The sequence below is a fragment of the Adiantum capillus-veneris genome, chromosome 27 (assembly GCF_014529385.1).
Source record: "Adiantum capillus-veneris isolate H3 chromosome 27, ASM1452938v2, whole genome shotgun sequence".
In the NCBI taxonomy this organism is placed as follows: domain Eukaryota; kingdom Viridiplantae; phylum Streptophyta; class Polypodiopsida; order Polypodiales; family Pteridaceae; genus Adiantum; species Adiantum capillus-veneris.
The window spans coordinates 131,580,976-131,725,154 of record NC_140957.1 but is presented as its reverse complement, the minus strand read 5'-3'; the positions used below and the strand labels follow the sequence as shown (position 1 = coordinate 131,725,154).

At 45.6% G+C, this 144,179-nt stretch overlaps 1 protein-coding gene across 1 annotated transcript; it reads left to right on the top strand.

Annotated features, from left to right (window-relative positions):
* The first annotated feature begins 27,420 nt into the window (after positions 1-27,420).
* LOC147422779 (purple acid phosphatase 2-like) lies at positions 27,421-138,683 on the top strand. Its single transcript, XM_086502372.1, has 9 exons — positions 27,421-27,735; positions 72,894-73,097; positions 73,209-73,320; positions 84,413-84,636; positions 85,535-85,673; positions 87,670-87,890; positions 87,984-88,105; positions 137,931-138,092; positions 138,245-138,683. Exons 1-9 carry the CDS (start codon positions 27,553-27,555, stop codon positions 138,342-138,344), a joined length of 1,467 nt encoding a protein of 488 aa, XP_086358498.1. The 5' UTR covers positions 27,421-27,552; the 3' UTR covers positions 138,345-138,683.
* The last annotated feature ends 5,496 nt before the right edge of the window (positions 138,684-144,179 follow it).

The following is a 144,179-nucleotide window of genomic DNA, read 5'->3' as shown; positions in this document are numbered from 1 at the left end:
ACACCAAGGCACCTAACCAACTGCATATCCAAACCGCCAGCAACATACTTCTACTACTCCAAGCACTCATTGGCAAACTGCCCACTCGCAACAAAGCACCTCCAAGAACACCAAATAGAGCAACATCGTGCTCACCAGCCAATAACATACCTACACCATCGCTCGCATCAAACACACCTAACATACCTGACATACTTAACCGACCCTCCCAACCATGTAAGGCTAGATCCTCATCCAGCAAATCCTGTACTTGATCAACAACCCATTGCAGAGCTACTTTTATCACCATTCCTTTCTGCCACCACTCACAGGCCTCCTTAGAAAGCTTGGACACCACCTTAAAATCTGTGTCACCTATCATAGAGTTCATTGACTGCGTATGAAGCACCTCTATCTTTGACTCCGCACTGCCCTTCTCATCGACCATGCACTCAATTCCAGCATCCTCGAGCTCTTCCTCTTCAACTGGCCCTTCAAGGTCGATGAGCACCACTTGCTTGTCCGTTGCAATCACCTGCTCTTCTACCACTGCATCAAGCTCCACCAAAGAAGAGAGAAACTCGTTCTCTATTGCATCATCCTTGTCTTCTTCCAAAGGCACGGCTGGTCTATTCCTCCTGGAAAAACTTTGCACCTGTTGCACCACCATGGCACATTCCACAACTACCTTCACCAACATGGTCATTAGCACGGCACCACACATCACCTTTACCTACTTTTCACCATATATAGGCCTAGACCACTCCACTTGGTCTTCACTAGGCACCTCATTGCTGCTCCTCGCACACATTCACTGCTTCTCTACTCACAAGTAAGAGGTCAAACTCATCATACCTGGATTGAGACGACTCGGTCTCCCACCTAACGTCCGCATCCATAGAGCTACTATCACTCGACCCAATCTCCTCATCTGTTTCTAGCTCAGGAATCTCCTCTAGCTTCACCACTTTGATCTCATCCGCAAACTGCACTCTTTGGCCTTTTCCACACTCCAATGGAGCTGCTACAGTCACACTCGAACTTGGCAGCACCTCCTTTGTCCATTCTGGAACCACCTGCACTTCCTCCACAATTAGAACTGCTCTAGCCAGCATCTTCGGCATAGAAACCATCTTGTCTCTCTGTAGCCAAAGAACCCTTAGTTCTTTTCGCACTTGCACTTCTCTTTGTACCACCTGCGACTCAGCTACGACCGCACGCTACGACCGCATCACATTGTCTTGGCATCATTGTGCCTGAGAAACCCTGCCTATCTTCGTGCTTCTTCAAGATCTTTTTGGTCCGCACTTTTGCTAAAGCGACCGCCTCTTCGTATGACACCGGGCCATCCAATTCGACCTTATCACGCACTTCTTCATGCACGCAATCCATGAACTTACTTATCTTCAAAAGACTAGCATTTTAGCATTTACCTTGATCAATTTCCCCCAAAGGGCTTCAAACTCCCACTCGAACGCCTGAAAATCACCCTCCAAGCTTTGCTTCAAACCGTCCAGCTTCCGCTTCACTTCATCCTGTTACCATATACATGTGGTAGTGATGTGTGTGAACACACTAGGACCGCTGGGGCATTTTTTCCCTCTTTAGGAGGTTTTTTCCCCCGTGCATTGTATATACGCCCATCACTCTAGGGCTATCTATCTTTCCATTGCACACTAAGAAACACACTCTCTATTGTGTGCCTTGAGCTTCCTTCGTCTTCTCCAAGCTGTGTGTGTTTCTCTGCAACCCTAATTCCAACAATTGGTATCAGAGCAGTTCACGTCCTCCCGGGCTTAGTCGCCAGCTACTCCAGCACACGCCTGCTCACTTTCTCCGATTTCAATGACCTTTGGTCAGCATTCGCAGGTCGACAAAAATTTTGGGAAAGCTCGAAGAGTTCGGTCTGCTCAGAATTTTGATTTGGGCTCATCTCGGCCTCTGTTTCCACTACAGGCAGTACTGCACAGCCTATTTCGTCATTTTGTGCAGAATTTCTGTCAGTGCCGTTTTCTTTATAATAGGTGCCTTATAGTCTTCTACGGTTTGTACTATATAGCACAAGTTGTTCCCGCTCCATTTCTCCTATTTTCGGGCAGTTTTCACATCAGGTGCAGCATTTACCATGGCTGACAACAACAACACAGATGTGTTCAAGATGTTTGCTACTGAGGACAGGTTGGATGGGGACAACTACCCTATGTGGGCTTATATGATGCAACATGTTCTTGTGTCAAAGGGTGTCTGGAACATTGTGCAGGGCATTGATGTACGTCCTGGTTCTGAGGATGTAGGCGATGTTGAGGATGTTGCAGGTCTTGCTGCAAGGATTGCAGGTGTTAGAGTTGTTTTGCCTACGGCAGAACAAGCTCGTTGGGATGTTAAGGATGCGCAGGCTCAGGCATTGATTGCGTTGTCTGTGAAACGCAACATTGTTCCTCACATCCGTTCAGCAAAACAGGCTTGGGATATTCTAGCAGGTCTTTATGCAAGCCGCAATGAGGCTAAAATTGCTTTGCTGCATAAAGAGCTGGAGTCGAAGATTATGCATGAGGAAGATGATATGGACACTTTCCTTGCTAGTGTCAAGGATATCAATGAGCAGCTTATTTTTGCAGGTGAAGTCATTTCAGATAGTTCCCTTGTGCAGACTGTTCTTGATGCCTTACCAGATTCCTACCAGACTTTTGCTAGTACTTGGAGACTGATGACCCAAAGAAATCCAGAAGTTGTCAAGTTTGATGCATTATGCACATTGCTGTTGCAAGAGTCACTGTCCAGAAAAAATAGGACTAGACAGTGTGCAGTTGAACAGGCTTTTATTGCTTCTCAAAGAAAGGGTGGTAACAGCAATGCAACCACTTCTTATGGTTCTGCTGCGAGTGGCAAAAATTATGTTCCTAATGCTTCTGCTGGCAGTACTTCGTCTGGCAATTATGGTGATAAGGGCAAAAAGAAGATGTGTTGCCATTATTGTAAAGCCAATGATCACTTGATCAAGTCGTGTCCTAAGTTGAAGGCCAAAGAGGCTAAGAAGAAAGAGGGTGGTTCCACTGCAAATGTTGGTTCCACTACAAATGCAGCCATTGTTGAGTCTTCTGTGAAAGGAGACTGTGTTGTTGATGTTGATGCAGAATGGGCTTTTAGCGCAGAGTGCACTTACAATCCTGTTGTCCATGATGCATGCTTGTCAATTGCTGCAGATTCACATGTGTGGTATTTTGACAGTGGTGCTACAAAGCACATTACCTCACATCGTGAATTGTTTACCTCTCTCGAGTCTGTCCCTCATGGGAATTCAGTCACTTGTGCCAACAACGCCTCTTATCCAGTTCAGGGAGTTGGAAAGATTGTGCTCACTGCTGCTAATGGCAGTTCCTTCACACTTCTTGATGCACTTTATGTACCTGGGATCAATAAGAATCTCTTGTCTGTATCCGCACTTGCTAGCCTTGGACTTGTAGTCAAATTTGTGGATGACAGATGTACAGTTCATGATCTCAGTTTTGGTGATGAAATTGTTGCATATGGGCTTTTTTGCCGTGGGTTGTATAAGCTCACTTTGTATGACAAGTGTGGACAAAATTTTGCAAATGCTGTTGCAAATTCAAGGGCTATTTCAGATGCAAAACTTTGGCATGCACGTTTTGGTCATCTGAATTTTGCCAGTTTGCTACGTTTGCAGAAATCTGATATGGTTGCTTCATTGCCGCCTCTTGAAGCACCTGTCAAACATGTTTGTGAAGGCTGTATTTTGGGTAAGATGCAGCGTTCTAAGTTTCCAAAGGATGGTTCAGTTCGGGCCACATGCAGGTTGTAGCTTGTGCATAGTGATGTTTGTGGGCCAATGCAAACTCCGTCCTTGGGAAATTACCTGTACTTTGTGACTTTCATTGATGATTACTCCAGGCATGCATGGGTATTTCCGCTTAAATCAAAGTCCGAAGTTTTTATGTGCTTCAAACAATTTCTGGCTATGGTTGAAAATGTCTCGAAATGTACTATGGGCACCCTCCGTTCCGATCGAGGGGGGGAGTACATGTCTCATGAATTTAATGCATTTCTGGCTAGTCGTGGGATAAAACACCAATGTACAGTGCCTTATACGCATCAGCAAAATGGTGTTGCTGAGAGGAAAAACAGGTCATTGACGGAAATGGCACGATGTATGGTCAAAAGTCAAGCTTTATCGCATTCTTTTTGGCTTGAGGCCATCATGTGTGCCACTTATGTACTTAACAGGTGTCCTACGAAAGCTTTGCAGTCTATTACTCCATATGAAGCATGGCATGATAGAAACCCTTCTATTGAGCACATGCGTGTTTTTGGCTGTTTCGCATATGCTTTGGTGCCACAAGTGCAGCGAAGAAAATTGGATGATAAGGCTGTCAAATGTATTTTTGTTGGTTATAGTGTTGAAAGTAAAGGTTACAGGTTGTATCATCCGCAAACAAAACGTATTCTGGTTTCACGGGATGTAGTGTTTGTGGAAGATTCTGTTCAGCCCTTGCTGTCATGTACTAGAGACAGTAATGTAAGCTCACAGGACATTTATGACACTTTGTTGCCTCTTTTCAATGGTGGAAATACGAATGTAAGTTCCAATGAGGCAAATGTACAGCCTATGGGGGTTTTTGAAAATGTTTTAGATCAGCCTATTACTGATGCAGATGTACATGATGTACTTGATGAGGAAAGGGCTGAAAATGAGCAGGCTAGAGGTATGCCAAAATGCCTGGTGCACACTTTGCGTGACAGTAAATTGGATGCACCTTTCTCTAGTCGTACTCGTTCAGGCGCTCGCCATGCATCTTATGCATCAGATTGTTATGCTTTGGCTGTGTCTAGCTTACATGATGTTGAGGACCCTCTGACTTTTGATGAAGCACAGAATTCAGAAAATTGGATGGCTGCCATGCAATCAGAATATGATGCACTTATAGAAAATGACACATGGACTTTATGTGATTTTACTCCTGGCAAAAAGGCCATTGGTACGAAGTGGGTTTACAAGTTAAAACGCAAGCCGGATGGTGAGATCGATCGCCATAAGGCTCGACTTGTTGCAAAGGGTTATGCACAGCAAAAAGGCATAGATTATGAAGAGACTTTTGCTCCCACTTGTCATATGACTACTGTGCGTTTTCTATGTGCATTGGCACCTCATCTTGGTTGGGATGTACATCAATCAGACATTGTTACTGCTTTCTTGAATGGTGACATATTTGAGGAAGTTTATGTAACGCAGCCTCGCGGTTTTGTCATAAAAGGACAAGAGGACAAAGTGTGCAAATGTAACAAGGCTTTGTATGGGTTGAAGCAATCTCCTCGTGCTTGGTATGAGAAAGCTGACACTCATTTGGTCAAACAAGGCTTTCGTAACAGTCCAACAGAAAGCACATTGTATGTAAAGCGTGAGGGTGATGTATTTCTCATCGTGGTTCTTTATGTTGATGATTTGTTGATCACTGGACCAAATGAGAGACATATTGCTGAATTTAAGGCTGATTTGAATGCTACTTTCAAGATGAAAGATTTGGGGCTGTTGCATCATTACTTGGGTATACAGTTTAAGCAGTGTGATGGTGGTATTGCCTTGTGTCAGAAAAGTTACATAGAGACATTGCTATGTAAGTTTGGACTTGAGGATTGCAAACCTATTGCCACTCCCATGGAAACAGGTTTGAAGTTGAGTCTACATGATGTTGGTGATCCTGCTGATGTCACTCTTTACCAAACTGTTGTTGGCTGCCTCATTTATGTATGCAACACGAGGCCAGATATTCAGTTTGCAGTCTCACAGGTCAGCAAATTTATGCATAGCCCAGGGTCTAAGCATTGGCAGGCTTTCAAGAGGATTTTCCGCTACCTTAGTGGCACTTTACATCTTGGCTTGTTTTATCCCAAGGGGGGATCAGTGCCGCCAGACTTACATGCTTTTTCAGACCCAGATTGGGCTAGTTGTTTTGACACGCGAGTGTCCACAAGTGGTTTTTGTTTCATGCTTGGCAGTTCATGTATATCATGGTTGAGCAAGAAGCAACCTACTGTGGCCACTTCAAGTTGTGAGGCTGAGTATAGGGCAGTCTTCATAGCTACGGTTGAGTGTGTATGGCTCAGACGCCTTATGGCTGATTTGGGTGTTGGACAGGACACTGCCAACACTATCTACACTGACAGTCAGAGCGCATTGGCAGTTGCGAGGAACCCAGTTTTTCATGCTCGCACAAAGCACATTGAGGTGCATTACCACTATGTCAGGGAGAGGCTCTCAGCAGGAGAGATCAGCTTGGCTTATGTGCCAACACAGGACAACCTTGCAGATCTTTTCACAAAGGCACTGTCTCGTGAGAAGCTTGAAGCTTTCCGCAAAGCTTTGGGCTTACTCCCCTTTGTGGACTGATCGTGTCCTCAGGGCATGGCACTTCCCTTTACTCATGTGCCAGCTCTCGTTCACCGCATCACTCCAGGGGGGATTTGTTACCATATACATGTGGTAGTGATGTGTGTGAGCACACTAGGATCGCCGGGGCATTTTTTCCCTCTTTAGGAGGTTTTTCCCCCCGTGCATTGTATATACGCCCATCACTCTAGGGCTATCTATCTTTCCATTGCACACTAAGAAACACACTCTCTATTGTGTGCCTTGAGCTTCCTTCGTCTTCTCCAAGCTGTGTGTGTTTCTCCGCAACCCTAATTCCAACAGATCCAGCTGCGCATCCGCAACAAATTTGCTTTGAAAAGCCGCCTCTAGGGCTTCACAATCAGCCTTTTCTTCTTTACACAGGCCATCAAACCATAGCCTTGCTTTGCCACGAACCAGGAGTAGGAACACCTATACCGCACCATCTTCTCTCGTTCGACCGCTTTCCAATACGAACAATCAGTAATCTTGAAGCCAGGTTTCCGCATCTTCGACCCCAATGAAAATGGGGAATCCCATCCAAGCCATCATTAGCAACACCTACTCTTCAAAGGCCGCACCTTTGGCATTACCAAAAACACCGTTTCGACATCAACTAGGAGCATCAGTACGCTCCTCCATGGGGGCACCAGAAGATGGAGAGGGTGAATGGGGGAACACACCCGGCACAAACACAAGGGCCTCTATATAGCTCAGGGTATCCACAACACCCCTATCCTCTCAGAAAACACCTTCAAAAACACTCTTTACACTAGCAGACCATTGCCTGCTCTTCTTCCACTGCTCACACACTCCACAAATCCATCACACAATGCACACCTCATGCCACAGTCTGTCTCCACCCTTACACACGCACACAGCCGCTCAATATCACTCTCTCACACAAAACACCGTCGATGCAAGGGGGCACACACTTCCACACAGCCGGCACCGAGGGGAAACACCAGAGCAGGAGAAAGAGAAGGGGGGAAGGGGAAACGACAGCAAGAGAAACACAATGGAGGCTTCACCACTACTCAACCACTCTTTACAACTCATTTACATCAAATGGCACACCCACATGGTTGTCGGGCAAGAAGACACGCAGTTGGGGCTTTGCATGCACACACCTCTGCACAAAAAAACCAACCCAAGAACTCGCACACACTCTCTACCTTGGCTCTTTGCAGGCTCACCGGCTCAAGGCTCTGACAAGAAGCCTACTCCGGCAAAAAGCATGAAAAATGGCTGACAAATGGTTTATATAGGGGTGCCCCTTTCAATTTTTGCATCTGGGCTCTGATTCGTCCATCCACATTTGGTAACTTTGGGAGGAGGTAGCCGACTCTGGCTTCATCTGCTCTCTTTCTTTTTCTTTTGTACTTGAGGGGGGGTGCATTAGCGACATCGCTACTGCCCCTTGGCATTTTTTTATTTTTACTTTTTCTTTATTTTTTACCCCTTTGGGGAGCTTAGCCTTGCACTCTTTTTTTTTTCCCCCTTTGACTACCTCTGTCCGACTCCCACCAGTCCTCTTTTCTCTCTCTTTTTCCCCTTACCCTCTCCTTGGTCCTACCATGGCCAATCATTTCTTCCTTACCCTTTGCCTTTTCTTGCCCTTGCTTGGCCGGTCTTGGAATGAGTTCCTTGCCTTTGCCTTGTACACATGGAGGCCTCCTCGGGCTCTCTCTTTCTCTCTCTCTTTCCTCGTGGGACTACTCCCTTATTATGCACCAGGGAGGGGGGCATTAGCGAGGTCGCTATTGCCTCCCCCCAGCTTTCAAAAATGGGGCCTCCAAGGGCCATCGACGGGACCGGGCACACTGCCATGTCATCAGTTACCATAAGGTGCCACCGTGACCTGCCGCACAACACAAAGGCGCCAACCCGCTGTGGTGAACATTGTCGTGCCGCCACTGGCTGGGTCAAAATGCCGCTGAGCAACACTCTGCGACACCGTGCACAACCAGCACAAAGCCCCAGTGAGGCCCGCCATCGCCACACGGAATGGGGAGCTCCCTCTTCCCTCACTGTGGTGAACATTGTCGTGCCGCCACTGGCTGGGTCAAAATGCCGCTGAGCAACACTCTGCGCCACCGCGCACAACCAGCACAACGCCCCAGTGAGGCCCGCCATCGCCACACGGAATGGGGAGCTCCCTCTTCCCTCGCTTCACACTATGAGATGGTCACGACCCTGTATATATACACCAACCGCCCGGCCTTCTCTTGCGCATATGGGTTAAACCTCTACCACATGTCAGCACGACAGGGCGCCCCTCCTTAGGATAGCCTCCAATGCATCAAAAAAAGTCCCTTTGAAAAAAACCCTCCTATTAAAATTTCCCCCCCACTTCATAAACTGGCAATCTTTCGGTCCAGGGTTGGATTTCCAAGCCGCAAAGCCCACCGGATTCCCACCGTGTCGATCCCGGGCCGGGAAAATCTTATCGCCTTCTGGCCCTTTTGAGCTCGCTATTCAAGGCCGCCAAAAAAAGGTAAAAAACATCTGCCAATCCGCTGCTTAACATTAGCTCCCGAATTCATCCTGCTATATCCTGCTGACCGAGCATCCGATTGACAAGCTGTTGATTTATGATAACTCCACATGATGCACACTATCACCGAGAACCTTGGCGAGGCCAAAAAGATGCCAGATGGTGCATCCTCCGATGCGGTGAGGTGGACTCAAACTTGGCCCACGTAAAAACTTTTGATGGCCATAACCTACTACCCAGAGCTCCAAGTTTCCATCCGAGAAGACATGCATGCTCCATAATTGAGCTCTACACATGTATTCGTTGATATCCACCCAGGCCACCTGTCCCCAGCTGCCCTGCCCCTCGGGGATCTGCTAAACCTTCTAACTTTGAACTTCAGTATCTTGAGCAACGGGGCTCCATTGGATGAGCCGTTTGGACCGGCTTCTAGAGCATATTGAACACTACCTTCTAGAGCACTGACTCGGCACTGTAGGAACCTTCATCTGCTATCCTATTTGGGCTCATCTTTAAGGCTTTTTGGCCTAAAAAACCGCATTGAGCATACACTTCCGCTACCCTTTGGCTACCCCGGACCTTGGTACTTGCCCTAGCCTTCTACACTGCACTTGCGTGCTACCTTTGCTTGGCATAGACCACCTTCTTGCTCAAACCAACTTTGGCTGCACCAACGTGTCCTATTTTCTTGTTGAATTGCAACCTTCCAACATGGTGAGCTATCAAGAGGGACATTTCTCTCTAATTGTGCTTGAGGAGCCTATAAGATAATATATATGAGTGTGTATTTGGCACCAACCATGGAGGCTACCTTCCCTCTTGGATGGAATTCATGTGACATGCCTATCATAGCCTTGAGGGAGAAGAGACTTTCAAGTACAAGTGTTGGGGTTAAAGGAGACGGATATGGCTTTACCCTGCCCCAAACGATCGATATCTAGCCGTTGCCCACTGACCTCTCCTTTATTCTTTATATACATAAAGGAAGAAGGTGCAAGTGCTTCTTCCCACTTTGCTCCACCCCACACACTGTTTCTCTCTCCGCTTCCCCCTCCTACACACCACACACATGCATTGTGCACTTACTAGAGTGGTGGCTTTGTATGCCAGTGACAATGATGCCATATTCACCTCTAGCATTCCTCTTGCTTACATGTCTTTAAGAGGTGGCACTTCTTCATGTTGGTTTCTAGATGAGGGTGCAATTTTCCACGTCACTCACATTGTGAGTGCTTTAACGAGGGTTTAGCACTTTCTCTAGTGGGAAATTTGGTTGTGTGCACTTGGCCGATGCTTCAAAGTTTGACATTGTATGTGCAGAAGATCCTTGCTTGTTGTTACCTAGTGGTGCATCCTACATGCTATGACATGTACAATATGTTCATCGGCTGAGACAATGTTTGATCTTAGTGAAATAGTTAGCAGATTGTGGGTGTCAGAAACTGCTTAGAGATCGTTCTGGATGCATTACGGATCACTACAGATTGCCAGGGGAGCTCGGAGTGGCTTGGTATATCCTATGCATGTATCTGAGATACGAGACAACATAGTCTCAATTTTGTTGCTGACATGCATTGAACGAGAGACAAGATGTGTCTCCTTTGTGAGTGAGCTCCACCATGCTCATAATATAGAGCTTTTATATGTGCAAGACATGTCAATAGACTTTGTAGAGACAAGGGTAGAGCAGTAGTTCTCTAGTGAGACACAGCAAGTGCCATTAGAGTCTGTGTAGATAGAGGTAGAGTGGGTCTCTTCCCCGGAGACATAAGCAAATGCAAAGATGATGGACATGGAGTTCTTTAAAATTCTTATGCTAGAGGCTGATGAGTTGATGCCAAGACAATAATTCTACCTATGGATGAGAGGGAGGGTGCAACCATCCCAGTGTCGACGATGCCACATCCATACATGATGAGTAGTCTTGATAATATAGTGCATACATGTAGTGTTGAGGAGCCTAGTATAGCCATGTTTGCACAAATTTCATCAATGTTGAGGTGTCTCATGTACGACCTACTAGTGGTGGCAGGCCCACCAACTTAACAGTTACAATGGGAGAATTTGCAACAAGGATTCTCAATCGTATGATGACTAACACTAGCATGATGCATTGTGGAGCTATGCATACCATACAAGATGTCTACAAGATTTGCATGCAAGATTTAGCATGGATTCACGTGCTCACCTATCACTAGAGCCGATACGGTTGCATGTAGATTGAGTGAGCAAGCTAGTGGGCATAGATTGAGAGAGTCTTTCACCTATTTTCTTGTATATACTAGTAGTTTAGCTAGTAGGAACCACTTGTCGGCACATTTGTCTTTAAGTGGGAGGTTGTTGGGGTTAAAGACAGATATGCCTTTGCCTTGGGCCGGATGTCCGGTGTCTGGCCGCCCAGTGACCTCACTAACCTACTCCCTTATTATTTATATACATAAAGGAATAAGGAGTGAATGCTTCTTGCCTCCTAGTCCACCGTGTCTCTCTCCTCTTCCCCTTCCTACAATTGCACACGTACGCATTGCACACTTACAACAAGGAAGTTTCATGTGGACCATGCCTGACTAGCTAGGCTATGAAAACGTAGGGAAAATGCTGATTGTAAACATTGTGATCCCATTCAGGAAGCTATTTATGCATAATTTTTGGTTTATGGTAGAAAATCCATGAACTTTTTCAACTTAATTACATCAGGTTTATCCATATCTAGCTACCACGCATGTGCATTGTATGGACAATCATTTATGCACATTACGCAAGTGTGCTTTGGAATACCATCTTCAAAGGGCATGTGAGGTAGGTAGCAGACAAGCATGAGCTTTGTGGTGGGTGATTAGACCAACATGCGCAACAATTATTATAGGCAAGCGACTACTAGAGGTGTGGATCAAAAATGTACGACACCACTAGGCATGATGAGGCTATTCATACTACATGAACTATCATACTAGGGTGATGTTATCATCTATTCTTTGCTTTTCACTATGCATGTTTTTTTAAAGAATGTGAATATTACGTGGAAGAACATGGTTGGCAAAAATGACAGCAAGGGCCAAAGGGACAACTTGCAAGAGTAGGGTCGCATGGCTCAATTATGACCAAAACAAACGTAAATGAAGTAGCTTTGCGAAATCACCAATGGTGTTGCACAAAGCGAAGGAGAGATAAGTTAAAAGGAATATTTTTTAGTTCAAGGCTCCCACAAATTGCATACATAGATTGAAGACAACATTCACAAGGGGGATGATGACCTTTTGACAGGCTAAAATTGCACGATTGGCACAAGTTCTTGCAATTTTTTTCTTGAGCGGCATAAGGATTGCCTCATGGATGATATAAGGGAAACCATCTCTAGAGTAAGCAAGTTGGCTAGGTGGATACCTTTAAAGGAGATCCACAAGCATTCCATTGAACAAGCCCACCTAGATTTGATCGAGGTTGTGTGCACGATAGAGGAGTACTTCCTTGCAAGTGTTTTGATGATTTAGTGTGTAAATGTCAGCAAGTGGAAGTGGTTGGAGTTTTTCACAATAGATAGACGTTCTTCTTGGAGTGATAGTGGTTGACATTGTTCACAATAAATGGATATTCTTCTTGAAGTGCTTGATGAAGAATTCCAAGCAATTTATTTTTCAGAGAACGCATCCTAAGGAAAACATGGTTGAGGGTTGGTAGCTTGTGTAACACTCAATGGTCTTCATACAGAGGCTTGTGTAATTTCAATCTTGAGATGCCTTGTTAATGGATTCAAGAAGATGATGCACTTGTTCCTAAGGAGCAATCCTAAGGGCAAGGAGTAGAGAGGAAGATGGGTGAGTTTCTTTGAGAGAAGATCATAAACTTTTGCATTTTGAACATACTTAGACCCAATGAAGTGTTAAACACGACTAGAGAGACTGAGTGATACACATGGTTGAGGAAATTGCCGAGGTGATGGCCCATTGACCAAAGTGAGCTTTGAAGTAGACTCAAAAACCTTGAAGATTTTCATTAAAGTCCAAAGATGAAAATGGTTGATATTTGTAAGATCTAGGGATATCATGGCTATAGATGCAACTGAGCAAGTTAAAGGAGAAGAGCAAGTGAGGAGTCAAAACATGAGGGAATCCATTTTGGGAATATCCCTAGCAAGTTTCCATACACAAAGTTGGGGGAAAATTAGGTGCTAATAATCCCACACCAATTTGAAGAAAGTCGAGTTGGACACTTATTTCAAGAAATCAAAGTCTAGAATGGATAGCCAAAGGGTTTCCAAGCTTATGACCTCCATCACAAATGAGTGCTTTGACACCCTCACAAGTTAATCTAGGAAAAAACTACAAATTTTCCATCAAGGAAGAAACATTGTAACTGGCCTCAACGATGGTAGTGTGGAGAAAACCTTTCCTTCCCCACTTAACTAAAGTTGATAGAAGAGAAGTTCTCCACAAGTATGTGCCCCATGAGAATTTCTCCCCTAACTTAGTTCATCTCAAGATTGACTTGCATTGATGGATATTCACTTAGTAGTCCAATTAGGAAAGCTACCATAGGATAGTAGTTCCTAATTTCACGATTGTAGCACCATTGACAAAGGGAGTGCAATTGGAAACTTTGCTATGTGCACTCTCTCAAGGAGCATGTCATCCATCATGCTAAGATAAACAATTTCAAGATCAAGCCCTATCTAATCGAATTATCAGATCAACAATACACATATTGTAGTGTTTTCCTAACCTTATCAATTGCATAGATGCAAATATGGAGATTGTGACTCTCATGAAATACCACTAGCATTATGCAACATTTGACTACTAGCATTAGCTTTGCTAATGCCCCTTTAATTTTATGATCATCTATAGTCAAGATAAGGTCATCAACAACTCTCTCTCTCTCTCTCTCTCTCTCTCCCCCCCCCCCCCCCCCCCCCCTCCTCTTCATGAGGGTCTAATTTGCAACAATACTTGTTGCATAGGTAGGAAACTCTCTCAAAATGTGACCACTTATAGGAAGGTCTGTGACCTTATGCAAGACTTGACATTGGTGAGATGACAAGGAGAATTCTAGTCAGGGGCTATTGGAGACAGGTGTTGTGCAGCTAGAGGGTGCTTTGGTTGATATGTATGCCGGGGGGGGGGGACAATGAGAGAAGAAGGAAGGGGCAGTAAGGCTACAAGGGCAGGTGGACATGACAAGGACAGAGGGCACATCAAAGCAATGAGAGAGAAGCGATGGGCGACGAGGTTACCTTAGAGAAGAATCTTTCAATTTATGTATTTTATTTTAGAGCTGGGTCCCACTATGGATTTGTAATATTAGTTGGATCAAGAAAAAGCTGCTAAATTGCCTTCACACTCTCCTTTTGTAATTTTAGTATGATTTGGGGAACAACTTCCTAGAAAATAGTGGTGCAACTAATATCAAATTTTTTCCAAGTATTTAGAGAATTCAGGAGACACTCACGAGTGACAATGCTGAATTTCTTTGGTGTCAGACAACTTTTCCACACTTTTATAGTAAGACTACTCTACAAGGAATTTACGGCCGAGTTCCCCTATTGGTTTATATGATTAGTGGTATTTATAAAATTAGTTAAAATAGGTGTCTTGCTTTCTCCATATTGATTTAGCAAGGTGAAAGGAACATCTCCCCAAATCCTAGTTATACAAGTAATATACGTGAATTTCTTTGTATTAGGAGAGATGGAACTTGACTAACCAATGAGAATTCTTCCTCCTCTTCCTCCTTACATTTAGATGAAGCACACATTCCCCTTTTCCTATTTTGAGCAACTACTTACCCAAAAAGCTTTGCTAGTGGGATTACTATTTTACAAATTAAGGCCTTAAACATGCTAAATCATTTTCCACATAGCGGGACTCAGCTCTTAAACTCTTATCTATACTCTTTATAATGGACCTTAAAATTTTCAAGGAAGGACAGACCCTCCACATGTCACACTCTGCTTCATTTCAAAAAGAACCTTATAAAAAGTTTAATTTGAAATCCAAAAGTGAAGGGTAAGTACTAAGATGGTAGAAAATGAAAAGGCTTTTAAGTCCTTGCCAATGTAAAGTCAAAAGAACTTAGTACTATATTTATCATATATATGGGAATATATGGGAAGGCTCACTCCAACCCTCCAATTTTTTAAAAGCCATTTGAAGTGTGGCTTCACTTTTCATTTTGAAGGATATAAAGAACTTCCCTCTATGTCACCCAATAAACCTCTCTTTGGACCATCTATCTATACTCTTTATAATGGAGCTTAAAATTTTCAAGGAGAGACCCTCTACATGTCACACTTCTTCATTTCAAAGAGAACCTTTAAAAGAATCTAATTTCAAATCCAAAAGTGAAGGGTAAGTACTAAGATAGTAGAAAATGAAAGGGCTTTTGAGTAGTGCCAATGTGAAGTCAAAAGAACCTAGTACTATATTTATCATGTATATAGGAAGGCCATGGAGTTTCACTCCATCCCTCAAATTTCAACACTGAACTACTTTTACTTTTAAAAGTCATTTAAAGGGTGGCTTCACTTTTCATTTTGAAGGCTATAAAGAACTTCCCTCTATGTCACCCAATAAACCTCTCTTTGGAGGCTTGCACGAATCTTCCATGTCGTAAGTGATCTTCGATCACAATGCTTGAAGGTCAATAGTTAGATACACATATTCGTGTGAGACCCTCTACATGTCACACTTCTTCATTTCAAAGAGAACCTTTAAAAGAATCTAATTTCAAATCCAAAAGTGAAGGGTAAGTACTAAGATAGTAGAAAATGAAAGGGCTTTTGAGTAGTGCCAATGTGAAGTCAAAAGAACCTAGTACTATATTTATCATGTATATGGGAAGGCCATGGAGTTTCACTCCATCCCTCAAATTTCAACACTGAACTACTTTTACTTTTAAAAGTCATTTAAAGGGTGGCTTCACTTTTCATTTTGAAGGCTATAAAGAACTTCCCTCTATGTCACCCAATAAACCTCTCTTTGGAGGCTTGCACGGATCTTCCATGTCGTAAGTGATCTTCGATCACAATGCTTGAAGGTCAATAGTTAGATACACATATTCGTGTTTTGTGTGTGTGTGTGTGTGTGTGAGAGAGAGAGAGAGAGAGAGATCCGCTACCTTTGTGTGTGTGTCTATGAGAGACAGAGTCGACGTGCCATTCGTTGAGGTGTTAGAGTGTTGCACGAAGGCCTTCCACTTTTACATTGCATTAATGACGCACAACGAGCTCGATGATTCAGCGAAAGAAGTTTAGCTATTTGTTGTGGATATCCTACACACATTACGTGTGCGTGCTCATGTGTGTGTGTGTGGGGGAGGGGGGGGGGGAGAGAGAGAGAGAGAGGGGATGCGATGTTGCTGATATTGCAAGCTTTTGTGTGTGAGTGAGACTGTTGAGAAATTGAGAATGGTCCATTCGATTCATCATGTGTGTGTGTATATGTGTGTGTGTGTGTGTATGTGTGTGTGTGTGTATGTGTGTGTGTGTGTGTGTGAAAGAGAGAGAGAGACAGAGAGAGTGTAATGGAAATTGCCTATGAACTTTGAGAGTAGTGGAATTAGGAAATTAGGTGAAGCACTTTTGAAAGATTCTTTGTGAGCATAGCGGTTGAACTTAATTGATGGTAGCAACATAAACATGGTACTTAGTTAACTTGGAATGAACAATACTTTTGCACGAGAGAGAGAGAGAGAGAGAGAGAGAGAGAGAGAGTTTAGAGAACATGAAAATAGTTGAGGACCGGATTCATATGGAGCCGGTCCCCCCTCCAATAGGCATTTGTATTGTAGTTTCTCCCATCAAGAGAGACTTGGTACAATACAATCTTTGTGTTCCTTGTAACCTAGGTGATGCAATGAAGATGGAAAGCTTCATGCATCACCAGAATAACATAAACTTGAAGAAAGCATTAACTATCCCAACGCCTCAAACACCTTCGAAGGTGGAGAGAGCTAGCGGGGAATGAGGATAGGGAAGAGGAAGAAGAAACATTCCATAGGAGAAAGAAATAGTTCCTCACTTATCATTACTCTTCTTGCTAGCATACATAATAGAATAGTAATGAAGATGGAGAAGATGGCAAGCTTAATCATTGAAGCCTCACTCTTGGTTGGACTTGCATTCCATAGCCAACTTTCACTCTCACAAGCTTGGAGAAGGAGGTGGTGTTCCTCAACTTTCACCAAGTGAGAATCGCCTTGCAAATGAGTATGTGTGTGGAGTATATCCCCCTAGCACCCCCCTTCCTTGCTTTGGGCGAGTGGTGACCTTTCTACATGTTGCAATCTCATTGGACCCCTCTCCCCCTAGCCAATCACATGCAGCATGCAGTCAAGTACATGGGTAGTCTTTTGACAAGTGTCCTCCTTACCCCTTAGAGAGAGAGAGCTTGAAAATATCTAGATATTTGTTAGATGGAAGTAGAAGCTCATTGGACCCCTCTTTAGCCCAACCAATAGCATTCAAGCACACCATGTGGTTAAGCTTAGTGAGAGTCTGACATGTGTCCCATGTGCTCTTTTAGAATTTCTCTAACTTTGAGATTTTTATGCATAGGAAGTTTCTCAAGCAACTTCCTCATTAAGGGTGTAGGTTCTCTTTTTGACTCAAACATCTTACCCCCCATGCATAGGAAGATTCTCAAGCAACTTCCACGTTAAATGTGACAAGTACCTCAAGTACCTTAGTCATCAAGCATGACAAACAGCTTAGGTGGAGTTCCCACCTCAAGCACATCCCTAGATTGCTTAAGTTTAGGTCGGGTTCCCACCTCAAGCACAGCCCTAGCTTGCTTAAGTTTAGGTCGGGTTCCCACCTCAAGCATAGCCCTAGCTTGCTTAAGGTTCCCACCTCAAGCACAGCCCTAGCTTGCTTAAGTTTAGGTCGGGTTCCCACCTAAAGCTCAGCCCTAGTTTGCTTAAGGTCAAAGAACTTTTAACACTAACCATTGGAGGTCTTTAATGAAGCTAACCCTAAGGTCTTTTAAGCTTCATTAGTTAACCTTACTCTTTAACAGACCATCTCTCATTTGGATCCTTTTACCATTGGCCCCGTGTTGAGATAGATCCATAAGCACATGTCTATATTCTAACCCTTGTTCCCGTTTATTATCCCATATTAAATAATCAATTTAATATAAGAAAATCATTTGGGTTGGTTAGATATTAGATATTTAATAATAGAGAGCACATTCTTGAAATCATAGTCGTCCTCGACTATGAGGTAAAAGAGATAAAGTCATAGTTATTAGTCAATTTGTCTTAGCGGGTAGAGGATCCCTTTTTACCCTACGACATCATTCCAAGATGGATGAATAATCCATTTGGTGCTTGGGAGACATATATAGCTGCCACAAGCATGTCTGCTCTTTATTCCATTTCATCCTCCCAAGTAGAGTGACAAATTCTACATGGTGTTTGAGAGACGTCAGCATCCCAAACATGATTCTTAGTATGCATACTACTTAAATTTGTGCACAATAAAGCGAGAATTAGTTTTACAAGACAAAAACATTGATCATTTAAAAGAAACATGTACATTTGGTTACTCTAATGTAGCATTGTCAGCGTTGACAAGGTTCATACTATCCTTAAACTGGATTCGTTGCATCCATCTAGCATCTTCAAAATGATAACTTTTGAACTTAATAAGATACCGTCAGTTAATCTTACCATGTGGTAGTACCTTGTCTTCATGCCGAAGGATAGCTTCGGGTTGTAGTACCTCTTCTTGATCTTCGATTTCGAGAGGGTCTTCAATAATTGGTTCATTTGGAGGCTCTCCTTTGTAGGGCTTGAGTAGGCTCACATGAAAAGCATTGTGTATGAGCCAATGGTTAGGTAACTTGAGTTGATAAGCCACCTCATTGATTGGCTTCAAAATTTGAAAAGGACCATAGTATCTTTTTGCTAATTTAGCATAATACTTTTGATGGCCCGTAGGATTTTTGATCGTCGTTTGCCTCAATCGAGCCTTAGGAAACTTAAGTAAGACCCAATCATTTTCTTTGAATGTTAAGACCCTTCTGTGCTTGTTAGCAGCAGCTTTTTGCCTTAGTTGGGAGATGGATATAGCCTCCTTAATCTTTTGAAAAGATGTTTGAAATTCACGGCTATACTCATCGGCAACGAAGATCTTCCCATGTACTTTAAGTCGCAAGGGACTTTTAGGTCTTCCCTCTACGATTTCAAAAGGTGCTTTTCTCGTAAAAATATGGATAATATTATTATACGCATACTCTACAAGGGGTAAGTACTTTTCCCATTGTGAGCGTTGATCTACTTCTGTAACATAGGTCTTTAGTAGATCAAGAATCGTAAGATTGGCTATCTCACTTTGGCCATCCGTTCGTGGCTGATAGGCCGAAGAGAAATTCAATCTTGTACCTAGATTTTCGAAGGGACCTTTTCAAAAATTACTGGTCATTCTAGGATCTCTATCTGACACGATGGATGTTGGCAATCCATGGTGTTTGAAAATCTGTGATATGAAGAGAGTTGCCATTTGGTGCGCCTTAATAGTCTTCTTGACAGGGATAAAGTGTGCTTGTTTGCTAAACCTATCGACTATTGTCCATATTCCCGTATTCCCATGGATAGATTTTGGTAATCCAAAGATAAAATACATGGATATACTCTCCCATGGTGAATTACGAATTGGCAATGGCTGGAGTAATCCATGTTGCTTCGCTCTATCATACTTGGTCTTTTGGCATACTACACATTTTGAAACATACTCTCGTATGTCCACTTTCATGGTAGGCCATTAAAAGTACATCTCTACTCCTCGAAGAGTAGGTTGAATGCCTTTATGCTCCGCATAGGGAGGAGCATGGGATTCATACATGACTTTCTCACGAAGGGAGTGGGTAACACATAGCCTATTGCCATGGACAAGATAACCATCCTACAAGGTGAATGGTTCCTCTTTCTTCCCGTGAAAGTGCATCAGCCACTTGAATGTGCTTACCAGCAATGTGAGCAATGTGGAAATTAGATTGTGAAAGAAAATTTGCCCACCTTATTTGTTTGTCTAAAAGCTTTATTTGGTCATGAAGTATTTGAGACTTTGATGGTCTGTTCGTAAGATGAATGGAGTCCCCAATAGATAGTGCTTCCATGTGTCTAGAGCATGTAGAACAGCTAACAGCTCTTTCTCCTAAAAGCATTTGGCTCTCATATGCTATGACATGCCCTTCTTGAAGCAAGACTGCTCCAAGGCAATCACCACAAGCATCACATTGGATCTCAAATGGCTTTGAGAGATCCGGAAGCATAAGGACTGGTTGGGAGATAAGCTTCTCTTTGATCTTGTCAAAGCACTTTGCTCCTTAGCAGTCCATGAATACTTAACGTTTTTCTTTGTTAAGTCATCTAATGGACCTGCTATTTGAGAGAATTTTGCTATGAAGCGTCTATAGTATGCACACATACCAATAAAGCTTCTTAGCTCATGTAGATTCCTTGGATTAGGCCATGCTTTTATTACCTCCAACTTTGATGGATCCATACGGATACCATCTCGAGAGATAATATGACCTAAGTATTGAATCTCTTGAAGGAAAAATTCACTTTTCTTTTGATTGAGAAAAAGCTTATTCTCCCTTAATGCTTGAAAAATCACTTGGAGATGTTGCTTGTGTTCCTCCAAGGAATTGGAGTAGATGATGATATCATCAAAGAACACTCCAGTGAAATTGCGATAGGGTCTAAAAATTTTCTCCATTAATCGATTGAATGTAGCTGGTGCATTAGTCAAACCAAAAGGCATGACTAGATATTCATAAAGGCCAAACGTTGTACGAGACGCGGTCTTTAGGATATCTTCATTCACTATCCTTATTTGATGGTAGCCACTTTTAAGGTCAGTCCTACTGAAGTAGATAGAGCCTTGTATCTTATCAAACAGATCTTCTACCCGAGGTACGGGGGATCGGTTTTTGATAGTGATATGGTTTAGTGCGCGATAGTCCACACACATGCGGTATGTACCATCTTTCTTTTGCACTAAAAGGACTGGAGAGCAAAAGGGAGAGGAGCTAGACCTCACCATTCCTTTGTCTACCAATTCTTGTACTTGCCTCATGATCTCCTCTTGTTGAGCTTGTGAAACTCGATAGGGAGGTTTGTTAGGCAGTGAGCTTCCTGATAGGAGCTCAATTCGATGGTCATCATCCCCTCGTTTGGGAGGTAAGTCCATAGGGATATCATCAATGAACACATCTTGGAATCCTTTTAGAAAGTTAGACAAGTCTAACGCTTCTTGATTCCTACCATTCACATTTGATGAAACATTAGGATCTTTTAGGGATTCTTTGACAAAAATCATGTACGCAGAAACTGATCTTTTCATTGATTTATCAAGGGCGAGAGGATTTACAAGTGGTATAGTACGATTAGACTCATTAGTATCTTTATACATATTCTTTCCCCTGTAGGTGAAGTAGATTCTCCTTTCAGGGAACTTCATGTTGGTAGCCATGCGGTTGAACCATGGTATCCCTAGGATAGCATCCTCATGTTGGAGAGGAGAGATGAAGAAGTCTTCTTTGTCAACATAGATTTGGACATGAAGCCTCAACTTCCCAATCAAGGGAGTAACGGAGGCTTGCTGTCCCTTGAAAGCAACATTAGCAGTTACAGCATCTCCCATCTCAAAAGCTTGAATGCCCAACTTGGTGGCCAACTCCATTGATATGAAGTTGAGAGTAGAACCAGGGTCAAACAAGATGAAAGCATCATGCTCCCTTACCTTTCCCCAAGTATAGGAGAGAGGTGATCCTTTGCAATGAGTATCCTCTTTTGGAGCTTCGATAGTGGAAGCTCTAGGAGTCTCATTGCGAGCATTTCTTTTGGTCCAAGAACGATAGCCATGTCTTTGCTCCCCACACTTAAAACATTTGTGATCCTTGTGAAAAGTTTCAAGCTCTTCAAGAGAGAGTTTATTTTTACCTTTGTAAATTCCTTTCTCCTTGGACGGATTGTTGTTGTCGTTGTTGGAATGGCCGTGGGAAAAATTTTGGGCATTAATTTTTTCCTTTACATCACTTTTGTCTTTATTTTCCATGGGTTTGACATTCCGTCTAACCCCTTGTTGGAAATTGATGCATGAAGCAACCATGGTATGGTGGATTACTTCGTTGATAGAGTCAGGTCGTTGAGAGTTGACATACTCGGCCATCTCTTCAAGTAATCCCGCACAGAATTGTTGTTTTTGCTCAGCAAAGTCTATCTTTTGAAAGACAATGGCCTTGAGATGTAAATCCCAAAACTTGTCCACATATTTGTGGATAGACTCATGAGAGAGAAGCCTTAAACTCCGTCATTCGGTGAGCACTTTGTCCTTTGCATCACTTGCAAGGAATTTCTTCATGATGGAAACTCGTAGAGTTTTCCATGTCTTTGGGGCTTCGCCATTGCCTCGAAGGCTAGCCCACCATTGACGAGCCGATTTTTGGAAGTTGATAGCTACATGGCGTAGCTTGGAGGACTCCATGAAGCCCTCGTATCCAAAGGCCGCATCAAATTATTGGATGAAGGCCAATAATTTTTTGGTAGCAGCAAAGGTGCCATCATAGGTGAGAAAAGAGATACTCTTTCCTCCCTCTTTGAACTTCTTGAGCTTTTGTGACCTTCGCCATGTAGGGTAAGATTTGCGATGTCCTCCCCTCTTATATTCTCTAGGAGAATAGCCATAGCTTTCATCGGTAGAGGAGGAAGGTGAAGAAGAAGGAGAAGAGGGTGACCTCTTTCTTGCCCTTTTCTTCCTTGGTTTCCTCTCCCATTTTGGAGTGATCAGGAGAAGGACTATGATTAACCGTTTCCTCTTGGGAGGAGTTGGCGATCATTTAGTCCTCCTTCTTCGTGGAGCCACATCTTCGGAGGAATTTAGGGATGCATTGCTTTCTTGATCTTTGGATTCCTCCTCTCGTATGGGAGAGAGTCTTCTTTTGGGGGTCTCTTTCAGAGGCCTCGTAAGCTCTCTTGCAAAGTGGGGTTGCCCATAGCTTGTTGCAACCAAGTGACAAGATAATTAACAAACACGGGGGCATCATAATCGGCACCTTCATGTGAAAAATCAAAGTTATCAATGTTCATTCTCCTCGCTTGGTTATTGTCACCCATGCTAATTAAACTTATGTGTTTACTTAGTGTATGCTTTGGCAATTCAAAACCTTAGTTGCCACTCCTCTTAGCCTTTGAAGATAGACACTTAAGTATCTACACCCACGGCTCGAATTGGTTAATCATAGAGAGTAGTGGAGTGAGTCTAACATAGCGAAGTTGTCGAGGGATAGCTCCTTTCGGACTTCTTATGACTCAATAATGGTAAAGTCGTAGGCAAGTCTAAAAAAACTCCATTATTAAGACCAAAGCTCCCGAGGTGTGCACCATATCCCACATAGTGGGCTTAACAAAATCGACAATAGATCCCAGACCCACTAGCCCGAATATAATTAACAAAAACAACCATTAATAGGCTACTTAAGGACCTCTCTTATTAAGCAAGAAAAGAGAAACCAAATGCTCCGATACCAATGTAATGGAAATTGCCTATCAACTTTGAGAGTAGCGGAATTAGGAAATTAGGTGAAGCACTTTCTGAGAGATTCTTTGTGACCATAGCGGTTGAACTTAATTGATGGTAGCAACATAAACATGGTACTTCGTTAACTTGGAATGAACAATACTTTTGCGAGAGAGAGAGAGAGAGAGAGAGAGAGAGAGAGAGAGAGAGAGAGAGAGAGAGAGAGAGAGAGAGAGTTTAGAGAACATGACAATAGTTGAGGACCAGATTCATATGGAGCCAATCCCCCCTCCAATAAGCATTTGTATTATAGTTTCTCCCATCAAGAGAGACTTGGTACAATACAATCTTTGTGTTCCTTGTAACCTAGGTGATGCAATGAAGATGGAAAGCTTCATGCATCACCAGAATAACATAAACTTGAAGAAAGCATTAACTATCCCAAGGCCTCAAACACCTTCGAAGGTGGAGAGAGCTAGCGGGGAATGAGGATAGGGAAGAGGAAGAAGAAACATTCCATAGGAGAAATAAATAGTTGCTCACTTATCATTACTCTTCTTGCTTGCATACATAATAGCATAGTAATGAAGATGGAGAAGATGGCAAGCTTAAGCATTGAAGCCTCACTCTTGGTTGGATTTGCATTCCATAGCCAAGAGTTTTGGTGTAGGCTTTCACTCTCACAAGCTTGGAGAAGGAGGTGGTGTTCCTCAACTTTCACCAAGTGAGAATCGCCTTGCAAATGAGTGTGTGTGTGTGTGTGGAGTATATCCCCCTAGCACCCCCCCTCCTTGCTTTGGGCGAGTGGTGACCTTTCTACATGTTGTAAGCTCATTGGACCCCTCTCCCCCTAGCCAATCACATGCAACATGCAGTCAAGTACATGGGTAGTCTTTTGACAAGTGTCCTCCTTACCCCTTAGAGAGAGAGAGCTTGAAAATATCTAGATATTTGTTAGATGGAAGTAGAAGCTCATTGGACCCCTCTTTAGCCCAACCAATAGCATTCAAGCACACCATGTGGTTAAGCTTAGTGAGAGTCTGACATGTGTCCCATGTGCTCTTATAGAATTTTCCTAACTTTGAGATTTTTATACATAGGAAGTTTTTCAAGCAACTTCCTCATTAAGTGTGTAGGTTCTCTTTTTGACTCAAGCATCTTACCCCCCATGCATAGCAAGCTTCTCAAGCAACTTCCTCATCAAATGTGACAAGTACCTCAAGTACCTTAGTCCTCAAGCATGACAAGCACCTTAGGTGGAGTTCCCACCTCAAGCACAATCCTAGCTTGCTTAAGTTTAGGTCGGGTTCCCACCTCAAGCACAACCCTAGCTTGCTTAAGTTTAAGTTGGGTTCCCAACTCAAGCTCAGCCCTAGTTTGCTTAAGGACTTTTAACACTAACCATTGGAGGTCTTTAATGAAGCTAACCCTAAGGTCTTTTAAGCTTCATTAGTTAACCTTGCTCTTTGACAAACCATCTCTCATTTGGGCCCCTTTACCATTGGCCCCGTGTTGAGATAGATCCGTAAGCACATGTCTATATTCTAACCCTTGTTCCTGTTTATTATCCTATATTAAATGATCAGTTTAATATGAGAAAATCATTTGGGTTGGTTAGATATTAGATATTTAATGACAGAGAGCACATGTGTGAGTGAGTAAGAGAGAGCACCATTCGCTACAACCTATGCGAGTGAGTGTGTCTGTGTGTGTATGTGTGAGAGAGAGAGAGGGGGGGGGGGGGGGGGGGGGGAGGTAAAGAGGGTTCTCACACCGACACTAGAGAGAGAGGGAAGGGAGAATAAGCATTCGTCTTACAATTAGCAATCCACAAAGCAACATCTATAGAATCGAGAATCGACAAAATTGGGAATTGACGTAATTGGAAAAGTTTGATCTCACTAACCCAAGGTAGCAGGCAGGCAGGCCCTAGGTAACTCTTGCCTGCCTCCTACCTTGGATTAGTTGGATTACCTTGAAATTCTAGATTTGAAGGTGAGGAAACCTACAAAGTATAGAGAAATTGAGTGTAAAAGCCATCAAATATAATAAAGTTGTCCCTAAAATTTCTCATATATAAGTTTTTTAAGTTTTTGAGAGAAGCATTCTGCCTCAATTCGATTTAGTATAACCCCCCTTACAAGTGTGTGTGTGTGTGTGTGTGTGTGTGTGTGAGAGAGAGAGAGAGAGAGAGAGAGAGAGAGAGAGAGAGAGAGAGAGAGATGCAAGAGCCCATTCGCCTGTCCAAATGTAGGGACACATTCTTCTCCATGCACTCTTCCATACTCACATCATCAAGGATGCAATTGAAGTGAAAAGTCAAAATGGGTTCTTTTCCTATAATGCTCAATACGAAAAGACCTTAATGGGAATGCAACGATGCAGCGCATCCTAGCATTAGATGCATTTGGGATTTTTCTGTGGCTAGCAGTGTTGTTTTATGTTCTGGGAGACATTGCCTCTGACTACTTGAGATGCACATATTTGAAGAACATATAGATGTTTTACATCTATCCCAAGGTATGTGTGTGCGTACACGTGTGTGTGTTGTGTGTGTGTGTGTGTAAGAGAGAGAGAGAGAGAGAGAGTGAGAGAGTGAGAGAACATAATTTTTAACAGCATAGGAAGAATCCAAATGGACATTGAAAATCTAGCAAGAAAGTCTTGAACTCAAGACTTGGTATGTGTGTGTCTGTGTGTGTGTGCGGAGAGAGAGAGAGAGAGAGAGAGAGAGAGAGAGAGAGAGAGAGAGAGAGAGAGAGAGAGACTTTCCTTGGCAACTTGGTAGCCCTTCAAAAGTGACCGTGGAGCGTGGCACAAACCAAAACATGTCTTGCTTCAAAGAGCTCAGGGTCGTGAGAAGCCCATCTTTGGGCAAGTCATGGTCTTGATAGCATGGTGCAACAATACGAAGCTGGTAGAAATCTGGTATGTTGTCATTGGTCTATGGGTAGGGAGATATGTGTAGTTTGAATTTATTAGAAGTCGTGTGAAGGATGAGTCAGTCGCAACCAGTCAGGAAAAGCACTCCATGTGCTCATTAAGAGAGAGAGAGAGAGAGAGAGAGAGAGAGAGAGAGAGAGAGAGAGAGAGAGAGAGAGAGAGAGCTACCTAGCAGGTCTTCAACTCAAAAAAATAGAGGAAGGGAGAAAAGAAGGTAGAGAAAGAGATAGCAAAGATCTGCTTGATGAGTCTTGATCTCAAGGTCTAATATGAGAGAGATAGAAAGAGAGAAGGCAAACCTATGGATTGTAATCTTTTTAGAGTGATTCCAAGGACTAGAGTTCCATTCTCCTCACATGTGTGTGTGTGTGTGTGTGAGTGTGAGAGAGAGAGAGAGAGAGAGAGAGAGAGAGAGAGAGAGAGAGAGAGAGATCCAACTGACATGCTTTTCTTGGTCGCAGTATTGCGCGGGTCACATACTAGTAACTACTAAACTCGTTAGCGCAATGGGCTCTTAAAGGTCCCGTTTCAAGTTGGACGGGCGGGGAAGCGTGAACATAGGGTGATAAAGCCATAACCATAAAGCCATTTGTGAGCCGACGCCCTTCCAAGCGGGTATGGCATTTCCTAGGGGAAAATCGTCGGGTTACAAAGGCAGTTTAGTGAGGTGAGCGATAAGTTACCTGGAGGAGGCAACTCCAAAGGGAAGGCCGAAGCAAGTCCCGCAGTACCTGGCTGTCACGCCTAAATCAAGTTGGCGAAATGGGTCTCTCAAGGGAATAGTCATGGCCCTAAGAGTGTAGATAATTCTGGCCTCTCGTAGTCCAGAGTAAACTAGTGACAAAAGCGTCTGCCTTAGGATTCTGGGTGCATAGTACCGGTCGTTCTTCTTGTGCACTTTTTTGGTGTATGAGGAGAGCGGTCGGGCGTGCGCTACCCGACTTCACAGCGCGGACTTTTTTAGAGCTTTACAGTGTGATGAGGTGAAGCCACGTGGGCTGCTGAGGGGGCCAAGAAGCGAAAATCTGCCACTTCGCTAACGAAGTAATAATTTGTCTCAATAACGTGAAGTCTCAAAATATTTTGGTGGCATGGTTATCGGGCGAGGACTTGCTTTCTAATGCAAGCGACATAGAATATACAGACACACAGAGAGAGAGAGAGAGAGAGAGAGCTTCATTCTGCTTCGATTGATTTTGGGCTACTACAATGGAGTCAACGAGGCGCCTCTCTCTTGCGGCATGTATCATCGTTCTCATGTTTGCTTGGGGAGGGGCACTGAGTCATGCAGGTGTGACAAGCTCTTATGTCAGGAAGCTCGCAGCTTCGCAGGACATGCCCATCGATAGTGAGGCTTTCCGAGGTCCCAAGGGCTTTAATGCTCCGCAACAGGTGGGTGCTACTCAATTGTGTCATTTCATTTGGTATTAATTGATCGTATTTAAAATCAATTTGGGTTATGACATAGAGGACAATGCTCGAGATCTTTACTGATTTTTCATATTTTGACATAGAAGAACAGGGTTTGCTGTTTGTACTCAAAGTTTTCTCACAGTCTTAACACATCTAGCAGGTTTTTCTGTTTATGTTCAAGCTTCTTACACAGCCTTGACATACCTTGACCTAGAAGAGCAGTTTTTCTTTTGTTTCAAGGTTCATCCCTTTGGCACCGTTATGGCCTAGTGATACTAAGAACACCCCAGAAAACCAAATCTACTTGCTAAATAAGAAATTAAAGTAAGATACTTGAAATTTGACAATTAGGAAATTCCTGACCGCATACATTTCTGAATAGTTAATGGCCAGTTTTGTGTCATTTAAGGACTGCCGGGAAAGCTCACAATCTCTCTGCACTCATCCATCAGACCATCCTCTAATGAACTTCTTTTATTTACCGTGGCTGAGAGCAAGCGATGACACCTTTATTTAATACTGAAAGAGAGCATTTTCATATCTAGCTCAAACCCTATGTAGAGAAAGAAAGGCAATGCCTATCAGAGCATCGAACTTGACCTTAGGGAGACATTGAATACATCTGTGTCAGCATATTCCAGTTTGGGGTGCCAATGGCACCTAAATAGATGTAGAAAACTAGATGTCTTCAAGTGATATGTCCAAATTTACATGAGAAATCATCCTTGTGTGTCCACATGGGTCGTCTGGATGTCCTCTGTAACAGGCTTGGACACTCCAAGCGAGAATGAATAGCAACACACGAACAGAAACTTCAAAATCACCGAACTTTAATAGAGAGAGAGAAGAAGAAGAAAATTTTAACATCGTAGGAAACTATCCCAAGAGACCTTAACTGATGAGGAGAGTTGAACTCAAGACCTGTTATTCAAGAGGGAAATGGCATAACCAATCTACCACACTTGGGTGATAGAAAGGTTATGCCATTTTCCTCTTCTTATTAGCGTGCGGGCGCGCGCGCGCACACACACACCCGAGAAGAAGAGAATTTTAATGTCGTAGGAAACTATCCCAAGAGACCTTAAATATCTATCCGACGAGGAGAGTTGAACTCAACACCTGTTATTCAAGAGGGAAATGGCATAACCAATCTACCACCACACTTGGGTGATAGAAAGGTTATACCATTTTCCTCTTCTTATTAGCGCGCGCACACACACACACACTTGCGAAGAAGAGAATTTTAACGTCGTAGGAAACTATCCTAGGAGACCTTAAAGATCTATTCGACGAGGAGAGTTGACTCACCTGTTATTCAAGAGGGAAATGGCATAACCAATCTACCACACTTGTGAGAGAGAGAGAGAGAGAGAGAGAGAGAGAGAGAGAGAGAGAGAGAGAGAGCGCCCGGCGTAGTTCCATGGCCAGAGGCATTGGCCCCAAAGTCGGGCACCCCTTTTGGTATTTCTTTATCATAAATCATTGCAAGGTACAACTCCCGAGGGACCTCTGCTCTTAGACTCTGCGTCCAGATGCTGTGCAGAGTGAGGCCCCAAGGGCTCTTATAAACATTACAAAGGGATGCCAAAAGGAGAGCCCCAAAAGCAATCAATTCAAAAGATTCAAGCCTCAAAAGCATCTTGTTCAAAAGTGGCACCCAAAATCCCGTATAGCACCACGTCAGTAGCCAACAGAAATTGCGGAAACATCCGTAAAGCCCAGCCATGTCAACACGTTTTGCGGAAATTCGTCCTCCTTGCCACGTCACTAGTCCACGCGATCTTCTTTTTTAATTGTTCCTTTGTGTCCCCAAGGGCCCTCTATGTCCGTTTTCAAATGGGTCTCGTCCGGGTGTACATGCCATGTCATCATTTTGTGACATACCCCCATCTTGAAAGAATTTTAATCGCCCTCAAATACGCCTGCAAAATTAGACACAAGCCACAAACTAGTTCAATAGACATTGACTCTAAATACCAACGCACTAGACGACACAAATGCAGCACTTGCACAAAGACGACAGTCATTGAACATCCACATCACATTCGAATCAAATCACATAAAATCCATCGAGATCTAGGACCATGATCTTTGGGCAACGTGTTTAGCAATCGCATCTAGATCCACACTAGACCTCGTCGGATTGACTAATTTTTATTTCTATCATGTCCATAGAATCTCAAGATCGAAATGCTGGAGTCATTTTGTCTTTCAAATCTACACTCAAACACTGTTACATGAGAGAGCACAGATAAATCAGATTCATATTGGGAATACGCATGTCGAAGTACTTCTTTCATAAAGTCATACAGCAGAATACTGTCAACGCATCAATATCCCTGAATCCAAAGGAAAGTCAGTGACTTTATTCCATGAAGGTAACTTGTGACAAAGGAGCGGAGTGACTCCCCTCTTGTGTAGTCCCATGTGTACCAGATTCAACTCTCGGAATAGTCAAAGCTAGACCGAAAATCTCAAGGTAAAGTTCCAATATCTGAGAAGTATCTGCTAGGTCCTCCTCCGCCATCAATTCGCATCCAATGCTGGGTAGTTCTTGACTAAGAACTCTCGTTGACTTTACCTTTTATTTTTCTTTCCCTGTGAGCGAGAATCTCCTCGCTCTCTTCCATTTCAAGTTGCTTCTCAGGCTCCTTGTTGACCTGCACCTCACTCTTGAAAGGTTTCAATACTTTCACATGAAAAGCATTGTGATTTTCCGAGTATCTGGCAACTTTAGTCTGAAGGGTACATCATTGATCTTCTCTTGAATCTAGAAAGGGCCATAGTACCGCATTCGTAGCTTTGGAAAAAGCCGCTCCTTTTCCTTTTGTTTCCTTAGGCGTGCCTTCTCAAATTGTAAAGAGCACCAAATGATCTTCCTTCAGCTGCAAGTCGCATCGATTCTTGTTGGTTGTCTTCTTATGCCGTGCTTGAAACTTTTCAAGAGCCTCGTGCACCTTGGCAAAAGCAGTATCCAAATCTAAATCATATGAATCTGCTTCAAAAATCTTATCCTTGGTCTGGGGAATTCTTTGATCTAGCAACTGATTCCTTTTTTTCCTTTCTTTCCTTGTGCCTTGGGACTTGTGGGTAGCTTCCGTAGCTTCCTCTGTCCGTTGGTACGCCAGTCTTAATTATTGGAACCGTGAGACGCACTATCATGTGATCCCCTTTCGGTGGAATCCTTTGATGAACATGCATCTGGCTCCTTTAGTTCGTCCGAACCTTCAGATGTGCTGTCATTTGGTTCCCGTGATTCCTTCTTTTTCATTGGCAGACTCTTGCCCTGTTGAGGTGGATGCTATCATGTCCGTAGGATAAGTCAATGAGCCGGCATGCATTCCAAGTGGTTGCTTAGCATGTTCCATAAGTCTCCGAATAGATTCAGACTTCTAGTTTAGACAATAGTCGCGAATCTCTTTAGCAAACCACAACAAAACTGCTCAATCTGGTCTCTCTAAGTAATCTTCTGAAACAAAGACATTGGAAATAAGTATCGCAAAACCTCTGGCAGTAATCATCCAATGTATGTTTCTTAGTCTTTGTCAAGTGATGCCAAGCCATGATGACATTTCTTTCCGATTCATCTCATATCCAAGTTGACGTGAAAATTTTAGCCACATCGCAGGTGCTTCTCTGCGTAACAACAGAGTAGATAGCCATGTGTGCAGTTCCTTTCAAGTAAGATGCTGCTTTTCACACCTTGGAGTGTTCTGTGGACCAATCTCCAAAGAAGGCACGTCAAATTATTGTACAATTTCAAGGGCTCAATGGGTGTCGTGGTAGCCTGAAAACGTCTCGAACTTGACGGCATGACCCCCTTTCTTGAACTCCTTGGTCTTCTTTCTTATCTAGTCATTGTCAGAAAAGGACAAGCTCTCCTCCTCTGAACTGCTAGATGGCCTTCCATGCCTTGTAGACTTTCTCAAAAATTTGCTTTTCTTGCTTTTTCTTCGATTGAGAAATTGCCTTTGGTGCTTAGAAAATGATGGGACCTTCTTAGCACCCTCGACTACCTCAAATGGCGCCTTCCTATTGAAGAATGAACTGTGTTGTTGTAGGCAAACTCCACCCAGGGCAAATACTTTTCCCATTGAGTCTTTTGATCCGAAATATAAGACTTCAACAAATCCAAAACCATTGAATTGGCTATCTCAAATTGCCCGTCTGTCTATGGGTGGAACGAGGACGAGAAGTGCAACCGTGTGCCAATGTTCTCCCAGATTGTCCTCCTAAACAAACTAGTCAATTGGGGAATCTCTGTCCAAAAGAATGGACTTAGACATGCCATGCAGCGTCACCATGAAACGCGTTTCGATAGGTCGGGACAGGTGAAACGTTTCGGGCCTTGAAACGTTTCGCTCACCAAGTGAAACACAAGCCGTTTCACTAACAAGAAGTTACCATAGTTTTAGCTTCAAAGTCTCTAAACGCACGTTTTGGTCTCACGTTGTAAGGTGCAGCGGAATGAATGTTGTATTTTCTCAAGATTAGTGATCTATATTTGCTCAAGGTTCCTTTTAGTTCTTAGGGAAGGAGAGAGCCTTCCGTCTTTATGGAGAGTGCTATGATCATGAACAAAGTGAGTGGATATTGTGCGTGCAAGTGTATGAGACTGAGAGAAGGAGAGAGAAGAGATACGACACCCGAGAGGTTGTAAAACCCTCCTCCGAAGGCCCCACTCTCGTCGGCGAGAGTGGTCTACTTTTGATTGCACAAAGTGGTACAATGCGTATGCAATGGACTGATGCAACTTGGACTATGCCGATGACGACGATGACGACTTTAGGGCTGAAATCTGAGATCTTCTAACTGCTGAATTTCGTGGCTGTTTCAGGGCTGAAAATGTCTGTTTCACTGCTGTCTTTATGGCTGAATATGATGGGGTTGTCGAGGGTCATGCTGAAGACAAAAACGCTGATGTGCTTACACCATCAAGCTGCGTTTTAGGGTTCCTGTCGCATGCTGAAAACGCTGATATTTGCAGGTTTATCAATGCTGAAAAACGCTGAAATGGGCAGCAGTACTAGCGTTAGTAATTTGCTGAGCTTGGCTGAAATTGCTGATGTCAAAACGCTGAGCAGAGAGGCTTGAGGGCGATAGGCTGAGGTGGGGAAACGCCAAGGTGATGGCTCTGCTGGCGATACCAGAAAACGCCAATGGCTGAAGGGAGGTGGATCTCACCAAGGGAGGCTTGGAGAGGTTCTTGTTGAGAGAGGGAGGGGGCACCTGCTGGTTGGGGAAACCTGTTGTGCTCTTTGCTCATCTGCCAAATTGTGCTAACTTGGGTTTGCTTATATATTAACTTACCCAATTTGCCCTACTGAGTACCCAACAACAGTCACTTAATAAATAAGTGAAAAATGTTGAAAATAGGGAAAAATGGGATAAAGTCACTTGAAAAATCCCCAAACTGACTTTGATGGAATCTGATGGAAATGCTTATGCTTATGCGGTGTGCAACCAGAGGATATGCATCTACACTCAGTGATTGGGCATGCACGGTCTACGAGTAGACTCACAAAAGTGCTAGATCATTGCTAATCTATACTTGACTGGACTGACTGAACCCTGCTGTGGTGTAGCTTGTCCACGGACACATAGGGTTGGGATGTGTCACGTGACACACGTTTGACTGTGCTCTAATTTTGGAGTGAAACGTTTCGTGGTGAAACGCCGCGTTTCAGGGTGCAACGTTTCGGCCTTGAAACGTTCGCGGTTATGCTAATGCCATGTAATTGGAAAATTTGTGAGACCAAATGTTTTGCCAAATGATCGAGCTTAATTGTCTTCTTTTTCGGAATGAACTGGGCCTCAAAGGCTGTGTAACACACATCGTTTTCCGCATCAAATTGTAACAGACTTGGACACTACAAGTCAAGAATCTACCACGACAGCACCAAATAACTACTTCAAAACAGTCCACAGTTCACAATTGATTCAACACTGGCCCGGCGGAGTTCCGTGCCTAGAGATATTGGGCCCAAAGACTGGCGCTCCTTTCGGTATTTCTTTTTGTATTAATCTGTGTTCAAAGTACAAGGGTGCTGGCAGGCGCTCACACTCAGACTCTGCGTCCAGATGCTCTGAGTTGTGAGTGGCCTACCCACGTGCTTATGCTTATGCGGTGTGCAACCAGAGGATATGCATCTACACTCAGTGATTGGGCATGCACGGTCTACGAGTAGACTCACAAAAGTGCTAGATCATTGCTAATCTATACTTGACTGGACTGACTGAACCTTGCTGTGGTGTAGCTTGTCCACGGACACATAGGGTTGGGATGTGTCACGTGACACACGTTTGACTGTGCTCTAATTTTGGAGTGAAACGTTTCGTGGTGAAACGCCGTGTTTCAGGGTGCAACGTTTCGGCCTTGAAACGTTCGCGGTTATGCTAATGCCATGTAATTGGAAAATTTGTGAGACCAAATGTTTTGCCAAATGATCGGGCTTAATTGTCTTCTTTTTCGGAATGAACTGGGCCTCAAAGGCTGTGTAACACACATCGTTTTCCGCATCAAATTGTAACAGACTTGGACACTACAAGTCAAGAATCTACCACGACAGCACCAAATAACTACTTCAAAACAGTCCACAGTTCACAATTGATTCAACACTAGCCCGGCGGAGTTCCGTGCCTAGAGATATTGGGCCCAAAGACTGGCGCTCCTTTCGGTATTTCTGTTTGTATTAATCTGTGTTCAAAGTACAAGGGTGCTGGCAGGCGCTCACACTCAGACTCTGCGTCCAGATGCTCTGAGTTGTGAGTGGCCTACCCACGTATTTAAAGATACAAGGGATGCCAAAGCAGAGGCCCAAAAGCTGAAAAATCAAAAGCCTAAAAATAAAGTAAAGGCTCTTTCTCTCTCTTGCTTGTAAAGTAAAGCAAAAAGGGTTTTCTCTCTCTCTCTCTCAAGCTCTCTTGAGTCTTAGTAAAGCAAAAGCAAAAAGAGCTTCCCTCTCTTTTTCTCTCTCAACTTGCGTAGCCAGTAAAAAGCAAACTCCACGCAAATCTGCCTTGCTTTTTGCTGCCGGAACTTGCGCCGCTTTTTACCGGATGACACGTCAGCAATTAGGGTTAGGGTTTTTTCTGGCAGAATTAGGGTTTCAGATTTTTAGGATTAGGGTTAGGAGAGAATTAGGGTTTCTGACAGAAATTAGGGTTTTTGTTTCCCTGCATTTAGGTTTAGGGTTTTAGGGCAGCCACGTCATCACTTTGTGACATACCCCCCTCTTGAAAGCATTGTAATCGCCCTTGATTACGCCTGCAAAACAAACAGAGGCCATAAACCGTCTTAGCAGACACTGACTGTTAGTACCTACGTACTAGGAACACACATCTAGCACATGTACCAATCGACAGTCACATCACAGGACATCACATGACATTCAACATTCATTCGGATCATAGAGCATGATTTATCGGCAATGTAGCTAGCAATCGCATCTAGATCCAGTCGGGACTTCATCGATGCCCGATTGACTAACCCCTATTGCAACCATGTCTATTCGAGATCAATTAGACCAAAATGCCATTTCGTCTATCAGTTCCTGCACTTACAAACAAGTCAAGAACAAATCAGTTTCATATTTTGGAATTCCATTTCATAAAGTCATACAACAGAATACTGTCAGCTCTCAGTATCCCTGAAGCTCAAAGAGATATCAGTGAATTTAATGTACAAAAATTAAGGCATCTGTTGACAAAGGAGCGGAGTAACTCCCCTCTTGTGCATCCCACTGCACCAGATCTCCGACCAAGCTGAATTCTGGGTTCCATTTGGAGTAGACTATGCTAAACCAAAAGCTTCGAGGTAAAGTTTCACAATCTGAGGAGTATCTGCTAGGTCCTCCTCCTCCATCCACTTCGCATCCAATGCAGGATAGTTCTTGAACTTAACCAAGAACCGCCTTCGGACTTTACCTTTATTCTTTGTGTCCTTATGTGCCAAAATCTGTTCAGGAACAAGGATCTCCTCGTTTTCTTCCACTTCGGGTTGCTCATCAGGCTCCCCATCATCAGGCACATCACCTTTAAAAGGTTTCAAGAGACACATGAAATGCATTGTGAATCCTCCAAGTGTCAGGCAGTTTCAGTCGGAAGGAGACATCACTGATCTTTTCAGAGATCTGTAAAGGTTCGTAGTATCGCATACTAAGCTTTGGAAAAAGCCCCTCCTTTCCCTTCTTCTTTCTCAGGCGTGCCTTCTCAAAACGTAAGAGCACCCAATCATCCTCCTTCAATTTCAAATCGCGACAATGGCGATCCGCTGCCTTTTTCTGTGGTTCTTGAGATTTCTGCAAAGCCTCGCGGACCTTGGCAAAAGCCGTGTCTAAGTCGCGCTTATATTCATCCGCTTCAAAAATCTTATCTTTCGTGCTTAGGAAGGGTGGAACCTTCGCAGCACCTTCAACAATCTCAAATGGTGCCTTCCCCGTCGAAGAGTGTATCGTGTTATTGTATGCAAATTCCACCAGAGGTAGATATTTTTCCCATCGAGTCTTTTGATCCGAGATATAAGACTTCAATAAAGCTAAAACCACTGAATTGGCAATCTTAGATTGCCCATTAGTCTGCGGATGGAACAATGACGAGAACTGCAACCGCGTGCCAATGTTCTCCCAAATTGCCTTCCAAAACAAACTCGTAAATCTGGGGTCCCTGTCGGAGACAATCGTCTCAGGCATGCCATGTAATCTGAAAATCTGGGCCACAAACAGTCGTGCTAAGTGATCCGGCTTGACTGTTTTCTTCACTGGAATGAAATGAGCCTGTTTGCTAAATCTGTCAATAACAGTCCAGATACCATCTTGACCACTCTGTGTTCTCGGGAGATCAAAAATGAAATCCATCGCAATACTTTCACAGAGGCGGGCGGGTATGGCCAAAGGTTGTAACAATTGCTCTGCTTTATGCCTGTCAAACTTGACCTTCTGGCATACCAAGCAACTATGCACAAACTCTTCCATATCCTTCTTGAGTCTCGACCAAAAGAAGTATCTCTCTACCCCTTTCATGGTGGTAGCGATGCCGCGATGACCCGTAAAAGGTGGACATTGGCATTCAGTCATAACCTTTTCCCTCAACGGCTGTGTAATGCACTACATGTTTTTCTCATCAAGAAGCCATCCCGAATGGAATATCCCGCTACTGTTTCCCCATCCCGTATCCGTGTGAAAACATGTCTGCAAAATCTGTATCTGTAGCATACTGGTCGACCATATCCTTGAAGCTTTTATGATGTATCGCGGAAATAGCCAGAACCAACGGCTTCGAGACAAAGCATCTGCCACCACATTCTTCTGTCCCTGCACATGGACAATCCGGAAGTGAAACTGTGACAAGATGTTTGCCCACCGCATCTGCTTTTCCGATAGCTCCTTCTGTGACAAGAAGTAGCGTAAACTCTGATGGTCTGTAAAGACAGTAAAATCCGCTCTGAGTAGGTAGTGCCGTCATTGAGTAAGAGCATGGATAACCGCCAAAAGCTCTTTCTCATAAATCTGTGCTGTCATCTCCGGCCTTGAGAACAATCCGCTCTCGTAAGCAATGACATGGCCTTCTTGCATTAAGACCGCACCCAGACTACAACCACAAGCATCACAATATTACTTCAAATGACTTCTGCAAGTCCGGCAAAGTTAAAACTGGTCCCGTAGTCAATTTCTCTTTCAATGTCTAAAAGGCAGTTACCTCTGTGGGTCCCCACGAGAAAGGGACTCCTTTCTGTGTCAAGATATGCAAAGGGGAAGCAACCTATCACGTGACACATCCCAACCCTATGTGTCCGTGGACAAGCTACACCATAGCAGGGTTCCCGTCAGTTTAGATTAGCAGTGATCTGGCACTTTTGTGAGTCTATTCGTAGACCGTGCATGCCCAGTCACTGAGTGTAGATGCATATCCTCCGGTTGCACACAGCATGATCATCAGTATTCCCTTCAAAATCCATCAGGTTCAGTCAGGGGAATTTTCCAGTGCATTTAGCCTATTTTCCTATTTTTGGTTATTTTCACTTATTATTTTTAAGTGACTTTCCAACAAAAGTAGGTAGGGCAATTTTGCTAAGTTAATATATAAGCAAACCCAAGTTAGCACTTTCTGGCAGAAGAGGCAGCAAGAGCTTCCCGCTCAACAGGCAACTTCTCAGCAGTCCCCCCAGCACCCCCAGTGTTTTTGGATCCCCATCCTTGCCGGGCAAGTTCCCAAATTCTTGGCGTTTCCTCATTTGCAGACCATCGCCATCACCCTCAGTATCCTAGCCATAGCAGATCCCCAGCATCGCCATCAAGTCCCATTTGCTAGCGTTTGCCAAATCAGCCTTGCATCAGCGTTTTGGATTTTCTGTCCTAGATCAGAAGTAGCGTTTTCTACAAGCATCAGCAAGAAGTAGCGTTTTCATTTGCAGCCAAGTGTAGCAGATGCATTAGCGTTTTGGTTTTTCATCAGCCATCTCAGCAAGCAGATTCAGTGTTTTTGATTCTCAGCCTTTACCGCATCAGACCACAGCGTTTTCAGCCCTATGGACAGCAGTAGAATCAGCCCCATTGGTTGCAGCAGCTCCCCCAATTTTCAGCCATAAAAACGCAGACAAAACAGTCATTTTCAGCCACCGAACAGTCCCGAATTTCAGCGATTAGAAGACCGCAGATTTCAGCCATCAAGTCGTCGTCGTCATCACGGTCGTCGTCATCGGCATAGTCCAATTGCATCGTCATTGTACACCTTTGTGCAATCAAAGTAGACCACTCTCGCCGACGAGAGTGGGGCCTTCGGAGGAGGGTTTTACAACCTCTCGGGTGTCGTATCTCTCGTCTCTCCTTCTCTCAGTCTCATTCACTTGCACGCACAATATCCACTCACTTTGTTCGTGATCATAGCACTCTCCATAAGACGGAAGGCTCTCTCCTTCTCTAAGAACTAAAAGGAACCTTGAGCAAATAAAGATCACTAATCTTGAGAAAATACAACATTCATTCCGTTGCACCTTACACAACCTTTGCAAACTTTCGAATAGTACGAACACAGTACCAAGAAGCTTCTAACTTCATGGGCATTCTTCAAATCGGGCCAATCACGGATAGTCTCTATCTTGGCCGGATCCATTTGCACTTCTGCTGCTGACACAATGTGTCCCAAAAAATGTATCTCTGGTAGGAAAAATTCACTTTTCTTTGCATTAATCACTAACTTGTAATCTCGTAATGCTTGAAAGACCTGAAGCAGATTATCTCTATGTTCTGTCTCATTCTTGGAGAAAACAATGATATCGTCAAAGAAAGTGCCAACAAATAGCCTGTACTCTCGAAAAATCCTGTCCATGATCCGATTAAATGTCGCAGGAGCATTGGTTAAGCCAAAAGGCATCACCAAAAACTCAAATAACCCAAAAGTCATCCGGAATGTTGTCTTGTAAACGTCTCCCGGCACGATTATGATCTGATGATATCCACTCTTCAAATCAATCGTGCTAAAGTACGTAATCTGTCGAGTATATCATCGATCCTAGGAATCGGAAATCTGTTCTTGATGGTGATTTTGTTGAGAGCTCTATAATCGATGCACATTCTCCAAGATCCGTCTTTCTTCAAAACCAACAACACTGGAGAGCAATATGGTGAAGTACTAGGCTGGACACGACCCTTTTTCAAGAGGTCTTTCACTTGGTTCATAATCTCTTCATTCTCTGCTCGGTTCACACGGTAAGGTGGCCGGTTCGGTGGTGTGCTTCCATGTGGCAGATCAATGGTATGATCTTCAGGACGAGCAGGTGGTAACTCGCCTGGTAGGCCCTCTAAGAACCAATCGGCGTGAGAGTGGAGAAAATCTTGGGGTTCTTTATCAAGTTTAGACATATTTGTCCTATCCTCATCACTCAACTCTTTCATAAAGATCGAGTAAACAAATAGACTGGATTTCATTAATTTAGAAATGGCCGAAGCCGATACAATAGGGACAGACTCGCCCTTCAGTTTAATGTCAAGTACAATGGTTCTGCCCTTCTCTGCAGTCAATGTCGCTTTCCTCGCCTGATAGTCGACCACGGCGTTGTTCTTGTGGTACCAGGGAATTACCAAGAGAACATCACAACCTTCCAAAGGCATTATGTAAAAGTCCTCATGCCCCAAATACCCCTGACAATGCAACCGAAGTTTGCCAATGACAGATGTAATGGCTACGTCCCTGTCGGGTGCCGCTAGAACAGCCTCCGCAAGTGGTCCCATCCGATCGGGAGTGATCTCGAGCCGCGTCGCCAATTCTGGTGAAATGAAGTTGGCCTTGGCTCCTCCATCACAGAAGATCAGGGCCTCTTGGTCTTTCACTTTGCCCCAAGCTCGGCAAAGTTCTGTACTCTCGTCCATTGTGTTGGGATTGGTACCCACACAATCTGGAACCAGTCTTGTTTTCATCTTGCCTTTTCTTCCACGTTCCTCAGCTGCTCTCGAACTCTCAGGCCTTTCGTCGTCCTTGTCATTCTGTCCTTTCTGTGCCTTTTTAGGGCACTTTGCGGAGATATGTCCATATTTCTCGCATCCGAAACACTTCCCCTCCCTGATGAAGCGAGCTCTCTCCTGAGGAGTAAGCTTGGGTCGTGCATCCTTCTTTTCTGGGTTTCTCTTTTTCTTTCTACTTTCATTTGCTAAAGTTTGTTCGGTTCGTTGTGTCATGACCTCATCGGTGGGGTAGGTCAGACTGCGAGAGTGAATGACAAAAACCTCGTTTCGCATGACTCATCAACTCCTGAATAGAAGATGACTTCTGTTCCAAGCAGTGATCTCGGATCTTTGTAGGTAGACCCAAGGTAAACCGCTCAATCTGTTCTCTGAACGAGATCTTCTTGAATGAAGAGGCGGGTAGAAAAGAGCTCTAGAATCTCTCGCAATAAGCGTCCACTGTATCTTTCTTGGTCATCGGAAGATGGTTCCAAGCAGCTCGTATATCGCGTTCATACTCTTGAGTCAGCCAAGAAGAAATAAAAAGCTTCTAAAATCTCAGCCATTTAACTGGCGCAGTCTTGTTTAAAAGAAGCGTGGACCACCAAGTTTGAGCATTCCGCTTACAGTAAGAGGCAGCTCTCCGAATCTTAGAGTGCTCTAAGTAGCATCCTCCCGCGAAAGCGATGTCAAACTGCTGTACAAAAGGCAAAGCCTTCGAAGCATCTCTATATCCCGAAAACGTGTCAATTTAATTGATTGTCCTCCTTCCTTAAACTCTCGGACCTTCTTGCTTTTATCTTCCAGAAAGTCATATTGGTTGGCTTTATAAAAATTCTTCTTCTTTTCATAAAAGTTGCTGTCGTGAGAGTCTGAACTGTCTGTAGACGAGTCCTCTGTAGAACTGTCACTCATTGGGCGAGATTTAGACTTCTTTGCCTTTTTCTTGCCCTTTTCGAAGCGTTGTTTCTTGCTTTGCTTTTTGCCTTTTTGGTCTTCTTCGCTCGAATCAGATGAGCTAGAAGAACTGTCAGAAGAAAAAGAAGAAGAAGAAGAAGAAGAAGAAGAACTAGGTACTTCTTCGAATCAAACACGCTTCTTTTGTTTCTTTGCCTTTTCAAATGTCGACTGATGACCCAAATAACCCGGGAAGTCAGTGCCTTGCTTCTGCTTTTTGCCGTGCTTTTTAGCTTTGTTTTGCGCGTCAAAAAGCTGAGCAATCCGTGCATCAACCACCTCTTCTAATTCCTTCTCTGAATATTTCTTGTGAGCAGAAGGTTTCTTGAGAGCGGGTTTTGGGGGTGGTGGTGTGGTTTTCTGCGACTGCGCATGCACTTCCTGAAAAGAAGTCTTGCTCATATATTTTGCAAATTTTGGGTCCTTCGCAAAATTAGCATCATCTTTGTTGCATCGCCGATCAATTGACGGTGCTCCATCTCTCGTGCTCTGCCTGAGTAGGCCGAGGCGTGCCATACTCCTTGTCGGAATCTTCGTTGTGATCCCTTGTCGCATCTCCGGATGCAGAGGGAGTCGATTGATCCTTGCGTGAAGCCATAGGTGCCGCGGAAAAAAAAAATTTGGGATCAGATTTCCCGTAGAAGAGAAATCGGCCGTGCTCTGATACCACTGTAACAGACTTGGACACTCCAAGTCAAGAATCTACCACGACAACACCAAATAACCACTTCAAAACAGTTCATAGTTCACAATTGATTCAACACTGGCAATTAGGGTTAGGGTTAGGGTAGAGTTAGGGTTAGGGTTAGGGCAGAATTAGGGTTTTTGACTGAAATTAGGGTTTTTGTTTCCTTGCATTTAGGTTTAGGGTTTAAGGGCAGCCACGTCATCACTTTGTGACAAAATAGGCGTCCTGTATGGAATGGCTTGAAACTGTCTCTCCACTTTGTATCCAGTGAAAGATATTTGCAAAATCAGGATCTCTGGCGTACTGATCTACCATAGCCTAGAAGCTTCGATGATGTATTGCGGAAATAGCCAGAACCAAGGGCTTTCTAGACAATGCATCTCCCACTAAATTCTTTTGTCCTTGAACGTGGACTATCTAGATATGAAACTGTGGATGTTAGCCCACCTCATTTGCTTTTTTGAAAGCTGCTCCTACGACAAGAAGTAGCGTAAACTTGATGGCATGTGAAGATGGTAAAGTTAGTTTCGAGTAGATAGTGTAACAAACTGACACTCCAAGTCAAGATTCTACCGCGACACAGCAGAGATTCACTTCAAAATAGTTCACAGTTCACAATTGATTCGACACGTCCGACGGAGTTCTGTGCCTAGAGATATTGGCCCCAAAGACTGGCGCCCCTCTCGGTATTTCTTTTTGTATTAATTTGCAACTCAAAGTACAAGGAGTGGGAGGGGTCTCACTCTCAGACTCTGCGTCCAGATGGTTTGCAGAGTGGGAGCCATGCCCATCTATTTATTGATTACAAGGGATGCCAAAAGCAGAGCCCCAAAAGCTTCCCTTTTAAAAGCATTAAAATAAAGCAATTTTGACTCAAAAGCTGCCAAAAATCAGCGTAGAATTCAGCCTTGCTTTTTTCCGTAATGCTGCTGTAGAGTCCAGCACAAAAGCGGGTTCTTCTTGCTTGGAGGAAATCCACCAAGGGGTCTTGTTGGAGAAGTTGCCTAAGTTGCCTGTTGCGCTTGGCTCCTGTTGCCTCTTCTACCATTTAGTGCTAGTCTAGGTTTGCTTATATACAAACTTACTCAATTTGCCCTACCTACTTTCCAACAAAAGTCACTTAAAAATAATACGTGAAAAATGTCAAAAATAGAGAAAATAGGCTAAATGCACTGGAAAATTCCCCTAATGGATTCTGATGGGAATGCTTATGATCATGCTGTGTGCAACCAGAGGATATGCATCTACACTAAGTGTCTGGGCATGCACGGTCTACGAATAGACTCACAAAAGTGCCAGATCACTTCCTATTCTAGACTGACTTGACTGTACTGAACCCTGGTCATGCTGTAGCTTGTCCACGGACACATAGGGTTGGATGTGTCACGTGACATCCCCTCCTTTTCAAAGTGAGGTATTGGTACCGAACTGTATGGCGTCGAGGGAGATCGCAATAGCATCCAGAATCCTGGAATGGACTCTTCGCCGGCCCACTCTGTAAAGTGAATGGAAAAAATCTTGTCGTCCTAATAGATTGTGCATGCAATGTAGATGAACAAATAGACAGGGTGCCAAACCGTTCACCACACACACGCAAACAATGAGATCGAATCTTTCTCTTATGATGTAGAGCAATCAACTGTGGCAATTAACAACGGAAATGCCTATGCTTGGTGCTCATACTTTCATGTGCTCTTTCTACCATTGTGTCGTGCCAAGGAAGAGACATGGAATGTGACTTCCTTGAATGCATACTTTTCAGCTTTTCATGAATAATCTGCATACATCCGTGCTCATCCATGAGTGAAACGTGCTCAACGTACAATATGTCATGCCTAGGAAATGGGATCACATAAAGACGCTGACCAAAATACAAGATACGATCACGAATGAAACACTCGAACAATGCGTGCGTATCAATCATGCGAACACATGATACTTCCTGCAAGGGTTCTTTGGACCTAAGCTCGAGAGCCAAGATCGGTTCTTCCTGAATGATCGAATCGTCTTGTGGGGGTTCTTTGGACCTCGACTCGAAAGCCAAGATCAGTTCTTCGTGATTGATCGAATCTACAACGAGGTTAGCTTCGCTAGAAAAAGCATCCACTAACACATCATCCTTGTGAACAATCACATCATCTTCATGCAACTCATCATGCTTGTGAGAAATCACATCTTGATCATGCAAATCATCATGCTTGTGATTGGCATCCAAATCATCATGCAAATCATTGTCAATCAAATCATCGTCATGCTTCTCATAATCATGCAAATCCTGTGTGTCATGCTTTGGAGAAGAAGAGACTGAGAGAGTCTCCATTGCCAAATCTCTTGCATCTGCGCATGAACTTGAGAAAAGAGTCGCCTGAACTCTTTGTTTTTGTCACGTGACACATCCCAACCCTATGTGTCCGTGCACAAGCTACACCACAACAGGGTTCAACTAGTTTAGATTAGCAGTGATCTGGCACTTTTGTGAGTCTATTCGTAGACCGTGCATGCCCAGTCACTTAGCATAGATGCATATCCTCCGGTTGCACACAGCATGATCATCCGAATTCCCATCAGAATCCATTAGCATCAGTTAGGGGAATTTTCTGGTGCATTTAGCCTATTTTCCTATTTATTGGTATTTTCACTTATTAATTTTAAGTGACTTTCCAACAAAAGTAGGTAGGGCAATTTTGCTAAGTTAATATATAAGCAAACCCAAGTTAGCACTTTCTGGGAGAAGAGGCAGCAGGAGCTTCCCACTCAACAGGCAACTTCTCAGCAGTACCCCCCCCACAGCATCAGATCCATCGCCATACCTCCCACTTCCTTGGCGTTTTCACAGAGCACCCATCGCTTTGAGGTCTCCCCCCTTCTGGCGATAATTCCCTTGCAGAAGACCCCAAATTGCTAGCGTTTTCAATTCAGCCATGCAGCGTTTTGGGATCAGCAGTATCAGCAAATTACTAACGCCAGCAGAACAGTAGAGCCAGCGTTTTGTACAGCAGGTACTTCAGCGTTTTAGCTTTGCAGATGCAGATCAGCCTAGCGTTTTTGGCTAGCAGCAGGGTGCAATCAGCGTTTTGTTTTCAGCCATAAACCACATCAGATCCACAGCGATTTCAGCCTTAGATACAGTAGCAGATTTCCCCCCAAGTTGGTTGTAGATGCTCCCCCATTTTCAGCCATCAATACGCAGCCAAAACAGTCATTTTCAGCCACCAAGAAGACCATGAAAAACAGTAGATAAAAGATCCCAGATTTCAGCCATCAAGTCGTCGTCGTCATCGCCGTCGTCGTCACCGGCATAGTCCCATTGCATCAGTCCATTGCATACGCAGTGTACACCTTTGTGCAATCAAAGTAGACCACTCTCGCTGACGAGAGTGGGGCCTTCGGAGGAGGGTTTTACAACCTCTCGGTGTCGTATCTCTTCTCTCTCCTTCTCTCCGTCTCATTCACTTGCACGCACAATATCCACTCACTTTGTTCGTGATCATAGCACTCTCCATAAGATGGAAAGCTCTCTCTTTCCCTAAGAACTAAAAGGAACCTTGAGCAATAAAGATCACTAATCTTGAGAAAATACAACATTCATTCCGCTGCACCTTACATTGGTATCAGAGCTTTGGAAGTGTTCTGCATTACTCAAGGAAAGAACCAAAAGAACCACAAGATTTTTTTTCGGTTGTTGCGGTCGCATGAACCTAAGTTTACTTGGGCGTGGCGATTCCTAATCGTGTTTTGTTGAAGAGTGACAGGAATCCCAAGAAAGAAGGGCTTGTCCAGTCTCCCCTTGTGTCTCTTTTCACTCATTGAGAGCGGACTGTGCACTTAGCGGCCGGCCAATCGACGTGAGGTGGGAAAAAGCAACCTTGGTGTAAGCGCAAGGCCGCCGAGGGGTGCGTCCGTAGAAAGGAGTAGATCTTGGGTGAAGAGAAGATCCTTCTCCAACGCGATTTGCAAGCGAAAGAAAACCTCAAGAACCCCAAGAACCCAACACTCTCAAGACTGAAGAACCTCAAGAACCTAAGATTCTCACGAATCAAGGACCTCAAGAACCTCAAGACCCTGAAGAACCCAAGTTCCTCGCGCGCTTAAGACCCCGAGATCATAGTGCATGGTCGTCACCCGAAGCGGAATGGATACTTCGCATTCAGGTGATGAGCATGAGAGAGGCGACGAAGGATTTTCCCCACCAGGAGATTTTTCCAACCCTCCCCCTTCGCCATCTACGCTAGACCCTATGGAAGCAATGATGAAGGAGATGATGGCCATGATGGATAAACAGGAAGACAAGCACCTTGCATAGAACGCGAGCGCGACGAAAGAAACGCAAGATTGGCGGCACAATAAGAAGAAAATCGACTTGCTCTCGAACGCGAGCGCGTGAACGAAAAGAATGCAAAGCAGAAAGGGACGCCGAGCGAGAAGCTCAAAGGGAGATTCGTAATCAAGAATTTATTTCTCGTGTCCTAGCCTCGAAGACCGAACCACCCAAAGATCGTGGGAGTGTGTCAAGTGGCGCAAGCCACGATGCGGATTCACACAATCCAGTCACAAAGAAGTTGATCTTCAGTAAGTATGACGGTAAGATGGATGCTACTGCTATTCATTCTTGGTTGCATCAATTTAATGCTTATTTTGCGACAACTAAGAAGACGAGCAATAGCAAAGTTTTGACAGCAGCTATGTACCTTGCCGATGATGCCATTAATTGGTACCACACATGGCAAGAGGCACAGCTAGCCGTGCACCTATAGGCAGCCGACGATTTCACGCCCCTCTCTTTTAGTTGGGCTGATTTCCAAGACAAGCTCAAGGCGCGGTTTATGCCACCTCAGTACCTTGCACGATTGGCGCGCTCTCAAGCAAAAATGGTATGGCGGTCATGTCTTTTTCTAATCGTGTTTTGCAGCTAGGTACCCAATTACGCATGTCGGATGAAGAGCGAAAAGAGGCTTTTCTCTTTGGATTGGACGAGTATATAAAGTACGATCTCGAGGTACTCGATCCAATCGATCTCAACAAGGCGGTAGCGATTGCTCTCGCACAAGAGATGAAGCACAACAAGGGAAAGCCTAAGGAGAACAAGACTTCCACAAGTACCTCGTAGACTCCTAAGAATGGTAAGAATGATAACTCTTCTAACCAATCTTCCAACAGTCTCTCATCAAAGAATTCTTCCAATGAATCTAAGGGTAAGGCTAACACAACTGCTAAACCTAAGCTTACTCCAGATGAAAAGGTAGCACAAGGAATTGTAGGAGGTTACATCACGTCGGAAGAACAAAGCACTTATTCTAAAGAAGGTCGTTGTTTTCATTGTCACATTAAGGGTCACATAAAAAGAACATGTCCTAAGCTTGAATCGAATGAATCTAAAGAACCCACAACACTCACTACATCTGTCAATGCAATGAATGATAACACGATTGTGCCCAAAGTTTCTCAGGACCCTTCCATTGATGATTCTCTCATTAAATGTTATGGTCGTACGTCGGGGCACCGTTTTGTCATATTGTTTGACCCAGGTAGTATGCATGATGTGATCAGTTCCTCTCTTGTTGAGAGAGTCCGCCTCGAAGTTAGTCCGAGATCTCCTATCAAGGTCTCTGGCTTTCGTCCTGGTATGGACGCTCTCATCACCGAGGAATGCCTTGATGTGTTATTTGCAATAAAACACACTTCCTTCACTAGAAGATTTGTTGTTTCTCCTCTCTCAGGATGTGATATGATTTTGGGCATTCGATGGTTTCGTGATAATGATGCTCTCATGGATTTTCTGACTAACACTATAACTCTCAATGCCAAGAGTGATTCTCCTATTGTCATTCATGGAGAGGATTGCTCATTCTCCATCTCTCATTGCTAATATGCAGGACAAGATTTACAGGATTCAGGAGAAGGAGACTCTCAGTCTCTTTTTCTCCACGGCATGACACACAGGATTTGAATGATAATGATTTGCATGATGATTTGGATGACAAAGACAAGCATGATGACTTGCACGAAGATGATGTGATTGATGATGTGTTAGTTGATGCTGTTCCTAGCGAAGCTAACCTCGTTGTAGATTCGATCAATCACCAAGAATCGATCTTGGCTTTCGAGTCGAGGTCAACAGATCCCCCACAAGAAGTTTCAATAGATCCGGAAGATGCGATCTTGGCTCTCGAGCCTTGGTCCAAAGAACCATCACAGGAAGTATTATGTGTTCGCATGATTGGTACGCACGCATTGTTCGAGTGTTTCATTCGTGAAGGTTTCCTGTATTTTAGTCGGCATTGTTATGTGATCCCTTTTACTAGGCATGACATATTGTATGTTGAGCACGTTTCTCTCATGGATAAGCACGAATGTATGGATTCTTCATGAAAAGTTGACAAGTCTGTATGTCAAGAAGTCACATTCTATGTCTCTTCCTTGGCATGACACAGTTGTAGAAAGAGCACATGATAGTATGAGCACCAAACATGGGCATTTCCATTGTGATTTGCCACAGTTGATTGATTTCGATCACACAGAAAAGATTCGATCGCATTGTTTGCATGTGTTGGATGAATGGTTTGTCATTCCGTCTCTATGTTCGTCTACATTGCATACACAGTCTTTAGAGAAGACCATATTTTTTTCCTTCACTTTACATGGAATGGGTATGTTCATGGTTTTGTGTTGGAGATGGTTTCAGGAATTTTCAACCATGGAGATTCTTGAAGATGGAAGAAGCACGACTCTAGACGAAGTTGAAGCAAGAAAGGAGATTCAGAAGACTTTGTGTCGCTTTCGGCGCGGCCAAAGAAGCAAGCGTTGCAGACCTTTATGAAGCTCAAGTACCGCACGACCCACACATCAGAGTGGGCCGGCGAAGAGTCCCTTCCATGATTCCGGATGCTGTTGGCGATCTCCCTCGACGCCATACAGTTCGGTACCAGTACCTCACTTTGAAAAGGAGGGGATGTCACGTGACACATCCCAACCCTATGTGTCTGTGGACAAGCTACACCACAGCAGGGTTCAGTCAGTTTAGATTAGCACTGATTTGGCACTTTTGTGAGTCTATTCGTAGACCGTGCATGCCCAGTCACGTAGCATAGATGCATATCCTCCGGTTGCACACATCATGATCATCTGAATTCCCATCAAAATCCATTAGCATCAGTTAGGGGAATTTTCCAGTGCATTTAGCCTATTTTCCTATTTATTGGTATTTTCACTTATTAATTTTAAGTGACTTTCCAACAAAAGTAGGTAGGGCAATTTTGCTAAGTTAATATATAAGCAAACCCAAGTTAGCACTTTTTGGGAGAAGAGGCAGCAGGAGCTTTCCGCTCAACAGGCAACTTCTCAGCAGTACCGCCCCAACAGCATCAGATCCATCGCCATACCTCCCACTTCCTTGGCGTTTTCACAGAGCACCCATCGCTTTGAGGTCTCCCTCCTTCTGGCGATAGTTCCCTTGCAGAAGACCCCAAATTGCTAGCGTTTTCAATTCAGCCATGCAGCGTTTTGGGATCAGCAGTATCAGTAAATTACTAACGCCAGCAAAACAGTAGAGCCAGCGTTTTGTACAGCAGGTACTTCAGCGTTTTAGCTTTGCAGATGCAGATCATCCTAGTGTTTTTGGCTAGCAGCAGGGTGCAATCAGCGTTTTGTTTTCAGCCATAAACCACATCAGATCCACAGAGATTTCAGACTTAGATACAGTAGCAGATTTCCCCCCAAGTTGGTTGCAGATGCTCCCCCATTTTCAACCATCAATACGCAGCCAAAACAGTCATTTTCAGCCACCAAGAAGACCATGAAAAACAGTAGATAAAAGATCCCAGATTTCAGCCATCAAGTCGTCGTCGTCATCGCCGTCGTCGTCATCGGCATAGTCCCATTGCATACGCATTGTAAACCTTTGTGCAATCAAAGTAGACCACTCGCCGACGAGAGTGGGGCCTTTAGAGGAGGGTTTTACAACCTCTCGGTGTCGTATCTCTTCTCTCTCCTTCTCTCCGTCTCATTCACTTGCACGCACAATATCCACTCACTTTGTTCGTGATCATAGCACTCTCCATAAGACGGAAAGCTCTCTCTTTCCCTAAGAGCTAAAAGGAACCTTGAGCAATAAAGATCACTAATCTTGAGAAAATACAACATTCATTCCACTGCACCTTACAATTTTGTTGGTCGCTCTGTTCTTGTCTTGCTTTAACTTCTTTTCTTTTTGCTTCTTGTTCTGCTTCTCTTTCTGCTCTTCTTTCTGCCTGTCTGCGTTCCATTTTTGCCATTCTTTCTCCATATCTTGCTTTGCGTTTTAGCTTCTTTTTCATAAACATCTGGTCCAACTCCTCCTTAGGAGTTAGTGCAATCCTTGGCGTAAATGGGGAAGGGGGAGGGTCGGAAAAACCTCCTGGTGGGGAAAATTCTTCTTCGCCTCTCTCATGCTCATCAACTGTAAGTGAAGTATCCATTCCGCTTCGGGTTATGACCATGCACTAGGGTCTTGGGTTCTTGAGGGTCTTGAGGTTCTTGAGGTTTTCTTTCGCTTGCAATCTGTGTTTGAGAAGGATCTTCTCTTCAGCCAAGTTCTACTCCTTTCCGCGGGCGCACCCCTTGGTGGCCTTGCGCTCACACCAAGGTTGCTTTTTCCCACCTCACGTCGATTGGCCGCCCGCTAAGTGCACGGTCCGCTCTCAATGAGTGAAAAGAGACACAAGGGGAGGCTGGACAAGCCCTTCTTTCTTGGGATTCGTGCCACTCTTCAAAAACACGATTAGGAATCGACACGCCCAAGCGAACTTGGGTGCGACCGCAACAAGCAAAAAAAATTCTTGTGATTCTTGTGGTTCTTTCCTTGAGTGATATAGAACACCGCCAAAGCTTTGATACCAAAGTTAGGTGCAGCGGAAAGAATGTTTGCGCTTTGCTCAAGATGAGTGCTCTGAATTGTGCTCAAGGTTCCTTTTGTTCTTATGGAACGTAGAGCCTTCCCTTCTTAATGAGAGAATGCTATGATCACAAACAAAGTGAATGGACACTGTGCGTGCAAGTGTATGAGACTGAGAGATAGAGAGAGAAGAGAGATACGACACCAGAGACGTTGTAAAACCCTCCTCCGAAGGCCCCACTCTCGTCGGCGAGAGTAGTCTACTATTGATTGCACAATCTGGTACAATGGTGATGCATGAGACTGATGCAAGTCTAGGCTATGTCGACGATGACGACACCGACCTAAGGGCTGAAATCTGCAATCTTTTATCTGCTGTCCAAAAACGCTATGGGTTGAAATCTGAGACTAGTCCAAAAACGCTGATTCTGGGGCTGTTTCTGTGGGTCTTTGACGCTGAAAATCTGCAGGTTTTAGGGCTGAAAACCGAGGCTCTTAAGGCTGAAAACTAATGCATTGTCTTTCCGGGCTGAATTTGCTACTTCGTTAGGGCTGAATTTGCTATGACCAAAAACGCTGTTGTGGGAAGTTCTGCTAGCGATGATCTTCTTCAAAAACATCAGGGGGTGGGAGTTTCTGTGGCGATGGTGCTGATGCAAAAACGCCATGCTGATGCAAGGAATGGCGAAGGTGCTTGATGAAGAAAACGCTAGGGGAAAGGTTCTTCTTGCTTGGAGGAAATCCACCAAGGGGTCTTGTTGGAGAAGTTGCCTGCTGAGCTTGGCTCCTGTTGCCTCTTTTGCCATTTAGTGCTAGTTTAGGTTTGCTTATATACAAACTTACTCAATTTGCCCTATCTACTTTCCAACAAAAGTCACTTAAAAATAATACGTGAAAAATGTCAAAAATAGGCTAAATGCACTGGAAAATTCCCTTGATGGATTCTGATGGGAATGCTTATGATCATGCTGTGTGCAACCAGAGGATATGCATCTACAGTAAGTGACTGGGCATGCACGGTCGACAAATAGACTCACAAAAGTGCCAGATCACTTCCTATTCTAGACTGACTTGACTGTACTGAACCTTGGTCATGCTGTAGCTTGTCCACGGACACGTAGGGTTGGATGTGTCACGTGACACTTCACAGCTCATAATAGATTTGCACTGGCCCGGCGGAGTTCCGTGCCTAGAGATATTGGCCCCAAAGACTGGCACCCCTCTCGGTATTTCTTTATGTATTAATCAGCTCAAAGTACAAGAGAGTGGTTAGGGTTTCACTCTCAGACTCTGCATCCAGATGCTCTGCAGAGTGTAAGCTCTCACCACTTATTTATTGATTACAAGGGATGCCAAAAGCAGAGCCCCAAAAGCTTGAAAATAAAGTAGAACTCTTTTCTTTCACAAGCTCTCTCTCTGTGGGGCTTTTAATAAAACAAAGCCTTTTTCTCTCTCTCTCTCACACACAAATTGCGTAGAGAAAAGCAGGAAAACTGCTGTCGCCCAAAAGCTTGGCAAATTTGTCGCAAAAGCAGCCGTACGGTGCCACGTCAGCATGCCAACGCTTTTCACGGGTTTTCAGCTTGCTGCTAGGGTTAGGGTTTATGACAATTTTTAGGGTTAGGATTAGTGTAAGGGTTTCTGGCAGATTTTAGGGTTTGCAAGTTTTAGGGTTAGGGTTTGTAGAATTAGGATTTTCAGCAGTAGTCATGGTTTCGGCTCCCGAGCAGACACGTCATCACTTTGTGACATCATCTTTGTCAGATTTTTCACCAGAACCCATGTGTAATCTGGGATTTTTAATGGCTTTATGCCCTATAAAACAGAGCGATGAAGACGGGAGCGCGTCCGATACGCGATGTATGAAGGGTGGAGTGGCTAATAAGCCCGGGCTCGGGACACGAAGATTCTTTCCCAAAAGCTGTGTGCACTGTAAAAAGGATCGGATCCTTCGTAGAAGAAGAATCTTTCTGCGCTCGAAGTCGGGACACGAAGATCTTTCCCAAAAGCTGTGCGCGCTGTAAAAAGGATCGAATCCTTCGTAGAAGAAGAATCTTTCTGCGATCTGATACCATTGTAACAAACTTGGACACTCCAAGTCAAGATTCTACCGCGACACAGGAGAGATTTACTTCAAAACAATTCACAGTTCACAATTGATTCGACACGGCCCGACGGAGTTCCGTGCCTAGAGATATTGGCCCTAAGGACTGGTGCCCCTTTCGATATTTCTTTTTGTATTAATCTACAACTCAAAAGTACAAGGAGTGGGAGGGGTCTCACTCTCAGACTTTGCGTCCAGATGCTCTGCACAGTGGGAGCCCTGCCCATCTATTTATGATCACAAGGGATACCAAAAGCAAAGCCCCAAAGCTTCCCTTTTAAAAGCATTAAAATAAAGCAGTATCTATTTATGATCACAAGGGATACCAAAAGCAGAGCCCCAAAGCTTCCCTTTTAAAAGCATTAAAATAAAGCAGTTTTGACTCAAAAGCTGCCAAAAATCAGCGTAGAATTCAGCCTTGCTTTTTTTTTGTACTGCTGCCGTACAGTCCAATGCAAAAAGCGGGTTGTCACCAGCGTGTGACTACTATCTATCCTTTTTGTTGATTTCTTTCTTATTATTTATTTACTTTCACTTTTTGGAAACACCCCTTGGGAAATCTAACTGCCCTGCATTGCATAGCTAGTGTGGAACTGTCCAGAGGGAGTCCAGGCCTGAGGGCAAGAGAGCACTAAGGTTGGACAAAGACTATGGTTAGCCAAAGTGGGGTCATTGACTAGCCAAAGTGGAATCCTTTGCTACAGAGGCTACATTTCAGTTTTGGGTGTGGCTGCAGTGTGCAAAGGGGGTCAGATGACCTAGAAAGATACAATGGTAGCATCTCCTAAAATTTAGGGAACTGCTATTTTGGGACCTGAAAATGTGTTCGCGTCATTACCTCCGGTATGACTATGGGAACATTTTCTTACTCTGCCGTGAAGTCAACTGGGCAACCGGTTGGGAGATTTTTAGGCGGCAACCCCGAAACGGGAAAATGCTTGTAAATGCGCCAAGTGGCACATTCTGGTGCACTTTCCTCATGCAACAAGAAGTGGCACTGAATTCAGGAGGAAGAAGGCTCATTTGCAGATTTCTGTCACAGGTTAAGAGCTATGGAGTGCTTGCTTTCCCTCCTATGTACAGTGCGGTGCCAGGGGTGATGCCCTGCACGCTACGCATTGCCCTCTCTCTCCTTTATGGCAGTATGTTATGCCCCTCTAGTGGGCTTTTCATTTGACCAACGTACAGTTGTGTGGGTTCATGCGCGATTGCTGAGGCAAGAGCCTCTTGCACAGGTACTGGATTAGCTAGCGGCTAATCCCCCGCAGGTACAAGTGAATTCGGAGAGGTTTCATGCCAGAAATCTCGTCGGATTCAAAGGGCAAGTAGCCCTACAAGTGCGGGAGCTCGAGGACTTGCTACGGATGCGACCGGCACGCGAAACAGAGCCCGAAACAGTAAATTACAGCCTGCTGTGTGTTTCTGCAGGTTTAGGGTTTTGGCCCTAAACGGTCCCTAATACCCCCAAGAGGTTCGGGGACGCGAGGGGACCGCTATACAGGTGATTTGGCGCATTTTCGGGGCTGAAAACAGAGAATTCAGCGCGCTGCAGATTCTCGCCAGGTTTTTCAAAGTGCCCGTCTGCGTTGGGAAGGTCATTCAATGCGTGGGAATACTGACTGTGAAGGGTCCTAGTACAGTTATGTTGCCGAAATCGAGCCGGAACAGTTGAAATTCAGCCAAGTTTGTGCAGGGCAGCTTGTAGGGAACCACATCGTTTATTCCCTCTTTTAAACAATAAAGAAATACCGAAAGGGGCGCCTAAGTTAGGGGCCAATCTGGTGTTGGTCTTCTCATACAGGTGCATTCTAGCAGCCTGTATCCCTTTCCCCCGTGTTGTGTCTTGAAAGTACAGGTAGAATAGACGACTAATAATGGGTGAAAGCTAAATCCAGGTTTGAAGTAAAGTCTACCGCCCTTTTTGGATTGAACAGGCCGGTTTCACGTTCCGTACGCTCTGCCACGTTAGCAGCTGTCAGTGGATTTTGCGGCGCGTTTTACGGGATCTGCCACGTCAACAGCGGTGCGGATTTTTTGCCAGCCGGGGAGTGTGGGTGTGTCCTCTGTTGCCCCCTCCCTTGTCCAGGGCCACGACACACCATCAATTTGTGACAGATAGTGTCACCACTACGTAAGAGCATGGATAATTGCCAACAACTTTCTCGTAAATCTGTGCAACCAATTCAGGATGTGAAAACATCCTGCTCTCATAAGCAATGGCATGGCCTTCTTGCATCAAAACTGCTCCCAAACTGCGACCACGAGCATCACAATAAACTCCGAATGGCTTTTGCAAGTCTGGCAAGGCCAACACTGATTCCGTAGTCAACTTTTCCTTGAGAGTCTGAAAGGTTGCAATCTTTATGGAGCCCCAAGTAAAAAGGTACTCCTTTCTGAGTCAATACATGCAAAGGAGAAGCTATCTCTGCAAATTTCCGAATGAACCGCTGATAATATGAGCACAAGCCTAGAAAGATTGGACTTCATGAGCATTCTTCAAATCAGGCCAATCACACATAGTCTCAACTTTGGCCGGATCCATCTTTACCCCTTCTGTTGAGACAATGTGTCCCAATGAATGTATCTCAGGCAAGAAAAATTTGCTCTTTTTCGCATTTATAACCAAGCCTCCGTAGTGCTTGAAAAATAGGTGGTGTCTGTGTTCTGCTTCATTCTTGGAGAAGACGATGATGTCGTCAAAGAAAGTGCCCACAAATGATTGGTACTCTCTGAAAATCCTATCCATCATGCGGTTGAATGTAGCCGAAGTATTTGTAAGGCCAAATGGTGTCACCAAATATTCATACAAATTTAGAGTCGTCTTGAGAGCTGTCTTGTAGACGTCTCTAGGAGCAATTTGGATATGATGATAACCACTCTTCAGATCAATTTGGCAAGTAGACACTGGAATTTGTCGAGTATATCATCGATCCTCGGAATGAGGTTTTATGCAATTTGATTACATCTATTGAGGACATCTATAAGTTAGCTAGAAACAATGATAATACTTTGGCGGCTTCTGGAGGTGGCCCAATGGATGGGGAGACTCCTCGCCGTGGTTCCTCCACGTTAAAATTCAAGCGCTCGAACACTTCAGCAGCCATGAGTGAATCATCGAACCTTCCATGGAAGAAATTGAAGAATGATGGCAAATCGAAAGCAGCTCGTGTGGGGGACTAAAACAAAAATCGCTGTTTTGACTGCCACTAGACCGGCCACTTATGCGGTGATAAGGCGTGTCATAAGCAAAAGTAGAAGACGTCTACCTCCGCTTCGACAATTACTTCGGTAAACGCCATCGACGATCCAGGTACTTTGTCTTCTTTTGATCAATCCGACCTTTGTGGTCGAAAAGCTAGGTGTGTAGGACTCATGCAAGAGTTGATTTCGAGATATGCTATTGTAAGGGGGCTATCAATATGGTAGCCGATGCCCTTAGTAGGATTTCGAGGTGAATACTCATTCATTTGCAGAAATTTCGATTGACTTCTATCCTTTCCTCGCCAAAACAATCGTCACTTTGTTGCAATCTGGCAACGAGTCCAAGTATCCCATTCGTAATGGAGTACTTTTCAATCAAGGCAAAGTGTGTGTGCCCTTTGATGAGGATATCCGCAAGTAAATTTTGTTCCAGTGTCATGATGCACCAAGTGTAGGACACCCTGGCATACACCGTACTTTGGCCTTGGTTGGCTGGTATTTCTATTGGTCGCACATGAAAGCTTTTACTGAAAAGTGTGTGTAGGAATGTGCGTAGTGTCAGCCCAACAAAGCTGAATGTCAAAAGCGCATTGGGTTGCTACATCCTTTGCAAATTCCTGATAGTAAGTGGACAAGCATTTCTATGGATTTTGTAGTTGGATTACCCCGAACCAACTGTTGGCATGATGCCGTTTGGGTCATCGTCAATCGACTCACGAAGGTAGCACGATTTATCGCTACGCGCTCCACCATAGAGTTAGCCCAGCTCCTTTTGGAACATTTATACAAACTATATGGTTTGCTCGACAAAATTGTTAGTGATCATGACTCTAAATTCACAAGCAATTTTTTGTAAACAGTCTTCCAAAAATTGGAGACCCCACAGTGTATGTCGTCCACCTGCGCGAGAGCAACCGCTACCGCCTTGTTGAGATCTATTGGGTCGAGGACTTCGACATCAAACTTGATATACTCGTCCAACCCGAAAAGGAAGGCCTCTTTGCGTTTTGCATCCGATTTGCGTAATTGGGTGCCGAGCTGCAAAACACGGTTAGAAAAAGACATAACTGGTGTACCATTTTGCTTAAGGTTACACCAATCTTCTCTTAGCCAAGCTAGCTACTGTGGCGGCATGAACCGTGCCTTGAGCTTGTTTTGGAAGTCGGCCCAATTGAGAGAAAGGGGCACGCCTTCCTCGGCTTCCTCTAGGTTCGCGGCCAATTGTGCCTCTTGCCATGCTTGATACCAATTAATGGCATCATCGGCAAGACACATGGCTGCCGTCAAAACTTTGCTATTGCCTGTCTTCTTATTTGTCGCAAAGTAAGCATTAAATTGATGCAGCCAAGACTAAATAACATTAGCGTCCATCTTATCGTCATACTTACTGAACGTCAACTTCCGACGGTGTTGTTGCAGGTGTCGCTGGTACTTGTGCTACTTGATGATTCACCCGTGTCCTTGCGAGGATCTCTCTTTGTGGAGAGAACTTGGGAGGATCAACTCTTGCATGCGTTGTCGTGTTGCGCCTCTCGGGCTAACTCCATAGCCACCCGCTTTTCTTCGGCTGTAATTCATTGTGCTTCTCATTCTCGTTCGAAGGCGATGCGTTGAGCTTTGCAGTCGTGATCCACGGCGGCACGTTGCGCCTATTGTTGTAGCATCATATCCATCATCGACTTGATTAAAGCTTCTAGAGGATTTGGTGCAACCCGTGGCGTAGATGAGGATGGGGGAGGATCGGGGCACAATCCTCTTGGTGTAGCAACTTCTTCTTCTCCAACTCCACTCTCATCACCTTCATGCTGAGTATCTATTCCGCTTCGAGTGACGACCATACACTGAGATCTTGGGTAGTTGGGTTCTTGAGGTACTTGGTGTCTTGAGGTACTTGGGCACTTAGCTTGCAATATGTTTGAGAAGGCTTTTCTCTTACCCGAGCACACCCCTTGGCGGCCTTGCGCTCACACCAAAGTTGCTTTTTCCCACCTCACGTCGATTGTCCAGCCGCTAAGTGCACAGTCCGCTCTCAATGAGTGAAAAGAGGAACAAGGGGAGGCTGGACAAGCCCTTCTTTCTTGGGTTACCTGCCACTCTTCAAAAACACGATTAAAAATCGCCACGTCCAAGTGGACTTGGGTTATGTGCGAACACAACAAACTAACTTTTTTGTTGTGGTTCTTTCCTTGAGTGATACTGAACATTGCCAAAGAGCTTTGATACCAATGTAAGGTGCAACGGAAATGAATGATGGTAATGTTCAGGATGAGTGCTCGTAACTTTATTCAAGGGGTTCTTTTTACTTACGAAAGGGAGAGCCTTCCGTTCTTCTTTTAGAGAGAGAGAGAGAGAGAGAGAGAGAGAGAGAGAGAGAGAGAGTGAAATCACCAACACAAAGTGAATGCTACTATGACTGAAAGTGATGAGAATGAGAGAGAGAGAAGAATACGTCACAAGATGGGGTCCCAAACTCCCCTCCAAGGGCCCCCCTCTCTTTTGCTAGTGAAGTATTTGCTTTAGATTGCACAAATCTTGTACAATGGTCTAAATGCTATGGACTTGCCGACAATGTCGATGACGAAGGCGGGCTGAAATGCAAAAACGCTAGGGCTGAATTCTGAAAACGCTGGCTGAATCTGAGTATGCTGGCTGATCTGATGGTACTGTGAGGATCTGCTACGGTAGGGGCGAGATCTGCGAAGGTAAAGGGCTGATCTGCAAGGGCTGAAGGCTGAAAACTGGAAACGTTGATCTGATTGGCTGGCGGAAAGTGCTGAGGACTGAAAACGAGAGAGAGAGAGAGAGAGAGAGAGAGAGAGAGAGAGAGAGAGAGAGAGAGAGAGAGAGTAAGTGAAATCACCAACGCAAAGTGAATGCTACTATGACTGAAAGTGATGAGAATGAGAGAGAGAAGAATACGACACAAGATGGGGTCCCAAACTCCCCTCCAAGGGCCCCCCTCTCTTTTTGCTAGTGAAGTATTTGCTTTAGATTGCACAAATCTTGTACAATGGTCTAAATGCTATGGACTTGCCGACAATGTCGATGACGAAGGCGGGCTGAAATGCAAAAACGCTAGGGCTGAATTCTGAAAACGCTGGCTGAATCTGAGTATGCTGGCTGATCTGATGGTACTGTGAGGATCTGCTACGGTAGGGGCGAGTTCTGCGAAGGTAAAGGGCTGATCTGCAAGGGCTGAAGGCTGAAAACTGGAAACGTTGATCTGACTGGCTGGCGGAAAGTGCTGAGGACTGAAAACGCGAGAGAGAGAGAGAGAGAGAGAGAGAGAGAGAGAGAGAGAGAGAGAGAGAGTAAGTGAAATCACCATTACAAAGTGAATGCTACTATGACTGAAAGTGATGAGAATGAGAGAGAGAGAAGAATACGACACAAGATGGGGTCCCAAACTCCCCTCCAAGGGCCCCCCTCTCTTTTGCTAGTGAAGTATTTGCTTTAGATTGCACAAATCTTGTACAATGGTCTAAATGCTATGGACTTGCCGACAATGTCGATGACGAAGGCGGGCTGAAATGCAAAAACGCTAGGGCTGAATTCTGAAAACGCTGGCTGAATCTGAGTATGCTGGCTGATCTAATGGTACTGTGAGGATCTGCTACGGTAGGGGCAAGATCTGCAAAGGTAAAGGGCTGATCTGCAAGGGCTGAAGTCTGAAAACTGGAAACGTTGATCTGACTGGCTGGCGGAAAGTGCTGAGGACTGAAAACGCAAGGGCTGATCTGGAGTTGCAAAAACACCAGGTACTGAGGCTGAAAACGCTGGGGTTTCCCTGCCGGTACTAATGAGGAGAAGCTTTGCAATTGGGTTAACTTCTTCTGCTGCCCTCTTCTGCTTGTGAATGGCGCCCCCTCTTCTCCTTATATAGTTGCAAAAGGCTGGGTCGAGCAGTTGCTCCCCAAGCCCCACAACATCATAAATGATAAAAAATAAAAAAATGATAAATAATGCCTGGCCCATCTGCAATGCACAGTTGGGTTCATGAAGCGGAAAATGCTAATGCTAGGTGCTACTGGGTTGTGCAATCAGAGGGTATGAAACTACTCTAAGTGCCTGGACATGCACGGTCTGCGCATAGGCTCACAAGGGTGCCAGAACACTTCCTAGGCTAACCTGAACCCTAGAACTGGGATAGCTTGTCCACATGTACATGGGGGTAGATGTGCACATGACAAGAAAAATGAAAGAGGTAGTGTTTTTAAAAAAAAAAAACGCTATAGAAGTGTAGCATTAAAAAAACATGCAAAAAAGTCCCGGGGTAGCAACATTGGAGAAAAAATGCTATGAGAGTCAGAATGATTGGAGAGCTTGCAATGGCTGTGCGGATATTGCGATTTGGAAGAACGTTGAGGGAACCTTCATCACGTGCGATAGGGCCAATAACAGGCCTTTGCCTCTCTCTCTCTCTCTCTCTCTCTCTCTCTCTCTATTGTTGGCGCCTTTGACAAGCCTTTATCAAGTGACCAATCATATGATCAGAGCCACTGGTTTGGTTTGTCGATGACCAAGATACTCTAAGAATGTAAACATACCCTAATGATCTCTCTCTCTCTCTCTCTCTCTCTCTCTCTCTCTCTCTCTCTCTCTCTCTATTGTTGGTGCCTTTGACAAGCCTTTATCAAGTGATCATATGATCAGAGACACTGGTTTGGTTTGTTGATGACCAAGATACTCTAAGAATGTAAACATACCCTAATGATCTCTCTCTCTCTCTCTCTCTCTCTCTCTCTCTCTCTCTCTCTCTCTCTCTCTCTGTGACGAGAATATGTGCAGCCTTGGCCGACTTGAGAGGATGTGTTCGCAGGTTTAGTTCAAGGAACCCCGAACCAAACTTTGGCTTTTTGATATTTTGATGACCTCAGCTATGATGTATGGGGTGCAGATTTCGGGCCCCTCGGTTGTCACAGCAGAGCTGGCAACACTAATGGATGGAAAGGCCCTTGGTATCTATAATTTCCCGGATGATTAGAGCCAAGGTCCCAGTACCTCATGAGATTCCTAGAGCAGGGCTAGCTGCCGCTCCGGTGGTGATTACTAGATCAGTCTCTTTCATACATAGCTTGTAGGACCTTTCCCGAAACAGAAATGCCCGACTTGCATCTTCCCGACAGTTGGCCTTACAAGCTTTATTAGAAGCACGTCTTGTTAATGAGAATTCACGAGTATGTGAGCAAATTAATTATTTTGATGCTCTGCTACCTTGTGAGTTAGGCATTGGGTATTATAGTCAGGGAGTTGAAATTGGAAAGGATAACGACCAGCAAGATGGAGCTACTCCATTAGTAAAGTTGCAACTTGAGGATTCACCTAATTGTGAATCTGAGGTGGAGCTTAATGTTTGTATGGTGGCTATTGAGGAGTGGAATGACAGTAATAAGGAGACTGCCATTGTTCCATACTCTTCGGCATTCAAGAGTAACTTGAGTACAAATGAAGAGGTGAATCAAAATCATGATTGTGTGGAGAATAGGCATGATTTATAAGAAAAAGTAATATATAAGGAAAAACCGCATCCTCCAATACATGCAATGCCACGGCAGCTTTCCCCTTTTGTGTCATCAAAATGTGAAGAGACTGGAGTTCCGGCTGAGGCTAGGGTATGTCGTGTATGCCATAGGGAGCCAGAGATAGAGCTGCATTACGTATGATATTGCTGCGCATACTATGAGATTCGCGGGTGATTCCATTGCTTATTCAGGGAGGGTTTTGGACCACTTTCGAGAGTTATGGGATACTAGGATCGAAGATGCTTTGGTCTGTTCTTTGCTTGAGTTGAGGAAACAATTGCTTGTTGAGGCGACGAGAGAGACAAACTCAGCGGTAGGTTACGGACTATTTCAGGCCAGCCATTACCACTAGATAGCTAGACAGACAGGTTCTGGAGTAGAGTTTGGATCCCACCTCCAGTAGAGGCACACTGATTGACCGTGCGATGGACCTAGGGAGTTACAGGCGTCCACGATTACAGAGGAGGGCATCCCAGCATAGACAGAGATTACAGAGGAGGATTTGGATTATTTTGGTGTGCCACGCACGATACCCAGTCAGGTTTTTGACCATGGAGGGCATCAAGGAGATCCGACACCGATCGATGCTGAATTTAGTCTCAGGAGTAGGATTATCAGCTTCTTAGTAGCTTAAGTTTCTTGCATCCCTCATTATTTTGTACCTTTGTATTGACTAGAGAGTCTCTAGTCTTTCCCCATTTTCACTTTCACTACAACATTTTGTTTAGGATGTTAGTCTTTCTTTTAGCACACAGACTTTGTATTTTTTTTTTTCCGAGAAAAAGATCCTTCTATTAGTTAATGAAAACTGCCCATAGGGCTACATCCACCTCTGCAGGAGAGGGCTACAACAAGCATGATGGGGAGACTCTCCTAATGAAAAAACAGCATATATAGAATGAGGCTAAATCAAGAGATGGGAGGAGGGAAGAGCCACACAGGTGGAAAGTAGTGCCATCTGGGCACCCCCTGGACAATGGTGTAGAAAGCCCCAGGGCGCCAGAGTCGAAGGAAAGCCTCACGGCGCTCCCGCATGCGGTCGGAGCTGCCCTATAGTCCCTCAAGCTGTCCTCTGAGAGTATGGATCATCTCTAGCCAAAAGTCACGAACAGTCTCTGCTGGTGGCACAGGGCGAGCCTCAAAGATGCGGAAACAGTGGGCCCGCCAGATGAACCAGAGAGCTAGGCCGCTGATGAGCTCCCAACACTCCTCTCTCACTGCACCACTCCTCAGGAGTAAGATCTGTAGCAGGCTGGAGTGTAGGTCGCCCCCCCTGCATCACTATCATCCTGCTCGTGGAAGATAGCTCAAACTGAAGTGCCGGGCCCGTGAGGGTGGACCAAGCCGCTGCCCCCCAAGTGTATTGTCGAGCCGTGGAGAGGGAAGGCATCAGCCGAAGAACTCGTAGCCACACCTGCTGGGCCGAAGGACAATCCCAAAGACAGTGACGCTGACTCTCCACAAATTGGTCACAGGCTGCACATGCGGCCGAGAGACCACTATGCACAAGCGAGCTCCCTACTGTTGTGGCTCTGTGTGCAACCAGCCACTAGAACAAAGCGAGGCGCCTCGGTTGTCCGGAGTCCCATAGCCTCTGCCAAAAAGCTGCCAAGAACTCTACTGTGAGGCCCTCCTCCTGCCAATGACGTGCTGCAGCGGGGCGGGCCTCTCTCTGTGCTCCAAGTATATGACATCCAAGCCGAACAATGTACTGAAAAAAGGGGACTCCTCGGCGGTCTGTAGAAGAGAAGGGGTCCCTCCATAGCCACTCACCAGCATCCCATTGTACTCGTGCCAGTGGACAACACTCCCAAGCCCATAGCCTCCAGTGTCCTGTCTCAAGAGCTGCTGGGTCAGGGTCGATGACGCAAGTCCTCCCACAGATGCCCACAACTGGGATCCTCTGGAAACAACACTCTGCTACCTGTGGGGCCTCTACTGCAACTCGCTGTAATCGTCCCCCACCTTGAAGCTCGAAGAACAGGGCTGGGACAGTCTCTGAGCAAGCCCTGACTGAAATGAGAACCTCCAGTCGTGTGAAGGCTCCCCTCCACCGGGTTGCTACTGGCTCGAGAGGCGTGAGCCACTCAGGTGGAACTGACTCTGAGATGTCTTGACATATGCTCTGCACCCGTCTCATGCCCTGTAGCTGGACAGCCTGCACCTCCTCTGACAAACCTGTGAACGCTAGCCAGTCACCTAGAGAGCGCGCTGGCCATGGGACCCCAAGAAACATGAGGCCGACTCCCAACCAAGTGGCCTCTCTGAGTGCTAACCATGGGGTTCCAGACGAGGGGCTGCCGTAGGCGCTCCTCCGTGCACGTCGGCTGTCTCTGCTCTAGGCCACGCCGTAAGAGCTCCCAAGATGGAAGCAAACTCACAGCGAATCGGTCCTCCAGTCTCCTGCTCAAACCAACTCGACACAACTGTGTAAAGATCCATGTGGTCGAAGGTTGCCAAGGGCCTCCTGACTGAGGCACCCTGGCACGAAGCCTCTACAGCAAGAACTCCTTCTAGGGCTCCTCGCCTGGAAGAAGTCCTCTGACGACGAACTTCCCAAGAAGGGCTCTGCTCTGCTCTGCTGTGTTGGATCAATGATCCCAAGCCCTCCCTGAGAACAAGGAAGTGTGATGACCGACCAAGCCACCTTGGCTCGGGCAATCTGAGTGTCGTGACCTGACCAAAGGAAGTTCCTGATCAGCCTCTCTACCTGGCTGATACAAGAACTCGAGAAGATCCAACAAGAAGTGATGTACCACATAGTCGCCAACAACACCTGGTTGGCAACTACTACTCTGCCAGCCAGCGAAAGTCGTGCTGAGCTCCAATGTAACAGCTTTCTCCTGATGGACAGGAGAAGAGGAGCAATCTGCTGGTCGGGGGACAAGTCCAAACCAACCTGACAACCCAAGTACCGAACTGCAGTCCCTGTAGGAATCCACCTGAAACCCTCTCCTGGCATCCAATCTGGCACAGGAGCACTACCAACCGAGAAAGCCACTGTCTTTCTCCAATTGATCAGTGCGCCCGATGCACAGCATAAGGTCTCCAAAGCCTGCTCACATCTGTGTAAATTGGCCTCCTGGCCCTCTAAGTACAAGGCTGAGTCGTCGGCACTTAGCGTCCAGAAGCTCATCTCCCCGTATAGGGAGTGCTAAGCCCCTCAGACCAACCTGCTGTGACACCAAAAATCTGCTCATCGCCTCTGCATAGAACAAAAAGAGAAAGGGGGCAAGAGGACAACCCTGTCTGACCGATCGTGTGAGCATGAAGCGCTCACCTCTACCTCCTGCCAAAAGCACCTGACTGTGAGCCTGTCTATACAAAGCTGACACCCCTCTGATCCAAGCATCTGAGAAGCCCATCCTGCGTAGTGTGCCCTCTAGAAAGTCCCAGTCAACTCTGTCATATGCCTTCTCAAAATCGAGAAGAAGAATCACAAGGTTTTCCCCACGGAGTCGTGCCAGGGCAGAAGCCTCCCAGAAAGTGAAGATGTTGTCAAGGATACTGCGTTCCTTGACAAAACCTGTCTGAGTCCCATGTATAAGGCTCTCCAAAAGTGGCTGAATCCTCAAACTCAGAGCCTTGGCAAGAATTTTGTAGGCTGAGTTGAGGATGGTGATGGGGTGCCACTGTCGAATCTCATCCAAGGAGCCACCCTCCTTTGGAATGAGGTAAATCAGGCCCTCACTCATGCTATCCGGCATCACTCCTGTGTGCAGAATGTACTGAAAGGCACTACAAAGATCTGGGCCAAGCAGGTCCCAATACTCCAAGAAAAAACTGGGAGTCAGCCCATCCTCACCTGGACAGCTACCACGAGGGAGGGCCCTAAGAGCCGTGTGCAGCTCCTCAAGCTGAAGAGGTATCTCTAGCCTCTGGCGCATCTCTTCAGTCACAAGACAAGGCATCTGTTCCCAAACCTGCTCCGTGCATGCATCATGTCTCTCTGACTGGGGCTCAACCGACAGTAACTCACGGTAAAAGTCAGTAGCAACTGCACACGTATCCTCGGGCTCACAAACAACTGACCCATCGGGTCTCCTCAGCTGATTGACCTTGGCATGCGAGTGCCGAGGTCCCACTATTTGAAAAAAAGCACCTGTCACTCTGTCACCCACCTGAGTCCACTGAGATGCCTGTCGGTGAAAGGCAAACTCATGGCGCCTCTCCTCTGTGCAAGCAAGCTCCTGTCGAGCCTGCTGTAACTGCTCCTCCAACCATGGATTGTCTGGATGCTGCTCCTGCATCCTCTGTAGTGAAGCAATGCCTCGTCTGAGACGCTACTCCTCCTCTCTCGTTGCAGCCCGTCGAGCTAGAGACTCCTGGAGAAAAAAGTGGCTAAGCTGAGCTAGGCCTAAGGCCACTCTGTCTGCAGGTGGAGCCTGGCTGTCCATGCCCTCTGTCCAGAGAGCCTCTACCCTCTCTCTGAGTGCTGAGTCCAACAAGACCCGCTCTGGGATGCGAAGCATCGTGCTCCCACTCCTCTGCCTGTCAGCACACAGACTTTGTATTAGATTCACCAATTTGTAACTTGTTGGTCTCGTAGGTCATTTTGGCTTTTTATAGACGTCAATATATCAGTTCATTTATCTTTCTCACGTGTCGTGTCTCTCCCTCCCTCTCCCCCCCCCCCCCCCTCCCTTCCTTTGCCTTACACACACACACACACACACACACACACACACACACACACACACACACACACACACACACACACACACACACACACACACACACACACACACACACACACACACACACACACACACACACACACACACACACACACACACACACACACACACACACACACACACACACACACACACACACACACACACACACACACACACACACACACACACACACACACACACACACACACACACACACACACACACACACACACACACACACACACACACACACACACACACACACACACACACACACACACACACACACACACACACACACACACACACACACACACACACACACACACACACACACACACACACACACACACACACACACACACACACACACACACACACACACACACACACACACACACACACACACACACACACACACACACACACACACACACACACACACACACACACACACACACACACACACACACACACACACACACACACACACACACACACACACACACACACACACACACACACACACACACACACACACACACACACACACACACACACACACACACACACACACACACACACACACACACACACACACACACACACACACACACACACACACACACACACACACACACACACACACACACACACACACACACACACACACACACACACACACACACACACACACACACACACACACACACACACACACACACACACACACACACACACACACACACACACACACACACACACACACACACACACACACACACACACACACACACACACACACACACACACACACACACACACACACACACACACACACACACACACACACACACACACACACACACACACACACACACACACACACACACACACACACACACACACACACACACACACACACACACACACACACACACACACACACACACACACACACACACACACACACACACACACACACACACACACACACACACACACACACACACACACACACACACACACACACACACACACACACACACACACACACACACACACACACACACACACACACACACACACACACACACACACACACACACACAGAGAGAGAGAGAGAGAGAGAGAGAGAGAGAGAGAGAGAGAGAGAGAGAGAGAGAGAGAGAGAGAGAGAGAGAGATTGAATTATCGTCCATGGAGGTCATATATGACCTATAGGACCAGAACAAAACAGTACAAAGGATTTCGTCTCATACATATCAGCTAAGGACTGAGAGTCCATCGAGAGAGAGAGAGAGAGAGAGAGAAGAGAAGAAGAGAGTTTTAACGTCGTAGGAAACTATCCCAAGAGACCTTAAAGATCTAGCCGGCGAAGAGTTGAACTCAAGGCCTGTTATTAGAGAGAGAGAGAGAGAGAGAGAGAGAGAGAGAGAGAGAGAGAGAGAGAGAGAGAGAGAGAGAGAGAGAGAGAGAGAGAGAGAGCTTTATTAATGTCTTCGAAAGGCTGAACTCGACCTATGAGACAATATCATATACATGTGTTGATGCTCTAGGCATCGGAAAATAAAAAAAGGGTACAAGCTGAAATGAGCCTATACTATGCAAAAGGGTGTGGTAGGGTGGTGCATGTGGTGTACAATGTATAGTGTGGGTCCTCGTGTCAAGGTGTGCTCACGCATCATCAGGCTCAACTAGGGGCTGCAAGGTGATATCACCATGAGATGATAGGGAGGGTATCTAAAAACAAGCAACATATGTAGGGTAGAGAATGTGGTACATCGGTGGTGGCATGCTCAGGTATCTCTGGAATGGTGGATCCCCTTGTGCTGGTATATGACTCTGCTCTAGATACTGATGGTGTAGAGCTAGTATCCTCGAGATCTCCCTCTGGTGACACCCATGTGTCCTGTATCCTGGGAGCCTCTGTCTCCGACGTGCCCTCTGAGACTCTGCTTGCAGAAGGGTAAGCCCTCTACTCTGTGTAGGTAGTGTGGGGGGGTCTGGCCCTGCTCGTCGGAAAAACTGTGTGATGGTAGTCTGTGTCCTGCTATCCTGACTCTGGCGTGGTTGTAACAATTGCTCTCGAACCTCTAGAGCCGCAACGAGGAACTGGCCAAACCTCCTCTGCTCTCGGCCTATCATATGCTGTTGTAATGAGTCTCCAATGCCATATCTCTCTCTCAGCTTTGTATATGCTGGGCATCTCATGACAAAATGCTCCTCACTCTCCACCTCCGCCTGGCAGATCCGGCATGTACGCTCCTCTCGTGGTATGCCTCTGGCTGTGCCACTCTCAATCTCTAGCTGATGTGATGACACTCGTAGCTGGCCAATGCTGACCCGAAGTCGGTGCGGCATGTACTCCTGCATGCATAATGGAATCTCAATGAATCCCTGCTCTGAGAACCTCAGAAAATGCTCACAGTAATATAGCATTTTAGGAGGTAGGGTGTCTGTGGGCCTGCGCCATGTCCTCTGAATATATGTATGCCATATCTCATGTCTGATGACCCTATTCCGCTCAGAGCGTGAGACGGTATAGGTCGGGGCTTGGGTGTCATACTGGAGTGGTGGTAGTCTATCGATATCAAAACCGTGCTGAGCTAGCCAATCTCTTGTCTGGGCATACCATGAGCTAGTGTCCCCTGCCTGTGCCATCTCTCTAGATGCAATGAAGGCTCTATGAGAGATCCTATCTTGATCCATATCTTTGAATCTGTGAAGAAGGCAAACAGTCTGAAAGAGTGCCTCTACCAACATCGGTGGTGCAGCTAGCTCAGCTCTAATAATGTCGTGTGGAACTGATGGCTCGCTGCGAATCATCCTGGAGATCATAATAATCTGTGGCCTCTCTATCTGTGTCCATACTGAGTCTGCCAGTCCCGGTCCCCAAATGGCCGAGGCATACATGAGTGCAGGTGTGACTAGTGTGTCAAAGAGCCACCCCTTCGTCCGGGGCTCCTGGAAGTGGGCCTGGTGGCGCTGTCTCTCCATCAGAGCTAGTGATGCGTATCCTCTGGTAAGTCTATCTCTGGCTGCCTGTGTCATGGAGAAGGTCCCTGATGCTGCGGTGAATGTAACCCCCAGATATACATATGAGCCTGTCACCTCTATATCCCCTCCAACTACTGTAAATCTACTCTGTCGGCGAATCTGAGCCGATGTATGAAATATGAGAACCTTGGTCTTGCCAAGGTTCACCGTGAGTTCTCTCTATGAGCAGAAATCATCCAGGGCCTGCAAATGTAGTTGTAGTCCCTCTGCCGTCTCTGACATCAGGACAATATCATCTGCATATAAGAGTATGTGTACAGTAGTCCCTGCAATATCCACACCCTCTCCACCCCTGTGCAAGATGAAGTCTACAATCTCGTCAATGTATAGACCAAAGAGTGTAGGTGATAGGGGGCAACCTTGTTTCACACCAATGGTGCTCACAAGGGTGTCAGATAATCCACCCGGGCCTCTCACTCTTCCAGATACATGCTCATACAATGCATGGATCCCCCATGCCATCTCCTCTCCAATCCCAAGCGCAGCCAGACGTCTGAAAAGTCTCTCTCTAGGTACTGTGTCAAATGCTTTGCGGAAGTCCACGAAGCAGCAATATAATCTCCTCTTCCTCACCTGTGTCTGGTCGATCAGACAACGAAGGGTGAAGATATGATCAATAGTAGAGAAAGCTCGACGGAAGCCTGCCTGTCCTGGTGTCCTCATGCCCTCTCCCTCTGCTAGAGAACTGAGCTCCTCCTCTAAAACCGCGCCATATAGTTTGGCCAGTATAGGACCAATCATGATAGTGCGATATGTGCTAGGATCCATGGCATCCCCAGATTTGTGGATAGGCACGATGGTGTGCTCTGTCCACGACTCTGGGAATCCCTCTGAAAGCGCACGGTTGAAGAGGTGTGCAATGAGTGGTGCCAATGCATCACAGCCATATATAAGATGCTCTGCCTGTAGGCCTGCCTGATCTCTAGCCCTCCCATGCTGTAGGTGGGATATAGCTTTCTTCACCATGTGGGTGGTGAAGAAAGTAGATGATGTGGGTCGGGTAGCCGATGGCGTAGGTATGGGTGGCTGTCCTGGGATCTCATATAAGCTCTCGGCATATCTGTGCCATGTCGCTGGGTCCTGAATAGGAGTGGATGGCCTGGGAGGTCTGATCCGACGCCATGCCTCAGCACTATCCTTGCTCATGAGTAAATGATAGATGTCCCAATACTGGTGCTCCTCCCACTCCCGTCTTTTACGACGGGTAAGTGTCTGCATCTTGCGCTGAGCCTGGCGATGTGTAATCTCCCCTCTGATCTCCAGTATACGTAGGTGTCTGTGTAGATCTCGACATTCGTCGTCATACCACCTGTTTTGTGGCATAGTGCCAGTGCGTGGAGGGTGTGTGTGTATGCGATGTGGGAAACTTTGAGTGGCTGACTCGTGTAAGATGGATGTAATGTGTGTGGTGAGTGTGTCCAGAGGTGCTGTGGGGTCTAAGTGTATAAGGTGCTCATGCAGGTGATGTATATTAACAGGAATGAGCTCATGAGTGAAAGAAATGGTAGTGTAAGTGTGAGGGGGGGAGGTGGGGGGGTCAGCAAGCTGTGTAGCAAAAAGGGAGAATGTGAGATAAGTATGATCCGCCCCTATCGGTGTGCGTGCAACGTTGAAGGAGTGTATAAGCTCTGCTGTCTGGGTAGAGCCCAACAAATAGTCCACTGTGCTCTCTCCGCCACTGTGTGGGAAGCAAGTGAATCCCCCAGAATCTGGCCACCTCACCATCCCGTTATAAATAACGAGATGGTGCCTGTTGCCAAGCTCAAGAAGGTGTCTGCCATATCCAGTGTTGTCCTGTTCCCCATCTGCAGACACTCTACTCACCCCCATGTCCTCTGCATCAAGTGCCCTCATGATCTCCAGCTGCTCCATATCATAGATCTCACATTGTCGGCTCTGTGTCCTCCCGTTGAAGTCCCCATGAGGAGGACTTCCCCGAGTGATGTGTAGTGAGAAATGTCCTCCGACAGTCGAGAGTAGGGGTCCTGGATAGCATATCGTGATCCATGTGGTGAAAAGTAGCATATGGCAATGTATAGCCCTCTCTCGTGGGTGAGCTCTAGCCGTACCCACATATAGCATGCCTCCTCGTCTCTACTCATCACCTGTATCCGGTTGTGTAAGCTCTGTCTGAATAGTATGGCCACCCCTCCTGACCCCCGAGCTGTACTCTGTCTGGTGATGGTCCTGTAAGTCGACTCCCACTGGAATCCTGTGACTACAGGTAGTCCTCTCTCTGGGCTCTCATGTGTCTCCGTAAAACATACAAAGTCATGCTCACTGATGATCTCCTCTAGGCGCTCCGGATGTGTCCATATAGAACCATTGCAGTTCCAGACTGCCCCTATGAGTGGTGTCTCCTGTGCTAGTGTATGTGTCTCATAGGTCCCGAATCCCTATGAGATTGGGCGGCCGTCGATGAAGATTCTACCATCTCGAAAGAAGGCCTTTTTACCTTCTTTCCGTGCCTGAAGGACCCTGGGCATGCATGATTTCCTGTGCTCGATCTACATCCTAGTGAGGTCCTCGTCCATAAAGATATGGCCGCCCTGGAGGCCTCGTAAGAGCACCCTTTTGCGAAAAAAGGTGGTGCGGTCCTCATCTCCTCGTAACTGCATGATCAACGGGCGAGCTCGAGTGGTGTCACGGCCAGCTCGCCATGCCTTTGTAAAAGGCATAGTCTCTTTGTAGCCTAGTTGGCTACAAAGCTCTCGTGCATCCTCCTCTGCTGAAGGTCCCTCTTTAAGGCCAGTGATCCTAACATTGTGTTTCCTCATATGGCGCAATCGCTCCTCCTCGAGAGTAAGCTTAACCCTCAAGTGCTCTCCCATGTGAACCTCCTCGCATACCTCCTCCTTGATATTCTTTTTAACTACTTCCACCCATCCCGATTGTTTGGCCTCCATTTCTGTCTGGATCTCTTCTTTGATGTCTGCTTTCCATTTATTTTTGATCTCTACTTCTATGTCTTCGAAGCTCGAGATTTCCCCCTCTTCCCTGGAGATCCGGAGGTGGTTGATGCTTTCTTGTATACGGTGTATCTCCGTGTTGGAGGTGTCATGGAGTTCTTCGAATGCTTTCTGAGAGAGAGAGAGAGAGAGAGAGAGAGAGAGAGAGAGAGAGAGAGAGAGAGAGAGAGAGAGAGAGAGAGAGAGAGAGAGAGAGAGAGAGAGAGAGAGAGAGAGAGAGAGAGAGAGAGAGAGAGAGAGACTGACACTGACACCCCAACCCTTCTCCTGGTGGTTGAGGAACTTCCTGGATCAGTCTCCTTCATGCTTAGTTTATGGGACCTCCCCAGAGAAAAATATGCCCGGCCAGCCCGATTCCTCCCGGTATCTAGCGCTGCAAGGGGATACAACATGCTGGTATATTAGATACATCTATGTAAAAAATTACACTTCAAATAATTCAAGACAACTAAAGCTAAAGTGGATAGTCGAGGAGATTTTTAGGTGGGGCATGTATAGCTCATCTTACGGGGGAGCAACCGTAAGATGAGCCATTTTTCCTCGAATCAACTTCATTTTTGTTGCCTATGCTAAAGATTCTTTTCTCTTAAATGTCTCTCTGTTGTTATGTTCTTTTTTTTTTGAGTTTCTTAGTTCACATGCTTGTTTTAGGTGCACATAACACAAGGAGACTATGATGGCCGTGCAGTGATCATTTCATGGGTCCAAACTTCCAATCAAGCTCCACATGTGGTGTCATATGGACTAGCAAATGATACTTCTCATTTAATTGATGTGGGCTCCAACATCACCAGCTATACGTTTGCAAATTACAAATCTGGATTCATTCACCATTGTGTCATAAGAGACCTTATGGTAATGTGCTTCTATGCATTCAAGTTATGATTAACCTTTAAGACATGCAGTGTGCTGCCAGTTCTTCTAGTCCCCTATGTGTCAATATTCAATGTTCGTTTTCGTACACAGTATGATACAAATTACACATACAAAATTGGACAAGGAAGTCAAGCTCGGGAATTTTGGTTTATTACACCTCCAGAACCAGGTCCAGATGTGGCATACACATTTGGCGTGATCGGTACATATTTATTTGACATGCGTTTATAACATAAATCTTCATCTGTTTTTGTGCTTGGTTTGTGTTTGCTTGATGTTAATCTGCTCGTGCAAGTTCTGTATTATGAAAAATGATGTGCGTGTTGCTGCATACCACTTTGTTTATAGAGTGTTTAAGCTTACAGCATGGACATATGATCAAATTATTATTGTGTGGTGGAATGTCAGTGTAACCTCAGATGTTTTCATGGCAGTCTTCTTGTTTAATAATCATGATAGAAAACTAGGTGATGCTCTCTATAGTGGATAATGCTGAGACTATGCATGTTGAGCCATTTTTCTCAGTTTGAAATTGTAATTCTTTAGGAAAACACGTTTTTAGTTTTGAAGCATTAAATGAAGTGGGCAAGGCTGAGGCTTTTCAGGTTGAGCTAGTTTGACTGAACATGAGGTGTATTTCGTCAGGAAAAGAGTTGACTATACGACCAGTAGGACTAGACTCAAGACTAGACATAATAGACAACGGGTGTGGAGCTAAAATTGTGTGGTGGAGTGATGTGGAGAGGGGAAAGCATCACATGTCATGAGTATTGCCCCCCAAAAGATAGTCAGCAAAGTGATCCTGTTTGCTAGTCATAACTCTAAGACAACAGTGTGGAGCTAAATATACCAATACAACATAAGAGAAGTATCGGGTGGTAGATTGATGTATGGAGATGTAGCAGGAAAAGTATGTCGTGCTCTCTACTATGGGTGCTCCTCGGTGCAGTATGCAAGAAATTTCACTAGTAGACTCCAAACCCAATGGAAACTCAACTACGGAGTCTGGCTGGCAGCACACTCAGCTCCAAGCTGAGGACTCACGGGTATAATGGGGGTGTCGAGGCTCCAACTGTGCAGGGAGAGTGCAGATGTGCAAGTGCTAGACTGAACACAAGACTCTAGACTCAATGACGCATACGGCGTAGAAAACCAATTGAGCATAGATACAGCCATAAAGGGCAGCCAACGGCTAACACAAATATCTCTAACAGTCCAGCTACACCTATCTCCGAAGTGTGGTGGCGGTGAACTGGCCACAATGTCCTCTAGACCACTACTTCCTAGGTCTGCCACGTGGCACTGCCCAGGCAAGAGTCCACCTAATGTGATCCCAAGGCCAACTGTAACTGCCTGTTCAGTGCAAGTGACACAGTAGCCATTCATTTCACTCCACTTAGCCATCACATCGAGATCTCGTTAATCTGTAACAGATGTCTAGATGCACCAAGTTTAAATCATTTATAAGAGAAAATGCTACGACATTTCATCTTTCCAACACATACTCTAATGATACACACATAAAAGAGCATGTTCAATCTAGGGAATTTCCAATTCAATGTACATACTTTCAAAAAGTCGTTCCACAAAATATTGTCAGCTTGTCAGTATCCCTCAAAACTCAAGGAGAAACTAGTGACTTTATTCAATCTAAGCAATCTGTGACAAAGGAGTGGAGAGGCTTCCCTCTTGGGCAGTCCGCACTGCTCCAGATTCTACTGGTTGATTCATTGGTTACTCTTGGAATAGACACTACTAATAATCCGAAAGCCTCAAGGCTCAAGGTACAGTTCAAAACCGAAGAGAATGTGCGAGATTCTCTTCACCCATCCACTTTGCATCGAGAACCAAAAAGTCCCCTTGACCAAATTATTGATGGACCTAGCTTACCTTTCTATTCTTTTCTTGTGCCCTGCATTATTCTAAATGAATTATTGAATGTATAAGTGAGGATTTTCCTCGCCTGCGACATCAGGGAAAATAATTCTAAAAGAATTATTGGATTTATAAGTGAGGGGTTTTCCCGCTTGCGACATCAAGAAAAATAATCTAAAAGAATTATTGGATTTTTAAGTGAGGGTTTTTCTCGCTTGAGGAATCCGAGTACAAATATTTCCAGTGCATCATTCAGAGTAATGATGGTAGCACTGTGAATGGGACCCCTTGCTCTTTGCGAGGGAGTAGGAGCAGAGGAAGGCATGAGCCTCAGCAGGAGAAAATCGCTCTGTCACGTGCACATCTAACCCTATGTGTCCGTGGACAAGCTACTTCATGACAAGGATTGGGTTGGGTTCAGTTCAGTTTAGTTAGCTTAGGAAGTGTTCTGGCTCTTTTGTGAGTCTGTTCGCAGACCGTGCATGTCCAGGCACTTAGAGTAGATGCATATCCTCTGGTTGCACACAGCATGACCATTAGATTTCAGTTAGAACCCATCAGGAGCATTTTTATAGTGCATAGACCTATTTTCCCTATTTTAGCCATTTTTCACTTATTATGATTAAGTGACTTTTGTTGGAAAACTAGGTAGGGCAATTTGACAAGCAGATATATAAGAAACCCTAGCGCTAGCACTTTCTTGCAGAAGAGGGAGCAGGGACTAGACATCCGACAGTGCACCTTCCCCAGCCAGACCCCCCCCCCCCCCCCCCCCCCCCCCCCCCCCAAGCCTAGCGTTTTTCATCAAGACAGCCCTGGCGTTTTGCAGTTGCAGATCAGCCCTGGCAGTAGCAGATTCCAGCATCCAGTCTAGCGTTTTTGTATCAAGCATCAGATCAGCCCTAGCGTTTTTGGAGCAGCAGGCAACCTAGCATTTTGCAATTCCTTCGCGACGGATTCAGCATATGCATTAGCGTTTTCAGTTTTCAGTAGTTAGCAACCACACCTCAAGTTCTAAACCTCGCAGATCTCACCCTGCCGTAGCAGATCCTCGCCGCACGGTCAGATCCACCAAAGTTTGCAGATTCAGCCTGGAAAACGCAGATTTCAGTGCGTCGTTGTCGCATCGTCGTCATCACCGTCGTCACCGACATAGAGTCAGAATTCAGCAGATAAAGATTTGCAGATTTCAGCCATTAGCGTTTTCAGATTTCAGCCCGTCTCGTCGTCGTCCTCATCGTCGTCGACATCGTCGGCAAGTCCAAAGCATTGTAGAGATTTGTGCAATCAATAGTAGACCGCTCTCGCCATAGAGAGTGGGGCCTTCGGAGGAGGGTTTGACAACATTCTGATGTCGTTTTCTTCTCTCTCTCTCTCTCAGTCTCTGCACCTTCATTCACAGTGTCTACCACTTTATTTGTGATCATTTGCACTCTCTCACTAAAAGAACGGAAGGCTCTCCCTTGCATAAGTAAAGGGAACCTTGAGCACAGTTCGGAGTACTCATCTTGAGCAAAGTTCAACATTCACTTCCGCTGCACCTTACATTGGTATCAGAGCTTTGACAGTGTTCTGTATCACGCAAGGAAAGAGCCACAAGAATTTTTTTTTGCTTGTTGCGGTCGCTCGTAACCCAAGTCTACTTGGGTGTGTCGATTCCTAATTGTGTTTTTGAAGAGTGACAGGAAACCCAAGAAAGAAGGGCTTGTCGAGCCTCCCCTTGTGTCTCTTTTCACTCATTGAGAGCGGACCGTGCAGTTAGCGGCCATCCAATCGACGTGAGGTGGGAAAAGCAACCTTGGTGTGAACGCAAGGCCGCCAAGGGGTGCGCCCTCGGGAAAGAGAAGAGCTTGGGTAAGAGACGATCCTTCTCTAACATAGATTGCAAGCTAAAGAAGAACCTCAAGAAGCTCAAGACTCCAAAACCTCAAGACTCAAGAACCCAAGAACCCAAGAGCCCAAGACCCACAAGAACCCAAGTTCCTCCTGAACTTAAGAACCCAAGACTTTAGTGTATGATTATCACCCGAAGCGGAATGGATACTTTGCATGAAGGTGATGAGCATGAGGGTGGTGAAGAAGAATTTTCCCCAACAGGAGGTTTTTCTGACCCTCCCGCTTTCCCATCTACGCTACGGTTTGAACCAAATCCTATGGAGGCTTTGGTCAAGACGATGATAGACATGATGAAACAACAAAAAGCGTGGCACGAAGAAAGATTGTTAGCCTTAGAGCGTGAGCGCGAGCAAGCACGTTTGGCGGACGAAGAAAGCATTGCAGCCTTAGAGCAAGTACGCTTGGCGGTCGCAGAAAGAAAAACAGAATTGGATCACGAGCAAGTTGTTCATTCTTCATCTCTCTTTTCTAATGTGTAGGCGCAGATTGAAAAGAATTGGGAGAAGGAGACTCTCTCAGTCTCTTCTTTTCCAAAGCACGACACACATGATTTGCATGATCAAGATGTGATTATTCGCGAGCATGATGACTTGCATGATCAAGATGTGATTATTCACGAGCATGGCGATTTGCAGGCTAATGATGTGATTGTTGTCAAGGATGATAATTTAGTTGATACTTTCTCTAGTGAAGCTAACCTCATTGCAGATTCGATCAATCACGAAGAACCGATCTTGGCTCTCGAGTCAAGGTTCAAAGAACCCCCACAAGAAGTATTATGTGTTTGAATGATTAGTCAACATGCATTGTTCGAGTGTTTCATTCGTGATGCTTTCTTGTATTTTAATCACCGTCCTTATGTGATCCCTTTTCATAGGCATGACATATTGTACAATGAACATTATTCACTCATGAATGAGCACGGATGTATGCGGATCATTATTGAAAAGATGAAATGTTTGCATTCAAGGAATTCACATTCCATGTCTCTTCCTTGGCATGACACTGTATCCGAAAGAGCACAAGAAAATTAAGCATCAAGTATCGGCATTTCCATTGTGATTTGCCACAGTTGATTGATTTCGATCAGAAAAGCAAGTTTCGATTCCATTGTTTGCGTGTGTTTGATGAACGGTTTGGCACTCCGTCTATATGTTCATCTACATTGCATGCACAATCTTTCAAGAAGGCTAGAATTTTTTCTGTCACTTTACATGGAATGGGTATGTTCATGTTTTTGTGTTGGAAGTGGTTTCAGGAGTTTTCATCCTTGGAGATTCCTGAAGAAGGTAGACGCATGACTATAGACGAAGTTGAAGCATTGAAGGAGCCACAGATGACTTTGTGTCGCTTTTGGCGGGGCCCAGAGAAGCAAGTGTTGCAGACCTTTATGAAGTTCAAGTATCGCATGACCCACACATCAGAGTGAGCCGACGAAGAGTCCTTTCCAGGATTTCAGACGCTGTTGGCGATCTCCCTCGACGCCATACAGTTCGGTACCAGTACGTCACTTTGAAAAGGAGGGGATGTCACGTGCACATCTCACCCTATGTGTACGTCGACAAGCTATTTCATGACGAGGGTTTAGTTCAATTCAATTCAGTTTAGTTAGCTTAGGAAGTGTTCTGGCACTTTTGTGAGTCTGTTCACAGACCGTGCATGTCCAACACTTCGAGTAGATGCGTATCCTCTGGTTGCACACAGCATGGCCATCAGATTTCAGTCAGAACCCATCAGGAGCATTTTTACAGTGCATAGACCTATTTTCCCTATTTTAGCCATTTTTCACTTATTATTATTAAGTGACTTTTGTACAAGTAGATATATAAGAAACCCTAGCACTAGCACTTTCTGGCAGAAGAGGCAGCAGGGACCAGACATCCGACAGTGCACCTTCCCAGCAAAAACCCCGCCCCCCCCCCCCTCAAAGCAGTTTACATAGTGTTTCTGTAGTAGACCCCAGATCAAGCCTAGCGTTTTTCATCAAGACAGCCCTGGCGTTTTGCAGATCAGCCCTGGCGGTAGCAGATTCCAGCATTTAGTCTAGCGTTTTTGCATCAAGCATCATATCAGTCCTAGCATTTTTGGAGCAGCAGGCAACCTAGCGTTTCGCAGTTCCTTCGTGACGGATTCAGCATATGCATTAGCGTTTTCAGTTTTCAGCAGTTAGCAACCGTACCTCAAGTTCTAAACCTCGCAGATCTCACCTTCCCGCAGCAGATCCTCGCTGCATGGTCAGATCCACCAAAGTTTACAAATTCAGCCCGGAAAACGCAGATTTTCAGCATCTGCGTTTTCAGCGCGTTGTCGTCGCATCCTCGTCATCGCCATTGTCCCCGACATAGAGTTAGAATTCAGTAGATAAAGATTTGTAGATTTCATCCATTAGCGTTTTCAGATTTCAGCCCGTCTCGTCGTCGTCGACATCGTCGGCAAGTCCAAAGCATTGTAGAAATTTGTGCAATCAATAGTAGATCGCTCTCGCCATAGAGAGAGGGGCCTTCAAAGGAGGGTTTGACAACATTATGGTGTCGTATTCTTCTCTCTCTATCTCTCAGTCTCAGCACCTTCATTCACAGTGTCTTACCACTTTGTTTGTGATCATTTGCACTCTCTCACTAAAGGAACGGAAGGCTCTCCCTTCCCTAAGTAAAAGGAACCTTGAGCACAGGTCGGAGCACTCATCTTGAGCAAAGTTCAACATTCACTTCTGTTGCACCTTACACGCTGTGAGGAACTAGAGCGAGATCAGCCCAGGGGTTTTGCACCTTGAGTTAGGGAGTAGATCCACCGTCCAGGAAAGCAGCGTTGATGCTAATATCTTTGTAGGAATGGAGTCGCAAAAGTGATATAGGGATACCGGGCCCTGAGCATGGAAGGTGAGATCCAGAGGCGAAAACTTTGATTCTCAAGGATCTTGAGTAAGGAACAGAAGAGGTTCCTACTACCTAGGAAGAGGGTTCTGCCCTAAGTATTAGGAAGCAGAGGCTTCTGACTGATCCAAAACGTACGTGGTAATATGTTCGTTTCAAGTGTTTGTATAGACTTCTTCCTAGTAATAAAGATACTCTTACGTGGCGCGGGGGGGGGGGGGGGGACCTAGCTCATCTTCTGGTCCCAAGTACCGTGTCGATCTTCTTTCTTTTTCGTTCTTTCTCTCTATAGCAATTGGCTTCATTATTAAGTGAAAAATTCTATTTATCTGAGTCTATTCGATATTGCTATGCACTCCCGTTTGTGTGAGCAGCAACATAGTATATCACCATGTCTGTGCATTTATTGTTAAGTAAGATGCTGCTTTTCGCATCTTGGAGCGTTCCGAGAAACGGCCTCTCGAGAAGGTGATGTCAAAGTGTTGTATGAATTCAAGGGCTCGATGGGTGTCTTGATAGTGTGAAAAACGTGTCAAACTTGACTACTTGACTCCCATCCTTGAACTCCTTGGTTTTCTTTCTCTTTTTCTCACCATTTGAACTATGAGAAGAGACGAGACTCCTTTTTTGAATTGCTAGATTGCTTCTTGTGCTTTCTAGACTTTTTCAAGGATCTGCCTTTCTTGCTTTTCGTGCTTTTTCTCCGCTTCTTCCGCTTTTTCTTGTCTTTACTGGAACTAGAGGACAAAGAACTATTGGAACTCTCTAAAGACCAAGAAAAATTTGGGTCATCTGTGAAACGAACATGCTTCTTGGATTTTCTAGCCACCTTGATTTCCGACCAGAGAACTCGGGAAATTTGCTGATTTGCTCTTCTTCTAAGAGTGCTTTAAGCTTTTCATTAGCTGGTTTGTCTTCTTTTCAAGAGCTTCTTTAAAATCTTTCTGCGGGAATAGTTTCTGCTTTTATGTACTCTGCTTTTTGTTTCATTACTGACTTGAGAGAAAAACAGATAGCTGTAATAGACTTGGACACTCCAAGCCAAAGATCTAGTGCAGCACACGTGAGAAAAACTGAAAGAATTGAACAAAAGTGAGAGAAAGAGACGACAGGGCACGTTGGAGTTTCGCACCTAGAGATACTGGCCCCAATGACCATTGACTGGCGCCCCTTCTCTGTATTTTTTTATTATTACGCTTGCACAAGTACAAGGTTCGAAAGTCCTCTCTCAAAAGCTCCCAAGCTAATCTTCCTTGAGGAGAGGCCCTATCACACTTTTAAGGGCCCTTGACATTGCCAAAAGCAATTACATGAAAAAGCATCAAGTCAAAAAGCGTATGGTTTCGAAAAGCTAGCATCCCTAGGGCTTGCGGTGAAATGCGAAAATCCGTACGGCCCTGCCATGTTAGTAGTGCAATTCGCGGGTATTTGTACAACCTTCCATGTCATGAGCTTGATACGCAAGTTTTAGTGCTAGGCTTTATTTTTAAGGTTTTGGGCCCCCTCGGTCGAAATCCATTACCTAACCCTTGTGGGTCACTAGGATGAGTTCAGTAAGTTGGTAAAACTTATTCTGCTTCTTTTGCCAGGGTTTAGGCCCATGCCACGTGTCACAAAATGTGACGTGGTAGAGCCACCCGGGACACACACACCCTAATAAAGTTGTCCCAACTTAAGACCAAGGGATGAGGGGGTCCCAGGGACATTAAAATAAAGTGAAAAATCTTTTGACGTGGGGCTGCTGTACGGATCTCCGTAAATCACGCTGACTATATGGACGGCCGGAAAACGCACTGGTTGTTGACGTGGCCTGACTGTACGGAATTCCGCGATTTTTGCTAGCTGTTTTTAGCGCTGGTAGCTTTTGGAGATTATTGCTTTTGAGTTGAAGCTTTTGGGGCTCTGCTTTTAGCATCCCTTGTCAATTGTTTATAAGTGGCCTTAGGGGCTCACTTCTCAGAGCATCTGGACACAGAGTCTGAGCCGCGGGCTCAGTTGTACTTTGCTCACAGATTAATATAAAAATAAATACCGAAAGGGGGCGCCAGTCTTTGGGGCCAGCAATTGAAAAAGCGCAAGAAGGGGACTGACTACCCTGGTTATTTGGGCTGTCAATCTTCTTTTGCATTCGCAAGAAAGCAGAAGAAGCGTGTATGCTTTGAGGGACTACCCAGTTCTTCTTCTTCCTCTTCTTCTGACAGTTCTTCTACCTCTTCTGACTCGAGCGAGGCGGACAGAAAGGGCAAAAAGCGAAGCAAAAAGCAAAGCTTCGAAAAGGGAAAGAAAAAGGCAAAGAAACTCAAATTCCGCCCAGTTTCTGATAGCTCTACAGAGGAGTCATCCTCTAACAGTTCGGACTTCGATGACCATATGTTTTATGCAAAGAAGAAGCCCTCGAAGACAAGAGCAAGAACGCAAAAGAATTTAAAGAACATGGACAATCGATAAAGTTTGAATCTTTTTCTGGATTTTGAGATGCGCCGAGGGCTTTGGCCTTCATCTAGCAGTTTGACATAGCCTTCTTTGGAGGTGTAACAAACTTGGACACCCCAAGTCAAGATTCTACGGCGACACAACAGAGATTCACTTCAAAACAATTCACAAAAGACGACACGGCCCGGCGTAGTTCCGAAATCCGTGCCAAGAGGTATTGGCTCCAAAGACTGGCGCTCCTTTCGGTATTTATTTTATATTAATCTGTGTGCAAAGTACAAAAAGCGTGTGGATGCTCACTCTCAATCTCTGCGTCCAGATGCCCTGAGAAGTGAGGCCCTTGGGCTTATTTGTTCTTACAAGGGATGCCCAAACGCAGAGCCCCAAAAGCTTTTTGAAAATAAAAGCAATTGATCTCCAAACGCTTCTCAAACTCAAAAGCATTAATCTCCAAAAGCTGGCAGCACATCCATACTGTTCGTACAGTTAGCGTAAAACGCGGAGGTCTGTACGGTGCCACGTCAGCCAGTCAGCGCATTATGCGGGTTTCCGTATATTGCTACGTCAGCCTGTTGGCGCATTTCTCTTTAACCTATGACAGAACTCTCAAAATTAGCCTTCCAGCTATAAATTCAGCGCTATCTTCTCTTGCATGAGGAAAGTGCATCAAAAATGGGCCACTTGGCACGATTACAAGCATTTTCCCGTTTCGGGGTTGCCGCCTAAAAATCTCATGACTGATTGCCCAGTTGACTTTGTGGCAGAGTCGTAAATTGTTCCCTTGTCATTCCGAAGGTAATGACGCAAACACATTTCATGGCCCAAAATAGCAGTTTCCTAATTTTTAGGAGATGTTTCTGTTGGGCTCCCTTTGGTCTTCTGACCATCTATCCCCATTGGGACCGCATCCAAAAATGCGGGTAATCTTTCTTTGGTGATCCCACCTTGACTTTGTGCCTTTATTGAGTTCACTTCCTAGTATCCACCAACTTGCTAAGTGCGACTGGGGGACCTACATGATCTTGAACTGAGCCTAGACACCCTCTTACTATACGAATTCTAGTGCCGACCCACTTCCCGTCTGCGGGTGAAATTACCGTTCACATTGGCCATACAATGTCCGACCATTGCAACTTCAAAAAGAGGGTCTCAAAAATAAAACAAAAATCACTTAAAAGAAACCAACAACTAAGTTTGGCAGTTGCAGTTGCCATGTCGTGACATAGTTAACAGTTGCCACATCCTCGTGACATAGTTAACAGTTGCCACATCCTCGTGATAATACTGTCTTGAACAAAAGTCAAATTCTATCCAAGAATTAGTGGGTCATGCGAAATGGGGTTTTTGTTAAATTTTAGGTATCTCAAGTGAACTGCCCAATGTGATCCCATTATTTAGTTTGGCTTTTAAAATTTAGGTATTTATATTACTTATTTGTCAAGTCGAATGGTGGGCTCAGTGGGGTCGGGCGAGGGGACTTCATCAGAGTCCCTCGGTGGCGGAGCTTGAGTCTCCATCTGTGTGTGTTGCTTTGGCGGAGACGGAGTGGATAGAGTAACTTCTCTGCAAAAAACCCGACTAGCACTGTCAAGAAACCAGCACTGCCAGAGACTATCGAAAGAAACATTTGGGGAGAGTATGGGCAGAGAACGAAAAGCGGGGGGGGGGGGGGGGGAGTAATGAGCGAAAAGAGGTGTGTGGGGGGAGGGGGACAGCGCGGGGCGGGTGGGAAGCGACAGAGGGTGGGGGCAGCGCGTGGCGGGCAGGAAACTGCAGCGGGCAGCGGGGGCTGAGGGCGGGCGCAGATGGCACGGCTTGCGACAGGGAGGGGCAACGTGCGCAGCAGGGGGGGCTGGCAGCGCTTGGGGGAGGGGGGGGGGGGGGGGGGGGGGGAACAGGTGTAGGTGCGGGGAGCGTGCGGCAGCAGCAGCGAGCAGCTGAAACTAACTATATTTCATGTTTGTTATATTTATTTCTTATGATCTTGAAACTGAGGAAACAGGAATATTTTGCCAAGTAGGGAAGAGCCATAACGTTTCATACATAAAAGCTTGTTCTTTTGGTGTCAATTTTGTTTTCACATTGTTTTTTGATTAATTGCCTATATCTTTCCACCAATGCTGCTCGTGGCAACTTTTTAATTATTTGTCCGACTCTCCTATATTTCCATTGTAAGAGGATTCTGAATGTAGAGGATTGACACACACCTGCTTGCAGGAGATTTGGGTCAAACCTATGATTCACAAAAGACACTTGAGCACTATAAAACGTCAAGTGGGAAAACTGTTCTTTATGTTGGCGATCTTTCTTACGCTGATAATTATGCTTTTGACAATGGAGAGCGTTGGGACACTTGGGGACGCTTTGTTGAGCCTAGTACAGCTTATCAGCCGTGGATCTGGACAGCTGGTAACCATGAGATTGAATTCAGACCAGAGTTTGTATGCTTTTGCACTCTCTTTTCATTTCAAAATTATTATTTTTCAAAAGTTCAAAAGAATAAAGGGGGTTCATGTTTATATATGGTTGCATGTATGTGTGAACTCCACATAAAGTTGTGTAACATTACACTCATATTCATGAAGCGTCGATGCGTCTTTCTTCACACATGGGTGAGATCGTCAGCTCTTTTCAGTCGGGATCATGCCCACATCGGCACCTCTCCAGTGGTTTATTTTACACTCATTGTACACACCACCTTGGTGTTTACATAGCCTACACATGGCTTTTGTACTTCCTCTGGATGATAGGCCATTGAGCATCTCCAAAGGTCTCTTTTGTACACAGAATACAGCCCTTTTTTGGCCCCGAGAGAGAAACGAAATGAAATGTTACATTAAACGTCTTCAAAAGGCCAAAATGACTTATGAGACCAAACTGATACAATCTTGGTGGATCTAATACAATGTCTGGGTACAAAAATAAATGAGTAAAGTAAAGTGAAAAACTAAAATCTTAATTGCTAGATGGGAACTAAGCAGCTAGCTGGAACTGTGTAGGATATGAGTACGGGGGTGAAAGTAGTGACTGGGGGGACTAATACAAACACAATGTGGGTGTGCATGTGGGAATATAATGGGCGAGAGCTGATACAAGATGACCAGGATGTACAATCCTCAAAAGAGCTAAATCATAGGAGATTCATCATTGGTTGCTAGCGGATCTCATCAATCTCCTCCATGGTCAATATTCTGACCAGTGTCGTGCATGTGGGGGGGGGGGGGGGGGGGGGGGGGGCAGAGGAGAGAGAGAGAGAGAGAGAGAGAGAGAGAGAGAGAGAGAGAGAGAGAGAGAGAGAGAGCATTAAATCATTTCCTTCTTTTGTATATCAAATTTCAGGGTGAAACAAAGCCATTTAAGCCATTTTTGCATCGGTATGCCACCCCTTATTTAGCTTCGAAGAGTACATCATCTCTGTGGTATGCTGTTCGGAGAGCATCAGCCCACATTATCATCCTTTCAAGCTATTCTGCATATGGTAAGTAGTGTTAACTCTTCATGTGCTTTCTCTTTAATCTGGTGGTCCTCAGATCAACATTCGCTGCAGGCTATGCCGTCAGGGGTTCAATTCTATTGTGGGCTTAGTGCTTAAATTGCCAGATGATTTGAAAGCACTCTCAGGGGAGAAACCTTTTATTGGCTGCTTAGTAGAGCATGAGTTGTTATGTATGCTTGAGGTATCGATGATGCTGCAACTATCTAGGATTGCAGTTAGACTATGTTAAAGATGTCAGGTAGTTGCCCAGTGACAAGCTTTTAAGCAATGCCAATTTCATTAGGAGGGAATTCACGCGAACATATCGGACATATCTCAATAAGGCACTTACTGCCTGAGAGGAGCTTGAGAGGGAAAATATTGACTAGGAGCTATGAAAGTTGGGAATCATATGCTTGAAAGCAAAAGAGCACCTGACCATAGCAACAAAAGGGCATGAACGTAGGTGAAGATTAAACAACTTGCAGAGGAAACTCACAAGATAAAAAGATCAGACCAGAAGCTGCCACAATCTCCGTTAGTAGCTTGCCAAACTATTAAATGAGTTCTTACTTTACTCGATTAATAAAGAACTTGCCAGGTGATTTGGCAACTTAGACACGCTCTTTTGATTTCACACTGGAACATTTGTATATTGGCCAAGGATAACTGTAAAGTGCAGCGGAAGTGATTGATGGTGAATGCTCAGGATGAGTGCTCAGTGCATACTTAAGGTTCCTTTTACTTCACGATAGATGTGCAAAGACTTGAGAGAGAAGAGAGAATGATACTTTGAGCTGAGGTGCTGTGAGTGATAGAGAGAGAGAAGACTAACACCGGATGGGGTCCCAAACCCTCCTCCAAAGGCCCCCCTCTCTATCGCTAGAGAGGTAATTGCACACATGCACAAATCCTAGATGCTGAGATGCTGATGGGATCTTGTGGTAGATGCTTGGATCTGCGAGGCTAAGGGCTGAAAACTGAGAACGCTGGGGGTGCTGGATCTGGTACTTGGGCGGAAAAAAAACTGAGAACGCTGGTGATGATCTGATGCTTAGGCTGAAATCTACGCTTTTCTGATGAAGCTAGGGCTGGAATCTGAAAATGAAGACGCTAGGCTGATAAGGCTAGCGATGCACTGATGGCTGATAAACGTTGAAGGTGTTTGTGATGCGGGTACTTGTACTGTGGGTACTCGATTGCTTGTAGTGCAGGTACTGCCTTATTGCTTTAGAAGTGACCCTAGGGTCACTTATAAATGGGATTAGAGCTGGGTTGGGCAATCTCATAGAAAATCCCACGATTTGGTAATTGCGGGCTAAAAGATCATTTGTTAATAAGTTGATGAACTATTAATAAGAGGTGCTTCGTATGTAGTTATTACCTAGGCTTGGTACTGATGCAACTATATGGGAACACTCCCCAGTGCCTACACCTAGTAGACACTGGTTGTGCTTATGTGCAATAAGAGGGTATGTAGCTACTCTAAAGTACTTGGACATGAACGTCCTGCGTACAGCTCACAAGGGTGGCAGAACGCTTCTTACATTATCCTAAACCCTAGAAATAGGAGTTAGCTTGCTCACATGCACATAGGGTTAGGTGTGCATGTGACATCCCCCCTTTTCATAGAAAAGACTTTACAAGTCTATGTTTAGGGAGATGAAGCAGGGGTTATCTTAACTGTGAAGATTCTTGGAAACATTTTTCATTGGTTTTCAGTGTGCCAGCACGTGCGCCATTCTGTTGGTGCACGATGACATTGGCGCTGAGCATTGAAAGAACTATAAATTATTTTGTTTTTGGAAAGACAGTCCACACATAGATAGCACAACAATTTATTGGTTTTGGTATGTACTGTTGCATCGAAGTTCTATTTTCTCGTGTTTTTCCAAACACGTCATGTTTTAGAGAAACCAGGTTATTTAACAAATTGAGGGCCACTTCTGTGCACATGCATTTACTTTTCGTCTCTGACTAATCTTCAGGATGTATGCAGGTAAATATACTCCTCAATGGACATGGCTACGTGATGAGTTTAAAAGGGTTGACCGAAAAGTAACATCTTGGTTGATAGTCTTGATGCATACGCCTTTATATAATAGCAATACCGCCCACTACATGGAGGGTGAAGGCATGCGTGCAGAGTTTGAGACTTGGTTTTTGAAGTACAAGGTTGACATTATATTTTCTGGTCATGTCCATGCATACGAAAGATCGGTAAGTTATGAATATGTCTGTATCTCCCAAGAATCAACTGCAATGCTATGTACCAGTCTTTTTGATGGCAAAAGTGTTACATATATTTTGCAGCATAGAGTATCCAATGTTGCAAGCGAAATACTAAATGGTCCATCTATACCTACACATGACAAGTCAGCACCTATCTATGTGACAATTGGAGATGGTGGCAACATTGAGGGACTCGCGAAAACGTGAGATATAAGCTTTTTTTGTGGTGTTGATGTTTTTACAAGTGATAGAGTGCTTTAAATAGAGCTTGTGATCTTTTGAGAGTGAAAATGGCTTTTTAGTTTGTCTTTTTCATTTGAGAGGGTGGGTTGCTTATTTTAATGTTCTAAGTATCCACGAAAAACATGAAAGTATCCTTGCTTAATATAGTCAGATAGATATCTTCATCTGCTACATAGGCTTTCTACCCTTGCATGTGGGAAATAGAAATGCCTATATCCTTTTGCGAGTATTAACATCCAATCCATGATTTTCTTATCAAATTAGTAAATCGAAATTAGCATATCAAGTCTTTCTTGATTAAAGATCTCTGTTATGCTGCAGTGAGGTTTGATGCCAAACCATGCGTACAAGGAGTTTTTGCTTATGCAATACAACAAAGTTGATCAAACAGTGTTAAGAAAGCAAGAGCAAGGGCATCTCTATAGCAATGTCTCCCTAGTGCTCAAGGCACAAAGTTAGTACCACAAACCGTATCAAAAGAACTCCCACAATACCATAACTCAAAGGGAAGCAATCCTTTGGGAATTCACAAGCATACGCCCACCCAAAAGACCACTAGGGAAACAAGAGGCACTTGCCTTGGCATGGAATTATAGCACACGCTAACCAATCCACTTGAGGAAAAGAACTTCCCCCCTCACCAACTGATTCTTTACAACCACAAGTTTAAAGTGTGCATGTGATAAAAAACATGCAAGCGTTCACCACTTACCCTACACCAAACTACGTGAGGGTTACCATATCCTGTACCTTGTGGGAAATAGAATGCATCTTCCAAACAACTTCAAAAGGGATGCTTTCAAGCCTCAAAAATTCTTTGGCAAAAGTTCCAAAGACACCGAATTTCGAATCTATGCACCACTGTGTGCAGAATTGGCACGAATAGCAAGCTGCCATGGCATGACTAAATGTAGGAAAGGCTAGTGGAGGGTAGAAAATTATATCAAAAAGCATGAGGAAGCCACGACGACCAAGACCTGTAAATTTCTGATATTTGGCTAAACTTTTTTATGTTTGTATATGTGTTTAAGTTATATACAAGTCATACTTCCAGAAACATATTGATGGACACTCATAGTAGCCCGACAGTTGGCGGTACACTAGCAGCTTGCATTGCATGTACACATGCTTGCTAAAGCAAGCTAAAAAGCCCACAAAAAGAAAGCAAACACACTCTTTTGACATGCGACGTCATGTCCATATGTACGAATTTTTAGAAAACGGGGTGTCAAAAATGTGCAACAAAGTTTTCCACACCCTAGCCTGCTAGATCATTCACGATGAGCAATAGGAAAACGAAAATTGTAACCCAAGTGATGGAGTCTTCACTTTATTGTCATAATCAGTCACATGATCAGAAAATTCTTCGAAGGAAGACTCAACCACAGTCATCAACCTTACAACATACTTCTTCAACCTATAGCCATTCACACGTGCTTTATGTGGGGTATCATCCAAATCAGCAAGTTGATATGTGCTATTTAGCAACCTATTCAAGACTAAGAAAGGACCTTGCCACTTGATTTCTTTTGCGAAGTGCTATCAAGCTTGCTATTGCAATGAAGAACCATGTCACCCTTCTTGATGTCTTTATCCTTCACCTTCTCATTTTCATTTGCTTGATTGTTCTTCAATACCTATTCATAATGCTCAAGAGCAAGCAACCTATATCTTCACTTCAATAGGAAGCAAACCTCTTTACGAAAAACTAGATGGAAGGGAGAGGTTCTAGTACGTGACTTGATGGCAGTCTTGCAGCCCATAGAGCACAAGGTAGCTCTAAATCCCATTTCTTCATATTTATTCATGTCATCTTTGTAAGCATCCTTGTCAGTTCTTCATTAAACCTCTCATTCATTCCACCACATTGAGGACAGTAGGGAGTAGTAAACCTGGGACGCACATGAAGCTTCTCACATAGATAATCCACCAGCTCTCCCTTGAAACCTGGACCCTTGTCAGATAATAGCTCTATATTCGTAGCAAATGTGTTCATATACAAATTGGGAAACATATTTGCTTGTGATTTTCTTAATAGCTTTGGCTTCGGCCCACCTAGATTGATAGTAAGCATGTAACATTTGCGTCGAGCTGTGATAGATAAAGGGCCTATTGCACCAATAGCCCACTTCTCAAACCCATCATACGCCACCATGGTACCTCTAATTTATGATTTGAGAACCCTAGTTGCCATGCTTTGGTACTATCTACAGGACGTGCACCAATGATGAACATAACGTTGGATGCTTGGACAAACATATCCCTCTTATAAGATTTTATGCAAAGTGATCTCTGAAGCAAAATGACCACCACAATGAACCCCCATGATTCTGTTCTAAATTTTGTAGATTTCCTCTTTTTCATCACAAGATCAATCCCTTTCATATACAATGTATCACCAAGCAGTACATACCTTTTGGACGACGAAGTAAGGCATACTTCTTTGATTTCTCGAACTTGATGGAAGCATATGTGCTTGTAGATACTCTTCTCCTCTCCAAAGATTCCCTTCCTAAATAAAGAGGAGAATTAGTCCTTGCCACATACAATTGGCCAATTAAAGCTTGTGCTACACCATGTGCTTCTTCATTCTGAGAGGTGTCAATATGCCTTAAAATCCAAGCTTCAAAACGGTTAAGCAAGTTCTTGACTTGAAAACACATATTTTGCAGCCTTGGATTCTTACTTTGCCACAACCCAAGTACTTGCTTAATCACCAAAAGAGCATCACCTCTTACCCTCACATAGTGGATGTCAAGCTCGAGGCAAAGGTGTAGTCCTTTCTCTAAAGTAGCATATTGAGCTTCATTGTTGCTTTGTGCTGTCAGGTTCAAACTCTTTTTGGTTACCAAGATGCCTTGAGAATTATAAATTACAACACCTCTTGAAGCTTCACCATGCGCTTTCCTATAAAAGCCATCAAAAAACAACAAATAGGCATTGTCTATGTCACGAGCTTCCATGTGCTGCTTCTTCAGTGCGTCCTTCTTGATAAGAAGAGGGCTTTCTTTGTAAGTCAGTCAGTCAACCAATGTAACCCTAGTACTTTTCTTAACAAGAAAAGAGAATTGGAATTCTTGTAGCTCCACATTCTACTTCATGAGTGTCTTTGATAAAGTAGGGCTATTCACCAATTGAGGTAGAAGAGTGTAGCTAGTGGCAAACGTGAAAGGTTTGGGAAGAAGGTAGTGCCTGCCTCAACCATTGAGATGGCATGGTTAGTAGCCATGTCCTCAACTAGCTTCTTCATCCCTCCTTTGCCAAGTTTGTCCCCAAGGGCTTACCTGTTTCACCTAAATGAATCCTCTCATCTTTCAAGTGAATCCTGCCATCTTCAAAGAAGACAAGCTCCTTCATCAAGCATCTTTGAAACTTTCGCAATCCCTTCTTGCATGATCAGTACTGTCACACCATATGCATCTATGTACAATGCCTTCTCGATTTTGAGGTCATTGCCTTGGAGATTGGCCGGATGGTTGCTCCTTTTCTTCTAGCCTTGCAAGCTTTAACTTCAGCTCGTGCATCCTTTAACAATATCATCTAAGATGGATTTATTACTCTTAGGAACCACAATAACGGGCTTTATGGAACTCTCAGGATCACTTGGGACTTGAGGAGGCTTGACTGTCATCTTATTTCTTTGTTGTTGTCGCTTAGCCAAAAGTGATACTACATCTTCGACCTCATTCCAATCGGTCCTTAAGCCCTGTTCCTCATGCATATTGGGGTTATACTTGCACACAAAAAGGATTGATGCCTTGGAGTGCGGTCTAGATTTGCTAGGATCGACAGTTACAATGAATTAAATGACATGATCATGAAGATTGCTCGTTGTGCATATGTGGGCTAAATGCTTTGTGCATCTTGGATTTATGTTTTAAAGCTAGAAACGTGATCTACTACCTTCTCTTCAAAATGGGCTGAAATTCCCTCTTACATCTTGCATGATATGTGATTGTGAGCTACTTTAACTCACTATCGGGTTGATTGTAACTAAGTTCAATCCTAAAGTACCTAGGCTGAGCAATTTTTTTTTTGGTTTGTTTTGTTTTTTTTTTTTGTGGGGGGGGGGGGGGCGGGCGGGGGAGAGGCTTTGCTAGCTTCAACCCTCATTCTCTCTCTACTCTCTTTTTGGTGTTTCTTTTATATATATATATATATATATATATATATTATTCCAAGTTTTACAAATTGAATACGTAAGAAATAAGGACTCTATAATAGTACGGGGCGCTTACAACTGCTCCTCTCTTCTCTATCTCCATAAACTTTGCTTTTAGAGGGTACGAATTGGCGGGGCATTTTTGGCATTTGCGCAACATCGAGCTACTGCCATTGCAGATGTTCCCTAGCCACGTCACCATTGGTTGCTTTTTCAAAGTTCTAGATTTTGGGTATAGTTGCAACGTGAGCATTTGGTGGGAGTGCCTATCTTTGAGCGGCTAGTGTCATTCTCTCTGTCACAAACGGGAGCGCATGCAAGCAATTATTAAGTTCAAAATAAATAGAACTTATCAAAGAGAGAAAAGGGAGAAGATTGACACAATGTTGGGGACCAGAAGATGGGCTAGTCTCTCCCTTCCCTCCTTAAATAGAATCTTATCATGGAGAGAATCTTTTTACAAGCACAAGAACCAGAGAAAATCCCTCCATTCTAGATCTCAAACTCGATGGTTGTTTTCATCCCGTTCGGGTCCCTAAGAGACTAGCTCTCAACTCAGATACCTCACGGTTTGTACTCAAAGCGTAGAAGCTTTGCAAACCGTCCCAAATTCCATTTTTTGAAATCCTCGAGCGTAGGCCGAAGCATCCTTGCTCCTTCTCCTCGATGGAGTATCTGCAAAATCACAAACAAAATCACAAACACAAAAGCAAAGAAGCGTAGATCTTATGCACAACCAATACGTGTCACCGCTGACACGGAAAGCAACCTCCATACGCAAGCTTGTCACGAGCACTTGCAGTTCCGTCCCGATAGAATCTCCTTGCCGTAGCATTGAGACAACTATTGAGAATGGGGGACGCCTCGTTGCTTTTACAGGCCGTGGGAGATTACAGGAACAACAGAGTGGGCATCTGTTTCTTCTGCCAACAATAGCAGGTGTTTTAGGGTGGGTGGGTGGGTGGGTGCGGATGCTGAATAGAGAGAGGGGAGGGAGGGAGAGAGAGCTCGTGCTAGCATTGTAGAGAGGAGAGAGAGGTCGCTGTTCGTCGGTTGTTTTTAGCAGCAAAGGAGGGGGGCATCTTTTTATGCTTTATTTTTAATAAGTGGGTAGCCAACCACTTATTAAAATAAGTATGAACCTATTCAAAAACTCTATAGAAACTTGTGGGCTGAAAACTAATGCGTAGATAACACTCTCCAGGCATCTGTGGATGCAACCTCATGCACATATGTAATGCAGACATAGATTTTCTCGTTGGAAAGCATCTGCTTTCCCGGAAAACACTCTAAAACATCTTGCTTTTATTCAAAGCTTCTCAAAAGCCTATCTTTATTCATGCAAACACATATTACGTGTATTTCTTACTGAGTTCGGATTTCCTCTTCAGACCAACGGAATATTCCCTATTCGATGTTCCCATCATCCATATTCTGACGCATCAAATAATCTGTTTTGCCGAGTCTCTTTTGCCAAAGTTACGGAACAACTCGTTCATGATGCTTGGTGTCACCCATCATCTGACACATCAGAGTTGTCCGGTTTTGATGGCTTGTATCAATTCTTGTAGATCTGGAGTTCCTGACTCAATAGTTCAAGTGCACACATTTAGATATCCTAATTTTATTAAATAGAAATTGCTCAAAAAATAAGAAAATAGTCAATTTAGCAATGTCTCTCTAGCTTCTAAAACAATTGTCTTGCAAGGTGCAGCGGAAGTGAATGTTGAACTTTGCTCAAGATGAGTGCTCCGAACTGTGCTCAAGGTTCCTTTTACTTACGGAAGGGAGAGCCTTCCGTCCCTTCAGTGAGAGAGTGCAATGCACACAAACAAAGTGGTGAACACTGTGAATGAAGGTGCTAAGACTGAGAGATAGAGCGAGAAGATTACGACACCAGAATGTTGTCAAAACCTCCTCCGAAGGCCCCAGTCTCTATGGCGAGAGCGGTCTACTATTGATTGCACAAATCTCTACAATGCTTTGGACTTGCCGACGATGAGGGCGACGACGAGACGGACTGAAATCTGAAAATGCTAAGGCTGAAATCTGCAAATCTTGTATCTGCTGAATTTTGGCTCTATGTCGATGAGGAGGCGACGACGACGATGCAACGACGACGCGCCAAAAACGCAGATGCTGAAAACGGATCTGCGTTTTCCGGGGCTGAATCTACAAACTGCGTTGGTCTGACCGTGCGGTGAGGATTTGCTGCGGGAAGGTGAGATCTGCGAGGTTCGGGACTTCTATTGCAATGACTGACTGCTGAACATTAAAAACGTTGATATACCAGGCTGATGCAAAAACGCTAGGGCTGAATATTGGTTCTGATGCAAAAACGCTATGGATCTGCTGTCTTGCTGAGGAAATCTGCTAACGCTAGGGCTGCTCTGTGAGCTGCTGTTGCCAGGTTGCTGCAAATGCAAAAACGTTGGGGTTGTCTACAATGTTGAAAACGCTAGGTGTCCTGCTCCAAAAACGCTAGGTGTCCTGTGGGGGGGTCCTGCTGCGAAGGTGCCTGTTGAACATGCGGTTCGTGCTGCCTCTTTTACCGGAAAGTGCTAGCGCTAGGTTTTCTTATATACTTGGCTATCAAAATTGCTCTACCTAGTTCCCAACAAAAGTCACTTAAAAATAATAAGTGAAAAATATCAAAAATAGGGAAAATAGGTCTATGCACTGTAAAAATGCTCCTGATGGGTTTTGATGGAAATCTGATGATCATGCTATGTGCAACTAGAGGATATGCATCTAATCTAAGTGTCTGGACATGCATGGTCTGCGAACAGACTCACAAAAGTGCCAGATCACTTCCTAAACTAGGCTGATTGAACTGAACCCAACCCTAGTCATGAAGTAGCTTGTCCACGTACACATAGGGTTAGATGTGCACGTGTGACATGTCTTCAACTGTAGTGCTTGTACATATCCTTCCAGAATTTCGGGGTAAGGTGCTAATTTATGCTCGGTCATCCATTGAGCATCCAAAGTAGAATAGTTCTTGAACTTGCCCAAATACTTGTAATCTTTGTAAACATTAGTGGCCGCTCCAAATGATGAATGATTTGCTCCAATTGGAGTATCTCATTTGTTTCCACAACCGTAGGGCGTTCCTTAGCAATAGGCTGACTTGGAGGGTGGTCCCGCATGTGGCCAGAGTAAAACTATTATGGAAAGCGTTATGGATCCTCCAATCAAGCAATAGCTCTAATCGGAATGTCACATCGTTCACTTGGTCAATTATCTTAAACGGCCCATAGTATGACTTGGAAAGTTTTACAACCTTCTTTTACGAGTTGCTTGTTTCTTTACTCTCGCCTTCTCAAACTTGAGTAAGACCAACTGGCCGACTGTCAAATCCAAATTCTGTCTATCCGACACATAGGATATCAAGATATCCAACATCGTGGAATTGGCACTCACTCTGCCCATCCGTTTGGGGATGATATGTAGAAGAAAATTTAACTTCGTACCAAGGTTATCAAACAAGGTACGCCAAAAATTTCATGTCATGCGAGGATCTCGATTGCTCACGATAGATGTGGGAATCCCATGATGCTTGAAATTCCGTGCTAGAAAAACTCTAGCCATATAGTCTGCTTTGAACGTTTTCTTGACTAGAATAAAGTGAGCTTGCTTGCTAAATCTATCCACAATGGTCCAAATCGCATCATTCTTAGGGAGATCCATAATAAAATCCATGGCAATACTCTCTTGATGTCGATCAGGCACAAGCAAAGATTGGTGTAACCCACCTAGATATCATAAATACTAGAGGTCTCTCCATTATCATAGGTCTCTCCATGCGTGACTCTAGTACACTATCTGGGGAACATAATAATAAAAATAAGTGAGGGTACCTAGAGTGGATAGGTATTAAGCCTACCCTACATCCTCATCATCATCATCAATAGCAGGAGCTGCATCACATAATACATCATCTCAAAAACACATGGAAAGGGGTACAATGACATGTGAGAGAGAGAGAGAGAGAGAGAGAGAGAGAGAGAGAGAGAGAGAGGGGGAGAGGCAAAATTTTGAGGGCCTCAACCAGACTATTCAGCACTTCGAGAAGCCAGCTTATGGGCATGTGATATTAGAAATCAAGAACCAAAGACATGCATAGCTGTTGTAGCATCGGAATGATGATGGGGAAGCATCATTTGGGATTTTACATTCAGATTGATGTTCACCCTCTGCGGTTGTGTTGATGGGGAAGCATCATTTGGGATTTTACATTCAGATTGATGTTCGCCCTCTGCGGCTGTTGTAGCATTGGAATGATGATGGGGAAGCATGATTGGGATTTCACATTTAGATTGATGTTCTCCCACTGCAGCAGTTTCAGCCGGTCTTTTAGTCTATTGGCTGGAAGCTATGTCATTGGTCATCGTCACCTTTGTCACTAGCTGGTCGTGCTTTGGTGGCCAACCTGCTTTTGGCTACACTTGGTTCACAGCTTCGTGTTGGGTTCTGCATTCACAGAGCTTGCATAAACTGGGTCGTCTCATTGGAGGTTCAAATGGGACTATAGCTACCTAGGCTTGCGTTGCTTGGCATACATGCATTTTGCCAAAATTTGAGGGTGGCCTGGAGATTCTTGATCCAGAGATGCAGAGTTATGCTTTACTATGTAAGCTCATTGTTCGCGGTTTGTTCCGAGCAATGAGCCTTGGAAAAGTTCCTTTTGTATCATGCAGCTGGTACTCCTGGTTCCCAAATATGATGTTAGCATTGCTCAGTCAAATATATATGTACAGATACCCCATTATCCTTTTCTCACTGCTCACCCTTCATTTGCTGTTTGTGGAGGATTTGGTTGAAGATGAGATAGACCTAGCTCCCCACCCCAGAAATAATGTGCATGTCACCAATGTACAAACAACCATAGCTTAGTGTGGGGCCCTTGAAACTATACAAATGAGCACATCCGATCCAATTGTGACACACACGCACGCACACACACATACACGCGCACGCACAGAGAGAGAGAGGAGAGAGAGAGAGAGAGAGAGAGAGAGAGAGAGAGAGGAGAGAGAGAGAGAGAGAGAGAGAGGAGAGAGAGAGAGAGAGAGGAGAGAGAGAGAGAGAGAGAGAGAGAGAGAGAGAGAGAGAGAGAGAGAGAGAGGCGCGCGAACCTGCAGCCTGCCACGCTCTGCAGCCTCACGCACGCTGCAGCCTGCCGCACGCACCTGGACTGCCCTGCTGCGCGCCCTGCTCCCTGCCGTCGCGCGCTCAGACAGCTGGCTGCGCACACTCTCCCTGCCCGCCCTTGCTGCCTGCGCATGCCCTGCTGCCTGCACACCTTTGCTGCCTGCGCGTGCTCTGCAACCAGCGCAACCCTAATTCCCTGCAACCCTAACAGTTTCAGAAACCCTAATTCCACGAAACCCTAAAAATCCGAAAACCCTAACTGTCCCAAACCCTAACTGCGTCTTCCTTCAATCGCCTGCAAGCTAAAGCGCGAAAGAGAGAGAAAGAGAAAGTGTCCAGCATTCAATCCGGGTCGTGCTTTTCCTGTTTGTCAGTTTCGTCCACTCTTCATGGCGGCTTTGCCGGTCTCGAGTGCTACACACGGCGCTCCATCACCACTTGCCTATCGCGTGGACTGTACTGGCGACCTGTTGACATGCATTGACTCCAAAGTACAACACTTGGCACAGCATGCCTTGGTTGGCCGGATGATTGGGCAGTCTCCACCTCGATCTTCTATACGCGATTGGTGTCAGACTGCATTGGGCACTACTTAGGGACGGATCTCAGAGCTTACATTCCTTGGCAGAGGCATATTCATGGTACGTCTTTCCGATCCCGCCATTGCATCAGCTCTCCTGGCTCGCTCTCCGATACTCTCTGATCGCAGGATGATGTACCTGACGCGGTGGTATCCCGAGTTTACTACTGAGGAGTTTGACAGTTGACACCTTATTCCCAGATTCCCTCTGACTCTCTCCTTCCCGGATATGCCTCTTCATTTTATTGATGAGCATCTCCTTCAGATGATTGCTGCTCACTTTGGCACAGTAGTTCCGGGATCCTGCATCTTCTCCTCTGGTCCACCTCGCATTCAGGTCTTGGTGTTTGGGTATACTTCATTACCAGATTCAGTTACTGTGGCTGTGCGCGATCGAGACTACTCTTGCCGAATGGTAGTCACTGGCCATCCAAGGGAGTGCTTACGCTGTCACGAGATGGGACACTTGGCGCGAGAATGCCCCACACTGCCACGCCATCGGCAACAACAGCAGCCGGCTCGTGGCACTCATGCTCAGCCACGTGGTCAGCGCCAACAAGCGGCTCCTCCTACTACTACTCGAGCACCTCCTCAACCTGCAGGTGCTCCTAGAGCTTCGGCCCTCCATGTTCCTCCCTCTGCTTCGGCTCCTACTGAGGCAGCATGGCAGACAGTGGGTCGTAACCATTCCTTCCGTCCTCATCCGCAACCTCCAATGCATGCAGCCCCTAGTGTTACCTCTCCTGCTCCCTCTCAAGTTTCCACCACCCCCTTACCACCTGCTTCTCCTCACCATTCTTCTTCTTCAGCACAGGATCACTTACCTTTGCTACCAGCTCCTCCTCCACCTGTTGTTCCTCCACTCGCTCCTCCCCTCTTCCAGAGGCTCCTATTCCCATGCAGATGGATCATTCACCGCTACTACCTCTCCCTCCTCCTCCTCTTCCTCCTATCCTTGCTCTCCCCCCTCCACCTTCTGGCCCTCCCCCTCCCTCAACAGCTCATACTTACGTCCCACGCAGTTTTCTGAGCTCTTGCCCTCTTTCATGGGGCACTCATCGGGCTGAGATGTGCGGTGACTCCGACGGACCATTGCGGGTACAGCTCTACCTTATGCATCACAAGACAGGTTGTGTTCCTTCTTTGATTGGCAGTCGCTCTCAGCCTACGCATTCCTTTTTCCTTCCATTCCACGCTGCTCAGGAATGGTTCGAGGATCAGGTTCTCCATTTTGTGCACGCCCAGACTATGGCTCACCTACATTTATGGTTGTCTACTTCTGCCCCTGATGTTTTGTCTCCTCACTATCCTTCATGTATTGGTGCTATGGAGTGGAGTGATGTTTATGCTTGCTATTCACTACCTATGGTCATTTATGTATCCTCAGATGTGGTGCTTCCTATGTCTATGCGCATTTGGGGTGTCAAGGCTGCAGCATCGGTAATGCAATGTAAACAAGCTGAGGTTCGCAGTTGGTGCATTGAAACACCATATTTTAGAGAGGGCTTGCGGGTTGCTTTCCTACCGCCTGAAGCTCACCCTTGGATGGTCCAGCTGCCTCCAAGAAGATGCGCAGTTAGTCAGATACTATACCTACTCTTTCATGCAGTCTATGGATTTACATTCTTGGAATGCTAATGGTTTACAGACTTCTCGGGTAAAAGGGTCCCGTAAGATTTTACTTCGCAGAGATTTACACTCATGTAGTGGGCACTGTGGATATACTACTAGTAAAGGAGCATAAGTTTGCCACTCCTTTTGGCAATCTTATGCCATCGGGCGCCCGCACTTTTTGGGAGCCTGCTCTGGGCCTTCATGGTCAGAGTTGTGGTGTATGCATCTCAGTGGGGCACACTAGTTCAACAGCATGGCACACTAGTCGCTGGCAGAGCAGTTTATGTTTCTATTCGGATTCGGGAATCTATCATTGGTTTTTCTGTCAGTCTACGCACCCACTACCCCTCGGGAGAGGGCTACTTTTTGGTCCTCCTTGGCTGCTGCTCTACCTGCTGTAGACTCTTGGGTTGTTGGAGGTGATTTCAACAACGTTGAGAGCGACTCTGATTGGCGAGCCACCACACCTCCTGTTCTATCATCCATTTCTCCCGATGAGCAGCCAGCTTGGGATCGATTTCTTCTAGCTATTCAAGGTGTGGACGCTTGGCACATACCCTCTTTTGGTCATCACCCTGCTACTCTTCATTACTCTTGGGGGTTTCAGCGACAGCAGGGGAGATTATTAGAGCGACTTGACCGTTTTTACATTGGCCCTTGGGCAGCAACTCTAGGCGGATTTACTTCTATATGGAGAGGAACCAGCCTCTCATATCATTTTCCCACATCATTATTTCTCTCCTTCACTAGATCTTCTGCTCAGAGACGAGGTTGTCGTATCCCTGACAGTGTTCTTACCACTTCAGTATTACAGCAGCAGATTCATGACTTGTGGTCCACGGATGCTTCTTATAGTGGACCCCCTGGAGAGTTTCTTGCTCATTGCATTTCTCAGTCTAGTACTTACTGCCGTGATCAGACTGCTATCATTCATCGTCAGTTGAGAGTACGTGAGTCTGATCTTCACATCCCTCTTGGTTCCACTCAGCGCTTGCTTGAGGAGTGGCCTCAGGATGCTTATCTCGCTGCTAGACAGACGGAGCTCACAGAAGAGATTCGTCGCGTATAGGAGGCTAGGTCTGAGTTCACGCATCATGCTTCAGTGTCTCATTGGATAGCTAAAGCTGATCGAATGAATAAAGACTTCTTCGCGGCACATAAAGAACGCCCTCCTGGCACCACTCTGCGGACTTTGTGTGATGCTCAGGGGACACTACATATGCATCTTGATGTTATTCTTCATATGTCTGCAGATTATTTTGAGACAGTGTTCACTGCTGATGTATGCACTCCTGAGGTTTTACTTGCCCGTGAGCAAATCTGGCAGCACACTAGACATCGTTGTACAAACACTATGGCAGAGATCCTGTTGGCGCCTCTCACACTTACAGAGCTCCATGCTGCTATAGACAGTCTTGACCCATCCTCCTGTCGAGGCGAGGATGGTCTCACCAGAGCCTTCTTTTTGACATATTGGGATGTATTGCATACACCACTGCTTCGCGGTTGTCAGGACATCTTTGACTCAGGATATATGCATCCGGCTCCCTTTGGTCTATAAGATATTATACCCTACTCCCTTTGGTCTATAAGATATTAGCGTTACTGATCAGCCACCGCTTGCGGTCGTTCCTACCAGATATTATTCATACTTCTCAGACAGGCTTCGTTATGGATCGATGCATTCTGGATAATATCTTCACTTTTTATGAGGCAGTAGAGTGGGCAAGGTCATCTTCTGAACCTCTGGCTTTTTTCATCCTAGACTTCGAGAAAGCATACGATCGTGTTGACTAGAACTTTCTTGAAGGATCTTTAGCCAGGATGGGTGTCCCTTTGAGATGGATTTCAGGTATTTCCGCTCTCTTCAGAACTGCCAGCAACGCTATTACCATTGGTGGCCGTGTCAGTCGTAGTTTTGAGCTTTCTCGCTCTGTTCGTCAGGGATGTCCTTTAGCAACCTATCTGTATCTTTTTGTGGGAGAGACTATGTCTGACTTTCTTAGTGCTCAGAGTCATGCATTTCGGGGATTGACCATGCCAGTACCTACAGCTCCAGACCTTATCGATCAAGAGTTTGTTGATGACACTATGCTCATGTTGCGCTATTTGCTACCCGCTCTTGATGCAATGCAGGAGGCCTTACAGGTTTTTTGCATTGCCAGTGGTGCACGCATTAACTGGCATAAATCCTTTGGGTTATTGGTTGGCAGTGATGACATACCTACTTGGGGGGCAGCTAATGGTTTCACATGGCTATAGCCGGGTCAGACATGCCGATACCTGGGCTTCCAGGTTGGATTTGATGTTTCCTCACAACAACAATTTGCACCCGTACTACAGTCTATTCGCAGAAAGCTATGCCATTGGTCTTCACGTCATCTGTCGTTGGCTGGCCGTGCATCGGTTGCCAACCAAGTCATTCTGGCTACAGTATGGTATACGGCTTCTTGTTGGATGTTACATTCTGGTGTGATAGCTCAGCTCCGCCGACTAGTAAGGAACTTTTTATGGGGTGGCACAGATGGGACTATTGATACTCGTGCTAGAGTTCGTTGGTCCACGATCATTCGTCCTAGGTCAGAGGGAGGCCTTGGCATCATTGATCCAGAGTTACAGAGCCGCGCACTTCTTACCAAGCTTATTGTTCGGGGTCTTTTTCCTGGCCAAGAACCTTGGAAGATGCTTCTTCAGGTTGCTCTTTGCACAGTGACTCCACGACTCGGCACTAGAGACGGTCATACTTGGCATTCATGGTATCGTTTTCTCTTTACGGATGCTCCCTTGTCCACTTCCACTCTCTCACCCTTTCTCCGCTCGCTCCTTCAGATTTGGGTTTCCATGAGACGGACTATCGTACGCTCACCTCCCTCATGTCGTGAGGAGATTGAGCGCCAGCCTCTCATTTGGAATGCTACAGTTCTTGATTCTTCGGTTAATCCACCTCGTCAGCTTGGAGAGAGGACTCACATTGATTGGGCTGCTTGGGACTGTGGCCCTGCAGCCTCTATGCGGTTGTTTTATGAGACACGTATGCTGGATGCAGATTTTGTGGCAGAACATTATGACATTGGTCGCGGGGGTGCCAGACAGACTGCTTGAGATCGATTCTGCCGTTCCTTCACAGTGGGATGCAGTCATGCGCGGCACGCTTCAGATGCCTCCTCATTGTGGCTGGGAAGGCCTCTTTGACCGCAACACTCTCTTATTAGTTCGTTTGGACACCATGCTATTCACAGTTGATACTGACAACTCTCCAGGGTTTCACGCTCGATTGACATACGCTGCCACTTCTCCACTACTTATCTCCTCCGGCGCCCGATGGGAGGCCATACGAGTAGTTGGCTCACGCGGGAAGCGTCGTTGTGTTGACCCTCGTTTTGCTTCGTTGATGCTGCACTTTGGAGGCTTTGGGTGTGGGAGGGCCGTGCCCTATCGCAGCTTTACTAGGACCCAGGAGAGTGGCATTGGCCTCACTCAGATCCCACAGGTGCACCTGTATCCTTCTTTGAGTACACTGTCCGGATTGGAAGATTAGCATTGATGAGACAACAACCACAGCAGTCCACTCGAATGCGTTTCTGGTTACATTCAGGCCTCTCTCATGCCTATCTGCAGCAGTTTTGGTTCGCGATCTGGGATTTACATGTTGCTCGTCGTATTTCCTTTTTCATGTGGATGATTGCTCATGCGGACTATAACCGGCCCGTACAACGTAGAGGGCGGTACTATTTCAATTACCTGTAAACTTTACACAGAGCACTAGGAAGGGAAGAGTAACACAGTTGCGTCTAGCGACTAGAATGTCACTGCGCACACGAGACCGACACCCTGTAGGCCCAAAGACTGGCGCCCCTTTCGGTATTTCTTTAATTTAGAGTGAGAGAATTACAAAAAGAGCCCCTGGAAGACACCTGCATCCGGCTAGTACGCTCCAGATTCGGCAAAATTTCGGCAGCATAACGGTACCGAAATCAATCCGAATCAGTTTCTAAGGTAAGCCCTCTGTTCCACGAACATATTCCCTCTGTCGGGAGCACAAAACAGTAAATTGCAGGTCGCTGTAATTTCTGGTTCAGCCCTGTTTTTGACCTGATTTGGGCACACGACTGTCCCTGCATTGTTCCCTGCACCTTGGGCTAAGTGCCCCTTGATTCTGGAAACATTTTGGGCTCAAAACAGCCCCAAAATAGAGAAAAAACAGCAAGCGTACAATGCTGAATTTACTGCGCAATCGAGAGGTTATCACCCTCTCGTGGACCTGCTTTGGTGCAGCAGCTAGCTACACCGGTTCCTGTGCAAAGAGGCTCTTGCCTCGGCATGAAAGCATATTTCCCCACAGCTGTACATAGGTCAAATGAGAAGCCCACTAGTGGGGCATAACATACTGTACGTAGGGGAGAAAGAGAGCAGTATGTAGCGTGCGGGGCATCACTCCTGTCACCATACTGTGCATAGAGGGCAAGGTAAGCATTCCATAGCTTCTGTACCTGCTACAATCCACGTGAGGCTGAAAATGGCGCCCCCTTTGTTGATATGCAGCTCGTTTTTGCCTCCCAGAGTGGCAGAATCGCTTACAGGCTGACACGTCGCCCAGTTTCCGAGTTTGGGCTTTCCCTGCTAAAAATATCTCACCTTCCTTGCTGCGTCAGTTGATTGGCAGCAGAGAAATAAAATGTTCCCCTTGTCATTCAACAGCTAATGACGCGAACACATTTTCCGGTCAAAAATAGCAGTTCCCTAAATTTTAGGAGATGCTTCCATGGTCTCTATCGGTCTCTTGACCATCATTGAAGACTACCATTTGACCAACATCTACAATGTGGGTTAATTTAGTGGCCCCTTTCAACTTATAAAGTTGCAGTGACTTGACGAGTGGCCCAAATTCCAGTTTGGCGCACACGAGCTTCCATATTCATCAGAATTGAGTGCTAACTGGCCCGGGTAGTCCCTGTCTGACCGACCTGATCCCTGATGTGAGAAACCCATCTGGCTGCAGCCGTTTCACACTGGCCATGCAATGTCCACTTGCACCTTTTCAAGGGTTCCGGGACAAACAAGTAAAAATAAAATAAATATATCTAATACTTATTTACGGAAGGTAACAGGAAAAATACACCTCCTGGTGACACACCCCACCCTTGAAATACTGCAAGCGACCTCGCTTGCATGCCAATAATACATGCAGTATCTCCTGATATCACATATATTCTATGATGGGAATCCAAGATACACATGCTTCCAGAAATGTAGCGTTGGACGATTAAACAATCCCACCAACCTGGCTACGACACATATATCAAGCATAGAAGTCTTCTAGTGTACTCTTGAGCACAAACTTCTATAGATAAATTCTGTATGGAAAGAGTAGATACAATTGCTTAACTACTCTCTTGAGCATCATGAACCATGCTCTTGCCTTGCTCCAAAAAGGCTGCATCAAGTCACTGCGGGTTCCATCTGAAAGGCTTCAAGATACAATTGCAATAGCTGAGGTGAATCAACCAATTCAGAGTCTTCCATCCATTTGGCATCTAACGATGGATAGTTTTTGAACTTCACCAAATAGCGTCTTGCAACTTTTCCTCTAACCTTTCTTTCTTTATGTGCCAATATCTGTTCAGGAACAAGGATTTCATCCAAGTCTTCCACTTCGGGTTGTTCCTCATCAAGCATATTCTCTGGCACATCACCAACAAAGGGCCTTAGAAGGCTGACATGAAAAGCATTATGTATTTTCCAGCCTTCGGGTAGCTTTAACCTATAAGCTACATCGCTGATCTTTTCTGAAATCTGGAAAGGACCATAATATCGCATACTGAGCTTAGGAAACAAGCGTTCCTTGCCTTTCCTTTTCCTTAACCTGGCCTTTTCAAAGCGCCAAAGTACCCAATCACCAAGTGAAAATACAAGTTCACGACGGTGACGATCAGCAGTTTTCTTTTGCTTAGCCTGAGTCTTCTCAAGAGCAATCTTTATCTTCCTGTATGTTTCATCCATATCTTGCACATACTTGTCTGCCTCAAATATCTTGTCCTTAGTTTGCAAAATGGGTGGGACTTTCTTCCCTCCTTCCACTATCTCGAATGGTGCCTTACCTGTTGATGTATGCACAGTGTTATTGTAAGCATATTCAACCAATGGAAGATGGTGTTCCCAAGTTGCCTTGTGGTCTGACACATAACATTTGAGCAGGTCCAAGACATTAGAATTTGCCTCTTCTGACTGTCCATCAGTTTGCGGATGAAACGAAGAAGAGAACTTGAGCGTAGTGCCCATGTTCTCAAACAATGCCTTCCAGAAAAGACTCGTCATACGTGGATCCCTGTCACTGACAATTGACTGAGGCATCCCATGATATTTAAAGATATTGCTCATGAATATCTTGACCATGTGTTCTGGCTTTATCTTCTTCCTCATAGGAATGAAATGGGCCTGCTTACTGAACCTACACTTGTGGCTATTAAATCCATCGGAATCTCCCTTCGACAGATTGTTGGCCACTCTTGCATTCTCTATCAATTGAAACATATTCATGACAGTAGTCTTTGTGCAGTAGTCCCTGATTTTCTTGGGCAATCCGCAACAGTACTTCTCAATTTGTTTTGACAAAGGCACAAACCTGTAAGAGGTGACTGGCAACAGTGCGGCCCAAAACCGTTTATTGTACTCTTCCAGATTCGCACACTGTTTAGCATTCAACTCGTGCCATTCCGTCATCACATCCACTTCAAAAGTGTTTGTCAACCATGCAGGCGCAAAAAGTTGTTTGAATTGGACCCACGTTGTTGGGGCTTGACCTTGGTTCAACAATGCGGTCCACCATTGAAGCGCATTCCCTTTCAAGAAAGTGGCAGCCTTGCGTATCTTTGAAGATTCCGTGAAGTTGCCTCCAGCATAAGCTGCATCGAACTGCTGTATGAAGGTCAAAGCCTTTAATTGGTCCTCAATTCCTCTGAAAGTTTCAAACTTCACTCCCTGCCCACCTTCCTTGTAATCCTTAGGCTGACTCAAAGGAGCCACATTATCATAAACAGGTGCCTGTAACAGTGGTGCTCCATGAGTGTTCATTCCAGCACTCACATCAACTGTTTCCCCTGTCATATTTGCATTTTGTACGTATGGCTGCGAAAAACCAGCCATACCAAATTGTGTTCCAGGCACCGAAACTGGCCATAGGCACCCTGAAAACCTGGTTGGACACCCATGTTCGCGTACATAGGGTTACCCATGCCTGTTTGCATTGTCCCGAAAACATTCCCTGGCATATAATCTGTGGAAGGTCCAGCCATAGCTTGAAACCCTGAACCACCTCCAAAATAACCAGGATAAGTATTAGGTAATGGAAGGGTCTGACGCATAGCCTGTTCATTGCTCCCTTGACCATTCACAAACGGTTCTTGTCCAGCTAAAGCAAGTTGCTTTGGATCATTGGACACCGCTAGTTGCTCAACCACATGGGCTTTCCCTCGAGCATCATGAGTCCTCTGCGCATTGGAAATCTCCTTTTCCTGCAACGGCTCAGTCATGCCCTGTGTAGGAGGCTGAAAACCTTGTGTCGGAGCCTGTAAGATGTCCTGCATCCTTGGGTTGTTAGCCAACTGCTGAAACATGTCCATGCAACAACGCAGTTGAGTTCTAAACAACCTGTCTTCTTCTTGAAGAGTTGAAGGAATTTTCTTTGTGCCATGTGAGGAAGATCCCTCTTCAGGTACATGGTCTCTCTTCTCTGCCATATCGACAAGCTCTGTGTTGCTTTCACCCACAACAATCCACGCTGCACTTTTTGAAGAAAAAGTGACTATTCCGTCGATGGGACATATAACCGGCCCGTACAACGTAGAGGGCGGTACTATTTCAATTACCTGTAAACTTTACACAGAGCACTGAGAAGGGAAGAGAACACAGTTGCGTCCAGCGACTAGAATGTCACTGCGCACACGAGACCGACACCTTGTAGGCCCCAAAGACTGGCGCCCCTTTCGGTATTTCTTTAATTTAGAGAGAGAGAATTACAAAAAGAGCCCTTGGAAGACAACACCTGCATCCAGCTAGTACGCTCCAGATTCGGCAAAATTTCGGTAGCATAACGGTACCGAAGTCAATCCGAATCAGTTTCTAAGGTAAGCCCTCTATTCCCCGAACATATTCCCTCTGTTGGGAGCACAAAACAGTAAATTGCAGGTCGCTGTAATTTCTGGTTCAACCCTGTTTTTGACCTGATTTGGGCACACGATTGTCCGTGCATTGTTCCCTGCACCTTGGGCTAAGTGCCCCTTGATTCTGGAAACATTTTGGGCTCAAAACAGCCCCAAAATAGAGAAAAAACAGCAAGCGTACAATGCTGAATTTACTGCGCAATCGAGAGGTTATCACCCTCTCGTGGACCTGCTTTGGTGCAACAGCTAGCTACACCGGTTCCTGTGCAAAGAGGCTCTTGCCTCGGCATGAAAGCATATTTCCCCACAGCTGTACATAGGTCAAATGAGAAGCCCACCAGTGGGGCATAACATACTGTACGTAGGGGAGAAAGAGAGCAGTATGTAGCGTGCGGGGCATCACTCCTGTCACCATACTGTGCATAGAGGGCAAGGTAAGCATTCCATAGCTTCTGTACCTGCTACAATCCACGTGAGGCTGAAAATGGCGCCCCCTTTGTTGATATGCAGCTCGTTTTTGCCTCCCAGAGTGGCAGAATCGCTTACAGGCTGACACGTTGCCAGTTTCCGAGTTTGGGCTTCCCTGCTAAAAATATCTCAACTGGTGCGTCAGTTGACTTGGCAGCAGAGCAATAAAATGTTCCCCTTGTCATTCCAGAGCTAATGACGCGAACACATTTTCCGGTCAAAAATAGCAGTTCCCTAAATTTTAGGAGATGCTTCCATGGTCTCTATCGGTCTCCTGACCATCATTGAAGACTACCATTTGACCAACATCTACAATGTGGGTTAATTTAGTGGCCCCTTTCAACTTATAAAGTTGCAGTGACTTGACGAGTGGCCCAAATTCCAGTTTGGCGCACACGAGCTTCCATATTCATCAAAATTCAGTGCTAACTGGCCCGGGCAGTCCCTGTCTGTCCGACCTAGATCCCCGATGTGAGAAACCCATCTGGCTGCAGCCGTTTCACACTGGCCATGCAATGTCCACTTGCACCTTTTCAAGGGTTCCGGGACAAACAAGTAAAATAAAATAAATATATCTAATACTTATTTACGGAAGGCAACAGGGAAAAATACACCTCCTAGTGACAGGGACTACCAGTTGGGACTTGGCTAGCTACTATGGGTCATGATCCGTTATGTACTCGCTGCCCTTTGCGCCAACTTGAGTCACCTGCTCACTGTCTTTGGTCATGCTCAGCTTCCCATGTAGTGTGGCTTGCAGTTTGCTCTCTACTCAACAGATTAGGTGTTCAACATGGATTTCTTACTTGGGGATCTGTCTCATGGTTGATGTCGATTCCCGGCCCGCATCTTTTCTACGAGGGCTCAGCCACAGATCCAGCCTTCATGCTTACCTCCACTGGTTATCGACGAGGGACTTTCGCTATGCTACCACAGATTGCTTGGCAGGGAGATACGCAGACACGTGATGCAGTTTTCTCAGTCATCACTAGTATTACACTATGGAATATTTGGAGAGCTCGTTGTCTTCACATTCTCAGTGCGGCTCCACAACTGCTTCAGGATATCGTCACTGCCATTTGGCTAGACACCATTCACGCCCTGATTTGGCAGTGGGATTCCTCCTCCGGTACATCTAGAGCAGCCGAGGCTCGTTGATTTGCCTTCCTTCGGCGTTGGGCACGATCCCCACTCTTCTTCACACTGAGAGGTGGTCAGATTACTTGGCATTATGCCCCTCCTCAGTGGTTTCTCCTTCACTCCTCACACCGACCACCATGACATTGTTTTTTTTTCGAGAAAAAGATCCTTCTATTAGTTAATGAAAGCTGCCCATAGGGCTACATCCACCTCTGCAAGAGAGGGATACAACAAGCATGATGGGGAGACACTCCCAATGAAAAAACAGCATATATACAATGGGGCTAAATCAAGAGATGGGAGGAGGGAAAAGCCACACAGGTGGACAGTACTGCCATCTGAGCACCCCTTGGACCATGGAGTAAAACGGCCCAGGCCGCCAGAGTCGAAGGAAAGCCTCGCGGCGCTCCCGCATGCGGTCGGAGCTGCCCTGTAGTCCCTCCAGCTGTGCTCTGAGAGTATGGATCAGCTCTAGCCAAAAGTCACGAACAGTCTCTGCTGGTGGTACAAGGCGAGCCTCAAAGATGCGGAAACAACGGGCCCGTCAGATGAACCAGAGAGCTAGGCCCCTGATGAGCTCCCAACACTCCGCTCTCTCACTGCTCCACTCCTGTGGAGTAAGGTCTGTAGCAGGCTGGAGTGTAGGTCGACCCCCCTGTATCACTATCATCCTGCTGGTGGAAGATAGCTCAAACTAAAGTGCCGGGCTCGTGAGGGTGGAGCAAGCCGCCGCCCCCCAAGTGTACTGTCGAGCCGTGGAGAGGGCAGGCATCAGCCGAAGAACTCGTAGCCACACCTGCTGGGCCGAGGGATAGTTTCAAAGACAGTGTCACTGACTCTCCACCAACTGGTCATAGGATGTACATGCGGCCGAGAGACCACTATGTACAAGCCAGCTCCCTACTGCTGTGGCTCTGTGTGCAACCAGCCACTGGAACAAAGCGACGCGCCTCGGCTGTCTGGAGTCCCACAGCCTCTGCCAAAAAGCTGCCAAGAACTCAACTGTGAGACCCTCCTCCTACCAATGACGTGCTGCAGCGGGGCAGGCCTCTCTCTGTGCTGCAAGTATATGACGTCCAAGCCGAACAGTGTACTGAAAGAAAGGGACTCCTGGGCGGTATGCAGAAGAGAATGGGTCCCTCCAAAGCCACTCACCAGGATCCCACTGTACTCGTGCCAGTGGACAGCACTCCCAAGCCCATAGCCTCCAGTGTCCTGTCTCAAGAGCTGCTGGGTCAGGGTCTATGACGCAAGTCCTCCCACAGATGCCCATAACTCGGATCCTCTGGAAACAACACTCTGCTACCTGCGGGGCCTCTACTGCAACTCTCTGTAATCGTCCCCCACCCTGAAGCTCGAAGAACAGGGCTGTGACAGTCTCTGAGCAAGCCATGACTGAAATGAGAACCTCCAGTCGTGTGAAGGCTCCCATCCACCGGGGTGCTACTGGCTCGAGAGGCGTGAGCCAATCAGCTGGAACTGACTCTGAGATGTCCTGACACATGCTCTGAACCCCTCTGATGCCCTGTAGCTGGACAACCTGCACCTCCTCTGACAAACCTGTGAACTCTAGCCAGTCACCTAGAGAGCGCGCTGGACCTGCTGCCATGGGACCCCAAGAAACATGAGGCCTACTCCCAACCAAGTGGCCTCTCTGCGTGCTAACCATGGGGTTCCAGACGAGGGGCTGCCGTAGGCGCTCCTCCGTGCACGTCCGCTGTCGCTGCTCTAGGCCATGCCGCAATAGCTCCCAAGAACGAAGCAAACTCACAGCGAATTGCTCCTCCAGTCTCCTGCTCAAACCAACTCGGCGCAACTCTGTAAAGATCCATTTGGTCGAAGGTTGCCAAGGGCCTCTTGACTGAGGCATCGTGGCACGAAGCCTCTGCAACAAGAACTCCTTCCAGGGCTCCTCGCCTGGAAGAAGTCCTCTGACGACGAACTTCCCAAGAAGGGCTCTGCTCTGCTGTGCTGGATCAATGATCCCAAGCCCTCCCTGAGAACAAGGAAGTGTGATGACCGACCAAGCCACCTTGGCTCGGGCAATCTGAGTGTCGCGACCTGACCAAACGAAGTTCTTGATCAGCCTCTCTACCTGGCTGATGCAAGAACTCGAGAAGATCCAACAAGAAGTGATGTACCACATAGTCGCCAACAACACCTGGTTGGCAACTACTACTCTACCAGCCAGCGAAAGTCGTGCTGAGCTCCAATGTAACAGCTTTCTCCTGATGGACAGGAGAAGAGGAGCAATCTACTGCTCGGGGGACAAATCCAAACCAACCTGACAACCCAAGTACCGAACTGCAGTCCCTGTAGGAATCCACCCGAAACCCTCTCCTGGCATCCAATCTGGCACAGGAGCACTACCAACCGAGAAAGCCACTGTCTTTCTCCAGTTGATTAGTGCGCCCGATGCACAGCAGAAGGTCTCCAAAGCCTGCCCACATCTGTGTAAATTGGCCTCCTGGCCCCATAAGTACAAGGCTGAGTCGTCGGCAAAATCAGCGTCCAGAAGCTCATCTCCCCGTATAGGGAGTGCTAAGCCCCTCAAACCAACATGCTGTGACACCAAAAATCTGCTCATCGCCTCCGCATAGAACAGAAAGAGAAGGGGGCAAGAGGACAACCTGTCTGACCGATCGTGTGAGCATGAAGCGCTCACCTCTACCTCCTGCCAAAAGCACCTGACTGTGAGTCTGTCTGTACAAAGCTGACACCCCTTTGATCCAAGCCTCTGAGAAGCCCATCCTGCGTAACGTGCCCTCTAGAAAGTCCCAGTCAACTTGTCGTATGCCTTCTCAAAATCGAGAAGAAGTATCACAAGGTCCTCCCCACGGAGCCGTGCAAGGGCAGAAGCCTCCAAAAAGTGAAGATGTTGTCAAGGATAGTGCGTTCCTTGACAAAACCTGTCTGAGTCCCATGTATAAGGCTCTCCAAAAGTGGCTGAATCCTCAAACTCAGAGCCTTGGCAAGAATTTTGTAGGCTGAGTTGAGAATGGTGATGGGGCGCCACTTTCGAATCTCATCCAAGGATCCACCCTCCTTTGGAATGAGGTAAATCAGGCCCTCACTCATGCTATCCGGCATCACTCCTGTGTGCAAAATGTACTGAAAGGCACTACAAAGATCTGGGCCAAGCAGGTCCCAGTACTCCAAGAAGAAGCTGAAAGTCAGCCCATCCTCACCTGGACAGCTACCATGAGGGAGGGCCCTAAGAGCCGTGTGCAGCTCCTCAAGCTGAAGAGGTAACTCAAGCCTCTGCTGCATCCTCCTCAGTCACAAGACAAGGCATCTGTGCCCAAACTTGCTCCCTGCATGCATCCTGTCTCTCTGACTCGGGCTCTGACTCGGGCTCAGCCGACAGTAGCTCAAGGTAAAAGTGAGTAGCAACTGCACGCATATCCTCTGGCTCACAAACAACTGACCATCGGGTCTCCTCAACTGATTGACCTTGGCATGCGAGTGCCGAGGTCCCACTGTCTCAAAAAAAGCACCTGTCACTCTGTCACCCACCTGAGTCCACTGAGATGCCTGTCGGTGAAAGGCAAACTCATGGCGCCTCTCCTCTGTGCAAGCAAGCTCCTGTCGAGCCTACTGTAACTGCTCCTCAACCATGGACTGTCTGGATGCTGCTCCTGCATCCTCTGTAGTGAAGCAATGCCTCGTCTGAGACGCTGCTCCTCCTCTCTCGCTGCAGCCCGTCGAGCCAGAGACTCCTGGAGAAAGAAGTGGCTAAGCTGAGCTAGGCCTGAGGCCACTCTGTCTGCAGGTGGAGCCTGGCTGTCCATGCCCTCTGTCCATAGAGCCTCGACCCTCTCTCTGAGTGCTGAGTCTAACAAGACCGCTCTGGGATGCGAAGCATCGTGCTCCCACTCCTCTGCCTGTCTGCCACTGTGAGGATCACTGGTGCATGGTCCGATAGGATGTCCCTGCCAGAATGCCCACTGATCCCCCCAAGTCACTGAAGTGGTCACTAGTGTAGAAGCGATCTATGCGCGATAGATTCACTCCTCCCACTCTGCGGTCCGATCTAGAGAAGGCAAGACTCTCTGGAGGCCTCACAAAGCCAGAATGCTGCCATGTATCCAAGACCCTCAACGTCATACATAACCTCTCCCAAGCTGCTAACTCGACTCCATGCAAAGTAGCATGGCTGCCTCCGATCCGATCCTGTCAGAAGGGTCCTCCAACATGTTGAAGTCCCCTCCTACACACCACTGGTCAACCTGTGGCAAAGACTCAACAATCTGTGACCAAAACTCTGCAGGAGCACTCGCCACATTGGGCGCATAGATGTTCAGGAAACCCACAAGGCTACCCTGAACCTGCATAGTAATCCACTGAGCCCTGCCTGGTACAATAATCCCTCTGCCCACAATGGCCTGCTGTAACGAGTCCGCAATAGTCATACATACCCCACCCTGGATGCCTCCAGGTCCAAAAGCAGCTGACCAAAAGGTATCATAGCGTCCACGCAAAATCTGACCACATCGCTGAATGCGGCTCTCAGACAAATGGTGCTCCTGAAGCATAAGGAGATCAATCTCTCCTCCCACAATGCAACGCTGAAGCTCCTGACGCAATCGGCCCCGTTGTCGCTGAAACTGGGGCCCACCTAGTCCCTGCACGTTCCACGAGACGATCCTCATGGGGAGCGAGAGAGAACAGATGCTGCTGCAGCAACAAGACGAGCTATCTTCGAAGCAGGCTTGGATGGGGAGTAATCCGTATCCGAGCGTCCTCTAGATAGGCGAGACTGCAGTGAGTGCCTGGTCCAAGCCCAAGTAGAGCGAGCCGTGCGTAAAGCAACCTCCTCTGTCCAAGAGTCCTCATGAATGAATACATAGCAAGGCAAACACTGCGTATCAGCAAAAAAGTACACCACAATGTGTCTACATCTTGCTGAATCTGGGGGTGTCACCGCAAACTTGGCCAGTGGCCACAAAGTCTGTAGCAAATCTGTAACGCCAAGTTCTCCCATGTGGTGAGAGAACTCGAGAACCTGTGCATGCAAACATCCCACCACTGAGTCGAGGGACCACTCTGTCTCAGTCCTGCCACAGAGGGGGAAGGAGAAAACCAACTGCTGAGTCCAAGGCCTCTGTCCCCCTAGCGGCGAGAACAAAGGGTGGACTCTGAAGCAGGCTGCCTCGTGGTCTGCTGCGGAATCGCCCAAGAAAACGAGTAAACGCGTAATCGAAGAAATCCCAGCGGCGTCGGAGGTCAATGCTCGTCAAACCATGAGGGATAGCTGCAAGAGGAGATGTCTGAATCTGCAGAGGGGGCTGCATGAAGGGCTGACCCTCTCTCGCTAGGCGACTCGTGGCGAAGGCGCTGCCAAGAGATCTCCTAGCCGCCGGCGAGGGTCCAGTCTCCTGAGCCGACTGTGGTACTGAAGCAGGGGAGGGGGAGAAGGGGCTGGGGGGGGGGGGCGGGCGAGGGGAGGGAGAAGGCCGGTAGAGCAGAGGGCGGGGGGAGGGCGGTGCAAGGAGGGAGGGGAGGGGAGATCGGAAGGCAGAGCGACTGGCGAGGGTGAAGCGGAGGTGGTGGCTGGCGTAGGGGGCTCCTTCTGCTCAAGAGGACCAAAGCGGTTCCCCGTGGGAACCCACTGCTGCTGAGTAGGCACCTGGGGGCCACTCTGAGTGCCAGGCTGTCGCTGTGGGCCCTGGCGTTGACGGCCACGGGCCTGCTACCACCCTCCTCCGTTGGAGCCCCAGGCTCGGAGGGTGGCGCTGAATCTGTGCTCTGTGTCGCTGGCTGTGGCTGCGGCCCAGCCTTGGCAGGCTGGGGCTGAGGCTGAGGCCGAGGCTTGGGGTGTGGGTCGTGGTCTCCTCCGTGGGCAGGCCTTCGCTAGGTGGCCCATCTGTCTGCAAATGAAGCACTGGTTCGGGAGACCCGAGTACTCCACACTCTGTCTAAACCACCCCCACTCACCCGAGGCAGAAGGATGACCTTCGGGAGCGTGTGGGTATCTCTGACCAAAACTCGAAACTGAAGGGATGCCAGCCGCCTTGGCAGCTACTGATGCTGCCGTACGAGGTGTCTCCAGGACAGTTCCGATGGCGGAGCCAATCCTGGAGAGAAGTGGAAGGTACTCCCTACGTAAACTCGGAAAAGCAGACTGAGATGGGGATCCGCCTCCTCTACTAGCACATCGAAGACGGCGGTCAAAACCATGTCGCCACTATCGAAAGTGGACGCGTGATGCTCGGATGGCCAATGGACTCATAGCTATGACCTTGGAGGCCATCTCGGAAGTCTCGAACTCAATCTGGTAGTACCCCCGTCCGGAATCTGGACATCCAAGATCTTGCCCACCTCTGCGAGGAGGCGGGCCTGGAGAAGGTCTCGCAGCTCTCCTCTGCTGGGACGAGTGCCGAGAACTTGCAGATGACAGAAGTCGCTGCAAGCGTTCTACCTCTGTGGCAAGGCTCGCTTGCTCTGCCGGCATAAGAGCAAGGTCGAATGGTGGGCTCAGCGGGGTCGGGCGAGGGGGCTTCAGGGGCGAGTCCCTCTAAGGTGAAGCTGGAGCCTCCATCTGTGTCTACTGCTGAGTCGAAGAAGCGGGCGGCGAAGAAGAAACCTGCAAACAAGTCAGCCAGGCACTTTTCCGAAGAGAAAGTGCTGCCGAGCCAGGTGCAGAGGGCCTTCGGGGCGAAGAGGGATGGGGGGGGGGTGATGAGGAGACAGCGAGGGCGAAGAGGGCAGCCGTTGCAATGTGCGGGTGCACAAGCAGCAGCGAGCGGGGGGGATGGAACGGGGAAGGCAGAGCAAGAGGAGGGCTGCGGGCTGCGGCAGCTAAAGGGGCAGCGCGCAGACAGGGGGGGGGGGCAGCGGGCTGCGGCAGCTAATGGGGCAGCGGGTGGGTTGAGAGGCAGTGCGCAGGGGCTGAAGGGGGTGGGGGGGGCAGCGAAGGGGCAGCGGGGGGTGGGAGGGGGGGGGGGAGGGAGCGATGGCGCAACAGCAAAGGGGGGGGGGGGGGGGGGGGGGGGGGGGGGCGCGAGCAGCAGTAGAGGGCCTCAAAGCCAATAAAAGGATTACCATGACATTGTTCAAGTCGAGTAGTCACTATAGTGGCTCTCCTCCTTTCATTCAGCTCGTACACCCCACGTGATAGGCTATTTTGGCATCCGCTTGGATTATTTTGTACTCAGTAATATACAGCCCTGACTTTTTCAAAAGAAAGAAGAGAGAGAGAGAGAGAGAGAGAGAGAGAGAGAGAGAGAGAGAGAGAGAGAGAGAGAGAGAGAGAGAGAGAGAGAGAGAGAGAGGGAGGGAGGGAGCAAAAGCAGGAAGAAGACAAAGCAGAGGAAGAAGAGGGGGAAGAAGAGGAAGAAGAGGAAGAAGAAGGAGAAGAAGAAGAAGAAGGAGAAGAAGAAGAAGGAGAAGAAGAGGAAGAAGAAGGAGAAGGAGAAGGAGAAGGAGAAGAAGGGAGAAGAAGAAGAAGAAGAAGAAGAAGAAGAAGAAGAAGAATAAGATTTTAACATTGTAGGAAACTATACCAACCGTTACAAACTTGTGAATCTAGTACCATTTCTAAGTACCAAAAAGGAGATACTAAAAGGAATCTAGAGTGCTACTAGCTAGAGCTGTGTGGGGTATGTGTGATCACTGATACAATGGGTGCCCAATACAAGAGAAAGATATAATGGGTGATGAATCCATCGATGTTGTGAAGCTCCTCGTCATGAGATGGGCACCACGTGCCAACGGAAAAGAACAGACTCAACAAACTTTTAGTACTTCAATAACAATTAAACTGAAAGAGAGAGAGCACACGCGACACAGAGTCGCGGAATTCCACCTCAGAGAGTACTGGCCCCAAATGTTGGTGCCCCTTTGGGTATTTCTTTATATTGCTTCAACTGAGTACAATGTCGGTTTTCCAATCCTTGCACCTTCACACTGAAGCATGCTTGAGAATGAGCCCTCTACACAAATTTAAAGGCCCTTGGCCTTGAAAAGCAATTATATGAAAAGCAGTCAAACTCAAAAGCAACTGGTCCCAAAAGCACTAGCACTAAAATTTGCTAGCGTGTTTTGCGAAAATCCGTACAGCTGCCACGTCAGCATATCAACGTGAAATCCGGGATTTCGTACAAGCTGCCACATCATCAGTTTTTTAATGCTTTGTGTGTGTGTTTGTGTGTGTTGACTCCGCTTTACTTTTTTAATGCCAAAAATGAAATCCATTGCAATACTTTTCCAGGGGTGGGTGGGTATGGGTAAAGGCTGTAACAATCCATGTGCTTTATGCCTGTCAAAACTTGACCTTTTGGCATACCAAGCAACTGCGTACAAAATCGTCCACGTCCTTCTTGAGTCTCGGTTAAACTTAAGTATCTCTCCACATCATTCAAGGTGGTAACTATGCCGCGGTGACCCGTAAAAAGGTGGACAGTGGCATTCGGTTAAAAACCTTTTCCCTCAACGGTTGTGTAATGCACAACATCGTTTTCTTCATCAAGTAGCCATTCTGAATGGAATATTCCGCTATACCTCTGTATTCAATCGAATACATCTCTGTATCTGTGGCGTACTAACCGACCATATCCTCAAAGCTTCTATGATGTATCGCGGAAATAGCCAGAACCAACGGCTTCCGGGACAAAGTATCTGTCACCAATTTCTTTTGTCCCTGCACATGGGCAATCCGAAAGTAAAAGTGTGACCAGATGTTTGCCCACCGCATCTGATTTTCCGATAGCTGCTTCTATGACAAGAAATAGCGTGAACTCCAACAATTTGTGAAAACCGTAAAGTCGGCTGGTTAACCGCCCAAAAGCTCTTTCTCACATATCTGTACAGTCAATTCCGGCCTTGAAAACAATCGGCTCTCATAGGCAATGACATGGCCTTCATGCATTAAGACCGCATCCAGACTACGACCACAAGTATCACACTATACTTCAAACGACTTCTGCAAATTCGACAAAGTCAAAACTGGTCCTGTAGTCAAATTCCGTTTCAATTTCTAAAAGACAGTCACCTCTGTGGGTCCCCACGAGAAAAGAACCCTTTTTATGTCAACAAATACAAAGGGGTAAGCAACCTCTGCAAACTTTTTGGAACGGCGGCGGTAGTAAGAACATAAGTCCAAGAAGCTTTCAACTTCATGGACATTCTTCAAATCGGGCCAATCACGGATAGTCTCTATCTTGGCCGGGTCTATCTGCACTCCTGCTGTGCTGAGACTAAGTGTCCCAAAAAGTGTATCTTTGGGCTCGGCTCACACGGTAAGGTGGCCGATTCAGTGGTGTGGTTCCAGGTATCAGATCAATGGTATAATCCTCGGGACGAGCTGGTGGCAACTCGCCTGGCAGGTCCTCTGAAAAGCAATCGGCATGAGTGTGGAGATAATCTTGGCGTTCTTTTTCGAGGTCAAAACATATTCAACCTTCAATCATGATTCGGTCCTTTCTAGAAAGTAAAGAAACTGAATTTCATCAAGTCCAATGTCCGTGCCCTTCATTTGTCAAAGTCGCTTTCTCGGCCCGGTAGTCAACCACGGCGTTGTTCTTGTGGTACCAAGGGATTTCGAGTAGGACGTCACAACCTCCCAAGGGAATTAGGTAGAAATCTTCGTGCTCTAAAACACCCCTGACATTGCAAATGAAGTTTGCCAATGATCAGTGTAATGGCAACATCCATTCCGGGTGCCGGTAGAACTACCTCCGTCTGTGGCCTCAGCGTGTCGGGCGTAATTCGAAATCGAGCCGCCAAAAGGAGTTGGCCTTGGCTCCTTCATCAAAGAAAAAGAGGGCTTCTTGATCTTTCACTTTGCCCTAAAAGCGGCAAAGTTTTGTACTTTCATTCATTTGATTCGGTTCGGGCCCCACGCAATGTGGTACCAGTTCTGCTTTCATCTGCCTTTTTTGCCACGTTCCTCAGCTGCTTTCGAACTCTCTGACCTTTCTTCATCCTGTTCATTCGGTGCGTTTTTAGGGCACTTCGCGGAGATGTGCCCAGTTTCCCCGCATCCAAAACGCTTCCCCTCTTTGATATAGCTGACCCTCTCTCGCAGAGTGAGTTGCGGTCGTGCATTCTTTTCTTTCTGTTCTGGGTTACTCTTCTTCTTTCTACTTTCATTGTTAGAAGTCTGTTCGGTTCTCTACGTCATGATCTCATCTATGGGGTAAGTCAAACTGCCTGAATGAATGGCAAAACCCCGATTCGCATGACTCATCAATTCCTGAATGGAATTTGACTTTTGCTCTAAGCAGTGATCTCGGATCTCTGTAGGAAGTCCCAAGGTAAACCGCTCAATCTGTTCTTTGAACAAGATCTTCTTAAATGAAGAGGCTGGTAGAAAAGAGCTCCAGAATCTCTCGCAATATGCGTCCAATGAATCTCTTTTGGCCATCCGAAGATGGTTCCAAGCAGTTCGTATGTCACGTTCATACTCCTGAGTCAACTAGGAAGAAATAAAAAGCCTTTTAATTTCAGCCATTTAACTGGTGCTTTCTTGTTCAATAGAAGCGTGGACCACCAAGTTTGAGCATTTCCCCTTTGGACACTCCAAGTCAAGAATCAATCACCACAGCACCAAATAACCACTTCAAAACAATTCACAGATCACAATAGATTTGCGTTGGCACTCCGCCGGGCCAGTGCAAATCTATTGTGATCTGTGAATTGTTTTGAAGTGGTTATTTGGTGCTGTGGTGATTGATTCTTGACTTGGAGTGTCCAAGTCTGCTACAGGTAGCCCTCCGAATCTGTGAGTAACGCCCTCCAGAGAAAGCTATGTCAAACTGCTGTATAAAATTTGTTGTCCTCGGAGTCCGAACTATTCGAAGAAGAGTCCTCAGTAGAACTGTCCAAAACTGGGCGAGATTTTGACTTCTTTGCCTTTTTCTTGCCCTTTCCGAAGCTTTGCCTTTTCCCTTTTCTGTCTTCTTTGCTTGAGTCAGAAGAGCTAGAAGAACTGTCAGAAGAAGAAGAACTAGGTACTCCTTTAAACTGCACACGCTTCTTCTGCTTTCTTGCTGAGGCAAAAGTAGATTGACGACCAAATAACCCGGGAAGTCAGTTCCTTTCTTTTGCTTTTTGTCGTGCTTTTCAGTTTTGTTCTGCGCGTCAGAAAGCTGAGAAATCCGTGCATCAACCACCTCTTCTAATTCTTGCTCAGTAAACATCCTTGGAGTAGGAGGTTTCTTGAGTACCGTTTTGGGGGGTGGTTCTGTGGTTTGCTGCCACTGTGCATACACCTTGTCGAAGGAGGTCTGGGTCATAAATTTTGCAAATTTAGGGTCCTTCACAAAATTTAACATCATCTTTCCTGCATCGTCGACGCTCCATCTCTTCAAGCTCCGCCGAAGTAGGCCAAGGTGGACTGTACTCCTGCGTGAATCCTCTTCGTGATCTCTCTCCGCATCTCCAGATGTAGAGGAAGTCGACTGATCTTTGTCTGAATCCATAAGTGTCGCGTAAAAAGGATCGGATTTCTCGGTAGAAGAGAAATCGGCTGCGCTCTGATACTATTGTAACAAACTTGGACACTCTGAGTCAAGATTCTACCACGACACGACAAGAATTTCACTTCAAAACAGTTCACAGTTCACAATTGATTCGACACTAGCCTAGTGGAGTTCCGTGCCTAGAGATATTGGTCCCAAAGACTGGTGCCCCTTTCGGTATTTCTTTTTGTATTAACCTGTTGCCAAAGTACAATAGAGTGGTTGGGTCTCACTCTCAGACTCTGCGTCCAGATGCTCTGAGAAGTGAGAGACCAACTTCACTTATAAAAAATTACAAGGGATGCCAGAAGCAGAGCCCCAAAAGCTGTACATCAAAAGCTGTCCCAAAAATAAAGCAACTTAAATAAAAGCTCTCTCTCTCTCTCTCTCTCCTTGCATAAGAACTGCGTAACCAAAAACAGCCAGCTTTTTGCGTAAGAGCTGCTGTACAGCTGCCGTACGAACAATCTGCCACGTCAGCCCTGAATTTCCACCGGAATTCGCGGGGAGGTCCGTACGTTGCACTGCCACGTGTCCGCATTTTACGGGAGCTGCCCCTGCAAGAGAGTGTGTGTATGCCTTTGGGTCGGTCTGTAACCCTAGGGTTATGCCACGTCACTGAGTTGTGACATGCAAAGCATCGGCCTTCTTGTAGTAAGGTGTCTCGTTGGGTCAAACGAGGTCTTTGCGGTTGATTTTCACGAGACTCTCAAGAATTTGTTCGTTGTTGCTGAGAGTTGTTGTCAGTGGCCGGAGGTTTATTCAGTGGTAAACTCTAGCTTTCCCTTCATCAGTTTGTAGCCGACTGCGGCATGTTCCATAAGCTCTTGCATGGTGGAGACGTGCTTGGCGAGACAATATTCCTATCGCTCGCATTGGGCGTCTAAGGGAACAAACCTAAAGAAGGACACTGGAAGGCATACGTCGAGAAACCTTTGGTTATAGTCATCCATGGTTTTGGTGGCAAGCATTTTCAAGTTGCCCCACTCTACCAAAATCCTGACATCAAAGAGAGAAGTCATGTAACTGCGTGCAAAGGCTGTCTTGAAAGCTTACCAAGTCCTTGGAGCATGCGGTTGTGTCGCGATTGAACTCCACCACTGCATCGCATTATCTTTAAGAAATCCCACTGCTCGAGAAATCTTGGATTCTTCTGTATAGTTTTCCAAAGCATAGATGTTGTCGAATTGCTGTAGGAACAACAATGCTTTCTTTCGATCTTTCACACCGAAAAAGGTGAAAAATTTGATTGTCATGCCGCCATCCTTGAAATCTTTTGGTTGGTTAGAGGCGTATGCCGGGTACAGATAACATGGGTATCCATATGGGCTCCAACCATTGTAGCCTAATGGCGGTGGCAAAGGAGGTTGCACGGGGTCAGGGTCAAATGTTTGCATTATATTCTTGAAGACTCCCCCAATTGGAACAGAGGGCTGGGAAGGTTGCCGATTGGGAGCTCTCGTACTTTCTGGTGCCGGAGGAGGAGGTACCACTTGCGGCATCAGAGGGGGCAACATGTAATTCAAAAATTGTTGAAAACTTTGTAGCATCGAAAGATTCTGCTGAGGATGCCGCGAAAGAATGTTGTGAAGCTCGTCGAGGAGAAAGTGCAAGTATTCTATTGAATCCATGAACGCCATGTCTTGGGTTCTTTATGGCTTACGCCCTGTAAGACAGAGCGGTGAAGACGGGAGCGCGCCTGATGCGCATTGAAGTAAGGGTGGGAGTGTCTAATAAGTCCGAGGTCGGGCCACACAGATTCTAGTAGACTTTGGAAGTGCCGGTTTGCTCTGTCTGCTCTTTGGTGGGACCGGTATGCTTTCAGAAAAGGACACGCCTGAAGCTCTGATACCACGGTCACGAGATAGGCACCACGTGCCAACAGAAAGAACAGACTTTTAGCACTTCAATAACAATTGAAAGAGAGAGAGCACACGCGACACAGAGTGGCGGAATTCCACCCCAGAGAAGACTGGCTCCAAACGTTGGTGCCCCTTTCGGTATTTCTTTATATTGCTTCAACTGAGTACAATGCCAATACTCCAATCCTTGCACCTTCACACTGAAGCATGCCAGAGAATGAGTCCTTTGCACAAATTTAAAGCCCCTTGGCCTTGAAAAGCAGTTACATGAAAAGAAGTCGAACTCAAAAGTAACTGGTCCCAAAAGCACTAGCGCCAAAAGCTGCCAGCATGTTTTGCGGAAATCCGTACAGGTCAAGTCAGCACATCAGCACGAATTGCAGACGTCCGTACAATTGCCATGTCAGCATGCTAGCGCAAAATCCGGGATTTCGTATAGGTTGCCACGTCATCATTTTATTTATTTTTTATTTTTTTAACGCTTTGTGTGTGTGTGTGTGTGTGTGTGTGTGTGTGTATTGCCTCGCTTTAATTTTTTTAATGCCTTTAGGTCACTTAAGCCCCATGGGACGGGGTCCCATAAGTTGGTGGGAACTCTTCTTTAAAGATAGGCCACTCGGCAAGACTTTGTAAGTCGGTAAACTTCTTCTGCTGCTTTTGCTTCTTTCCTTAGGGTTTAGGCTTCTCGACCGGGATCTGCAGGTTTTTTTTTTTTTTTGGAGAAAAAGATCCTTCTATTAGTTAATGAAAACTGCCCGTAGGGCTAGAACCACCTCTGCAAGAGAGGACTACAACAAACATGATGGGGAGACTCTCCCAATGAAAGAACAACATATATACAATGAGGCTAAATCAAGAGATGGGAGGAGGGAAGAGCCACACAGGTGGTCGGTAGTGCCATCTCAGCACACCCTGGACACTGGTGAAGAAAAGCCCAGGGCTCCAGAGTCGAAGGAAAGCCTCGCGGCGCCCCCGAATGCGGTCGGAGCTGCCATGTAGTCCCTCTAGCTATCCTCTGAGAGTATGGATCAGCTCTAGCCAAAAGTCACGAACAGTCTCTGCTGGTGGCACAGAGCGTGCCTCAAAAATGCGGAAACAACGGGCCCGCTAGATGAACCAGAGTGTCAGGCCACTGATGAGCTCCCAACGCTCCTCTCTCTCACTGCACCACTCCTGAAGAGTAAGCTCTGTAGTAGGTTGGAGTGTAGGTCGCCCCCCTTGTATCACTATCATCCTACTGGTGGAAGATAGCTCAAACTGAAGTGCCGGGCCCGTGAGAGTGGACCAAGCCGCTGCCCCCCAAGTGTACTGTCTAGCCGTGGAGAGAGTAGGCATGAGCCGAAGAACTCGTAGCCACACCTGCTGGGCCGAGGGACAGTCCCAAAGACAATGACGTTGACTCTCCACCAACTGGTCACAGGCTGCACATGCGGCCGAGAGACCACTATGCACAAGCCAGCTCCCTACTGCTGTAGCTCTGTGTGCAACCAGCCACTGAAACAAAGTGACACGCCTCGGCTGTCTGGAGTCCCACAGCCTCTGCCAAAAGGCTGCTAAGAACTCGATTGTGAGGCCCTCCTCATGCCAATGACGTGCTGCAGCTGGGAGGGCCTCTCTCTGTGCTGCCAGTATATGACGTCCAAGCCGAACAGCGTACTGAAAGAAGGGGACTCCTGGGTGGTCTGCAGAAGAGAAGGGGTCCCTCCATAGCCACTCACCAAGATCCCACTGTACTCGTGCCAGTGGACAACACTCCCAAGCCCAAAGCCTCCAATGACCAGTCTCAAGAGCTGTTGGGTCAGGGTCTATGACGCAAGTCCTCCCACAGATGCCCACAATTCGGATCCTCTGAAAATAGCACTCTGCTACCTGCGGGGCCTCTACTGCAACTCGCTGTAATCGTCCCCCACCCTGAAGCTCGAAGAAGAGGGTTGGGACTGTCTCTGAGCAGGCCTTGACTGAAATGAGAACCTCCAGTCGTGTGAAGGCTCCCATCCACCGGGGTGCTACCGGCTCGAGAGGCGTGAGCCACTCAGCTGGAACTGACTCTGAGATGTTCTGACACATGCTCTGCACCCCTCTCATGCCCTGCAGCTGGTAACCCTGTACCTCCTCTGTCAAACCTGTGAACTCTAGCCAGTCACCTAGAGAGCGCGTTGGACCTGCTGTCATGGGACCCCAGGAAACATGCGGTCGACTACCAACCAAGTGGCCTCTCTGAGTGCTAACCATGGGGTTCCAGACGAGGGGCTGTTGTAGGCGCTCCTCCGTGCACAGCGGTTGTCACTGCTCCAGGCCACGCCGTAAGAGCTCCCATGAACGAAGCAAACTCACAGCGAAGCGGTCCTCCAGTCTCCTGCTCAAACCAACTCGGCGCTTCGCTGTAAAGATCCATTTGGTCGAAGGTTGCTAAGGGCCTCCTGACTGAGGCACCCTGGCACGAAGCCTCTGCAACAAGAACTCCTTCCAGGGCTCCTCACCTGGAAGAAGTCCTCTGACTATGAACTTCCCTAGAAGGGCTCTGCTGAGCTGGATCTATGATCCCAAGCCCTCCCTGAGAACAAGGAAGCGTGGTGACCGACCAAGCCACCTTGGCTCGGGCCATCTGAGTGTCACGTCCTGACCAAAGGAAGTTCCTAATCAGCCTCTCTACCTGGCTGATACAAGAACTCGAGAAGATCCAGTAGGAAGTGATGTACCACATAGTCGCCAACAGCACCTGGTTGGCAACTACTACTCTACCAGCCAGCTACAGACGTGCCGAGCTCCAATGTAACAGCTTTCTCCTGATGGACAGGAGAAGAGGAGCAATCTGCTGCTCGGGAGACAAGTCCAAACCAACCTGACAACCCAAGTATCTGACTGCAGTCCCTGGGGGAATCCACCTGAAACCCTCTCCTGGCATCCAATCTGGCATAGGAGCACTACCAACCGAGAAAGCCACTGTCTTTCTCCAGTTGATGAGTGCACCCGATGCACTACAGAAGGTCTCCAGAGCTTGCTCACATCTGTGAAGATTGGCCTCCTGGCCATCTAAGTACAAGGCTGAGTCATCGGCAAACTCAGCGTCCAATAGCTCCTCTCCCCGAATAGGGAGTGCTAAGCCCCTCAGACCAACCTGCTGTGACACCAAAAATCTGCTCATCGCCTCCACATAGAACAGAAAGAGAAAGGGGGCGAGAGGACAGCCCTGTGTGACCGAGCGTGTGAGCATGAATCGCTCACCTCTCCCCCCTGCCAAAAGCACCTGATTGTGAGCCTGTCTGTACAAAGCTGACACCCCTCTGATCCAAGCATCTGAAAAGCCCATCTTGCGAAGAGTGCCCTCTAGAAAGTCCGAGTCAACTCGATCGTAGGCCTTCTCAAAATCGAGAAGAAGAATCACAAGGTCCTCACCACGGAGCCGTGCCAAAGCAGAAGCCTCCCAAAAAGTAAAGATGTTGTCAAGGATACTGCGTTCCTTGACAAAACCTGTCTGAGTCCCATGTATAAGGCTCTCTAAAAGTGGCTGAATCCTCAAACTCAGAGCCTTGGCAAGAATTTTGTAGGCTGTGTTGAGGATGGTGATGGGGCGCCACTGTCAAATCTCATCCAAGGAGCCACCCTCCTTGGGAATGAGGTAGATCAGGCCCTCACTCATGCTGTCCGGCATCACTCCTGTGTGCAAAATGTACTGAAAAGCACTACAAAGATCTGGGCCAAGCAGGTCCCAGTCCGGGATCTGCAGGTTGGCTCCGTTCTTCAGTGGCTTGACACATCAGCAGTTTGTGGCACCTCTTTTTAGTTGTGGGCGTCTCAATTTCCCTAGCTCCAATGCTTGGTCAATGAAAGTACCGCGGGTGTCACAAACTGCTGACGTGTCAAAGCCTTGAAGAATGGAGCCAACTTGCAGATGTCGGCCGAGGGGCCTAAACCCTAAGAAGAACAAGTAACAGAAGAAGAAGTCCTACCGACTTATGAAGACCCTGTCCGTTGGGGCCCCAAGTGACATAAATGAAATAAAATAAAGCAGAACCCGTAGTCACTCACACAAAACTGATGACGTGGCAGCTATACAGACACTCCGCGTTTTGCGCTGATTGTTGACGTGGTAGTTGTACGAAATTCTGCAAAACGCGCTGACAGCTTTTTGGCATTGCTTTTGGACCAGAAGCTTTTGAGTTTTGAAGGCTTTTCACTGTTATTGCTTTTTAGGCCAAGGGCCTTTAAATATGAGGTTAGGGCTCATTCTCTGGCATGCTTCTTGGAGAAGGAGCAGAGTTTGGAGTACAGGCTTATACTGTGTTGATGTAATATAAAGAAATACCGAAAGGGGCGCCAAGGTTTGGGGCCAATACTCTCTGGGGTGGAATTCCGCCACTCCATGTCGCGTGTCGTATCTCTCTTTCAGTTCAGTTGTTATTGAAGTGCTAAAAGTGTGTTCAGTCTGTTCTTTTCTATTTGCATGTGGTGCCCGTCTTGTGACAGTGGTATCAGAGCATCAGGCGTGTGCTTTTTTGAAAGCATACCGGTCCCACCAAAGAGTAGACAGAGCAAGATGGCACTTCCAAAGTTCATTGGAAATTTTAGCTTCGTGCTTCGACCCCAGACTCATTAGCCACTCCACCCTTACTTCATCGCGCATCGGGCGCTCCCGTCTTCACCGCTCATGTCTTACAGGGCATAAGCCATAAAGATCACTTGCAAGAGAAGGATCCAAGATTTGTTTCGAGTCGCTGTTTTTCTCAAAAGCAGTGCCATGTAGATGTTGATGTCTATAGCTACCAAGGAGCACACTCCAAGGACTTGGCAAGCTTTCAAGAAAATGTTTGTCCGAAGTTATATGGTTTCTGACATCTTCCTCCGGGGTGCAACTTCTGGCAGAGTGGGATATTCTGAAATGCTTGCCATGGAAACCCTAGCAGATTATAACTTGAAATTTCTCGACATCTCTCAGTAGATGTCTCTTCACGAGCAGATGCCTTGGAGGTCTAGTGCGATTGCTATCTTGGGAGTACCATCGCTGCCAAAGAAACACTTTGTCCAAGAGCTGATGGACCATGCTGTGCTCCGCTACGATCCTATGGAATGAATCTAACCCTAATTTTTTGGTGCAAGTTTCAGGATGGAAAGTCAGTCGACTTTTTGAACTCGACTGATGTCGACATTGCTTTTTAAGTTTGAAATCTGTTTGAGAACTTGTTTGGTGATCCTGTTTGGAATTTGTTTGAAATGGATGGTATCTATTTTGAACCTGTCTTGGTGCCGATTTGAATTGTTTGACTTTGGTTTTAATACTGGTTTCAATGGTTGGTGATTTCACACCCGGGTGGAGTAGTGAGAAATGATGTTTGAGAATGCTTGTTCATACTGATGGCCCGGACCTTGGTGGTTATTTGCGGGGGGAGTATTGAATGATTGAAAAGTGTTTTTTCTACTCATGACCCGGACCCGGACCCTTGTGGTTATTTACGGGGGGAGTATTGTTGTTGTGACTCCCAGCTCGGACCTAGATGGTTATGCGGGAGGAGTATTAAGAAGTCTAAGCAGTGGTTACTCTTAGCACGTCCAAACGATGCAGGCTGCGGTTTGGGGGGCGTTTGGTTGTAAAAGGCCTCTATATCTCCCGACCCGGACCTTTTTAGGTTATATGGGAGGAGTAATGAGGGAGTCGTTGAACAACTCATGGCCCGGACCTGGATGGTTATTTGCGGGGGGAGTTTGCGGGGAGAGTGTTCATCGGCGGCTTTATGTTTCTATGTCTTGTAACCTGCATATGTGAGTATTTGTGTTGCATTGTGATGTGCCAACCACTGAATATTCCTAATTGGATGAGATTGCCTGGGTATGTAATTTTAGTGCATCAAGACACCCGTGGAAGATCATTACCGTCTGGGTGTGATGGCTAATTTTACTACCCCGGAATATCAAGAGTTCTGATTTGGACGAAAGGAGAAGCCAACTCCTTGATCAAAAGAGCCGAAAGGAGAAGCTAACTCCTTAACAAAAAGAGCAAAGTGATTGTCCCTAGGAATGCCCCTTGGAAATGTTTGAGCTAACTTGAGCTAACGTGAGCTAACTTGAGTTGTTTTGTAGATATGCTGTAATTGCAGACGATTACTCTCTTTCAAGAAGGGGAGATGTCACAAACTGCTGACGTGTCAAAGCCCTGAAGAATGGAGCCAACTCGCAGATGTCGGCCGAGGGGCTTAAACCCTAAGAAGAACAAGTAACAGAAGAAGAAGTCCTACCAACTTATGGGGACCTCGTCCGATGGGGTCCCAAGTGACATAAAGGAAGTAAAATAAAGCAAGACCCACATACACACTCACGCAAAATTGATGACGTGGCAATTGTACGGACGCTCCACGTTTTGTGTTGACTGCTAACGTTGCAGTTGTCGGAATTCCGCAAAACACGCTGACAGCTTTTTGGCATTGCTTTTGGACCAGAAGCTTTTAAGTTTTGAAGGCTTTTCACTGTAAGTGCTTTTCAAGCCAAGGGCCTTTAAATATGAGGTCAGGGCTCATTCTCTGGCATGCTTCCTGGAGAAGGTGCAGAGTTTGGAGTACCGGCTTGTACTGTGTTGACGCAATATAAAGAAATACCGGAAGGGGCACCAAGGTTTGGGGCCAATACTCTCTGGGGTGGAATTCCGCCACTCCATGTCGCGTGTCGTATCTCTCTTTCAGTTCAATTGTTATTGAAGTGCTAAAAGCCTGTTCAGTCTGCTCCTTTCTATTGGCACGTGGTGCCCATCTTGTGACAGCGAGTGCGAGTATGAGCTGTGCTTTGCAGTGGTGGCTGCTCCTCTTATCTGTCCAGTGTCTGGTGTGAAGGAATCAATAATCTATCTCTGGGTTTGTCTCTTTCCATATCTCCTTAGTAAAGTATTTTTGTGTCTGTGTAACTCAAGTAGATACAAGCCAACACATCTCTGGTCCTGATAGCTCATGACTCTCGAGAAGGGTCCGAAGCCTTCTATGATTAGAAAGTGGAAGCGACCCTGTATCTTGTAACACATTGCAACTTGGCTTTGTCACAGACTTGGACCCTCCAAGTCAAGAATCAATCGCGACAGCACCAAATAACCACTTCAAAACAATTCACAGATCACAATAGATTTGCACTGGCCCGACGAAGTTCCGTGCCTAGAGATATTGGTCCCAAAGACTGGCGCCCCTTTCGGTATTTCTTTTTGTATTAATCAGTTCAAAGTACAAGAGAGTGGCTCGGGTTTCACTCTCAAACACTGCGTCCAGATGTCTGAGAAGTGAGGCCCTCACCCCTACTTTAAAGGTTACAAGGGATGCCCAAAAGCAGAGCCCCAAAAGCTTCAAATCAAAAGCAATTGCTCTTCTCTCACAGAGAGTCAAAACTTGAAAGCAAAAGCATTCTCTCTCTCTTTCTCATTGCGTAGAGAAAAAGCAAAATTTGCGTCGCTTATCATTTTTTTTTTGAATTAATTTTTTTTTCAGCCTCCGTAATTTCAGGAAATTAGGGTTTCTGCTGTCCGCCACGTCATCACTTTGTGCCATACCCCTCTCTTGAAAGCATTGTAATCGACGGCGATTACGCATGCAAAACCGACAAAAGCCATAAACCGTCTTAGCAGACACTGACTGCTAGTACCTACGTACACATCTAGCACATGTACAAAATCGACAGTCACATCACACGACATGATAGGACATTACCAGACATCACAGGACATCACATGACATTCAACATTCATTCGGATCGTAGACCATGATTTATCGGCAATGTAGCTAGCAATCACATCTAGGTCCAATCGGGACCTCATCGATGTCCGATTGACTAACCCATATTGCAACCATGTCTATTCGAGATCAATCAGACCAAAATGCTGCAGTCATTTCGGCTATCAGTTCCTGCACTCAAAGAAGTCAAGAACAAATTAGTATCATTATCAGGAATTCCATTTCTTAAAGTCATCCAGCAGAATACTGTCAGCTCTCAGTATCCCTGAAGCTCAAAGAGACATCAGTGACTTTAGTATCAAAATCAAGGCATCTGTTGACAAAGGAGCGGAGTAACTCCCCTCTTGTGCATCCCACTGCACCAGATCTTCGGCCAAGGTGAATTTCTGGGTTTCGTTTGGAGTAGACTATGCTAAACCAAAACATCGAGGTAAAGTTTCACAATCCGAGGAGTATCTGCTAGGTCCTCCTCCATCCACTTCGCATAAAATGCAGGAAAGTTCTTGAACTTAACCATGAACCGCCTTCGGACTTTACCTTTCTTCGTATCTTTATGTGCCAAAATCTGTTCAGGAACAAGGATCTCCTCGTTTTCTTCCACTTCGGGTTGCTCATCAGGCTCCCCATCATCAGGCACATCACCCTTAACAGGTTTCAAGAGACTCACATGCAATGCACTGTGAATCCTCCAAGTATCTGGCAGTTTCAATCGGAAGGAGATTTATCTTTTTCAGTGATCTGGAAAGGTTCGTAGTATCGCATACTAAGCTTTGGAAAAAGCCTCTCCTTTCCCTTTTTCTTTCGTAGGTGTGCCTTCTCAAAACGTAAGAGCACCCAATTATCCTCCTTCAATTTCAAGTCGCGACGATGGCGATCCGTTGCCTTTTTCTGTGGTTCTTGAGACTTCTGCAAAGTCTCGCGAAGCTTGGCAAAAGTCGTATCCAAATCTCTCGAATATTCATCCGCTTCAAATATCTAATCTTTTGTGCTCTGGAAGGATGGAACCTTCGCAGCACTTTCCACAATCTCAAATGGCGTCTTCCCCGTCGAAGAGTGTATCGTGTTATTGTAGGCAAATTCCATTTCCCATTGAGTCTTCTGATCCGAGATATAAGACTTCAGTAAATCTAAAACCACTGAATTGGCAATCTCAGATTGCCCGTCAGTCTGCAAGTGGAACGATGACGAGAACTGCAACCGTGTGCCAATGTTCTCCCAAATTGCCTTCCAAAACACTCTCATAAATCTGGGGTCTTTGTCGGAGACAATTGTCTCAGACGTGCCATGTAATCGGAAAATCATCGTGATCATTCTGCGTTCTTGGGAGATCAAAAATGAAATCCATTTCAATATTTTCCCAGGGGCGGGTGGGTGTGGGTAAAGGCTGTAACAATTCCTGTGCCTTATGCCTGTCAAACTTGACCTTCTGGCATACTGCGCACAAACTCTTCCACATCCTTTTTGAGTCTCGGCCAAAAGAAGTATCTCTACCCCTTCATGGTGGTAGCAATGCCGCAGTGACCCGTAAAAGGTGGACAGTGGCATTCAGTCATAACCTTTTCCCGCAACGGCTGTGTAACGCACAACATAGTCTTTCTCATCAAGTAGCCTTCCCGAAGGGAGTACCCAGCTATTGTCTCCCCATCCCGTTTCCGTGTAGCTACTGTCTCCCCATCCCGTATCCGTGTGACAATATCTGCGAAATTTGTATCTGTGGCATACTGATCGACCATATCCTCGAAGCTCCTATGATGTATCGTGGAAATAGCCAGAACCAACGGCTTCCGAGACAAAGCATCTGCCACCAGATTCTTCTGTCCCTGCACATGGACAATCTGGAAGTGAAACTGTGACAAGATGTTCGCCCACCGCATCTGCTTTTCCAAAAGCTGCTTCTGTGGCAAGAAGTAGCACAAACTCTGATGGTCTGTAAAGACAGTAAAATCCGCTCCGGGTAGGTAATGCCGCCACTGAGTAAGAGCATGGATAACCACCAAAATCTCTTTCTCATAAATATGTGGTGTCATCTCCGGCCTAGAGAAAAATCGGCTCTCGTAAGCAATGACTTGGCCTTCTTGCATCATGACCGCACCCAGACTACGACCATAAGCATCACAAAATACTTCAAATGACTTCTGCAAGTCAGGCAAAGTCAAATCTGGTCCTGTAGTCAATTTCTCTTTCAATGTCTGAAAGGCAGTCACCTGTGTGGATCCCCACGAGAAAGGGATTCCTTTCTGTATCAAGATATGCATAGGGGAAGCAACCTGTGCAAACTTTCGAATGAACCATCTGTAGTACGAACACAGTCCCAAGAAGCTTTCAACTTCATGGACATTCTTCAAATCGGGCCAATCACGTCTATCTTGGCTGGATCCATTTTGCACTCCTGTTGTTGAGACAAAGTGTCCCAAAAAAAAAAGTATCTCTGAAGCATAGGATCTCTTTGTTTTGCTTCATTCTTGGAGAAACCAATGATATCATCAAAGAAAGTGCCAACAAATAGCCTGTACTCTTGAAAAATCCTGTCCATCATCTGGTTAAATGTCGTAGGAGCATTGGTTAAGCCAAAAGGCATCACCAAAAACTCAAATAACCCAAAAGTCGTCCGAAAGGCTGTCTTGTAGACGTCTCTCAGCGCGATTCGGATCTGATGATATCCACTCTGCAAGTCAATCCTGCTAAACCACGAGGATCCCTGTAACCTATCGAGTATATCATCGATCCTAGGAATCGGAAATCTGTTCTTGATGGTGATTTTGTTGAGAGCGCTATAATCGATGCACATTCTCCAAGATCTGTCTTTCTTCAAATCCAACAACAGTGGAGAGCAATATGGTGAAGTACTATGCTGGACAAGACCCTTTTCCAAGAGGTCTTTCACTGGGTTCATAATCTTTTCATTCTGTTTTCGGAACACATGGTAAGGTGGCTGGTTTGGTGGCGTGCTTCCATGTATTAGATCAATGGTTTGATCTTCAGGCCCTCTGAAAAGCAATGGGCATGAGTGTGGAGAAAAATCTTGGCGTTCTTTTGATCAGGTCAAAACATATTCAACCTTTATCCATCATCGTTCAGTTGTCTCCCAAAAGAATGAGTAAGAAAAACTGAAGTTCATCAAGTACAATCTCTAAGCCCTTCATTTATTAAAGTCGCTTTCTCGGCCCGGTAGTCAACCACGGCCTAGTTTTTGTGGTACTAAGGGATCCTGAGTAGAACGTCACTCGCGTGCCTTGAACATCCTTGTCATTGCAAACGAAGTTTGCCAATGCTCGGTGTAATGGGAACATCCCATCCGAGTGCCAGTTAAACTACCTCCGCCTGTGGCGTCAGTCTGTCGGGCGTAATTTCCAAATCGAGCCACCAATTCCAAGTGAAAAGAAGTTGGCCTTGGCTCCTTCGAAAGAGCTTCATGATCCTTCACTTTGCCCCAAAAGCGGCAAAGTTTGTACTTTCATTCATTAGATTCGGTGCAGGTCCCACGCCATGTGCTACCAATTCTACTTTTCTATCTGCCTTTTCTGCCACGTTCCTCAGCTGCTCTCGAACTCTCAGGCCTGTCGTCGTCTTTATCATTCTGTTCTTTCTGTGCCTTTTTAGGGCACTTCGCGGAGATATGTCCCTGTTCCCTGCATCCAAAGCACTTCCCCTCTCTAATGAAGCGAGCTCTTTCCTCAGGAGTAAGCTTGGGTCGTGCATCCTTTTTCTCTGGGTTGCTCTTTTTCTTTCTACTTTCATTCCCAGAAGTCTGTTTGGCTCGTTGTGTCATGGCCTCATCTGTGGGGTAGGTCAGACTTCTAGAGTGAATGGCAAAGCCCCGCTTCGCATGACTCATCAACTCCTGAATAGAAGCTGACTTCTGTTCCAAGCAGTGATCTCGGATCTCTGTAGGTAGACCCAAGGTGAACCGCTCAATCTGTTCTCTGAACGAGATCTTCTTGAATGAAGAGGCGGGTAGAAAAGAGCTCCAGAATCTTTCACAATAAGCATTGATTGTATCTTTCTTGGTCATCCGAAGCAGCTCGTATATCTCGTTCATATTCTTGCGTCAACCAAGAAGAAATAAAAAGCTTTTTAAATTTCAGTCATTTAACTGGCGCAGTCTTGTTTAAAAGAAGCATGGACCCCAAGTACGAGCATTCCTCTTAAGGTAAGAGGTAGCTCTCCGAATCTTGGAGTGCTCTGAATAGCGTCCTCCCGCGAAAGCGATGTCAAACTGCTGTATAAAAGACAAAGCCTTCGAAGCTCGGACTTTCTTGCTTTTATCTTCGAGAAAGTCATATTGGTTGGCTTTGTAAAAATTCTTCTTGTTCGCATAGAAGTTTCCATCATCAGAATTTGAGCTGTCTGTAGACGAGTCCTCAGTAGAACTTTCAGTCTCTGGGCGAGATTTAGTCTTTTTTGCCTTTTTCTTGCCCTTTCCGAAGCTTTGTTTCTTGCTTCGCTTTTTACTTTTTGTGTCTTCTTCGCTCGAATCTGAAGAGCTCAAAGAACTGTCAGAAGAAGAAGAAGAAGAACTGGGTACTCCTTCAAATCGAACACGCTTCTTCTGTTTCTTTGCCTTATCAAAAGTTGACTGACGACCCAAATATCCCGGGAAGTCAGTGCTTTTCTTCTGCTTTTTGCCGTGCTTTTTGGCTTTCTTTTGCGCGTCAAAAAGCTGAGCAATCCGTACATCAACCTCCTCTTGTAATTTCTTCTTTGAATACTGTTTGTGACCAGAAAGTTTCTTGAGAGCGGGTTTCAGTGGTGGTGTAGTGGTTTTCTGCCACTGTTCATGCACTTCTTGAAAAGAAGTCTCGCTCATATATTTTGCCAATTTCGGATCCTTTGCAAAACTGAGCATCATCTTTGTTGCATCGCCGATCAATTGTGACACTTCATCTCTCTTTGCTCTGCTTGAGTAGGCCGAGGCATGCCATATTCTCTGTCTGAATCTTCGTTGTGATCCCTGCCCGCATCTCCAGATGCAGAGTCAACTGATCCTTGCGTGAAGCCATAGGTGCCGCGGAAAAAAAATTGGGGATTGGATTTCTCGTAGAAGAGAAATCAGCCGTGCTCTGATACCACTGTAACAGACTTGGACACTCCAAGTCAAGAATCAATCGCGACAACACCAAATAACCACTTCAAAACAGTTCACAGATCACAATAGATTTGCACTGGCCCGGCGGAGTTCCTTGCCTAGAGATATTGGCCCCAAAGACTGGCGCCCCTTTCGGTATTTCTTTTTGTATTAATCAGTTCAAAGTACAAGAGAGTGGCTGGTTTCACTCTTAGACTCTGCGTCCAGATGCTCTAAGAAGTGAGGCCCTCACCACTAATTTAAAGGTTACAAGGGATGCCCAAAAGCAGAGCCCCAAAAGCTTCAAATCAAAAGCAATTGCTCTCTCTCACAGAGAGTCAAAACTTGAAAGCAAAAGCATTCTCTCTCTCTTTCTCATTGCGTAGAGAAAAAGCAAAATTTGCGTCGCTCATCATTTTTTTTTAATTTTTTTTTTTCAGCCTCCGCGATTTCCAGAAATTAGGGTTTTTGGCAGAAATTAGGCTTTGCAGGAATTTTAGGGTTTTTGGCAGAAATAAGGGTTTCTGCTGTCCGCCACGTCATCACTTTGTGAGAGGCTCTGTATGGTATAGGTGGCATATCTTGCTAGCTGCTGATATCCCTGTGAATTTGTCAGTCTCAATCTCAAGCTGGTGTGAAAATGTCTGTATTTGACCAATGGTACAACGCAACCCATGAGATAGATGTGTATCCATATAGCTAGGTCGAATCTCAAACAAAAGACGGTGCATCAAGGGAGTACCGGAAGGGAGGCAAACTATCCATGCTGAAGCCATATATCTGGAACCATGATGACATCTGTGCATACGAGCGCGATGTGTCCCCTTGTAAAGCTAACTGCCTGGAGGACACAAGGGCCGATCTGGCATATATGACTCTGGTAGTATCTCATAAATTGTGCATAAAGGAGACTGATCTGGTAAGGGTCTCTATCTCCATAGGGGGGGGGCCACTAACTCCGCTCTAATGATCTCGTGTGGCACGGAGGCCTCGCCTCTGATCAACTGAGAGATCATAGATGCCAAGGGCCTCTCCATACCTCTCCACCCATCTTGAGTCCTGACCCACAGAGGCTCCCCAAACTTGAACCCCATAGAGCATAGCTGAAGCTACCAAGGTATCAAAGAACCAGAGCTTTGTTCGGGTTCCTGGAACTCAACTTGCGAACACATCCTCTCCAATCCTCCCAAGGCTGCATACGCTTTGGTTAGTCTAGCCTCTCTTGCTCTCGTCAAAGAAACCTTTGGCCCAATCAAGTCTACCCCAAGATAAGTGTATGCATATGTGTACTCCAAAGTCTCCTGACCGTAAGTGAATGTAGGTGCTGATCTCCTGATCCATTGCGGTGTGGTGTTAAACACCATAACCTTGGTTTTACCAAGGTTTACACACAATCCACTATCCTCTGCAAAGCTATGTAATGCATCCAAGTGTTGTTGCATACCCTCCGGTGAGTCAGAGATCAACATCATCATTAGCATATAAAAACAATGGAATCCATGTCCCTGCCAGCTGGGCACCTTTGTCACCCTCTCTGTCAATGTAATCAGAAACCTCATCTATGTACATACCAAATAGAGTAGGAGACAATGGACGGCCTTGTTTCACTCCAATAGTGGAGTGAACTAAATCAGATATCCCCTCCGGAGTGCGTACATGTCCCACCACTGATTTGTATAGAGCCATGATCCCCCAAATCAACTCAATGGGCACTCCCATCTCTTGTAGTCTGTGCATCAATCTGGCTCTAGGCACGATGTCAAATGCTTTGGGGAAATCCCATAGCTACAATAAATCTGTCTCCCATGTGCCCTACCCTCCTCAATGATGGCTCTGAGTGTCAGAATATGGTCAAGAGTGGAGAAGACTCTCTTAAAACCGGCCTGTCCCGCTGCTCGTATGCCCTCACTCTTTGCCCATCTGCTCAACTGCTGCTCAAGGATAGATGCATACAACCGTGCCCATGTGTGTCCAATCTTAATAGTACGGTAGTTTCCAGGCTCCGTAGGATCACCTGCCTTGAAGATAGGCACAATAGTAGACAGTCTTAAGAACAATTGGTATAAGTCTCATTCCATTTGAGCTAGTAATGCTCGCTTCTTCCGTGGCACAAGTCGCCTGAAGGCTATCCGAGATTGTCTGTGATTGATGACCCCTAGGAGAAGATCCCTCTGAAGCTGTTCTCTGGTCTCTCTCTATACTCCTCGTCATACCAATTGTTCTGAGGCATGGTCGCAGAATGGCGTCTCTGATCAGTCTTGAGTGTGTGGGTATGCCTCTGCTGTTGCATCATGCAATGTCTCAGTCAGTAAAGTGGTGATCTCCTCCGTTGAGAGTCCTGGCCTGGTTGCTGTACAGAGAGAGAGAGAGAGAGAGAGAGAGAGAGAGAGAGAGAGAGAGAGAGAGAGTTTGTGTGCAGCTATACAAAGCCTCAGCCAGACTATTCAGCATTTCGAGAAGCCAGCTATGGGCATGCAATGTTAGAAATCAAGAACAAAACACATGCACGGTTGTTGTGGCATCGGAATGATGATGGAGAAGCATCAATTGCAGATGAGTTTTGGCTTCAAAATCAAATTTGGTTTGTTTCTGATCTCTTTCTTTGGAATAGATCTCAGTAAATAGAGCCTCTCTGCCTGTAATGCTTTTTGGCATCAGCCATCGAGACATTTTGTAATTGGATTAGTTTGAAATTTCTGATTTAGTGTTAAAAGCCTTGACATGTGCATACAGGGTGCAAACTCAATTGCGAACTGTGAACCCAAGGCGAAAGTTGAAGAAGTCTTTGACACAGCTGAATTCATCTGTGCTGGAAGAGTTATCATTACTCTAACATGTGCAATGCTGGAATGGAACGCTGGTTATCATGTGTGTCCCAGCATGTGGGGATTGCTTTTAAACATGATAGTAGTCTCCAGAATGGGGATGTAACTTCCATCTCAAAAACTACAAATGTGGTTAATTGGTTAGTGTGAGACTTCCAATTGTATATCATGTATAAAACATCTTCCTAGTTGTGATGTACAGTCTCTTAGTTTGGTTCCCTACAAAACTTCATAAGACTTTACAGGGTAGTTTCATTGCCTTAGAACAAGCAATGCAGGTGTGTGTCAGAAAAACATTGTTTTATTTCTGGTTGATATAAGGATCTTCTCGGCTTCAGCAGTGACCAGCTACATAGCATTCGTACGGCCAGTTGCTTTCACACTAACATAAAGACCAGTAAAGAAGCTACAAGGGTAGTTTCAATACACACACACACATGCTGAATTTTCTAAGTAGCCAACCCCACAGTAATTTGATGTAGGTTGAAAACCATACATAAACATGAAGGGACTAAACCTAGTAGTAACATGCTTTGCATTATTATAAGCAAACTCCAAAATAAGGAGATAATCTTCTCAATTGGATTGCACGTACGCTCTTAGCATATCCTCTTTGATTAACACGTCAAATTTGCCCATCCCTCTCTAGGTAATCTGTAGTACTAATATTAAGTTTTGTTACCAAGCGTTAAAAAATAGCCCTCCAAAAATGATTGTTAAATTGGGATCACAATCACTCACAATGTTGTTGGGTATTACATATAATCTTTACATATTATCAACAAACAATTAGGCTTAATCCGTAGTTCGAATAGTGGACTTAGGTTGTAATAATCTAGGCAACCCCTATCTTCAATCAGAGCCAAGTTTCGAGTCTTGTGCGGAGGGGAAGGTCGTGGAGGCTTTGCAGGAGTTTTTGTATGATTTTGTATTTATGCACTCTTGGGCAAGGTGTATTCGGAGAGTTACTTGGAGAATTTTTTGATGAGAGAAAATATACAGTAAATTATAGCAAAGCAAAAGTCAAAGCTCACAAACTATCGTTATTTTTGCATGTTGTGGCTTGTTGCACGAGTGGTAGTATATAAGGATCTCGACATACAATTTGGTTTTTGCCATGTTTCCCAAGTTTGCAAAATCGTCTTTTGGCCATCTTGTAAAGAAATTGTAGAGCATCAAAATTTGGCGCAAATCTAGAAAAAGTAATTGGTTTCAAAATCAATTCATCTTAGCAAGGAGACCTCATCAAGGAAAATTTGGCAGAGTTTCCATAGTCTTCCAAAGCCGCCAGAGGGCATGGCAATGAAGGCCATAAAACATTTGTGTAAAACAAGTCAAATGCTAAGGCATTGTGTATGCCTTATATATTTTGCTTATATGCTTGGCTCTTTATGCTTCCACTACGGCGTACAACTTGAGAAGGTTGATTAATTGTCAATGATTGACAAAGTCGATTTTATTTTCACTATGCCAGTTGTTCGTTATTATGGTGGATCCAAGCTCAATTACACTCCAAGGGAATCTCGATAGAAGCTTGATAGTTTTTCATTATTGAGATGTCATTATCTGAAGCAAGTCTTCAATTTTCTAAATAGGTATTGCTCGCTTCGAAATTTTGCGATATGCTATCAGCATACAGACTTGGGTGCTTTGCAAGTGTGTATGCACGGTCATTCAATGCTTGCGGGATCACTACAATAAAAAAATGGCTATAACGTGGGTTCAATAGTAGGGATATTCTATACTTTATCACATTTTTATGTACCAAAGTGTGTTGAAAAAATGATCTTGAAAAAAACTTATAAATTGAATAGGGAAAGGGTCTCTTTTATTGGTTGAAAATTCACAGCTAAGGGGTTTTATAAATAGTACTTGAATGCACGTGATATATAAGATTACATATAGTGACCCTCTCGAGATCCAATGGGTGCCGGCATGAATCATGGCGGGGAGCTTACAAGATACCAAGGCTATGAGCCGCATACAAAATTTAAAAACTTGAACGGGGGGGACTTCAGCAAAGATTTTAAGCCTCAATAATACCATTTCAAGCATTTAAATTTTATGACAGCGCTGTAGCATTAGATAACGAGGCGTTAGCTATTGGATTAATAAATCAGCTAGCCAGTCTTGCATGTCTTCTCTTATCATCCTATCTCTTCACTCTCTTTCAAAACTAGGTCAATTTCAAATTTGCATTCTCTCATTCTGAATGACACTATGCATGTAAACACTATCATATTGCTACTTGTATTTGCAAGTAAATAAAACAACTCTCTTGAAGACATTAACAAAATGAAAGACTGAAAAAAATTTGAACTAACAACGAAGTTAAATTTCACGACAACAATCTCCATTGTACAAGAGTTATAATAGTATGCGAACTTGAGAGAGAGAGAGAGAGAGAGAGAGAGAGAGAGAGAGAGAGAGAGAGAGAGAGAGGGAGAGATAGAGAGATGAGCATGCATCTATGTGTGCAAGCATGAAGGCAAGTATGTGTGCAAAGGACAAGACATGATGGCATGAGAGACAAGCATTGAGTGAAATTTCCTTGCATACAATAGTAAGCATCTCCTAGCTACATGTATTTCAATTTATAGAGGTGGATACTTAAAATGGTGACGTCCATGTGGATCCAAAAATAAGAATCGTTCTGGGTTGCTCTTTTCAAAAAAAAAATTTGATGTCCTCCTAATGGGGATATATAAGAAGGACTCCTTACGTGCTCTTTGTCTACATATAGAATGTGGTAACATGCACACACAAAATGGAGATCACATAGTATACATCTATCCATCATATTGATCCAATATGCACCAATTGCCACAACTTTTTCGTAAAACAATAGTAGCAATATTGCACAATATATACTAGTTTGAAATAATCCAACAAAAAATTGTCATTATCCTCTGGTACCCTTATTTCTTTAATGGGGCCTTTTAAGTGGTTTGCAGGGCCTCATCTCTTTGACTTCTTGTTGTTGAATTTAGAGCCATTAACATGAAGTCGATTGTCATACTAGATTCTTATGTGCTGTGAAAAGTTAAGACTCAACCATGTCCAAATATTGTTGTATTTACATCCACATGAAAGCCTTTTTTGAGGAACAATGTGAGTACAATTTTTAACCCATCCAATTGGTTATTTGAAACACATTGTGTGAACTACATTTTTGGTAGGTAGTCTGTGGTGCCTAATTGTGTTGTTTTTTATTCCAATCATGATAGGAATGATGCTTTGTATTTTGATATGTGTGGTACCAGTGGCCTAAAACCCTCTAGCATAAAAGCAATTCTTCGAGCTTGCATTGTAGTCAACCTTTAAGCAGCTACGAACATATCCATGGAGGAAAGTGGAAGATGAGAAAAGTCTTATAAGAAGTAGCTACTTAGTGTGCTCTTTTACGTTCTTCGTTCCTGATAGCAGTATTAGAGATAACATAGCCATGGCAAACAAGGCCACTTGAAGAAATCTTTGCTTTGACCCTCATTATGAACATCTATGATCCCATCCATAAACTTATTTACTTGTGAGACCCACATTCCTCTTAACTACAAGTTAATGATTTAAAACCTAGAGTTTGCATGAATTTTTTGCCTTTGAAGTTATAAATTCGTCAATAAACATAATATAAGACATCATATGCCCTATTCATAGAGAGACATCAAATGGATTTCTAGCATCATAAAGACAAAGTCTTACATCTATTTCTAGATGTGTAGCCATAGGCATATACTTCTAAGTCTTCAAGACCAAATCTCTACAATTTAGTATGTCCCTAAGAAAAGGTAATACCTCCATGCATTGCTTCAATTATATGCCCAAATAGAAATGCAATGGTTCCAAATCCAACATTCAAAGGATAAATTCACTATGAGCCTCATTTGGTCCAACGAGTAGCAATCGTTAGCATACAACAGCCATAGCTAAAAGAACATCACTCTTGTCTCTAGAAATTTTTTTAATCAAACTATTAAACAATCCACGTGCAATGAGAGATGTATGTGAATTATTATACCAAGTACACAAGGCTTGATTAAAACATCACAGTGCTTTATGCAATCTGCATTAATATTTTCTTTTTATCCCTATTTGAACGAAGCCATGAGCGTGAATTACACACATATACTCATGTAAGTCTCCATTCAAAAAAGTTTTTTATTGCTTGACCAATGTACCTTTCATCAATATTACATTTCCAATGCATATATTCCATGAATGGTTATCATACAATAAGTGGAGGCCAAGGTTTCATAAAATTATAAGCCTCTCCCTTGCATGACCGTATGCAACAAGCCTTGCTTTGTAGCAATTAATGCTATAGTCATGCTTATATTTTGAACTTAGATTCCAATAAATGCCAGTGGATTTTTTCCCATAAAGAATATTTTTACGAGAAACCTTGCCCTTCAAATTTCTCGGAATATATGGTTTTTTTGGTAATTTAGTGATTTTTTGCAAGGTAGCTTACATCTCACCTGTTAAAAGCAAGCCAAGTATCCAAAAACATGTGACATGCCCATTACTTCTAACAAACACCCTTGCCCAACAAATTTTCCATAGTGTATAGTTTTTATGGTAACCCTAGTGTATTTCTTGCAAGGTAATTCACATTTTCACTCGTCAAAACGAGCAAAATATTGAATGGAAGCTAATAAATATATTAACTTTTGAAATTACTCAGAAGATACATGATTCTCAGCATGTTAGGAGTTAACTAGGCACCACACGGGAATGTGTTCATGGAACCTTAGGGATTTGGAAAGTTTTATGTAACATTTAATGCACTAGTAACGTGTGTGTAGCGGAAATTGATAACATAGTGAGTATTTCATTAAGAACAAGTTCCTAATGAGCATAGATAGAGTACTTAATTTGAAAAAGAAACATAGCAATTTACACCTAGCTAATTTGGCATTGACAATACTTGAAAAGAGAGAGAAATAGAACAATTGACAACATTTGAGGACCAGATTTACATGGAGCTGTTCCCCCCTCCATAAAGGATTTGCATTATAGCTACTTCCATCAAAGGAGACTTTTGTACAATACAATTCTTGTGTTCCTTGATAAAATGCGTTGTTGCGAAGATGGAAGATTCATGCACCAAATTATGCTTGCAAAACACACCTAGTGTCCCTAGCCTCAGTCCCAAGACCTCACACACCTTCAAAAATGGTGAGAGCTAGCAAGGAATGAGGATAGATTGAGAGGAAGAAGATGTATCTTACGATAAAGAAGTATTCTCCTCACATAATCACTCTAATAGAATAGCTTAGCTTAGTAAACAGCATGGTAGAAGAGATGGGCATGCCATTGAAGCTTGGCTCTTGGTTGGATTTGCATTCCATAGCCAAGAGTTGTTGGTGTAGGCCTCTACTTCTCAATGCTTGGAGAAGGAGATGAAGTTCTTCTTACACACATGATTTGTGTGTGTGTGTGTGTGTGTGTGTGTGTGTGTGTGTGTGTGTGTGTGTGTGTGTGTGTAGCATTGTGTTAGAATAAAATGCAGCCCCCTTTCTCACCTTGGTCGACCCCTCTTGCTAAATGCCCATGTTGGCCTCCCATTGGCTCTTGTAAAGCTTAGTCAATCACAAATTAGAAGCATAGTTGATAGCCTTTTGACAAGTGTCCCCCTTTCCCCTTTTGTGAGAGCTATAGGTAGTTAAATAATTCAACTAAACTCTCATTGGATCTCTTAGTCTTCTGGCCAATAGGAATCAGGCAAGCCATTGGGCTGCTGAATGCTCATTGGACCCCTTGGTAGATTGTCCAATAGTCTTCTAGGGAGCTTAAATTCTATTGGTTCTTTTATCAAGCATTTTGAAATTGATTAGACTAAA

Coding starts and splice junctions, on each gene's coding strand:
- LOC147422779 (XM_086502372.1), top strand. CDS start 27,553: ATGGAGTCAACGAGGCGCCTCTCTCTTGCGGCATGTATCATCGTTCTC. Junction 73,321..84,412: donor ATACACATTTGGCGTGATCG/GTACATATTTAT, acceptor ACCTGCTTGCAG/GAGATTTGGGTCAAACCTAT. Junction 87,891..87,983: donor TCCATGCATACGAAAGATCG/GTAAGTTATGAA, acceptor TATATTTTGCAG/CATAGAGTATCCAATGTTGC.